Source organism: Excalfactoria chinensis, chromosome 23 (assembly GCF_039878825.1).
Source record: "Excalfactoria chinensis isolate bCotChi1 chromosome 23, bCotChi1.hap2, whole genome shotgun sequence".
Classification (NCBI taxonomy): Eukaryota; Metazoa; Chordata; class Aves; order Galliformes; family Phasianidae; genus Excalfactoria; species Excalfactoria chinensis.
In genome coordinates, this window is record NC_092847.1 from 2,218,532 (window position 1) to 2,362,710 (window position 144,179).

General features: G+C 50.2%; 1 protein-coding gene across 2 annotated transcripts; it reads right to left on the reverse strand.

Moving 5' to 3' along the window:
• Window positions 1-4,671: 4,671 nt before the first annotated feature.
• On the reverse strand, window positions 4,672-100,151 carry PLXNA2 (plexin A2). 2 transcript variants are annotated; one of them, XM_072355756.1, is made up of 32 exons: window positions 100,046-100,151; window positions 87,148-88,384; window positions 86,182-86,364; window positions 60,459-60,593; window positions 49,358-49,458; window positions 46,298-46,421; window positions 45,477-45,630; window positions 45,066-45,162; window positions 43,556-43,670; window positions 39,380-39,580; window positions 38,051-38,147; window positions 37,534-37,718; window positions 34,468-34,619; window positions 31,749-31,866; window positions 29,417-29,553; window positions 26,482-26,649; window positions 25,891-25,984; window positions 24,455-24,694; window positions 24,003-24,146; window positions 22,807-23,041; window positions 21,618-21,760; window positions 20,308-20,576; window positions 18,272-18,338; window positions 17,511-17,657; window positions 16,887-17,046; window positions 16,638-16,741; window positions 13,933-14,032; window positions 12,262-12,452; window positions 11,704-11,873; window positions 10,590-10,802; window positions 10,329-10,479; window positions 4,672-9,369 (listed from the first exon to the last, which is right to left on the reverse strand). In XM_072355756.1, the coding sequence occupies exons 2-32, from the start codon at window positions 88,336-88,338 to the stop codon at window positions 9,274-9,276; spliced, it is 5,682 nt and encodes a 1,893-aa protein (XP_072211857.1). In that variant the 5' UTR covers window positions 88,339-88,384; window positions 100,046-100,151; the 3' UTR covers window positions 4,672-9,273. The 2 variants fall into 2 exon arrangements, with proteins under 2 accessions (XP_072211857.1, XP_072211856.1); XM_072355755.1 differs by lacking the exon at window positions 100,046-100,151 and adding an exon at window positions 99,685-99,840.
• Window positions 100,152-144,179: the final 44,028 nt, after the last annotated feature.

The following is a 144,179-nucleotide window of genomic DNA, read 5'->3' on the forward strand; positions in this document are numbered from 1 at the left end:
CAACAGATAAATCGCATCGCTCCGTGTACCTCCATCACCGTTTCAAAGGGAAGAAAAAGGCAGAGGGGAGAGAACGCCGGAACCTCCAGCATGATTGCAATTAACCATCCTATGGTCGGGCATTTCGGCACGGAGGAGGACACGGGTTAAACCCGCAGCTCACTACGCGGGTCGGGAGCGCCGCCGTGCCGTGCCGAGCCGGGCAGCAGTGCGGGGAACGCGGGTGAGAAGCACCGCAAGAGGGCGGAACGAGCATCGAGCGGAGCAATGAGCGAAGCTCTGAGCCACGGAGGTTGGAATTGAGCCCACCCTGCATGTCCCACACCCCTCTCCCATCCCAGCCACCCCCAGCATTTCACCTGGCTTCTTGGTGAGATGACGACGAGAAGAAAAATGAAACGCCCTGCCGTATGGAAATGGGAACCTGTGCCGATGTGCTCGGGGAGCTCTGGGTAAGGAGCAGCTGTGATCTGCCAAACCAACCAGAAAATTAAACAGGATTGTTGTACAAACACGCAGAGGGCGTGTGGGTGTGTGCATATATGAGTGGGGTGGCCCCACTTTGTGAGGGACCCCTCTGCACAGCGAGGTGCATTGCGCTTACCTGCACTGCAGCAGCAACCCCTTTGGTTCTCCATTCTCCTTTCCCAGGTGAGATGGGAAAACTCAGTGCATTGCAGTGCGCCTCTGCACCCCAATCCTGCTGCTCTCTAGGGATCTTGCATTCCTCTCCCACCGAGCCTGAGTGCATTTCTTGCTGAGGGTTAGAAGAATTCACTTACACTCTAATTTAATGAAGTGTCTTAAACGTGGATTTAATCACAGCATTAAGGTAACGGTCACTGCATCCAAGCTGATGATTGCAAACTTCTTTCCTGAGCAGGCAGCTCTGCTGCATCCTTATTAATCCAAAAAATCACATCCATATTAATCACGCCGCAGATTATTGCTCCACTCATATTCATTACCAACCAGCTAATCCCCCAGCACTGGGGTATTACCTTCTACCAGCTGCCTCCACGCTGCTCAGCTGCAGACGGAGAAGGATTTTGTGCTGCTCCAGAGGTGTGGGGCTGGAGGGTGAGCTCTGTGCAGAGCCCCCACTTAGCTGATGGGTGGTTGGCATGAAAGATGGCTTCGGGTGATGCCTGCAACCAGCACAGGGCTGGGAGTCTATGCAAGCATGGAGAGCACCATGCACAGAGCAGTCCTTTGATTTTATCACCTGGAGTGGATTTGAGCATTGCTGGGGCTTGATCTTCTGCTTGCTTTACTTCTGCTGTGCACATGGCCCTCAGCCACCTCCCACCAGGGCAGGGTGATGGCCCTCTGACCAGTGCTTGTTGAAGTCCACAGTGCAGTGTGTATGAATACAAGCAAAGCACAAGGTCTGTGACCCAGCCCATACAGCCCTGTACAGCCCCAGGCCATACCTTTGTGCTGAGCTCACAGAGATGGTGGGTTCCCACTGTGGACGTCGAGAGAATGGTTAAAAACTCATGCAAAAGCAGCTCAGCCCCTCAGATCCTCTCTCCTTTCAGGTGGTATCAATGAGCCTGGCTTTGTTTGAAACAGGAACCTCCTGCTCCCTTCCCAGCCCTGCTCCGAGGGGAAGGAGATATGGGGTGAGCTGGGAGTGCTGGGGAGGACACACATGTGCCCCCACTGGATGAAAAGAACAGCAGTTTTACTGGGGGAGAGAATAGGACCCATTCATAAATCCCCAACCATTATTCGTGGTGCTTGCTCCCCAGACAGGAAAGCCCATTTCCAGGAGCATGAAGGGTGAAATGGCAGTCATAAAGCGCCAGCAATCAAACGTGAAAAGAGCAGCCCAATTCATTAATAGCGAGACAAGCTGATAGAGACATTCTTAATTATCAGATATTACCGTGGAGTTAATTCTTACCTGAGTTGCTTAAGCTTGGCCATCCTTCCCTTTACTTTGACGTTTTGCCATAGGGCAGCATGGAACGTTTGTAATTAGATTCCCTCACTGGAGCTAATTATGAAGCAACAATAAAAACGGAGTGCTTTCCATTTCCGTAAGTATTATTTTGAACTAAAATCAAACCCTTTGCCTCGGCACTGATATCTGTAATTTAACACAGAACCTGGGATATAAACAGGAACATTCACTCTGCCTTATGCTGCACATCTATTTCGTTTTGCATTGTAATGCGTTCACATGATTTTATATGCACATACCTTGACAACCATATCAATGCACTGGAACAATGCAATCCCACCCAAGACCAACATAGATCCCTTTGTCTGCAGAGACTTCATGACTTTCTGCTCCATAGATATCTGCCTATAGGGAAAGGTTTAGCCCCAGGATGACACACACCAGCTTCTGGACAGGGAATGCAGAACAGCAATCAGCATCTCTGGCAGTCCGATGGCAAGCACTTGGTGCTTAGGAAGCAAAATCTATGCTTAAGCAAAAGAAGTGTCATTTCAAAACCAGGGACTGTTCCAGAGTTGGGATTTGTTGGACACGTCTCACCGTCTGCCACCCATAACTCAACATAAATTTCCATTAGCAATGAGTTAGCCACTGCCATAGAACAACCCCACGCATGCTTATTGGAATAAAAAGCAATAGATTCCTGTGTTTCTTATTGCCCATTTAGGATAACTGTCTGGTCGCATACAATTACATGTCACCCTCTAGCTAAGGAACCGCAGAAGAGAAAAGATGCTGGAATTTAAACAGGTCAAAATTAATGCCATGATTGCGGTTGATAATTACAAGCGTCACTTCCATTTGCTCATCTCGATAACCAGGCTGGAAAAGACAGCACCAGGATGTCCAAACTCCTTCCCACTACTTACAGAGCAATGGTAATTTGCAATCAATAGGCCAATCCTGTGCATCTGGAGGGGGATATAAAGCTGGAACAGGGGCAGCCCCTGAGGCTGGGGGTGGTGTCAGGCTCTTGGGCTTTGGGAGGAAGACCACAGCCTCAGTCCAAGCCCAAGTAGTTGCTCCAACAGTGCTTCCCAAGGTGCTGTTTGTGGCTTGTACCTTCTCCACATTGGACACGGGAATTGACTGAGGGCTCTGAGCCATCTGCATCTTATATAACCTTTATTAAGCAACACTTGACCTTGTCAGTGCCAATAAAGCCCTGGGAAGCGCATGCCAGATAAAATGTAGTTTTAATTGAGTATACTTATTATATTAAATATATTAACAGGGAGCAGATGAATACAAATGACCCCCCGTTTAATGCTTTCGATTCACATCCAGATTCCTTTTGACTTTGAGGAGCTGAAGGAGTCAATCACATTCCCAGGGGGTTGAAATGGGTCCTGATGCTGCCGCCAGCATCTCTGCTGCAGCACAGGGTGAGTGAGAGCAGGACTGAGCATCCCTGGGGCTCCTACATGTCACTTTGGAAAGCTCTGGGAACCTCACATCATGTTTTCCCCCTTGGGATAAATTTAGACTAACCCAAAGCACAAATGAAAAGCAATTGTTTCCTCTGCTGTTTTCCAGCTCTGCAAGACATGCACAAAGTCACTCCATCCCAGCACCTCCCAGTTTAGCACCAACAGCTGCAGGTGGGGCCATGGAATGGATCTGCAAAGGCTGAGCTCTGCTGGCTCAGGTGGCAGCGAGCAGGATGCGTCCCAGCTGCTTCCTAGCATTCATGTCAAGCATTGCTCTCAACGTGAGGAAAATAAGATGAAATGACCTGCCTGAGGAGCAGGCTGTCTCCCTGACATATTTGCATTAGCTTCAAATAGGAAGAACTTCCCATCAGCCTATTAGCACTGCACTAAAACAAGCGGACTCGGTGTCAAATGGCTGAATAAAACCACATCTCGGGGCAGCACTGAGCTCCCTGCTGCGACCCACGGTGCGTCACGCCTCCCCCTCCTGCCTTGGATTTATCCTTTCAATTACCTCATCTAAAAAGAAGCAGCTAAGATCCTTCTGAAGAAGAGCTGAAACCTCTCGTTTGAGATCCCCGTGTTTCTTTCTCAGTCTTTCCCTTAAGGGTCTCCGTTTTTCTGTCACTTATCATCATCCGGAGTAATTTGGGGCTGTTAGAGAAAAGTTCATTGCTGTAATTGCAACCATATTGGTCATTAAAGTTGACAGACAGCTGCTGGAGAAGTCACTTGCTGATTCCTACCACTCAGCAGATGCCTCTCCGCGTTTGCTCAGACGTTAGCTTGAATTTATGAAATGGAAGCGAACGTGTTTTACTGTGAGGACCGAGCATTTCAATGGGGAAAGAAATTGAAGAACCCACCTGATTTATTGGCAAACACTATTTGCGTGCTCCTTCCCACCACTTAGTACTGCTGATCCGGATGCTACAGTCTCTGTCCCATGCAAGGAGAGCTGACTCGAGGAGGGACCCCTCAGCCCTTCTGCTGCCTTCCAGATGAAAACACCCTCCTGAAGACACTGAGCAAAGGTTCTGCAACCCTGCAATGAAGGACCTGAAAAAGCAGAGAGAAGGGCTGGGGAAAGCTGCAACTCCATCCCATGGCACCATGGACAGAGCTCGGTCCCACCAGCACCCATCAGCACCCATGGAGCATCCTCACCTCATCACAGCAAAGTGTTACCTGTTGCAGAAGCAGAACTGCTACAAACATAAGGAGAACAGAACACAAAGACCCCACTTACGACGTGCTTTTTGTAGTTGTTGTTGTATTTTTTTAACCAGTAAACTTTATTTATATATAACAACAGTACAAAGTGAGTCCTTGGCTTGCAAAATAGGAGTGTTTCGTATTTACAATAGGTACACAATAATATATTAGAATAATAACAAAACCCCCTTTTTTTTTCCTTGGAACGTTTTTAAATACTTAAACTTTCTTACATTATTATTATTATTTTTTATTTTCCACAGCACTTGTAAAAACAACAAAAAAGAAAAGCAAACCAGACAATCATCTTAAAAAAAAATATACATAATACAGAACTCCAGTGTGTCAAGTATAACGGGAAGGGAGGGACCAGAGGACAATAAGGTGGAATGGGTACGGATACAAATCCATTCGTTATTCCTGCCAACACACGACCCCTAGAAATGGCATTATTTACTGTAAGGAGCGGGGCAGAAAACAGAAAAACCTGTTCCACGACTGATACCTCTACATTCTATGACATGATGGGGCCTCGTTTCTGGGGATCCCAGAAGTTTTAGTACCTGTGTGTTCCCTCCCCTTTGGAGGCCCAGAGTTTGGGGCACTGTCCGTGCGATGGATGGACCCTGCAGGTGTGAGTATGACTTTACTCACTGCAGGAACATGTGTTTTGTCATTATTATATCCCACTTTTAGAAAGGAAGAAGGAGAAGGGGGTGACATGGAGACAAGAACAAGCACACAGACACTGCCGTGCCCACAGCATGGCCACAACACCTGCCACCACCTCGTGCCACCCTGTGCCAACCCATGGTGCCATGTGCTTTGAGTAGCGCCTTCCATGAGGAGAAAATCCCTTTGAGGACTTCCATCCTCTTCCACTCTAAACCCGAAGCACACCAAAACTGTGCATTCAGGGCTGCTCAGCCCAGTGGATCTGGAATGCAGCTTCTTCGCGGTGTACACCAACATCTTTAATCTCATTATTTTCCCAGCCAATGTCCAATCAAAATAAAGTCCTGCCTATGTGAGAGTAGGACAGCACAGTGGTGACGTGGGGCTCTCACCAAGGACACATCCATGGCTCTCCCAGCTCACCCAGCACACGCATCCATAGGCAGGGCAGCAGCTCCCTGCCTCATCGGCTCACAGTCTATGGCACAAACACCATTCCCAAACTGGAAGGCAGAAGATCTGTGGCATTTTAACACATCTTTGATATCAGTTACTCAGCCATCCCCAAACACTTTCTTCTTCTCTCCAGGGTACAGCCACTCATGTGTTCTCTAGCCTGCTCCACTCGGTCCATTTTGAGCTGAGCACTGGGAATGGAGAGTCACCAGCAGGGAGGAGTGGGGCTGGGTGAGGGCTGGAGGCACTGGAACATCCTGGGATTGCACTGGGGCAATGGGCAGCTCAGTGCTTTGAGCCTTGGACTGACAGCAAGGACTTGCACCGAGGTCAGCATCACACAGAACACAAAGAGCATTACGTCCTCTTGCTATTGGCTTCCACATGCCCACCCAAATTGCTGGGTACGTCAGGACGTTTTTGGTGAGGTCCATTTCAAGGCAGGGTGGATAATTTCCGCAGGACTGGGCCATTTTTAAGACAGAGTGTTGAAGGCACTGCTGTGATGGAGGTCTCTGGTGGCTCTGTGCCGGGCAGCTGTACCTGCCAACCCCACGTGTCCCAGCACCGTGTGTCCCATCCCTGATGAAAGCCCCACGGAGTCCCCAGCAGCCCAGCTGTTCTGATGCGTCCTGCCCTCCTTTAAGCATAAATCCATCCCTTATGGCACAGAGGGGACTGCACCTCTGCACGATGCTGGGTATTCCACAGCAGGGCTCCCGCAGAGACGAGCTTGCCTGTAAGTTAGACTCTGGTATATGGGCTTTTAATAAAGGCTTTCATGGTGGAGAAGCATTTGATTAGCACCTTGCTCCCCCTTGGAGTGGGTGCTTTGATAGTACATGAGCAGAAGATTAAATGGAATTATTTAAGCATTGACACCAGATAAAGAGATTCCAGAAAGTGACGTCTCCCGCTTTGATGTCAAAATACCTGAAACGAAATGAACTGGAGAACCACAACACCAACGGCCCTGCAGGAGGAAGGGGCCACAAGAGAGAGGTGAAATCATTTCATCTAAGGCAAAGTCACTGCCCCTCCTGACCAAACCTTGAGTCCATTTGCTGCAATGCAGAGGAAATGCCCTTTGGAGCTTTTCAGTTTCCTCGCCGAAGAGTAAATGAAGAGTTGGATGCAAACAGGATGATAGATTACAAGTTCTTTGCCCCAAGGGGATATGTTGCTTCATCCCATGTAATTGCCCATGAAGATCCATAATTCATGGCTACCACCACAAGTAGATGCTTGTTGGTTTATTTACAGACCACTCCTTCCAGTCAGCACTGTGCTACTTCTATGCCGTCCTCCTTCATGCCTTCATGGTGATGGACAAAGAGCTATTCCTACTGCCTTCCTTGGAAGCCACTCAGACCTCAGTACCTCGTTGTTCTGCAAAGAGTTCCTCTGGATTTCCCTGCCCTCCTCAGCTCTATGAAGCCCGGCCAGGAGACAAGGACCTGGCAGTGCAAAAAGCCTCATGGAGAGATGGGCAGAAAGCAAAATGCAGGCCAGCAGCATCCAGGTCTTTGCTTTGGGTATAGTCATATTTTATCAGTCCCACGGAAATAACTATTTAGATTAATATTTAGAAGCGTTTGCAAACCATTTTGAGTGTTGCAGAGTACCATAAGGATTCGGCGAACAGTCTGAATATGAATACTCAAAGCAATGACCACAACAACGTACAGCCTTCCTATAGCTCTCTCTGCACAGCTCTCTCAGCTCAGAGCCTCCCATCACACAGCTCAGACTGTCCTGCAGGAGGCTGACCACCAGGACTTCCTCCACACTACCAATTGAACCCAGTAAAATGCACAGAAGCAAGTGGGCTCAGCATGGCTTTCAGCAAAGGGTCGTTACAACACTGAGTTTCCTGAGAGGTTTGGATGAATGTCAGCTCCTCCTGCTGGTCCTGGGACCTCATCTCACAGCAAGAGCCACCTCACCCCTGCTGCTTACAGAAACTGCTTCTCTTTTGCTGAGCACAGCAGATCAAGGTCCAGACCACCCCACCTGGTGACTTATGGTGCATCTCCACAGCATCATGCTCAAATATCCCAAATATCCGGCGTGCTGCTCATTGGCAACTGGAGTAAAACAGCCCAGGAGGGACTCTGCTGCTGCCAGCCCCCATGGTCGATGCCACTCTCCCCATTGGGTCCAATGGCCCTGTCCTCCCTGTTTGCAACCTGCACAAATACCAGCACTTCTTATTACAGAGAGATATATTTACAGTGCTCCTTCCCCTCCTGGCACTCTACAAAGGGACACGTAAGCTTTGGTGTCTTTTAAAGAAATAACACTCACAGACTTTTTTTGCCCATCACTGGCCACAAGAAGACACGCCATTGAGCCAGTGAAGAACGGAAGGTAATGACAAGACACTTGGACAGACACACAGACAGCAGCTGGCACTGACAGTGCTGCCTATGGGCTTCCTTTTAGAGCACAGATATCTTTCCCTTCCCTAGTGGAAATGAAAGCCAAGGGCCTGCCCCACAGATGACGTCTCCTATGAGCCCGTGCTTCTCTGGTCTGCATTCAAACAAGAGAATAATAAACAGCATCTCGCCACAGCTCGGCATTTCAAGTATTGCTCACTGTAAACATTGGGTTTGGGGTTGGTTTTACTGCACGAACCACAGACAGCTCCACTCTGCTCCTGCCGTGGCTGCAAGAGCACCACACTTCAACAGGATCCTTCTGCATTCAACAGTAAATGGGATTTAAAATATATATATGTATATATATATGTATATATATATATATATAGACACTATATAAATACATAGATAAAGCTGGATTTCAAGACAAGTTGGATGATCGGATAGTTTTGCAATTCACAACAAATTCTTTCTAGTGCCTGCAAGCTACTCTGAGCTATTTCTGGATGAGTTGCTATTTTGCTTGTGTGGAGAGGTGTGCTGCAAACTTGTGCTCATATTCTTATAAGATCCCAAAAAAGGGCTGCTGTCTTCCAGGCTTTCCAGTTGGTGTAATGAGTCCATCTGCAGATCCTGAGCACATCCTCGGGGCCTGGTGAGGATGGGATCAGGACAGAACCTGGCTGCCAAGGTCACCCCTGTGGCTTTTATGGATTTTGTTCTGTTTCTTTTTCCCCCCTTTTTAACTTCCTTTTTTTTTCTTTCCCATTTTTCTTTTTCCTTCAAAAAGACCTTTAAATAAACGTTTGATTTCCTAATGTACATCAGATGATTTCCATGCGAAGCAGAAGTCGTGGAGACATCCAGACATTCCAGGTTCTGTCTTTCCATGAACACCAGAAGAAGTGATCCACCTTGACTTGACGCCGATTGCGGTGCTTTGTCTTCTTGATCTTTCCTGCCTTTTCAAACCAGATCCCATGTGAGTTTGAGCTCAGCCAGCCCCTGGGCCATCCCTGCTCCCCTTGATGAGCGTGGTTGTTGGGGTGAGCAGTGCCTTTCTGCTTGTTCTCCCTCTGAATCCCCAGGCATCCGTGCCATGCTCTTGCCCCTCGCTGTCCGTGTGCGCTGCAGCCTTCCTTCAGCTCTCAATGGACATGGCACCAATGAGTTGCTCTACTTTGTATGCCAGACGTTGCCTCCGTGCCTGTTCGTCCTGCTCCAAAGCCCCAATAAGCTGACATGGAAAGAAAAAGAAGAGAAAGAAATCAGTGAAATAGCAGAGGGTGGGCAGGACTGCAGGGTAGGAAGGTGCATTGATGTGCTTCAAGGGACAGAAAGAGTCAATGAAGAACACCAGATAGAACAGGTCCCTGTAGGATGGCATGGGAACGTTACCAGAGTACCAAAATGCCCTGTGTTTCCTTTGGGACAGTGAATGGGGCACAGTATGGCCAATGCTTTCTTAGGATGTGTAGTTTCTGAGGTTCTCCACTGATAATAAACCCCTCGGTTTCACTCTAATAGTTCTGTACTGGAATATAATTCTTCAGTAACAAATGGTGAAGCAGCACAGTGAGCACCCAGCCGTGCTCCTCTGCTTGCTGGGCTGCTCAGTGCACAGCCCTGCACCTCGGGCTCCACGTTCCTCGTCTCATTTAGCATGAAAGTTATGGGATTTTAAAATCTAATTGGAAAAAAGCTACGGCCTTGTATCACAAATGCATACATGCAATTAAACGACAAAACCCTTCTTTTTAATGGACATAATTGGAAAATAGGTTCCTCTTGCACTGAAGTGAAGGGGTGGAACAGATGGTGAGAAAACTTGGTTTCAAGTGATGCATTCATTAAAGGAGCTCACGCTGCCAGGAATTCGGTGCAAACAGGAGTGAGCAGCAATGCACCAGGGATTGGTACTATGCTGTTCCCAAAGGACAGAGACATTCAGGGGGAGTTTCACTGGGTCACGATGATTTTTTACTGCACTTAGGAGCCAGATGCACTGTGCTAAGGCTGAGGAATTGAGTTGCTCACCCAATACTTCAACTATCAGTTCTCCTGGGACAAATGCTACAGAGCAGGACCGGAGCCTCACTGTGCACAAATAGAACAGATGTGGGCAGCAGCTGTGCAAGCTAAAGACATGTTGCATTGAGGGGAATGTCCCCACATCCCCTTCCCACAGATACACACCTCCTCGCTGTACTTGCTGACGTAGGAATAGATCTCATTGAGTGCACTCAGCATGTTGAACTCAGCTGAATGCAGGCGTGACTGCTCGGCCAGGTATGCATTCATATCCTGGTCACTGATGGCTGGCAGCTTGGCAATGTCTGCATAATACCTGCAGGGACCAAAGGCTCAGTGAGGAGCAGGGAGGATAAAATATCCCCTCTTCTCCTTGTGTCTCATCACCGGGATGCTATGACTCCAACCTCTCCACCCAGCTCCTACCTCTCCACCCAGCTCTTGTAACTGGGGATGTCCTTGGCGTACAGCAGCTTGTTGGATGGGGAGTCCTTGCCCAGGCGGTGCTCAGAGGTGGAGCATGAGTCCATGAAGGTCTGAGCCACGACTGAGAGGCAAGCATCCGTGATGCTGCCTTTGTGGATGTCAAAGACAAACTGGGGGTTTTTGATCACGTTCACCCAGAAGCGGAGAGGGAGGCTGCAGGGAAAGCGAGAAACAAAGCTGGATGTTAAGAAAAGCATGAACAGATCCTTCCTGTGCTGCGTGTTCCCTCTGTGGTGGCCGAGGAGTGGGGCTGAGCCTGGGGCAGTGTGGTCACCTCTGTGCCCATCATCTGCTTTCTCCCCAAATCCCAAGGCCTTCGCAATCAAAGGGGAATTATTATTCCTTTTTTCTTTGGCTGTACAGCAGGATCAAAAAAGCAGCTGCTGCCTTCTATTACCTTTCAAGTCTCGGCTCTCTCCATCCAGCTACGCACGGAGAGCTGCAGCCTTAACTCTTACTACGCTGCAGGCCAGCAGCCTATCTATCAGGCTAACTATCAGGAACAGTGCCCTGTGGAGTCAGAGCCCATGCATGGGTCAGAGCCCCCAGCGGTGCCAGCAGAGAAACCCCATACCCCATGGGGTGCTTTCTTTGTCACTGCTTCAACAAGACTCATCTCTATTTGCCATTCAAACGTTTTTATCCTAATAACTCCTCCTGACGCCTTCAATAAATTGTTTTTTGCTCCCTGCTGCCTTAGCAGGGAATGCAGCTTTTGCAGATGAGGTGATTAGAGGCTTTTAAAGCCATGAGGGACTTGGGGGAATGCGCAAAGTCTTCAGGGAACAACTATTTGTTGTGGGTTTTTTTTTGGTGTTGTTTTCTTCCCCCCCTTCTCTTGCAGAGGTAAATTTCCAACCCACAGAGCTTTTAATCCTAAAATAACGGCAGAGCAGAACTGTAATAGCTCCATTGTTTGGGGAAGGCAGCAGTGCTGGTGGAAGAGTCTGCATGGCTCCGTGCTGCACTGGGGCTACAGCATCGTGTTGCTCCGACCTTTCCCACAGCTCTCCCATCTCTTTTTTCCCCCCCCATGACAACAGCCAGGTCTCACCAATTGCTCTTCCACGTGTGCCTCACATCCGTGTCGTGGATGCCGTGCTTATCCGCCTGCTCATCCAAGAAGTCAAACATGTACTTGATGGCCAAGGGGAGCGCGCTGCCGCGGTGCACCGTGCTGAACAACGTCTCAAAGAGGTCATCCACAAACTTCTGCAGCGTGCCCTGATGGGAGCAGCAGGCAGCTTTTGTTGTTTGGGTATGGGATTGCTTTTGTTTTGTGTGTGTGTGTGGGGATATTTTGGGATACGCCTGCCTGGTGGTTGCTAATTTGGGCTTGATGTTAGAAACTGCTGTTGCATAAGTACTCCAATTTAAACAGCTCAGTTTGGAAACTGGGCTTGCACAGCTGACAAGGGGGAAACGTTCATAAACTTGGGGGTTAAATCTGAGGGTTGGAACTGGGTGATCTTTGAGGTCCCTTCCAACCCAAGCAACTCAATGATTCTATGTAAACGAACCCCTGGGGCATGATAAGGGGGTGAGGATCCCCAGTGACCACACGGACAGCCCTTCTTGGGCATCTCCCATGCAAGCTTAGCACACCATTTACCTTTGTAGCCAGCAGCCTCGTCAGGTAGATCTCAGACACCATCTTGCTGCCTCGGTCCCCCTCCTTCTGGTCGCCATGGTCGTGGTTTTTCACCAGGTGCCAGACTTTGACGCCGCTCTCCAGGTCTGGGGTGATCATGGGGGCTCGGGAGCGCAGGCTGTCGGGGCTGCCGGTGTAGCGGAAGGTGGAATCTGAGTGTGGGAGGAGAGGGCACACTCAATGTAATGCCTCCTTCCATCTGCCTGCCTCTGCTTGGGGATGGCACTGCTCTTCTTAATGCCTGGATCTACCCTTAATGGCATGGAGATCAAGAAGGGATGAAGGACATGGAACTTCCCAAGCAATGCGCTGCCCTGGATGCCATCCTCTTCGAGCCAAGAAGAGGTGCTAACAGCTTGGTGAGGCCAACATCAGCCACACACTGCTGATTTTCATACTCTCACTGAATTCCTTTGTTCTGTGGGAAGCTCGTGTGTTTTCCCAAGTTGAGCCTTCAGTTTGCTGCTCGCCCTTCCCAGCAAGAGGAAGGAGATCAATCATAAATCAGCCAGGGGAAGTGTGCAGCTCATTACAAAACTAGCTAGATTTTCATCCCTGATTAGGGCTTAGATAAATGAGTACTCCAACTGATATAATTAAGGAGACAGACAGGGGGACGGCGAGGGAAGCATCTAGTAATTCTATTTTTAAGCATAGCTCTGTGCTGATATATAATGGCGAAAGTAAATAAGTATCTCATTTAAATTCTGCCGGCGCAATTAGAAGTATTAATCTTAACGTGAGGAATGATAATTCATATTGGTGGCTCACAAAGGCTTTTTCACGTGGCAGAGATCGATGAGCCCTCAGGACTCTGTGGTGTGACCTGGCCTTGGTTTTCCCATCTCCTTGCAGAGCCAATGCGCTGGGCTCCAGTTGTGTTGTGCTGCAGAAGCGTTCTGGACCACAAAGGCTGATTAAGGGCTCTCCTGCAATAAGGATGCCCAGTTTGTTGTTTGGGGAGCTATAACCAGGACAGGGAGATGGGTTTGCCAGGAGCCCCCTCTTCTGTAGAAAGCTTTGCCCGATGCAAGATAATGAGAGATCAGCGCGCTAGAGATTTTGCCACCACCGCCTTTTATGAAAGTATATTATTACCATTATTGTGGATTTAGTGCTATAAATGCACACCTGGCACCTAGCAGGCTCATTTATTCAGACCGTGGAGTCTTTAGGGACCATCTGCAAAGTGCCTTAACCATGCTATTATGCAAATAACCTGATTCCCAGGAGAGCGAATCTTAGCGCATCAAGTTCACACTGCTCTTCCCATTTCTGACCCATTAGCTGAGATGTCGGGATCCTCCTCTTAGAGGAAGAATAGATGAAGGAATTGTTATTTTTCCCCCTCCCCTGCAGCCCTGCTTACAAGGAGAACACAGTCTGCTCTGCAGACAGGTGCTGTGCTTGATGGCTGGACTTGACCTCAGAGGCCTTTACCAACCCTAATGATTCTATGGTTCCATGTGCAGCACCCTCTGAGCCAAAAGCCATTCCCAGGGCTTTCCCCAGACCCACATTCCAAGGGCTTCTCATGATGTGTTGCTCCCGATTCTTTCTACTGATTCCTTTCAAGTGTTGCCCCAACACCCACCAGGACACATCCTTGTTTAAAGCAGCTCTGCTCCTCACCGTATCTGCTGATGGACGTGCGGGAGATGCTGGCAGAGGCAGGGATGTTATAGGAGGAGGTCTGCTTGGGGACAAGAGCCACAACGGAGCGGTCTGATACCTGGGAAGGGGAGAGAGAAGAGGTGAGTCAGGCAATGCAGACAACAGAAACGCTCAGGGCTCAGGTTGGCACAGAGCTGACAACACAGTGCTTGGCTCCTTGGGTGAAGGAGAAAGGTCTTGTTGGTAGACCTGGGCTTCTGGTGCTGAGCCCAGTGCTGTATCAGACCCTTAGAAACAGAGACCAGAGGAAAGCAGGGATAAATCAAGGGATGGATTGAAGATGGCTTTGGTCATTCTGATTTAAGATTGAGTTTTATGCATGGAAAAAAAACCCGAGAATCTCGAGAATTGTTGCGATCCAATTAAAGTAACAATGCAGAGGGAATAAAACAGCCGTGATAATGTTACGGGCCATAAAACATTCCTATTAAACCATTTTTTATTTTAACTATTTTTATGAACTTTACAAGTTTGATTTACGGCCCAGCATGTCACACAGCCATCTTTCAGGGGTATTAAATCGTCCATCCCTCTGCTGCACCAGAGAGGGAATTAAATGCTGGGAAGTCCAACCATAAATGAACATTAGTGCTAACAAGGTTTGGTTATGGCAGACTTTAGTAGCCATGTTTAATTTTATCCTCCCTATAAATCCAACAGCCACTGGGTGTTTCTTAACACATTTCTGTTAATTAAGGACCTGTGGGTCTCATGGGAATCTCTGCACCCAGCACTGCTTGCAGCACAGCTCCTGCACTAAGGCCTTGCCATTAAACCCCAGCTTCAGAAATACCCCGATTCTTCCTTCCACCAAGCTGGAAACGTGCTGCACAAAATGCCTTCAGGAGAGGAAAGATGGAGCTGTGCTGCCACCCCGGTGCCACCTCCCAGCAAGATGCAGCCCCAGCAGCTCCATGGCCACATCCTCATTTCTGCATGTTCCTTCCCTCTCTGCTTCTAATTTGTCACTTAAAGCAGTTTGCTAATCTCTCAGCCCTTCCAGGCTCCCAGTGCCTGACAGGTACTCATGCTTTGCTGCCTCCTAGTTAACCCTGCACGAGCCACTGTAAATCATTCAATATTAAATGCAGGGTTTCATTTTTCTTCAGTAGAGCCACACAGGGTGGGATTAACCCATGGAGTTTAATAAGCACGAACCAAAAGGACACTGCACAAACGTTAACACAACGTGGCTCAAAAGCTCCAGAGACTTCAGCAAAGCACTACACCTATTTAACCTATACACCCATTATAGGAATGAAGAAATAAAGCAGCAGGCCTACAGCTTTATTCTATAAAGTGGTTCAAAAATATTATAGAAGGTGAAAATACCCTTTTAAATCCATCCTGGCTTTGGCATCCCATGAACAGTACATTTTACCAATGGATGGTGGGTTGTTTTTGTTCTTTACCACCTTAAACACGTAGAAAATGAAATATGTGTGCATATAAATCCAGATATCGTCCCTCCAGCTCCTTCCTACAGTCCAAAGCACAGATGTGTTGTATGCCATTCGTCCTTCCCTGCTGCCCTACAGCCCTCCATGCTCTGTGCCATGCACTTTCTGCACCCAAACACTGAAGCAATCAGAGAGCAGAGCCGGAGGCGGCGCTGATTTTATACCCCCTCCTAAGCATTGCCTTTTGCCTGACGTGTTTGTTTTAATGCGCAGCCCTGGAGCATCTGTATTTCTGATACCTCATCAAAACATTTATTGCTGGAACAGGAAAAAAATAAAATAAAATAAAATGGTAGAAATACCAAAAGGGGGGAAAAAAAATAAAATACAAATCACTGCTGTTTGCTTTTGGCATAAGCTCTGCCTCGGCGAGATTCCTGTTTGCAGTGCAGAGAACTTGGCTTTGTTTCATGGCTGAAACAGCTCCATTCGGGCTGCACGGAGCTGTGGCCAGAGCCATGTGTGACTGCTGCCTATTTAGGCACTTGGCAGCAAACTTCTACTTTGTTCCAGAGCAAAGCTGACACTCGAGTGGCAGGAATAGCTGCGGTGCCGTGAGCTCTGTCAGGGTTTTGTTTATTTTAAGGGCAAACTTATGGCTTGGATTTCCCACAGGCACCAAAATGCAGACAGACCCTCCCTCAGCACCCAGCTCACATCAGAACATGGAATTTCACTGGTGACTTCCTCAGCTGACTTCCAAAGCCCATGAAACCACATAGCCTCGCTGCTTATCTGCATGCTGGATAATCCCCCATGACTGCTCTTAACTCTGATGTTAAAAACACCAGAATTCATCTCCCATGGCACTGTAAGGTAACCTGGATATACAGACCTTCAGGATTGGTTTATATGGTGTTGGTAGCAGGAACCCTGTGAGCTGACTTGGAAGGCTCTAGGATTTGGAAGGCAGAATCCCCTTTCCTTTCCCTGCTGTCCTCTGCTCCGTGCCCTCCTACAGGCTCAGCCTCGTTCTGTCACACGAGCACAGCTAGCAGCTTTAATTTAGCCAATTTTCAACCCTGCTAGGTTCTTTAAGATCCACGTCAAGGTTGCTTTCCTGTCTAATGCAGAAGCACATTGAACCGCTCAGGTTTAGCATGCAAATGTGACCTCTCCATCTGCCTGGAAACTAAATGTCTGCCTTTCTGTTCCTTCATCATGGCAGCTTTCTGGGAGCTGCCTGCCCAGGCCTGCTCTCACCTGGTAGTGCAGCAAGGTGTTCAGACGCTTCCAGTCGCCTTCAATCTTGGTGGTGATGTCTTCATCCTGTAGCACCACGCGCGCGATGCGGCCCTGCCGCCACTCTGCAAGCCAAAAGCAATGGATGCATTGGTCAGAGTGGGGATATCAGAGTGGGGATATGGGCTCATCCACTTGGCTAACCCAAAGAGCCTACAGGAAAGCTCAATAGCTTAAGAGAGACACCCAGAGGTGGCATTAAGCCCCTACCCAAGTCCATGTCAACAGCTCTCGGTCGCTGGGAATAGGGGACGTTCTTGTACACCGCATCGAGGATCTTCTCTTTGACCTGGGTGATGGTATCACAGTTCAGCACTTTCACGGGGATCTCTGGACTGTTCTCATTGTCTGGATTGACGCAGTTCAGGATCTGGGAGGAAAGGAGAAGCACAGCATTCCCTTAAGGGCTTCACACAGAAGCAGAACAACAAAAACATGGTTTAGTGGTGATGGATTGATGGTTGGATTGGATGGCCTTAGTGGCCTTTTCCAACCTTAATGACCTTATTAGAATAAGTGTCTGCACAACAAGCAGCCCTCACGGTAAAACCCTGCACCTCTATTCGCATCATTGCTGTTGCATATGTCTAAATAAATAACCAAGATAGGAGTCCTAGTATGTTGATCTTCCTTTGCTAGAGGGAGGACAGGGGTCAGATAGGATACTGGTACCTATAACTTGGGCATAACCTCAAGCTGCCAGCTAGGGACACTCCTCACTGGACTTTACTGCATTGCCAACACCAGTTCTCATTGCAGTGCCCAAGGGTCAGCATGGCTTGTGCCCAATGGGGAGGACAGCAGCAACCCAGCTCTCCCCCAGCACTCACTCACCAAGGTCTTGTACTCAATCTGCTGCCGGATCAGCTTGTCCTCACTGAGAGAATAGCGAGCTTCCCCTGTGATGGCATCAATTGGGCCCTTCTCCATCTGCTGCTTGATGGCACAGTACAGCATGAACAGTGGCTCTCCGGCACATTCCTGCACAAGGAGACCAGCAGCAAAATCAACCCAGGGGTGAAAATGCAGCTCCACCAGGGCTGCTGGCCCACAGACAGATCTTGCACATGATTAATTGCAGCAGAGGCACAGCCCCATTGCCTTAATCATTAGCACATGTGCGATCGGGCTCAGCCCCCAGCAGCTCTGGCAGAGTACAGCCAAAACTGTTGCTTGATGGTTGTTGTGCTTGGCTCGGTAAAGCCCTACTGAACCTATAGGGCTGTAAAATGGGAATCTGAGATCTTGATCTCACTGTTCACTCTCACAAAGTGAACTCTGGGGGGGCTTCCAAAACCAAAGTTAAACTGTAAAACTATGGAAGTGCAGGCATGGAAGTGCTAAAAGAGGTGTGAGCCCTCCAGAGGGGCACAGTCTGAAGTACTCTGGAGGACACAGCCGGGTGACACATGATGCAGCCAAAGGCCAGGGAACATTAAACAAAAGGGCAGAAATCCTTATCCCAAAGGGAGCCCTTCTGGCAGTACTCAAGGAAAGCAACAGAAACTTGATTGCACGGGGTTGTTTTCAAGCTCAGGTTTGGCCCATGCAGGTGGGAGAGCAAAGCAGCCGTGCTCCTCTCCATCCCTCCTTACCTTAAGAAACTTGTGGAGGAGGAAGGCAAACCAATTAGTCAGCATCTTCTCAGCCACCGACTCTGTTCTAGGAAAGCCAAGAGGAGGAGAGGCACATTACCAACAAAACCAAGTCCTTACAAAAAAAACAACCTTGGGAAACAGGAATGGCTGGAGCCAAGAGGAGCATCACCAGCAACACCATTGCTCAGCACAGCTCCCAGTACATGCAGGCAGCTCGTCCCCAGCTGACAGCCCATCAGAGCCCTAACAGGGGACAGAGAGCCTGGGGGCACTCAGCTCTGTGCACGTGGTGCAAATTACAGCCTGGTGCGGTAAATGACTGGGATTTGCACTGGGTTGGCAATCAGGGACAGCAGAGTGACAATGGCAGGAAAATTGCAGCTTTATCCCCGGTCCCACCCAGCGTCCTCTCCCCACATTGTGCCCAAGATTATCTTTAATTTCAATACAATAGCTCCTAATGATAGCTTTTAACGCTGCCTCTGCAGGACCCGGGGACTCTCCTTCAAGCACAGTGCAGTTCCTTGTCCTGGGATAGGGACACTGAGCCTCCAGTGTTGCTGCTGGTGCAGTATTGCACAGGTACAGCAAAGCTCTGTGGGTCCCATCCTGCTCCCGACCCATTTCCCATTGACGTTATCTATCATCTCTGAGGATCACAACGTCTGCCAGGAATTTGTGAAAACGGCTGCAGATCCCCCCAAAGAATTCCAGCCTGAATTGATTTTAACGGCCTAAAAACTCATCCTGCAGATTGACATGCTTGGAGCTGGCCTGTTTCAATCACTTCCACTGCCCAATTAAGGAGGAGCACCAGCAGCATGTTGCTGTGCCAGCCAGCCACAAGCCACAGCAAAAGCAGAGGCAGGGATGAAGCCAAGGAAAGGATTAAAACACAGAGATTGAAAGCCACGCATTCGGGATTTTGGGGTGAATACTGATCTAATAAACTGCTTTGTTAATAGAATATTAGCCTAATAATTGGCCAGGGTGCTGATTAGCACTACTAACAAGCTCCAGTTCCAGCTGGGTGCTTGTGGGATGGCTCTGGTGCCCTGCTCTGGCACTGGGAAGCAAGCAAAGCTAAACAAAAAGAGCCCAGAGAACCCCAAAATCAATATGTATTCTAATCATTTTCCCTGCTGTATCTGGATCTCTCAGCTGCTGCCTGCTGTCTGTGCCAGGAACCAGAGCTGCCATTTGATTTAATGTCAGCTTTTTTTTTTTGCTGTCTCCCATGAGGGGTCATAGCAGAGGAAAACGAGAGGGGAAAAATGAAGGAGGAAGAGAGGGAGAAGTGAGCACTGATTGGCAATGACTGCCACCAGAGAGCCCAGTAAATAAAAGCACGCAGCGCCTCGCTTTGTGGCTGTTTGTTGACGATTAAGGAGCAGGGCGAGAACACGCAAATTAAAAGCAAATTTGTGCTTTCTGCATTCATTTGGTTTCCCTGTGCCAGCCGGCGGGTTTAGGAGGAGACTTCTCAGAGCTAACCCACAAGAAATGGCTGTGAATAGAGCCGTCCTGCTGCCACTGCAGTGCTGTCTCCTATCTGGGGATGGGTGAGAGGGGAGGGCACGGCACCCAATGCCATCCCTGTATTAGTGGGGCACTGCAAAGAGCCACGAGGGATGGCTGAGGCTGAAGGTGCCTTCCCAGCGACGCGCCAAACCACGGGGGAAATTAAGACGGCTTCCTTTCCCGAGATGAGTTATTGCCTCTGCAAACACAGCCAGACTTAAAGCAATTTCCTGTCAAGTATATTCATTATGGCTGGAGGAATCCCTGCGTTATTCCTGGGGCTGTGAAATCATCCCGTTTCACTTGTGCGCCTGCACCAGCAAGGTGCCAATGGGGCACCAAGGGCAGCCACGCAATGGGACATGGGACAGCAACAGCTGATGACACGAGCAGGGTCTGGATGAGCATCCTGCCCTTTCCTGCTGGCTCCCCCAACCCAACGGCTCTCTTTCCCCATCTGGCTTTTAACCACCATCAAGAAGAGCAACCAGCAGTGCCAGCCCTCCCGCTACCTGCGCAGCAGCAGCTTGGGATGGTTCTTGTTCTCCAGGTTCTTCTCGATGAGGTCAGACAGCAGCTGCTTCAGCACATCCGTGGCATATTCCAGCCGGCCCTGCAGCCCCGTCATGATGAGCGAGGCCACATTGCCCCGGTCCCGCATGGAGAAGCTGCGCTGCATCTCCAGCGTACGGATGAAAGTCAGCAGGAAGACTTTGTTGTTGATCAGCTGAGCAAAGAGCTTCAGGGCCTTCTCCACGCTCTGCTGCCCGTTCCCTTGGACCTGTGGCAGAGAGAAGCCATCAGGAGGGAAGAAGGCACCACGTGTGTAGGACCCTTTGGTTTCACACCAAGCTGATGGGACCCACAGCACTGACCAAAAGCAATGTAGAGTGGGGTGATGACAAAGGGGTGATGCTGCTGTCCCACCCCATGCACTGGGGGCACTTCACTGCCCTGGGCTGCACTCTACTGCCAACAGCCCTACAAACAATGGGTAATTTTGCTTGTTCTCCACTAAAAACGGCACTCTTAAAAGTAAATGAAATACCAGCTTTGATTATGGCTGTATTATGGGACAAGCATAAAAAAAAACACAAGGCTTTCAGCCAGTTCCAGACTCAAATAATTCATTACAAATGGATGAGCAGCGTTAAGCTTCTCTTTACCAAACATCTTGGAGAATTATGCATTGGTTTTCCTGATGTTACATAATCAAGCAACTGTGTAATTGGCAACACATTTATCACTTCTGCAGTACTATTTTTCATGCCAGAAAATAAACCCTAATATGAAGAACTCATATTTATTTGCTAGAGTTTATATGGTGATGGCAGCAGCAAACAGTGGGTGGGACTGGGAAACTCAGGGCGTGGAGATACTGGCCCAAAGGCAGCAACTGGTGGCCCCTTGGGAAGGAGCCAGATTTAGTGGATGAGTATTGAAGAGTCTTTCAATGAGTGCACAGAGCATTGGGACCTCAGTAAGGCCCTGAGAGAGGAAGGAGGGCACTCACTGACAGCACAGCCAGAGGCAGCCCATGCCTAGGCACTATGCTTGCCCTCCTGTGGGCATGCCATGGAACAGCAGCAGGAGGATGCTTGGGCTGAGGAGCATCGAAAAGGACACCAGGAATTCATCCAGCATCATTTGCTGCTGGCCTAGAGCAAAACCCAAACCAGTATCCAAACTGGAGGAGAGGAACCAAGCAGCGTGTGATGAAGTTATAACACCAAGCTCTTGGCTACAATGAGCTCGGGGCTCACCCTGCTGGCCCAATGGTTCCTAACAGGGCTGGGGGAGGAGATCACTGCCCACCCGTTACCTCCAGCTCCCGCAGCACAGGGTGGTCCTCAATGCCAGGGAAGAGGACCCTCATGGCATATGTCCTGTAGTCAAGGTATGGGATGCCAGAGCGGTCCAGGTCACTGGTTAACTCATTGATGTCCGTCTGCAGCTCTGCAAAAGCTGTTTGGGGAGAAAAGAAGAAAGAGAAATGTAATGCAACGTGGGCTCAGAGCAGCATGCAGCTGTGGGTACAGAGCAGAGCCTGCACGGAGCTCATGCAGACCCTCACCCTTGCTGGGAGTGAGCATGCTGCAGAGAACAGATGCCAGGAACAAAAAGATGCTTACGAATTTGTATGCAGTTCACACCTGTGTCTGTGAACCTAAGACACCTTTAAAGAGGCTGCAGATAGAGATGAGGATCTCTTTTCATAACCTGGTGCCTCCCTTCTTCTCCTTTCTTCTCCTACCAACTGTTGCCAAAGTAATCAAACCCGATGCAGATCAAATCCAAGCAGAATCCAAGCTCAGGGAGGAACTGCTTCTTCCTCTCAGAACCTCAGTGTGGATGTCAGGGTGCTATTTGTGGCCCTGTGCTCATTCTGCAAAGCATAACCATTGGCTCAGGAAGGCCTCTGCACCGCCCCCAGACAAAGTGCACCCATACCAAAGCAAATGGCATCTCCAGAACACATCTCATCCTTTGCCTTTCAAGGTTACCCTTTTTAAATCAGCTGAACTAATCCTCATCAGCTGTTGATAGGGACAGAGCTCACGCTTAGAACATTTGTAGCTATTTTCCTTTATTTTGGTTCACTTAAGCTCCTTTCCAGACCACACAGTATCTCTGCACCCTGACCCTTCCCCATTCCCTATCTCATTCTATGTCTTTTCTGGAGCCCTATACTGAAAGGGGACATGTTGTGCTGGGCACCCTGGGGCTGCTGCAGCCCTCACCACGCGATGGAGGCACACTGCTTAAGCAGGATCAAACTTTAATCCTATTCACTGCACATTAGGCAGGCAGAGCCCGTGTCTGCCACTCGCTCTCATTACTGCTTCTCTGTGGGAGCACGTGCCACAATGGGGGCAATGGGGATGGCTCCAGAGGGGACTAAAGCAGGGGTGCCAGCATCCAAAGAGGAACCGGTCTCCATAGAGAAGGGGGAATGGCTGGATGGGAGGAGGGAGGACCAGCATCCAGGCATGGGGTGACGTGGTACTGACCCTCCTTGCACTCCAGGGCCACCCGGGACTCCAGGTTGTCCATCTGCATCTGCAGCCTCTTGAGGGTCAGGTCGTTCTCCCGGGACTTGCGCTTGTATGCGATGAGCACGATGATGACGATGATGAGGAGCAAGCTGCCGCCGGCCGCGATGCTGACGATGGCTGGCAAGGTCAGCAGGCTGTCAGAGGTGATGCTCACCGAACCTGGGGAGAAGATGATGCCTCCGACACGCACCTGCAAAGTAAGCAGCAGCTTCTTTGGGCCTGCCCAAATGCAAGGCAGGCACTACAGATGTCTTATATGCCTCTATGGCAGATACACAGCATGGCTGCAGCAGCACCAATTGCCTCCAGAAACAAAGAGCGCAGCACAGCGAGGCTTCAAGCCATGATAAATGTGCCAGCCTTTCCCTATCTGGGCTTTGTTCGTATTATCTGATGGCTCCATTTGACTTTCAGTTTATAGCTTTCAACTCCCTTTTGTAACCCGTGAACGTTTGTGACCCAGTGACAATTTCCCTGACAAGAAACCAGAGCAAATGGAGAGAGGGGAGAAGAGGAGCAGGGGGGGGATGCACACAGAGGCCAGGCTCACTTGGATGTGCCCAGGCCACAGATGTGAGCTGTGCCTCTCTGCAAGCCACAGTGATAACTGAACAGGTTTTGGATGCTGGACTTAAAGAGAAATAAATCACAATTGCAATCTCATCTGGGCTTTGCTCGAGCACTTTTGCAGCTGAGCGCTCAGTCTGGACAGAGCAGCAGTGCCCAAAACTAAAGCAAAGCAGTCCGGGCCTCCTGGCTCCTTCTGCCTCAGGGAATGCCAAATCCTCCTGCTATCCACTTGGCAAAGCAGGTCTGGCTACAAGGACTGTAAAATCCCTTCTAGCCTTACAGGAGGGGAACACAGCATACTACAGCTTGTCCTACCAGGGAAAGGCTGGCGTCTGGTGCTTGAATGCCCTAAATATTTATTCTTTCTGGAAGGCATTGAATGTGGGCAGTGAGTCTCAAGGAGTCAACAAGAAGTTTCACCATGCTAATCTTCATCAATGTTTTAAGCTTTCAATTAGGCAGCCATAGAGATCTCAAATCCTGCAGTCTTTGGATGAGAAATTGCACTCAGCACTGAGCAGGTCGGGGAGGAAGAGGAAGAGGAAGAGGAAGGGGCTCTGATAGCAGCAGTCAGTGCCTACCGTCACTTTGTGCTGCCCGCTGAGGGTCGGTGGCTCACATAGCAGCTGAGTCTCAGACACAGTAACAGCGCAGGGTGTCTCTCCAACCAGCACTGTGTAGTTGAGTTTGGCTCCTCCAGAAGCAGGTGGGCACAGGTTTTTGCCCTGGCAATAGAGGTGGAGAAGACTGTACAAGGATGTGGTAAGTTTCCCTGCTTTTCATTCCCACTCCCTGCTGGCACAAACGATGGGGCTCCTCTTAGTGTATCCTAGTTTCCAAATGGGGACAAAACTCCTCCCCTATCCATTGCTTTCTGGACTACCCCGAGTGGAAGTTCTGCATGCTTCTAGAGATAGAGAGAGCCATAGGGCACACGCAGATATGAAACACCTAACTGCCTTTGGCTCTGTTGGGTTTGAGAAGCTTCCAACCCCATCCCACCACCGAATGGAGTGAGCAGAGATCCCCTTACCTTCAAGATGATGGGTGACCCCGGCTTCTGCTCCAGCATCCCGTTGGAGCTCAGAGGCTCAAAGGTGGGGTTGGGGTAGTAGATGAACTTGGTGTCGTTGTAGACCCGCAGGGACTGCACGTTGTTGAAGATGAAGCCGAACTCATCGGGTCGCTCCACAGCATCCATGGTGGGCCGGGGCTCGGGGGCCAGGGCGGGTGCAAGGCAGCTCAGTGCTGTGGCATTCAGCACCATACACACCTGTGGATGGGGCTATGAGTGGTGCTGGGGGGGTTCCAACCTGCACAGTGATGCTGCTGGACCTCAAGTACTCCCTGAAAGCTCTGGTGGATTCCAGCTCCGCTGGGGGTATTTAATCAGGGCTCAACACCTTACACCCATCATTTGAGAGGATTTGCTTCCCGTGCAGCCAGCACAAAGGTGCTGGAGCAGAGACAGAAAGAGCTTCACAATGAGAATGTTTGAAGGAAGGTGAAGGATTTCACATTGAATCACTCGGTCTTTTTCTTACCTTCCTTTCCAGCTGCACCCTCGCTGGCAGCGCGAGCTTTGAAGCAGACCTATAATGAACACCTGCCCTCTGCTGCAAATTGGTGATTAGAGGCATCTCTCTGATGTTAGAGAGTGAGAGGGGCCATCCTCTGACAGCATGGGGCTGGGGCAGCACGGAGGTCACCTCCTGGGGGCTGCAGACACCCCCGGCTCCCCCCCCAGCCCCGCAGCAGGAGCTGCTGGCTTACAGAGCAGCAAGGGGCCGGCCGTAAGTGGAAGATTTAATTTCACTCCATTTTGTGCCTTCAGAATTATTTTCCTAACGCTGTGAGCGCTAACAGCGAAATGAGATGTTCTTAAAAAGAGCTCCGAATGAAAAGGTCTACAGGGGGAAGGGAGAGAAGGGGATGGGAAATGGCTGTTAACAGCCTTGCCCTTTCCAAGATAATGCAGGTTCAGAAAGATCACTGCATAGAAACAGTATTTTTCAGTTTTACTTGATCAAAATAATTTCCAGGCGTACCGGAGGTGCAATTTGTATTTGTAAGGTAGAAGAACGTTGCTTTCCACAGCAGTTTATGAATGGTGGGACAAATGGTTTAAATAGAGGCCTTGGCTGGTGCTAGCTGGGATGGAGGTGTGAAAAATAACACCCAGCTTCCCCCCCAAACAGGGAGCACCACAAACAGGGAGAGGAAGGGGTTGGGATGGTGGGGTCAGATCCTTTGGACTTTCCATCATCAAGCAGAGCTGAGCTGGGTGCAGGGAAAGGAAGGATGCTGGGGGGGAAGAGACACTGTTTCTATGTCTTGTGACTCCGGTCTCCGTGTCTTGCTGCTAAGAGTGGGGTTAAGCATAGGGCAGACCCCCAAGTAGCCTTTGCCAAGCAGAAAGCATCAGTTCCAGTGACAGTGGCAGAGGGGACATTGCCCACAGCTACTCACATTGATGGACTCCCTGCCGTTGTGCTTGACACGGATACGTGGCTCCTGGATGACGTCCAGGTTGGAGCCGGTGATGGTCAGAGGTGTGTGCCCACTGTGGGGAACCAGAGAGCCCTCGTTAGTTGCCTGGTGAATGGGAAGCCAGCGTTTGGCCACAAGGATGCTCGCTGCTCTCTGAAAGGCATTGGCACCCCAGGGACTCTCAGCCCACCCCGAGTCACAGAGCAGTGGTGCCCATGTGAGCCAGCTTTTCTCCTCACAGCTGTGCCCTCTCTCACGCAGCAGCCCCTACAAGGCAGCAGGATGAGAAACGGGACCAAAGAAACCAACTGAGCCGAGACTAAATGTGAAGAACAATAAATTAGTCACGGCATTTAATGATTTACACAGCGGGCGCATCCAAGGCGCATGGCAGCAAGCAATGAATGGCGGCGTGGTGAGGGAGCTGCTGAGCAGCACGCACACAAAGTGCCTTCCACTCCTGGTCAGTGCAAATGCTGCAGATGTTTTGCACTTGAGAAATGCAGGATGTGCGTGGTACATGCATTTCCCAATGGGATGGGGCAGGTGAGCTCCCCTGAGCTGCATTACCTGGCGATGCTCCACTCAGGCTCGATGTGATGCACTTTGGGGTCATCAATGTATTCAAACAGCAACGTCTGCTCGAGCTGAGCACGGTCAACGCTCACGGAGACGTGGACGGGCCCCAGGCCATGTGCTGAAGGTGCTGATAGGCACACAATCTCGTTCATGGATCTCCTGCATGGAAAGAACAGAGAGAGTGTCAGTGGGCTGAGAGCATCCCTGCTCCCCTGGGGCCACCCCGCAGCTCACATGAGGGTGGAACCATCATGGAGCCCTGTGCGCTGAGACTCAAAGTGGCCGAGCCCAGCAGGCACAGGAGGGGAGCAGAGCCCCATGCAAGAAGAGATCTTATCTGCCCACCAGGAGAGAGGCACACGTATTTTGTGCCAAACTGCAGCCTCCCTGCACCCGCCGCCTTCTGTTGGGTGTGTGAAAACAGATGGCCGCTTTTTAAATGGGATGCAGCAGCTCGCTCCAAAGCCAAATTCTTCCCCTCCTCACCCCACTGCACGCACAGAGCCTCGTGAGCTGTGCAACAGACCCATGGAACCCTGGTTTGGGGAGCACCACGGCTTTGCTCCGTGTGCCCATCAGCATGGCATGATCCCTGCTTGGTGATGCTGGGCACAGCACGGCATCTGCACCCCCTCTGCCCCCCCAGGGTGCAGGCTGGCTGCTGGAGCACAAAGAAGTCAGGTAGTGCAGTCAGCAGAGCTCCCCCATCCTGCTGCAGCACTGGGGATTTGCACTGGGGACAGAGCTGCTGAGTTCCACAGCACCACAGTGCCACTGCACAAAGCAGCACAGCCACGTCCCCAAGAGTCCAGTGCCCAAACCCACATCCCTGAGGGCAGGAAGCGCCATGCTGCTGCCACGGCTCATTTAGTTTTGGCTTCCCTTCTGCCGGCACAGGAGAGACGACATGCAGCTCCTCAGTGTTTCACTGCTGTTATGGCACTTCTATCAAAGCCTGGCACTCTTTAGCTTGAAATCAAATCCTGGCACACCACAGTTCCATCATCACCGTCTTCACCACCCTGCATGCAGCACTGAGGTGCCCGAGCAGCTGTGGCACAGCTCAGCACGTGCACTGATGCGCATCCAGCACAGCCCCGTGTCTCTGTAGGTGCACTGTGCCCCCCTCCCACATCCTTACCTCCCTTTAGGAGAACATCCACCCTCGGGTACCACAGTGCTGCACCATCTGCACACCCACCCAGCGTCACCAAGACAACAGAAAATTCCTAAAATATCCCAAACCGACCACGCTTGGCTGTTCCTATGGCTGCTTTCCTGTGCCATCCCTGCTCCCTGCATCCCTTTGTCCTACTTTGCACCGTCACACCACGTCTCTGCCCCAGCTCTGCCTGCCCCACTGCTGCCAGCTCCCCACCACTCGTTAATTAGCTCTGTGCTATTATGGTGTCGTCATGGTGAATCTACCCACTCCTCCGATCCGAGCTGGGAGAATGAGGGAAGCTGTAATTAGAGTGAATCTCATTAGAAACTGCTTCATCTAATCAGGCTCCCCCACACCCTCCAGTACAATTGAAGTTCATTGCCACGAAACAGTCCAAGCAAAACAAAGTGCACAGTGTGACCCCACGAGAAAGATGGTGTCATTTATACACTGCTGCTTGCTTTGTTTAAGTTCCTGCTTGCCTGGTGTAATTAAAACATACCAAGAATTCAGACCTGCTCCAGGTTTTGCAGGTTGGTATCTGCAGGTTGCCTGAATGTAATCATGCATTTATGGGATTTTATTACAAAGCCAATTCTGCTCGTGGCTGCTTCTGCTGGCGATAACGTGGTCACCTGTGTGCACTGAGGATGCAATCTGGCAGCTCTGCTCCGGACACAGGAAGAAATGCCAATGGACTGGTTGCCAAATGTAGCACTTGGAAAGCCTGTCTGCAGCTGCAGAGCTCAGCAGGTCAAACCCTTCTAGATCTCCAACTCCTTCATCTGGTGCCACAGCATGAGTGGGGAAGGCCAGGTCCCAGGCCCCAGCTGGCTCCATGCTGCTTGGCAGGGCTGGGCCAACACGATCCCATGGCTGCACCTTTACAAGTCCCATATTCATGAACCTTGAGGTCTTCCAGACAAGAATTTCACCTCCAGGGGTCATTCCATTCCCAGATACCTCCTTGGCTCCTCCTTGCAAGCCGGAGCTGGGATTTAGAAGGCAGAATCCTTCCACGCATCACAGCATTTCATGTAAGCTCCAGGTCCTCTTGTAAGCAAAGGGTCCTCTTGGCATTCTCTGTCCTGCAGCCCCATGCAGATCCCATCTGCTCAGTGCAAGGAATGTCTTCCTGGAGAACAGCCCCCTCTTTCCTGCATACAAGTGCCTGCAGTGTGACACTATGCTGGTGGCATTGGGGCATCTGGGGACACCCCATGTGGGGATGCGTGCGTGATGCACACAGACGTACACTGCTTGTATCTTTTTTTAACTAAGCCCAAGAAAACCCATTAAACCCTGCAAATGTCAACTCTGCATTTACACTGCTGGGTAAAAAGCAAATTTGCCATGGGAATCCCAGAGGAGGCTCATGGCTGTGCACGTTCCACAGCAGGAGGCGGGTGAGGATCCTTCCTCTGCTCCGTAGTTTCAGAGCCCTGCCTTGCTCCAAGGGTTTTGGAGAGGAGAGATATCCCCTTCAGGCTGGACATTAGGAGAAATCTTTGCTCTGAAGAAGCACTGATACACTGGCACGGCTGCCCAGGGATGTAGTTGGGTCGTGGTCCCTGGAGCTGTTCATGAAACACGGAGATGTGGCACTTGGGGACATGGTTAGAGGGCATGGTGGGGACAGCTTGACTTAATGGTAGTGGTAGTTGGACTTGATGATCTTAGAGATCTTTTCCAGCCTTTGTGACCCTATGATTTCTGAGGTGGTTGTGTGCTCAGCCCCACAACCCACAGCTTGGCCCTTACCCTTGGAAGGCGCAGCTCTGGTTGCCCAGGAGCACGGAGACGCGGCTGCCAGCACCCAGGTGGTGCCCTGTGATGGTCACCAGCGTCCCACCCGACTCAGGGCCACGACTGGGACTCAGGAAGCTCACAGTTGGTGTCTGTGGATAAAAAGGACAGCTCAGCATCCCCACACGGGCAGCATCCCACCCTCTGCATTTAAAACAGCAAAGCAAAATGGAGCTGCGTCACGGCCACCCAATACAGCTGCTGCTGAAATGTCGGACCCTGCTGTGAACAAAACACATCCCTACGATGTAATTGCAAGTTTAGCCCGGGCAAAATTATGTACTTACCTTCACCTTTGTTCTTAAGAGAAATAAAGCTGTCTGCACTGCAGTTTCGAAAATGAAATACAGCGCAAATACAGCACAGTGGACGTCTGAACACAAACAGTTAAGGTTTGCCACTGTGCGAAAACATTAAAGAAGCAGGGTATGGTCATGGGAAACTGCACATTGCAGCAGCAAAAAGCAGTGCCAGCAGCTCCATGGAACCATCAGTGGTGGTGTGGGGACAGAACTCACACCTGGTGATGAAGGAAGGATATATCAGTGTGTGTCTGCATCCCACTCAACACTTATCCATGGTACCACTGCAGCAGTGCCACCTTGCCATCCTGCCCTGCATCGTGACCCCAACTCCTCATTGCTGTGCTCACCTGAACCACGCACAAACCACAGTCCACCCTGCTGTGGATAACTACCCCAAATGGTTCTGCTAGACAAGGGAAAGGCAGAAGAGCTGAGCATGCACACTGAGAATCTGCAGCAACTCGAAGGCCAGCACTGCAGGAGGGGCTGAAAGCTAAGTCAGGATCTTCCATCTTCAGCTCATGGTTTGGTGATAATTATGACAGATTTATGGATCTGAAGCAGCTCCAAGGTCCCACTTCCCTGGGTACAATGGGTGTAATTATGGTGACAGCTGAGTTCCCGCTTGGTCACAGCATCAGATGAGCTCACCAAGGCATGAACCCTCTCAGGGTCAGAACACAGCTCTGCTTTAAGGTACCAATCAATTTTACTACTGACTTTAATGGTATAAACCAGCTGTAATGGAATTTGTGGCAGTGCCAGCAAGAAAAAATAGAGGCCAAGTAACAGAAGGAAATGATGTCTGCAAAGTTTTAGATGCCTGAGGAAAAAAGAAATCATTATCAGGGTGCTGAAAGTCAGAGCCACAATGCAAGGGATGGTAACGCTCAGTGCATTCCTATGTAGCAGCTCCTGGCACCCCGGTGTTCTGCACCCTTGGGGAAATGCAAACCCATAGGATGGTGGGGCTGCCCTGATTTCCCTCTCCATTGGGTTACAGATTGCGGCCAATCAGTTTGTGCTGGCATTGCATTGCATGCATAGATTCTACTCGGCACAAAATCAATGTGGCGGGATGAAGTGCCCTATTTAGATGAAACTGGAGATAGGAGGAACCCCAGCTGCGGCTTTAGGTTTATGAATCAAAAGGATGCTAATTAAATAACCCACTGACCAGCCAAGAACCCCAACCCAAACAGCAGCTCTCCATTAGGCAGACAGAGGATGCCTACACTGAGCTGGTGCTCTTGAGGGGGGAAAAAAGTCATTGAATATGCTGAGTAACTCCTCTATCCCTAAAGAAAAAGAATAAACCAATAGAACAAACTATTCTGGATCTGTTCAGGTGATTAAATGGGGTTTCTAGCAGGACCTCAATACCCGAACCACAGAAGGATGGGGTTCAAACACGTGCTGTTCTTCTCTGTGTGTTTCTGTGCTGATGCAGAAAGTCCCATCAGCTCCTGCACCATATTAATATGTGCATCCGTACCACAAATGCAAACAAACAGCTCCAAAACCAGCAAGAAGCAACGGCAGAGATTTCCTCCCCATAACAGTGCTCCTTCTTTACTCTTCCTTGCCCAACACACAAGGTGATTTTGAGTCCTGACTGCAACCCCACAACAAGCTCACATGTACAGGAGTCCTCGAGCACAGCACAACACCACGCTTTGCAAAGCACCTCCTGCTCTGAGCAAGCTTTGCTAGGAGGAGCCCTGAGCAGCAATTCAAAGCTTGGCATTATTCAGAGGCGCAAAGCTGGAAGCAATTGCCGTGCAAAGCCTGCTTTTAGACTCCTACCTAAACACTGCTTCTTCTATAGGCCTGTGTGAGCTTTACACCTTAGAAGCATGGCTTGGTGACGGGCTGCCAATGTACTGTGTGTGCAACGCCATGGGGAAAGCACTAGAAAAGCTTGGGTTTGCTTCTGGTGCTGCAGCCACGTGCTCAGCCCCCCCCCAATGCAAGGAACTCACCACGAACGTGTAGTGCTGCATCGACTTGGCTGTGAACTCAGGCTTGCACTCTCCGATGCACAGAAGCACTGGGCCGGAGCTGATCCCAGGGAGCGCCTGCCCCATTTCACAGACGATCCTGGAAGCAGAAATGCTGCAGTGAGGGTTTGCCAGGGGCTGCCAGCACAGGGCTGGCTGCTTGCTGCTGTTGTTTTTCTCCTCTCCCCTCTTTAACTCTGATATCTGCCTCTTTGGAAGGAGTTAATTACTGAGTCTATTTTTACCCCACGTAGTAATTTAAAAGGAGGGGAAAAAAAAAAAAAGAAAAATCAAAATTAGACATAATTATTACAAGCTGTAAACTCCAGAGCAAAGCAGAGCACTAATGGCAATAGATTAGCCAGTAGCAAAGTGAGTGCTAAGTCCTTAGAGTAACAGATGAGTTCATTAAGGGAACAGCTCACACTGCAGTCTCCCAGTTAATCAAAAAAGCAGAAACCTGCTTGGAGATGAGAGAGACAAAACAGTGCAGGCAGGGAGGGCTGCTACACGATGCACCCACATGGGTAACAGGGTCAGGGTAAAGCAATGACAGTCCTGTGTCCATCCTATGCCCTGGGAGCATCCCAAGGGGTCACTGAGAGCCTCAGTAGGAGCTGCTGGGGTGCACGGGGGTGGCTCAGAATGCAACCTGCAGCTCCTGGCAATGGCAGCAGGTTTGCTGGAGATGCAGGGAGAGGTTTGCAAAGGGCAGTCAGGGCTCTGCTACACTTGGAGGGATTGTTGCTTGCTCAAAGGTCACGAGCATCCTGGAGAGAGGCCTGAGGGTACAAGAAAGCTACATCATGCGGGAGCAGCAGCACAGGCAGGGAAATACACGATGATGTTCAGCCCCAGGAGCCAGAGAAAAAAGCCAAATTCCCCTCCCTCGCTGCAGCTGAAGGTGCTTTTGCAAAGCAGCAGGGGAAATGCTTGCTTTTCCCCCAGCTACATGAGAAGGCATGAAAGGCTCCCATCTGCGAAGGCGGAATTTCAGCAGCACTGAATTCACTACAAGGAAAAGAAAATAAAAGAGATGGAAGAAACCTGCAGACTGCATGCACAGGTGCTGCCAGGAGGCCTAACAAAACACACACGTGCTAATAAGGAGCTCTCATGTGCAAGTCCTCATTGCTGCACATTGAAACAAGTTGCCTAGAGAGACGCTGTCTTTAGAGAACACAAAGGGAAGTGCCTCAGCTGCATGCCTCAGTGTGTCATGCACTCCTCGCTCTGCCTTTATCCAGCCACAGCCTTGGCACCTCTCTGCCCTCCATTGCTGCTTTGTTGCTTGGCCTGCTGCAGGCTGGGATGCTCCCAGCAACCCGTGCTCCTGCAACAGGCATGCAAAAAGCCACGCTGAGGATGCACCCACCAAGTGCCACCCATGGAAAGCAATACCCAACTCTCTATGCTTCCCAGTGAAGCAGCACCCACAGGCACAACATGCATTCCCCATACAGCACCAGGCAGGAAGGAAGCAATAGGAGGTGGGGTGACCCCGGTGCACCTGATCCTGATTCCCAATCAAAGCCAAACCCCCAGCAGGTACCTTGTTACAAAGTGATGCATTCGGTACCGCTGTAGGGTGCTGATTGCTGGGCTAAGTGGCCCTTTCACCAACATTAACCTAATTGCTGGCTGATAGATTGCGTGGCTGGAGCATATGGTGAGTCATTACAGTCTTGGAATTCAGTCTGCCCACAGAAGCCTTAAGAGGGTCCTTTTATCTGTATTCATCTTTAAAAGGCAACTCTCATGCTAAAGCTTGCTGTTATCTGCCCAGGGTAAATGTTTTAATGATGTTAACAAACTTTGAAAGCTCAAGAGCCGTAATTAGAGCCATGATTATAAAATCAGGCCTTGGTACCATCAAAGGAGGACAATTTTATCATATTCTGTCCTTTATTTGAAAACTAAAATACAACAAAACTCTGCTCAGAGGAACAGCACCAGCCATGGGCACCAACTGCACTCTGCACATGCCTGGAGCTGCGTGGGCACTGATGGTGCTGAGCAGCTCTGTAGTGCCCTTTGTGCACTGATGGATCAGGGAGGGGAGATCCTTGTTACAGCTCTTAAGGGGTAGGGAGCAACGAGCAAAACCCCACTGCCAACACACCCTGGTGATGGGTAGTTCCATGAGCTGGGGATCGGACTGGGACCAACCAAATGGATGGCTGTTTCTAGCTGCTCCCAGGGCACATCCATGCTGCTGGTGAGCATCCTAACAACATACCCAACAGCTCCTGCACCATCCTGCTCTCAGCAGTGACATCAGCCCACCCCAGCAGGATCGGTGTCACCGTGGGAGGTTTATTTGCCCGTCCTCGCTTACAAGCCTTATTTTCTAATTTTTTGGTTGACGTTTTTCTCAGTGAAATAAATGAATGAGCTCCAGCGGAGGGCTGCTCAGATGAGGTGGCTGTCAGCACCTCACGCCTAACAAATGGCAGCACACAGCCTGCAGTGCCAGCTGCATCTCAAATGCAAAGGGAGCGGAGGGGGCAGAACCTCAGCAAGGAAGTTGCTTAGCAAAGCAGTGCAGTAAGGAAACAAAACACTCTGTGAGAGCTTATAGGGCTGCTTAACCCTCCTTAAGAAAACACCCAGCACCTCAGCCATTGCCAGCCCTGCTCCTGCACTGCTGTGGGACTGGGAGGTGGTGGAGGTGTTGTGCCCATAGGTTGAGGTCACTCACTGTTCAGCGACGATGTACTGCTCTGGTAGAGGAGCACACGGCACTCCTGCCACCTGCACACCACGGGCGATCTCTGAGAAGTCCAGACCCAGGTTGACACCACGGATGGTCACTCTGGTTCCTCCTTCTGGGGGTCCCGACACCGTCAGGATCTAAAGGGAAGCACAGTGAGGTTCAGGCTGTTCACTGCAGGAGCCCCCAGCTTGGAGGTGGGTCGGTACTGCATCCCCTGCCTGCTACATGCACTGCTGAGAAGTCAGTGAAGCTGGAACCCACATGTGTTGTCCTCAGGGAAGACATGGAGGGACAACACCACCCCTGGGGAGAAGAAGGGTCAGAGAACTGTGAACCTTTAATGGTAACCTAATCCAGCTCCACTGTTTTATGAACCTGTAGAAGCCTTACTTGTTCTTCTCTGCACCCCTCGCCAAGTCCAGTTCCATTTGCGTCTTGACTTTGCTGACCCTATTCCTACACAGCCCAGCAGCATCCCTATCCTCCTCCCAGGGTACCTGTCCTTGCTTCCACTGCCTGTGTGTTTTCTTCTTGCTCTCCAGGCTGGCCATCAGGCCCCAGTGAAGCAGCAGCCTGGCTGCTTTTCACATGCTGCACAAGGCAGCAAATAACCTTCCAGCAGTTGCCTGCTGCTCTGGAGAACTTTGTTACCTTCTGCCTTGGCTGCTCCCTGAATGGTGATAGCACATTTATCAGTAAGCTGGCACCTCAAGTGGCTCAAAACACTGAAGGGTGAGGGGTGTGCTCTAAAGCTGCCTGTTTATAGCCTACCTGAGCCGCAGCCAGCTCTGCTCCTACAGCCTTTCATCAAGGACAATGCTCTCTTCCATGAGCACGATAAATTACAACACCACGCAGGCTCAAGTTTGGGACCCAAGACTCTTAAACAATTGTTTTCTATCTGCTACCGCTCTTGGGTGAGCTACTGATCTTCCCAGTGCTACAGCTGGTATTAATAAACAACATCATCTATAATAATGCACTTCAATTAACTTAATGGATAAATCTTATTTCTCTGTGTTGGTTCCATTTTGGCACAAGATTTCAGCTCTTCCCTTGGTGTTTCTGCCTCCCTTTCCCCCAACAGTGGTTTCCAACCCACCCCCACGCACTGCTCTGTTCTGTAACCCATGCTACATGGGGAGCCTTGTAGCACTTAGCTCTGCATGCCCACAAGGCATGCTACAAACCAAGCTGCAGCGCACTGAGTCCTGAAGGCTGCACCGCTAATGCTCCCATCACCAGGGATCACCTGAGCCCGGTGCTTCGCATACTTGACAGCTACAACTGTCCTTTGCAGCTCCACACCATGTTAAGACATCTTTTGTTGTAGCACTGAGCTGCTCATTGGCTCTTTGGTCCTTTCCCATCTCCAACAAACAGCCACAGCTCGCCGTTCGGAGCTCACCCAAAGGCCTCACCAAACAATGAGGGGCTGATGCTGTATTTTGATTTCCTGACCTGGAAAATCCCCAATATGAAGCTCCACTCGACCTAGATTTTAGTGGTCGCTAATTGAACAGTTTTGAAGTAACTGTGCCATAAAGCAGCCCCGGGGTTAGAACAGATGCATTCAATTAATTGCAGCTGGAGAGATTCAGTCAAAATCACAGAAAGAGGAGAAGCCTTCAAGGTCCACAGCGGGGCACTGGGGGGGTGCTGTGTAGGATAGGGGGCACTGGAAGGTAAAGCATCCAGCCAACAACACTGAGCTGCTCGCTTCCACCTGCCCTCATAACGTGGTAGCTCAGCAGCCCATGCACTGCAGCCCATCGGGATGCTGCAGCACAGCAGCTCTCTCCACCTTGCAGAGCATGCTGCTGTAATAACACGGGGTGCAGGCTCTCGGCCTCACCTCCTGCACAAGCTGACAGATGGTGGTGGTGGGTTGATGGTCGGACTAGATGATCTTAGTGTTCTTTTTCAACCTTATTGGTTCTATAGCACAAGGCTTAGCCACAACGAGCATGAGAAAGAGAGATTCAGACCAATGCTGTTCTTCCAAGCCTGCACCACTCCTGCACTACAGCAAGCATCTGTGCACAGAGCACATCCCCTACCACCCCCCAGCCACAGCCAGCTCACTTTGTCCTCTCCCTGTTGCTCCAAGCAGCCCCATCCCAGCTGATGAGCCCAGCAGGAGCCAGCACACGAGCACTGTCATCACTGCATGATCCCTCCTCGTCTCTGCCTTGGCTGATGGCACATTCAGAACCTAATTGTTATCTCCGCAGAGCAACTCCATTATTCAGACTGACACTGGCCCCCCTTCAGCTGTTTGTTGCACTGATGTTATATTAATGAGGCCTTCAAATAAGTGAATAGGAGATCAGAGTGCCGCTTGATCGCGAGAAAACTGACTTTTATTTATTTATTGCCAGGACCACAGACCGGGGGGAAGTTTTGTGCTGTTAGAAGGCCTCAGTCAGTGCAAAACAAGGACTGAGTACACCCCATACACTTCTGTGCTGGGCTTATATATAGCCCATTAGCGATGAATGCTATGAGTGGCACCTGAGGAACACCAACATGTTAGGTGACAGCTACAGAACCCAAGGCTGCAACAGTCCCAAGAGCACCACAAACACTTTTCTGGGCAAAGGGGAAAGAGAGGGGAGCTGACCTCTGTGCCCAGAGGGTTTGGGATTAGGAATATCGACCTTACAGAGTTCCTCCTGGGCTTCTGTCATTCTCCTTAGACCTGGCTGCTCAAGGGTCTGGGGGAGTTAATTAAACAAGAAGGCAAAATATTTCATTCCCTCCTGACAGCAGTGTCACTCCTAGCAGCAGCACTAACAGCCCACGAGCAGCTTTGCTGTAGAAATGCTCCTGGGAGACGCTTTGCATCCCTCAGTGGTCTGAATGGGAACATCAGACACGTCAGCGGCAGCCTAATGAGCTCTCTGGTTTCATCAGCATTCCTATGCCAGTCTGTGATGGTCACGACAGCCATGCAATAAGGCTCAGCATTAGGACACTGAACCCTCCACCCTTTGGACAGGAGATGGAGACATCCCCAGTGGGATGCCCAGTGCCCAGCTGTGCTCTTACCTCAGTGATGCGTGGGTTGGAGCATTTGACGTTCCTGCTGGACCAGTCGAGCCAGGGCTGAGGGCTGCAGTGGGGCCTCAGGGTGCACCTGCCCTCCCCACTGCACCACCCGCACTCAAACTTGGGGTCAGCCTTCAGGCAGAGCCCGCAGCTCTCGCGTTGTGCTGCACACTTGTAAAGGTGCACTGTGGGGAGAGAGCACGGCGCTGAGCAGCAATCCCAACCCTCCACAAACACTGAGGTCACCCCAAGGAACTGAATTAAGGAGCAGCTCCTTGAAACCACCCACATCCCCAGGTAGCCTGGTCTGGGTTCCATGAGTGCTCTCAGAGCATGAAGTCCTGGACAGAGTTTCCTCACAGCTGTAATTAGAAGCACTGAATGTTTTCTACAGGCCACCTTTTTCCCCATAGATTGTTTTTATAGCTTCATTTCAGGGCTTTCAGTGGTTTTCCCACTGCGCTGGTATGGAGCTGCTCCCACCCTCATTGCCCGCAGCCCCCACAGCACACATTACCTTTCACATCCTCCGGGTTGTCAATGACAAAGTTCCCATTCCACACCACAGCAAAGTCCACTGCTAAGTTACTGATGTCCATCCCATCGTAGAGATACTGGGGAAGAAGAAGGAGAATGAAACGCTTGCGAGGGAGCATCAGAGACACTGCCAGGAAAGGAGTGTTTTTTTTCTTAAGAAGCAGTGATTATTCTCTGCATCACGTGCTGGTGGCTGATCCACCACCACTTCCACACTCCAGCTCCAGGGCCTTGCTTTGCCTCCCTCCTCCTTGCTGTGTGCAGATAATTACATCAGACCCAGTCCCTGGGAGAGGTAATGGATTAATTATTCCCCTTGCAGCAGCTGCTCCTGTTGCTCAGTCCCAGCTCATCAATATGGCCCCTCCAGTTCATCCACTGCCATCAAGGCAGACTGCCCCGTGCTGTGCTCTCCTGCTTTAACTCTCACTTGGTTCCAGGGATTTACCTTGCTGGGTTACACTGAGTTGTTACTAAACCACATCCACTGCTCAGCTGATGGAGCTGTTGGTGCGGAATGGCCCTTAAACTCTCTACCTACCTCTTCCCATCAGCCTAACAGGAGGAAAAAGCGCTCCCCTAACGTTCGTAAATCGCTCTGGATAGGAAAAGTGCTACATGGTATTAATACATTTATTAGGCACCAAGCTGCAAGGCCCAAAGACAGCCAGTGAGGTATAAATACCCAGCACAACTTTTAAAAATTCAAAACTCGATTAACAATTTAAGACCATCTGCACTGAATATTAAAGCACGCCCAAAGTTCCCCGTGCTAAACCCAACTGTGGGCACCCTGCAACCCCTCTGAAGAGCCCCTGCCATCTGCTGAGCCCCATCCTATGCAGGGCAGAGCTGCCTTTCCCACCTGCTTCTTAGCAGCACCCCCAGGTGATTCACAGAGTCATAAAATATGGAATATAGTTGGAGGAGACCTTTCAATGCCATCTGGTCCCATTGCCCTGCGCTGAACAGGAGCAACCACAGCTCCACCAGGTGCTCAAGTGTCCAAAGGTCTAGAGGGATGGGGCCCCACTACTCTTCAGGGCAGCCTGTGCCAGCATCTCATTGCCACTATTTACTTATATCCAACCTAAATCTCCCCTCTTTAAATCTGAATCCATTCCCCTTTGGTCCTATCACCCTGCTACCGAGTGTCCTGTTTCTTACAGCCCCATTTTAGACACTAAATCCTCCCCCCCTAATGGCCAAGCCCACCTCCTCCTCAGCATCAGCAGCCCACTCTGGGCACTGCAGGGTGCTGCACACAGGAGGTCAATGCAGCTAAAACAGGAGGCAGCTGTGTGCTCACCGAGCTGTTCTGGCACTGCACGCTGGAGCTGTTGAAGCGCAGTGCGGGCACGCGGTGGATGACGCCTTGGATGCTCAACACACATTCATAACCACGTTGACCAGATTGAGGCTGTGGAAGGTTCCGGGCTTTCAGAGTGATGGGTTTCACTTCTCCCACTGGGATCAGGATCTCCTCTGTGGGGAAGAGCTGGGGGCAATCCTGGGGGTGGCAGAAGAGATGTCAGTTTATGGTGTGCAGGGATACAGAGTCGCACCAGGATGGTGCTGAGCCTTGGGAATGAACACAGTGCCACCGCCAGTGGGTGGTTGTGGGCTCTTATAACTAAGCACAGTAATTAAAGCATTAAGTAGAGAAGCGTGATTTGTTTCCACTTCTGCCACTATCTGGCCAAAATAATGCAATTGTAAATCAGCAGCCACTTTTAACCTTAATGCTGCTGTTAATGTTGCTATTTATGTTACATTTGCTATTGCAGGAGCTCGAAACTTCACCACTGAAGATGCTCCAAGCCAGGAAAGTGACCCCCCCCCCACCCTCCATTTAGCTCTAATTTGCTTTGATCTGATGGAAATAGGTGCCTAAATACCTGTAAGTAACTGACACTCAGTGATTAATCCCAATGTTGAATTGAAGGATGCTTCCCTCTGCTCTGCCAAATCCCAGCTGGCACCACAGCCCTCCTGCCCAGCCTAATGGGACACATCCAGGCAGGAATTCTGCCTTGCACTGATGGCATCAGGACTCCGCTCCCAGCTCAGGCAAGATGTCAATGAGAACCAGCTGCTGCCAGAGCACGGAGGAGTTGGTAGCTTAAACTGCTGCCTCGTAAACCTTTTTAGAGGCACTTTCCCTTATATATTTTTTATTTTATTTCTAACAGAGACTTTCACGGATTAACAGCCAGGAGCCGTTTGAGCTCCAAGCAGCAGAAAGCTGGCAGGGCTGGAAGGGGGAGCACAACCCAGAACTGCAGGCTGGAGGGAATCCCAGCACCAAAGTACTGCACACTTTGCTCCTCCTTGCACCCAACCCAGCAGTGAAGCCCTTGGTTGCATATTGAGGTGCACAGCCGTGCTGCCGAGCAATTTGCTCCAGCATCACTTTACTTTGTGTGTCGTTGTTTTTCAATTCACCGGGAGTAAATCCTGCCCCGAGTGAGGAAGGCTGTCATTACCTCCAATCACTAAACAAACAAGCGCTGAATTCCCTCATTATCCCCCCTTGACTTCTGTAAAGCAGAACAAACACAGCTTGGAGGATCCGCTGGAGAAAAAGCAAGATGATGCACGGCTGGCACAGACACAGGGAAAACTCAGTGCAGAGTTCACAAAGACATTTGATGCTTCTGCAACACTTTTTAGCCTCAAAGATTCCAAGGTCTATAAATACCTTCAACGCCGGAGATAAGCATCTGCCTGTGGAGCAGAGCAGAGCACCCATGGTTATTATTTGTGCTTAACAGAGCGCTTTTAGTGGGTCAAACCTCGCTCTTGTTTGGAGAAAAGAGTGCCTGGAAATGGCAGGCGTTGCTTTTGACTGGAGGATTTCACCCAAATGGAAGGAAAAACAACATTTTTTTCCCCCCATTTATATATATATATATATATTTCAAATCAATTTTTAACTGAAAGCCCTCCACAGATGTTAACTAACTGCACACATTTCAGAGCTCTGAACATAAACGATCCTGGCACATGAATGTAAACTCTTGGCTCACAGATGCGCTCCCAATGATATAAATTACGGTCCCCATCACTCATGGAGACACATTACTCTCCATTTATGCCATCAGAGAGGAGAGCAGCCCTCGCTCCTTGGAAACCAGACGTGCAAAGCAAGGTAGCAGCAAAGGGACTGTTTGGCACCGCTTTGTGCTGGGCTTCACTCTCAGAAGTAAGATGGGACCCAGCAAAGCCATGTGATGACTTGAGGGGACAGAAATGCAGCCCTTGTTTGCATCCCATGTTCCCATTTAGGCATTCAAATTGAGGACAGTAGGAACAGGTACGAGGAAGGTTTGGATTGTTTTATATCCTTCAAGGTGCATCGAGCAGTGCTTAGCATCAAAGGACACAGCCAGTTGCAAAGCCAGGTTGCTCTAAAAGCAGCAGTAATTTAAATCCCAAATCCACGGAGTCAGAACAGAGCTTAAATCTGGTTCTGCACTTAACATCCAGAACCTGAAATGCTCTGCTCCCCTGATTCAGCATCTCACACGTGGAAATGGCATTATCCACACATCAAAGCGGGAAGGGATCCCACGTTCTGGGAAACTAATAGGATTTATTTGGTTCTAGCCCTCCATTGAGATGGGTGTACAAATCTATCTGCGTCCACATTCCTCTTCATCTCTGTGCTTTGTACAGTGACACATCTTACAGCCATGAGGCACACGGGAACAAACCCAACCCCCAGGACATGCTAACATGATGCTACAGGCACAGAGCTCCATGTATGACCCCAGGGGGCTAAAGCTGTGCAGAAGACTCTGTGCACAACAGACCTTGGGACTCAAAGGGAGCAATGATTATAAGCACAGACGTTTGGCCAGTACATTGAGGACACTGGGACTGGAATTGCTTTAGAGGGGGGAAGCTCTTCAGGAGGCACTTATTTGATGCAGGAGTGGAATGCCCACAGTAAAGGCATCAGGAGCATCTGGTGTACACGAGTGGCCATTCATTCACCTCAAATAAGCAAACACTTGGGTTTGGGTGGTTGGCTGGCTTTGCCTGCGTGTTCAGAGGTGCAGAGAAGTCGTGATGAGCAGTGGAGTATTGATATCATTATTGTTTGCTTTTATCAAAAGTCATCTCTAGGTGTTATATTACTGTATCACATCCTGGCTATGAACTTGAAAGGATGGGGAAGACAAAGCCTTGGAGCTGTGATTGCCCATCAGCCCAGCAGGGATGGGCAGAGGTTTGACTGCTGGGAAGTCCCACGCACTCCTGGAGCAAAGCAAGGGGACGTGTCCTACTTTAGCAGAGACTTGTCAAACACTCCTGATATCCTGGGGCAGAAGAGCTATAAAAGTGAGAACTCTGACTGTACAGCCTGGGATGAGGGGCAACGCTTTGAGTGTGAAGGAGAAGAAAAGAAACAACACGCACCCCTTGAGAGAAGCGAAAGCAAAGGTTTTGCTTTCTCCTGTTATCTTTAAAGGAAGTCTCTTGGCTTTGAACTGGACTGGGAAAGCTTTTGGTTTGTCCCCAGAGCAGACGCTTCTCCTTGGATGTCTGTACCCTGCGTGAGGCTCTTCATTGCACTTTATGAGTGCATCCCATGATCCCCACTGGGGGTGGCATGGGGCTGGCACCGTGCATTGCTCATCCCGTCCCCAGGAGTCCTCCATCTGAACCACAGCTCTGTGTAAGGGCAAGGGGACTGGGACCAGACCCTGCCCAGCTGTATCTGCTCTATGAAACCACAGCACAGCACCACGCAGCTCTGTCTCGGCCCCACTGCTGCTGGGGTACAGCTGTAAGGAAGCGGACAAGATGCAAAGCTCAGGGTTGGTGGTAACTTTGATCAGGAATCTGTGCTAACAAACTCTTGTCCTCCACGGACCCCTCTACCTCAGGAAACACAGAAGATCTGGCAAAGCTGATAATGGGCTTTGCCTCCTTCTCAGTGTTAAAAGTGGTTTTGGAATTGAGCCCCACACCTTTTATTAACTGCAAAGAAAGAGAGTTCCTGGTCCTCAGAGCTGGAACCTGAAGCAATTCTCTTTTCCAAAGTCTGGGGCTCTTTGCATCTGTATTTCCTTTCTTAATCAGTTTGCAGTTGGGTTCCAGCTCTGGCTGCAGAACTGCCAGCAACCCCAGAATGAAGCACCACGAGTCTCACCAGCAGCTCTGTATTGCACTCGCTGCCGGGCAGATCCCTGCATGCTTCAGAAAGCCCCTGAGAGATCCCGAAGGAAAGCACTACAGCAATTAAAAGATTAATTACGGTTATTAGTGAACCTGAGCAGACCCACGTTATTGGAGGCAGGATCAGCTTCAGCATCCAGGCTGAGGCACATCACTTGTGCTGCACCAGCACTTGGCTGCTGGGCTCTTGCTGCAGATGCAAAACCAGGGAGAAATCAAACGGCCTCACAGAGCTGGTTCTGCTCACGGTGGCCACAGCAAAAGCAACCAAGAAAGAGCTGAAGGCAGAGTGTGGTACCTCTGAGACGTTGATCCGTCCCTCCTGGAAGGAGCAGGTGGTGGGGTCGTGGGTGCACAGGTTGCGGTACTTGCACCAGTGGCAGCGGAAAGCGCTGTTCACACAGGAGAGGCACCTGGGGGGAAAAAGGAGATGGGGTTACCAGGTTGGGAGCCCTGTGCTGCAAGGGGGGAGCCAGCCCTGAGCCAGAACACTGTCTCTCGATCTGATCTGGCTTTAAGGACTGCTGCCTCTCTGGTCAATATGTCCCATCCTGCACTGGTTCAGGCCTGCACTCCTTTCTGCTTTTCACGTGTTGTGATTCATTCCTGCAAGGCTGGCTCGTGCCCTTGTTGAACTCGCTGATAATGAGTTCAGGATGATGCAAGTGCTACAGGGTTTACAACCGTGTTCACACTTTATCTCCAAACACGAGCTTTGAGAAAGGCACGGTCAGATGGAGCCAAGGGACAGAAAAGATGCATTGCCTCTTCCGATCCAAACCTTCACGTAGGGGAGAAAACAGGGGTTCTATGAAGTCACCTCTCAGGCTAATCTGAAGCCCCAGCAAGGACGCAGACAAGGCCATCAGCGTTGGCAGGAGGAGGGAATGCTGTCACTGAGGGACAGGGGGCAAGAACAGAGCTGTGCAGAATGGCAGCACAATAGGAGGCACTGGAGCAGGGGACTGAGACCACTGGGAGAGGCAGCAGTTGGGGCTGGAGGACCCTCAGGGCTTCTTTCATCCCAGTGCTTCTGCAGTGTGTGGTGGCTCGAAAATACATTGAATGCATGCCTAGAAAAACCCTATGCTAGCCAAGCTCATCAGAGCACACAGCCCTCTTCCAAGTGCAGCAGGGAACTTCCCATAGCTCGTCTTCAAATCCAAAGCAGAAAGGCTGTCAGTGAACCCACGCTGGCACTTCTCATCTCCTACAAACTGTGCTCCAAAAGCAGAGCTGAGAGCTGAGCCCTGCAGTGGGAGACACAGCCTGCCCTGCAGGCGCTGCTGCTCGCTGCCTGACCCATGCCCGGGTCCTGTGTGCCTTTCATTTGGGTGCTTTGGTGCTTGCTGTGCTTCCAAAGAGAAATCTATAAACGTTTCAGATGTGCACACACACACCCGTGAGGCTGGCCAGCTACACACTGCCTGCCAGGGTGAGCAGAGCAGGGGGCTGAAAAGTGCATACTGTGCTCAAAGCAGCACGGAGCCTTCCAGCCCAGTGCTGCTGCTGTGCTGGGTTCTGCCCTGCTGCTCCCAATCCACCCCCTGGACCCAGCTCTGCTTCATCCTCTGAGAGCATCCATATCCACATTCACAGTTGCAGGATGGAGCAGCTTGGGGGCACCAGCAGGTTAAGGTTTATTCAGGCTCCTGCAGCCTCTGTCTCAGCAGGCAGAAGAGCTGCAGGCTGCACAGAGAGCAGGGAGCTTCCATCCACAGCAGGTACAAAGCACCCGGCTGGAAGGTGCACCCCATCCCACCAGGATTCCCCCCCCCTGCACTCCATAATGAAGGGTGGGCACTCACAGCTGGTGGGCACTGCAGTTGTAGAACTTGAACTCCGTGCTGACAAACGTTCTCCCCGTCTCCTGCGACTTCAGCTGCAGCACCACACCGAACCAGTCTGCAGAGCGGGACAGAGCCAGTCAGTGCCCAGAGGTAATGGGGGAACACAGGGGAACACAGCCACAAACCCTCCGACATGGATAAGAGTGGATGGCATAATGCATGGGAGGAGTGGGGGGGTCTGCCTCAGGCCATAGCTGAAACAAGTTTGGGATGACATCCCTTTCCAATATGGGAATTCTTACTTTTACACTAACTCAGCCTAGCCCAAGACTAGGAGATAACATGGGAAGCAGTGCTTTTGGGGAGCCTCAGCCCTGGGAACGACAGCGGTGACGTTAAAGGGGGAACAACCCAAAGCTGTTTGCTCACCTTGATCCACGGGTATGGCCGGGACATCCCTTGCAGCCGGTGAGATGCACACAACTCGGCTGCCCACCACTTGCCCTTCTACTTCTGTCAGGTTCCCAAAGAGGCAGGTGACACCGGCTGCCAGGTCTGGAGCATCACTCACCAGCAGGCTGAGCTGCACAGGGGCACAGAACAGCAGCAGTGTGTTAGTGGGACAGCCCTGACCTGTTATAAGCAGTCAGCACTGCTGCTTTGCTGCAGCTGAGCCCTTCGAATCTCACTCTGTACACAGCCCTGGGATTACCCCGAGCCAACACCTTGCACTTGGATTTGTTGAATCTCACGTGGTTCTCGTGGGCCCATTTTTTGAACCTCTCCAGGTCCCTCTGGATGTCATTCAATGATACACAAACACCTCGCTGAGCCTTTGCAATTCAGGGAGCTGCTTGCTCCATAAAACCCCTGCTACCCTCAGGAACCTGCACAGCCAGCACATGCAGCAGCAGTGAGCTCCCCATACAGCACGGCCCCAGGAGAGGCTGCAGCTGCCACAGCCCATCCACGGGCACCAGGAGCTCAGGAGAAGCAGCTGGGAGGTCCAGAGTGTCAGCACTGGGCACAGCTCATAGGGAAACAAAGCCTTTCCTTTCAACAGTTCATGAAACCAGACCAAGAGAAACATGAGCTGGGGCCCACGGGGAGGGGGAATTTGTTGCTGTGATCCCTTACACCCCCTTTCTCCTCCCTTGGCTCTCCTAAACCCGTCCCTCTGCAAGCCTGACTTCATGGGAAAACAGTTGTGCAATGGAAAGGGGAGAAAGGCTGGAGAGCAGAGAGCTTACCGGCAGGCTGTGCTGCGACACGGAGATGCTGCTGGGCTGCACCATGATGCTCATGCACTGCCCGATGCTGTCGGCAAAGCGGTGAGGCTCGTCGGCCCGCTCACAGCTGTCCCGTGGGGAGCACCTGGGGAGCACATGGCGGTGCACATCGTCAGCACGCAGCAATGCACATCAGTACACGGAGCAGTAACAAGGAGACGCTTCCATTCCAATTAAAACAAAAGCACACAGCCTGTTAATTGTCTTTTCCTGGTGCTGCGGAGCACGTTGTGCCAGCGGCAGGGATTTCCTCTCCGCTGGCTGCAGGCTGCTCCTCAACAGCTGTCCTGTCCCATTCCCAAATCCTTCCTGCTCCTACCCTCAGGAATGCACCCTGTGATCCCTATTTTCCTATGGCAGGTGTCCTCGGAGCACAATGAAACGTTGATGCAGAATTGGGCTAAGACATGAAAAACAAGTCCAGTGTGAGAACAGGGAAAGGACAGAAACAGCTTGGAAATGGAAAGCGTGGCAGTGCCATGTCTGCAGCTACTGCAGGGAAACGTGTGCCTGAGTTAGTGCCAGCAGTAGTGGAGTGTCCACTGGGAAGGCAGGGAAGGACTGTTCATGTCTCTGACAGATATCACACAGCACTGGGGTCCCTTGGGGGAGTTTTCTATTCCATGTCATTTGGGTAAACTCTGTCTCTTTAAAACCCACTTCTTGGCAGCAGGTGACACAGTGCCCTTCTGATCCATTAACCAACTCACTTCATCACTTCTCACTCCGCGACGGTCTGAGACCCCACTCACAATCATGATGCAGAGGTCGGGGGATGCAGGCACTGCCAACAGCCCCACGTGCCATCAGTGCTCCAATAAGACAAGCAAAGTTCACCCTGTCCCCTCCCAGCACCCAGAGTGACACCCGGCACACACTGCTGCTCACTTCAACCCCTTCTTTTGGAGCATAATGGAGCTAAATATGAACACTGCCGAAGGAAGAGTTATTGAGGTTTAAGTGAATCTCTGAGATAGCTTTAAAGTGAGCTCTTGACTGGAGCCTTTATCTCATTGACTCGCTGGAATGGCTCTTTTTTATCATACTATTTATGGCAACAGCCCTAACAGAGATAAATAGGCCTGTAGACAATAACAGACTTGCAGAGAGCAGCATATGGAAGAGCCTTGCGGGTTTGGGGGCTGAAGAGTCTTTAATGATCTCCTCGAGGTCTCTGCTTGCTCCAAAGGAACCACTTGAATGAGAGGAGGAGGAGAGAGCCTTCCTCCTGCCCTGCAGCTCTGTGCCATGGAATCACCCATACATGTGCATTGCTGTGATCCCCACAGACGCTGTCACTCCTGAGCACCACTGCTCTTCAAGTCTCAGTGTGTACACGTGTCTGCAAGCATCCCACCACACAGCGGAGCCTGAATCCCTAACACAGGGCTCTGACAGCAGCCCACCTGAAGCAGGCACTGCTCCCTGCATCCATCTCACACATCCAATGCGATGCTGTCTACAATCCAGAACCCACAACCAACGCTTTGGAAGCCCTCAGAGCACAGCAGGAGCATCCCAGCCTGCCCTCACCGAGCAACGAGCAGTTGGAGCAGCTGGCAGGGGGGGAACACATGCACGAGTTAGAGGAGAAAGATGACAAATGAAATACAAACACTGCAGTGCTTGAGGCCTCCCAGCAAATACGACAGAGGCTTCAGGAAGAGCAAGATAAACTCAATTATTTACAGCTTAAGACAAAGGCTAAGAACACGATCGTTGCTTCAAGCAGAGCAGGAAGTGCAAGGCTGAGAATTGACATCAGGGAAGAAAGTGTTGGCCGGGAGGATGCTAATGCCCGAATGTCACAGCCAAGTGGGCAGAGCAAACAGCACTCTGCTCTCCTCTTGACATTGAGAGTTTTCTCTCTGCAAAATGAAGATAACAACCTTTACCTGCTTCCCAGGTGGTTCATGAAGATGCAGTTCATTAGCAACGGGAAAGCACTCGCTGATCCATGCAGAGGGGCTGCTACAGGCGTGCAAGGAGCAGCAGCAAAGGCACATCCACCCAACCCACCTGCAGCCTGCATGGACCCAGTGCAGAATGCCACCTGGGGACACAGTGCAGGCATGGCACTGGGGCTGTGTGCACCAGGGATGCTCCTGCAACGGTCTTGCCCTATTTCCCTGAATGCAGCATCGACTCTTTGCAAACCCTGGTGGGCACTGGAAGCTGTTTTGCACCCCAAAGCACACAAGTCCCTAATCCAGGCCGGATTTTGCATTCGAGCCTGTCTTCCTCCTCTCGCTCCCTCCAACACCTGCTGCTCAGGCATGTGGCCAAGCGTCATTGTGCAGGGCCCTGAACTCTGCTCTGCCTCCGCCCTGATTTCCATGCATGTAAGGGGGCTGCTTTGCAAGCTGGCACGGGGCCGAAGGGATTTCTATTCCTCTCCTCCTGTATCCTCCGGGTTTGCCCTTCCTCCCCCCATCAGTGTTTGCCCGGTGGTCCCCCTTCCGCCATAGGAAGTGATCATTCTGGTGGTGGGTGAAAGAATGAGCCCAAACACCTCCTGAATGCAGAGCGCATTTCCAGCAGTGCCCCTGGGAACAGCCCTCACTGCAGTGCCCAGGATGTGCAGCTCTGCCCCCTGGGACAGCTGCAGCTGCTGCTCCCTGCCCTCACCACGCTGCTGCGTTACAGCAGCTCTTCCAGCTCTGTTCAATGGGGCTCGGTGCTGCTCTCCATTCCAAAGTCCTGCTCACATCACCAAACCCCCTCTTGCTTCTAAAAATTCCCCATTAATCAGGAGGGACTGCAGCTCGAGCAATGGGGAACATGCAAAATGCAACGGCTCTGCTCCTCCAGCTTTCAATTCTGCTTTTTGTGCACTGTCCCATGGTACCTCCCTGCGTGCTGTGTACAATCCACCCTCCTAAAGAAGGAGTTTGCTACTCAAGCCACAACGCAGGAAACACTCAGGGGAAGGGAAGGATGGATTCGAGGGACTTGAGCCTCCTTTTGCATCATTGCACTGGTTGCTGCTGAGAGGTGCTTCATTGCCATGGTCTGACTTACGTGTGATGCAGCGTGCACCAGCCGCAGTGCGGGTCCCCTGAGCTCAGGCACTCTGCACAGGTCGTGTACTGCTCACAGGACTCCACGGGCACACGGGACACCTGCAGGGACAAGGGACAAGCACAGCCTCAGTGGGTCTGGTGGCACAGAGCAGCTGCGTTGGGGGAGGTGGGTTAAGCAACACAAAAGCAATTCATAGACTCAGAGCTCAGGCCGACACCTGTGCAGAAGTTGGCCAACAGTATGTGCTGAAGTGTTAGGAGCTGTGGGGTGCAGCTCACCCAGCCCAGTGGGACACATCACTGAGACACAGCACGGTCCTGATCCATTGCTCAGCATTCAAAACCCCAAAGGTTCAAATTTAGGGATTAGGCCACAGATCATTGCTTGACCGCAAGCATGCAATTCCACCTCAATCTTTTGGCCACTCTTTACCACCCCCATTTAATGGTGATGTGAGGTTCTAGCAACCCTTGGCCTGATTCCCCATTGCTGGGGGAATTCAAAGACCCTATATGCCTCATAAACACACACAAATCCCAATAGCAAAAGCAATCTTCCTGCTCATGCTTTGGGATCCCTCAAACTGATGTATGCATAACATTCCTTCCACAAAAGAAGAAGGGAACCAGATATGCAAGTAGGCAGGGAAAGAGCAGTTCCTGCGCGGGGCCGGACTGCGGCTGGCAGCAGCTGGGCAGCCCTGAAAGGAGCAGTGTGCATCCCACAAAGGCTGCTGTCACGCCAAGTGCTGTTGACACAGTGAGAACCCAGTTCCTCTCTAAACATGACACCAATAGGGCTGCTATTCTTCTTGTTTCCTGAGCCCTACTCGACAGCTTCGCCTACAACAAAAATGGTGCAGGGGTTGGGGCTGTGTGTTTTTGAGCACAGTGGGATGCGTGTGGGGGGAGCTGGGAGCAATGCATGCACACAGCCTGGCTGCACAGTGTGCTGCAGTGCTGGGGAAACGTGCAGGGAGGAGTGCAGGGCTGCGGGGTCTCATTCAGCCCATATGCCCCATCCCCGCTGCACTGCACAGCTCAAGGGAAATCGGTGTTGAATGGGGAGGTGTTGGCCAGCTCTGTGTAATTAAAGCTATCCATCACTCAGCCAGCAGGAGCCCAGGCTTGATGAACTTTCCACTGTGATTCTGTCTTCATTCATGCAACAATGCTCCCGCTTTGTGCTGCTGCAGGAGAGCTGTGGGCAGGAGCACTGATTCTCCAGTCCCAGCTGTGAACACATCAAGGTAGCAGGGGAAAGCCAGACCTTCTCAGGAGTTTGTACAAAGTTTGGTTCTTTTCTTCCCCCTGCTCTTCCTCTTTGCAGTCCAGGTCAGTGCTGCAGGGACCTCAGGTCCTCAAGATTCCACCTCACCCTGCACCCCACAGCAAGAAGACCCCATCCTTTGGGTTCATGGAGTGGGGTCCCACTCTGCTTTTGCTGGAAGAACCCCATCAGCACCTTGGCAGCATGAGAAGTGGTGGAGCATAGAGATGCTTCCTGTGTAGGGTGAGCACAATTCCCAGCAGCACACATTGGGGTGTGCTGCAGTTGGTTCCAACCCACGGTGCATCACCAGCAGCGGCCATCTCCAAACCCTGGCACCAACTTCTGACAAAGGGCACCTCGAGACCTCCCTACTGCTGGGAACCCTCCTTTGTGCTCATTAGCCCAAACCTCTGGGGAACTAATTAATAAGGATGAAAGGCCAAAATGTCTGGGCTCAGGTGGGGATGAGTGCAGGGATCAGAGCGATGCAGTGAACTTTCATCTCGTGTCAGTCCATGGCCCACGTCCAGCGCTCGCCTTGTGCCGTGCGACTCACAGCACGTTCCCTGCAGCCACCAACATGTTTTAAGAGCAGGAAATGAATTAAGATGAATAATTATGAAGTGCAAGCTTCTTTCCCTCTCTATTTTGCAGGCAAGTGGTGAGAACGGAATTCTGCAGCATTCTGGAGGGATGCCTGGCGTTACAGTTTGGAGTTCAGCGGACAATTGGTGCTGGGCTGTGCCTATTGAAATTGCTGTTTTGCCCTCAGCTCTGTGCTCCTGTCTCCCCATAGAACCCACAGTACAGCCCCTCCTGAGCTGCCAGCCCACAACTCATGCATTCAGTGAAGTTGTTAAAAGGATCGTGGCAGGCTAAGATAAAACAGAGGAGTTTAACATGACAAACAGACTCCTAAATGGGATTAGAGTCTTAATGAAAACAGTAATGAATGAATGAGGCAACCAAATATTACCCATTAATATTAGACAGATAGATTAGATCCCTAGGCACTGCATTTAAAAACGACATGAAATTACTTCAATTACTCTGCATTGATAAATAACAAGGCCATATTTACTGTTAAAAGACATTTCCTCCTCCCTCCCCAGTGCTCTCAAGGCTTATCCCTCCCCAGGGGGAGAGCAGACCTTGCAGAGCTGAGAGTGGGGCTGGGAGCTCCCCCTCCTCCCTTCTCAAGCACCAGGCAGCATTTCCAGCACATCTCCACCTTGTCCATATTGAGGGCAACTGCTGCATAGGGCTGGTCCCAATCACTGCACCGAGTCCTTGCATTTCTGTGCAGGAGCCAAGTACTGCACACTTGGAAGCTGCTTCTCGCAGCAATGCACTCTGCAGCTCAGTATCCTCCTTCCCACCCAGGGACTGTGAAATGAACCTGATCAGAAGCTTTGCTAACGAAGGGATCAGGGATAGGTGGTTCCTGGGTGCTTGGTGGCATTTATCTGCTGGGGATGAAAGGCAGCCTCTGTGTTTTCAGCCCTGAAACAACAGGTGAAACAGGGACAAGGGAAGGAGCAATGCGCTCAGCTCTGCCCCCAGCCCAGGGGATGGGCGATCCTTCCAGTGCTAAACCTATATAAATCTTATTTAATGAAATGATACAAAGAAAAGAATAAATAGAGGTTAAATCATTCCCTACAGCAGATTTACACTTGGAAACAAAGCCTGCTCAGACAGCAGCTGGTTTGCACAGCAGACCTCAGCATTCCTTTCCCAGATGCCGGGCAGTGCGGCACAGCACAGTGCAAGTGTTGAGCACTGAGGCCAGGGCTGCTTTTGACCCCAATGAGGATGAGGCAGCAGAAGCACTGTGGTGGTGCCCTCCTGCCCTATGAAGGAGCTCCCAGCACTTCCAAGAAGAATTTTCTCTCTGGCTGTGTCTTCCTGCAGGGCTGGAAGAGTGAAGGTCCCACAGGCTGCAAAGCCCAACCCATGCAAAGGCATGCAAAATGCATGGCCCTCTGCTCTCACCTGCACCCGTGGCACGAGGCATCAAGAAAAAGACAGGCAATGGCACAGAGCAGCAGCACAAGGGCTATGGCACATTTGCTGCTGGTGATATGCTGCCATTCCATTCCATAGATTGATGCTGAGTGTGGCCCTGCTGCTCCCCCCAAGCCCAGCAATCAGCAGAGCAGACAATTTGCTGTTTCCTTGCTCTGATGTTACCATCATTTGTGAGTACCAAAATGAGAAAGGAGTCGGGCCCTCAAAGCCCGATTGAAGAGTAATTGGAAATCCAAAGTGGCACTAAATGTTATTTTCTAAATAAAATGCATTCAATTACAGAACACGGGGCTGTCAAGCATTTAAAAAGATTAGTTAGAGCAGAAAAAAAGTATTCAAACCTTCAGAGACTGCATTACACACACAGGATCCCCTCTGTTCCTAGGGACAGGCGGGAGACAGAACACAGAACAACACAGCCATTGCCCGCATGCTTTCTCACCAGCGCAATTCCACCTCAGCTGTTGCACAGCTGCACAGAGGGCTGTGCTCTCCAACCCCGCTGACAAACAGGCACAGATGACCTCTTGTCCAGCAGCACTTTGTGCTGCACAGCACAATTCCCAGGTCACAGAGCACAGCTCTCAATGCGAGGCAGTGATGCCCCGATGGGCCAGGACCCTGCTGGTACCCAACAGCAGCAAGCCCAGTCCCCAAACCTCCCTGATCAGCACAACGTTGAGGCTGCTGATCAGCAGCCAGCACTGCAAGAGCTCTGCTTGCTCCTTGCACAAACACCACTAACACAGCAGACACGCTCCAGACTCCAACAACCACCACGATGGCCATCAAGCACAGAGCACAAAGCTCACCGCACTTCACGCCGCGGGCGCTGCTAAACCCTCACTTGGAGCAAGGAAGTCGCAGCCAAACAAACCCGACCCCGAGTGAGATCTGTGGCTCTGGCACATTCACAGGCTGCACAAACAGGGGTAGATGAGACACATGTAGCTCAGATCCTTCACTCCAGCCGCTCTCCCCAGCAGCGCCAGTGCCTTGAATTAATGCACATTGCCAAGCAGGGCTGCGAGCAGGCGCACGGCGGGGAAGGCGCAATTATTTACATGTCTGCTCGCTGCTTCCTTGTACGGAGTGAAGACAGGTGAGCTTGCTTTGCACCGTGGTTTTGATTTCATAGTTTTCTTCCGAGGAGGTAATTGTCACTGGGAACAGCTCAGGTGCAGAAGCAACAAATCGCTGACCCCGCGGCTGCAGCAGCACACAGCGTGGGAGAGGGGAGAGTGAGCGCACAGCGCTGCGATGGATTGATTCCAACCCTGCTACTGGGCTGGAGGCTGGGAAAGCAAATCCCTCTCTCCCAGGGTTTCATTAGCTGGGAATGGCTTTCTAACGAGATTTACACAATCTAGCCCGGAGCCTACACATTTTGCTCTGCACCCGGAGACAATAACAACGGGGAGTGGAGGAGATGCCTTCTTTTTCTCTGGTCACCCATAATTCAGGACTGTTACAGCGCTGCCATCAATGTGATTACACAGAGTGCAAAAATAAAGCCAAAATGTGCCCGTCTCTAGCATTAAGTCTCCGATTTCGACTGACCCAAGCCAGGAAAATTTATGGTTATGGGGACCACGTCCAGTCCATTAAGAAAGGATAGGAAATTGCCAGCTGGGATCACGATGACATCCTCACCTTTCCTCTAGCACCACTCCCACTACAATGCAGAACCACAGCAGTGCAGGGGCTGCTGGAATGGGCTCTGTCTGTCTGTGGCAGCACCTCTGGAAGCTCTCAGAACCCCCATCAAACTCCCCTTGCTGCAGCTGACCCACACTATGTTCACAGCCCAGCCCTGCTGTTCTGCAGGATGCTCCCCAAGCTGTGTGCCATGTACATCAACGGCAAAGACCCAACATGGAAAAACCCAGCCCGCCTGCAGCTAGCAACTGGAACCTGCACACTGCAGTCACAGCAATGCTGTTTCTGGCACAGTTTCTCTAATATCACTCCAGTGTGGTCAGCTCTTTTTAGATGGAAGGGATTTCAGTGAGTTCCCTCTGTGGGCAGTGCTGTCTGCCGGCTCACACCGCAGCCTGACCACATGATGAGGAGTTATTTTCACACCCATCCAAAAACCAGACCACTTATCATCGTGTTCTTGTGGAGATATTAATAGCACCCAAAGCACTGACAGTTGCCTGTGAGTCACTGCTGAAAGGGATGGGAAAAACCTGCTGCTGTGGCTTGCCAGGAGACGATGCAGCATCCTTTGTGAGCTGCAGCACCAAGCACTGGTTGTAGGACATGGGGTGCCCCACATAGCTGGGTTGTGCCCTCAGTGTCCCTTGGCTGTGGCCATCCCATGCCACCACGCTTCCTTTTCATCTCCAGGTCCCATTGCTGTGATGGGAGCACAGCTCCGTCCTGCCCACGCGCTGCTCTTGCACTCAGCTCCACTTCTGCTTGAAAGGAAGCATGAGTGCCAATTAAACAGCCACCAGGGCACCGAGCAGATAAATATGTGTTGTGAGAGAAAGTGGATAGACACACTGTGAAGAGGAGCCAGTGAGGGGAGGAGGGAATGTGTCACTGTTGGTGGTGGCAGAACTTCAGAGTAGTGCTCATCACACACAGTCCATGCAGAAGCCAACCCACAGCCATGCTGTGTGAGCACACCAGGCATCTGATTGCTCCACAAACCTTCCTCCTCTGCACTGCTCTGACTTCAGTCCCATCTGAAGGCTGGGCATAGCAGTGCTCCCATGCCAGCTCCCAGCACGTGCCCAAATACCTGTGCCAAGTCCCAAGCAACTGTGCCTGGCTGGGTGCAGTGCACAGGGATGACCACAGCCTGAGATTCAGCCATTCCCTGCCACCTCCTGGGTTAAAAGCCATCCCATGATGGATACACTTGGGACTGAGAGTGCCACAGCGATGCTCTATGTATGGACCCATCCAGCTTCACACAGCTACAGAGCGCTGAGCTGAACAGTGCTGAAGAATGGTGCTGTGCTGTCAGCATAAGGACTTGGGGGCCTTCAGCCCCCACCGTGGGCACTGCTGGTGCCTGCCCTGCTCTTGGCCCTGTTGTGTTTAGTCTGCTGGGCACATTCCTGCACACTGCTAAGACAAACAGCAGATTATTCATGGGGCTCCTTTTGCCTCACACATGGCCCAGAAATGAGGAGCAATTGCAGCTCCCACGGGCTGCAGCTCTGGGGGGCTGCATGCACAACGCTCTAGAAAACCTCAGCATCTTCACTGCAGTTTTACAGAGCAAACATTTTGCCGTGGAAGAGGAAGGAGCAGGGGAAAGTGAGAACAAAACCCACAAGCTGCGTTTTTCTGCTTTGCAACAAGCCTTAACTTTTATATGTAGTCCCAGCTTGAAACACCATTACAGCCACCTCCCCCGGGGCACGGGCATCACTTCCAAGCTGTCTGGAATCCACAGGAACTCGTTTTTTTTCCACCCTGATCATTTGAAAGCTTTCCTAATGCTTTAGTGGGAATTCGGTTTCCAGCTGCAGGGCTGTTGCTCAAGTGGTGCCAATGGGACGGTTCTGGGATCCCACAGGCTGGGCTGGTGTGTCCTGAGGTTTGGGCTGGAACTGACTGTGTGTTTTGGCTCTGCTCATTTCAGTGCTATTGCAAGAAACCGCGCTTAGAGCTGTACTTCCCCATGTGATCCGAATTGAAACAAAGAATAATACGGAGGCTGAAGGCCAAAGCCCAACCAATGTGTTTTTGCACTGCCCCCAGAGCAGGGATGGAGCAGGGATGCTCACCACCTCCCTGCAAAGCACTCGGAGCCCATCAGCAAAGCAACCAGCAGCTCATCGCCTGCTCTCTCTTCCTGCAAACTTCATAATAATAAAGTGATACTCCACACCGTATCCCTTTTTCCATTTCACCCTTCACTGGATCATTTTATGCAGCTATTCCCATTGCTAATTCAAACTAATTAAAGTATAAAGTAGAATAATTTGTGCCATCTCAGAGCTCCTCTCACCATATTGTGAGTTATGTTTCTATGTGTGAACCGTTCCCCTCCTCACCAGACTCACTGCTGGGGTGATACAGCCACAGCAGCACGGGGAGGGGGAGACTTTTAAACAGCTCTGATAGAGAGACAGAGAGCTCTGAGCGTGTCCCTAAGCACCCTCAGTGCTGCTGGAGTCATCTGAGACCAATGGGGGCAAAACCCCATATAGCTCAGCAAGGCATTGCTTCAGCTTGTCCATCATGCATCAGAAGTCCCAGCTTGCTTTGGTGGGGAGCTCTGACATTGCACCCATAGGTCACCCCATCTGTGCTGCAGCAGAGACAGAAGGATGCACGGGGGGCACAGCAATGCAACGCCCAAACGGAGCCCCAGCAGCAAGCAGAACTAGAGCACATGGTGTCAGAGCAGCTGCTCTGCACTGCAGCTGTCCCATGCACAGCAGTGTTCTGAGCAGGGGATCAATGTATGTGTACGTGCATGCAGGGGAATTCTGGAAGGATTTCAGGACTGCGGTTGCCTGCCTGAAAATGAAACAATAGGTCTGTGGATGGGGAGGGATCGCAAAGGGAAGCACATACATGGGAACCCTGTGGCTGTGACTGGCAGGGGAAAAAATAGACTTAACACAAAGTAAAACCAACCCAAAACAAACAAACCCTGCGAGCAAACCTCGCAAAGCACTTGAAAGAAATAGCCGTGTGAGCGGCGTCTGAAATCCATCCCAATAGCAAAACAAAGCCAGCGACCCCTGACGCTGAGTTTTTACACAGGGGTGGTTTCTTACTGCTTCTTGCAGGGAAGTTTACTTTTCAAGTGTGTGTTACTCCAAAGCTGTCTGCTGCCCTTCGCTCTGAGCCCTCCTGCTGGCTGACCATACATGCCAGCAGCTCTGCAGGACGTCCCTGAGCCTCAGAGCCCCAAGACACAGCGGCCTTTTGGTCAACCAGCATCCATTAGCACATCCTTCTTATCACATAGATGCTATTAATGATCCCACACAAGCTTGTACCTACATTTCTTAATTACTTCTAATTGACTACAGGGAGAAAGCGGAACAAGCCCTGCATGGCTGCATGTGTTGCAAGGGATGAATCCATCCCCTTTTATCCACATGAGAGTGTTTTCTCACTCTTTTTCTGGGCGCCATCAGTACTTACAGCATCCCTACCCCAGAACTGATGGAGCTCTTTGTTTTTTCCTCGCTCTGATTCCAAACTCTTTTAAATCACCCTGGCAGTGCCCTCCCTTCCATCGACACCCAGGAAGCTCAGCTCAACACAACACCCTTTGCTCAGGAGTTACACAGCATGGGGTCACAGGGCAGGGAATGGTGAAACAAATCATCCCCGGCGGCTCCTGCAGCTCTGCAGCTCCTGACACGGGGGCATTTGCTAAGCAAATATTTCACTACTAGCAGAGCAGACGGAGAGACAGCTTATCCCTACAGCCACGGTGATGTACAGGAAGGAGGGAGGGCTGCAGGATGCTGCTGTAAAGCTCAGACACCCAGGGGCCAGCTGCAGGCACACAGGTCTGTAAGGACCTCCTGCTTTACATAGGGCAGCATGCAGTCCCAGCAGGATGCTCGAGCCTCATCAGCTTGTAGGCTCGATGGTGTTTGCCTGCTGGAGCAACACTAGGAAATGTGTGTCTGCTTTCAGTAGTCAGGGTCAGAATCGCATCTCTTCTGCCATGAGAGGAATCTGAAGCCAGGTGCATCAAGAGAGCTTGTGAAAGCTCCTAATGAGCACTTCTAAATCATGTGGCTAAAGAATCGGTGCGAAGAGGATGGGAGCAAAGTTTCTTTATCATCCTTCCCCCCCCACACACACACACCCAGACCAGGCTGTGCAACTGTTGCTTCTGTGCTTTGTGGGAGTGAAACCAAATGTCAAATATTCTGCTTTGGAAGGAGTTGGCAGGGGAACATGAAAGGCTCACAGAGAGCTCCAAAGGACTGCAGATAAATCGGAGAGAAGCAGACAGGGCTGGGATGGGAGCCAGGGGGAGCGGGGAAGGACTGAGCTCTTCATTTTGGGATGAAGCAAATGCTTTCCCTCTGCTTTCAGCACGGAGCTGCTCTGAGCACGGAGGTCGGTGGGATCAACACAGAAGTGACATGGATGTGCTGGAAGCACCTGTGTGCACAGCACGGCTCGCCATGTGCCCTGAGCACAACCACAGTGCAAGGCAGGGCACTGCACCCATGCAATGGCTTGCTCACACCCCAGAGCAGCACAGAGCTCCCAGTCTGTGCCACGGGAGCACATCTCCTTGCTGAACCCCACAGAAGCTCAGTGTTTATCGGATCAGTTTTGCCATAGGCAAGTATCCTATTTCTTTCTTAAGCTTTGGGCAGCCCTCCCCAGCTCACGCTCAGCACAGCTGCCATTTCACTGTGGCAGATTTCCATCTTATTCCAGATCTTCAGACTGCAGGATATGTTTGAGCTGTGCATTCTCAGTACTTCCAAGGGCGCTTCCCATTCATTGCTCACAGCCTCGGCTTGGACCTCTCTCCTCCTCATGGTACTGACTCTCTGTAGCCATCAGGCTCCAGCCAGAGCACTCTGGAATGAAAGGAAAGCATCTCCCCCTCTGTTTTGCTGAGCATTGCCTGAATTGGGGCAGTGAGGATGAGTGGAGCTGACAGCATCCACACTGTGACAGTGGGGAGGCTCCTGGGGCCACAGCAAACAGTCCCAGGGGGCAGAGGGCAGCTCCAGGGGATGAGGGCAGTGCATGAAACCAGCCATCCAGGATCACTCCGTTGTTTGCTCATTCTCCTCACATCCTTTTGTTTCACAATGAAGCACATCAGCTCCCTGTGTCCCTCCCGCAGCAGGTGGAGGCCTCAGCACACCGGGTGTGCAAAACTCGCCCTTAACGCACAGGGTTAACTCAAGGCAACGCCACTTAATGGCATCCAGACGTCCTCAGATGTAACCCTCCTCCTGTCTCCACCACCCACGAGGCACCAGCTCTATAAATCTGAATTACACAGTGGTGAGTAACAGCCAATAAAACGCTCAGCAGTCAGTGAACCCAAAAGTCTGGCTCAGCGCACGGGACTTCTGGTGTTGTTTTTGTCTCAGAGAATGGAGCAGATGAGATGTGCTCCAGCTGAGGTCCTGCCTTATTTACACCGTGCTGGCTCCCCAAAGCTGCAGGCTCCTTTGCACTGCAAGCCATCAATTCCCACTGTAATCTTTCTGGTTTGGCTTTCTACAGCCTTTGGGTTTGGCAACCTCCAACAACTCACACCACCCGTATCTTAAGAGCTATGCAAACACTAAGGATATGCTCCTCATAATACCGTGGTATAATATTGGAAGAGAAAACTTATGACCACAAAGGGCCATAACCCAGCCAAAGTGGCATGGTGATGGTGACACAGTGATGGGGTTATGGTGGCACAGCCATGATGGCACGGCACAGGCTCAGTATTACCTATGTGGCAGCTGCTTACATTGTGCTCAGTCCCACCTCTATACTCACCTTACTTAAAATATATATGGGTAGATCAAAAAATGAAGCTATCATAAAGGATGCTCGGACAAAGCTACGCAACACTGCAGCCTGCCAAGCTCACTGCAGGGAGCAGGCAGCCACGCCAGCAGCTCAAGAGCTCATTATCTGATCATCGATGGTTCCGATCCCCAAACATTTCCCCTGCAGCAGCTCAGCTCAGTTTTCAATACTTGCAGACAGCAATAAACCAGCACAGTGCTGTCCCCTGTGTGTGGCATGGGGACAGTCTCTGGGCAGAAGAGGCTAAAGCTGAGCTCTGCAGCTGGGATCACACAGCTCAACCCGCGGGGGTCCTTACCTGCCTCTCCGACATCACGTACAGGTACTTGTTGTCAATGGAGAAAGCCATGTCCCGGAGCACCGGGCTCCCGTCCTTGAAAACAGTCACCACCTCATATTGAATTCCACCATGGGGAGGGCCATCTGCTCGGATCTGGAAGAAGCACAACCACATTGCAGGTGATTTCACAGCAGCCAAATGCAGGTTTTACTTTTTGGGTGGAGGGTGAGGGGAAGAGGATAAAGTGAGGAAAAGGATCTCATTCCAACCCTCAGCTTGGGACCTGGAGGTAGAGCAAGGAGCTGGCAAGCAAAGTGCATGCAGGAGTCAGAGCAGAGGCTCTTTCTGCACAGGATCTGAAGTCATTTCCCCATTGCAACAGAATGAAGGAGCAAGCTCTGTGCTGCGAGGGGAGCGCACAGATCACCCATGTGCCACGGCTGCAGTCACCAAATGCAACTGCAAGTTGCAAGAGCTGGAGGGGAGACTACAGCACTCCACAGCATGACCAGATTATTGCAGAGATGGTTTCTCTCTGGATGCATCAGGAACAAGACTTAGACAACTGCCACAGAAGCCTCCTAAAACACCACCTCTGCCCAACCCCTGGCACATGTTGCTGCCATGCTGTTCAGCCATACGTGTGGCTGCAGATCCCACATCCCCAGCAGGCAGCTCCATGCCTGCAGAGCTCTGCCCACGCTGTGACAATCCCCAGCGCCGCCAGGAACGTGCCGTCTCCTCCAAAAGTTAATAATTGATGGCCATGGGGGCTGCACGAGGGGGAAGGGGAGGAGGAGAAACAAACAGTTGACATTATCTTTCCAACCAGGATTTGCATATTTGAAAAGCCCTTGGATTGCAACACGGTGCCGGCAGATGCTGGCCATGTGCCACGTGCCAGGCTGGTGCCATGCAGTGACCTCAGGGCTGCAGAGCTGGGAGGGAGATGCTGGGGTTGCTAAAGGCAGAGCCTGATGTCACAGAGGGGCCACTCCAGCAGAAAACACAGTAATATGCTCACACACACACACACACACACAGAGGTGCTTCACAGAACCCTGCTCCAAATAAACCCTCTTCTTGGAAGCATTGCTGATGCCTCCCACCATACAGAGACACGGGATACACAGCTGGGTTCAGTTACTGCATTTCTTTCCTCCTTACCTGATTTTTCCATGACATAAAAGAAGGGCAAGGGAATGTGAGCAAAGGGAGAGCTGGCTTGGCACCCATGACACCTCTGACTCAAAAGGCCTGAGAACTCAGACAGCAAAATCCAAATAAAGAGGGTCACATCCTGCTTTAATTGCACCTGTGCCAATGGGGACATCTCAGTCCCTTCCGGAGCCGCTGGGAACCGGAGGTAGTTGGGACCTGCAAACCCCACTGGGGCACCACCACAATCCTACACCAATCCAGGGACACAGGGACAATGCCATGAAGTCACCCGAGGAACAAACAGCCCTGCCAGAGGCAGTCGCTTCCATGCAAACTCCTGATTAGCAGCCAGATGGGAATGGAAGCTGCAGACACAAAGGATCAGCAACCTTTGTACAAAACAACTGTTTTCCAGCCCTCCCTCGGGGGCACCAGCAGCTCGTTACGTTGAGCTTCTTTCTAGTAATGAGGTCAGACAGGGCTAATGAAGAGAGATACCACCGGATGAGCCTCATGCAGTCCAATTCCAACCAGGAGCTGTGGTCAGGGCTGGAGCCAGGAGCATTGCACTGAGTAGCCAGGCTCCATGGGGCACCCCACCTGGCTCTGCCCCATCCCATGGCAATGGCACTGCACCCCGCACAGCTGTGCATCCAGCTGTGAGCCCAGCAGCTCCAGCTGTGAGCACCCCCACACAGTGCCCGGGCAATAGGAGGAGGTACACACGGTGATGCCAGGGTGTTTCACTGCCTCTCTTCCTGAGAGTTTGGTTTCCATGACAATAGATGATGATGTCAGACCAGAGGAAGGATGATTCCTGTGCATGAGGAAGAAGAAAGGGATCATCTCTGCAGCAGGAAACTTCTCATTGACTTCTGGAGGGAGAAACAGTTCCTCTGCCTACCTTACAGGTGTCTTCCTGGAGCTAAATGTATGCTAATAAACACAGTGCCACAGACACCAAGAAGATAAAGGGTAAAGGTGATGAAACAGACCCTAAAGGTGCTCTTTTTAAAGGTCTTTGGAGGAGAGAGAGGAGCAAAGCTGACCCAGCATCGTGACCCCAACCCAATAGGAGATGCAGGATGGGGCTGGGCTGAGGGCAGCCATTCTTCTCTGCATCCCCACAGCCCTTCGTTGCAGTACAACCAGGATGAAAAGGCATGGGAGAAAATCACAGGGGGAGCAGCACTGGGCTGTGCAGCAATGGGTGGGAGTGCAGCAAAACAGGGTGCAGGGAGATGGCTGCAGTGCTGGCAACACAAACCAAAGGTGTTCAGGACAAGAGTCACGCTCACTGCAGGAGACTGGAGGGCAGAACACGGGCTCACACGTTCAGGTGTGAATTGGAGAAGTCACTGGGGACAGATCCAGCACTTTCCTCAGCTGCTCTCGGTGAGTGTTTACAAATATGGCCTGAAAAGCACCTAACGACATAATCTGCAAATCCCAATATCAGCACTGGCTCAGAGCAGCCGGCCCAGCAGAACAACCCCACGTGACGAAGCAGAATGCTTTTCCATTCAGGAAACCACAGTCCTTCAAAGGCACAGTGCAGATTTATGTGTCTAATACCCCCACAATGCAGCCTGCAGGCATAAGCTCTGCATTATCTTAGGAGATTAGCAAAATACTATATTGTGGCACGTATATGTTGCAGCGTAGCACCCATGGTGATAAGTGCATGAGCCATTCAGGGATCTAATACAACGTAGAGCTCCCACGTATGCATTATGCTGAGGTTTCAGGTATTCATCTTGCCCAGCTGGTACCCACATTTGGATTCCATTCCAGTTCCTCCCAGCAGGCTTCCATTAGAAGACACTGAATCTCTTTGTAGGAACTTTTCCGTGATTAAATTACCTGTCTGCTTTCATTATGAGCATTTCAATGAGGGTGGCTCTCGTGATGAAATGCTTGTGCCAGAAAACAGCTCAGTATTCCATGGCTGCAGGGACTGATTCCCCATCCCGGATGCGAGGTCACCCATTGGGTTGGTCGGGTGGAAGATCCCAAATCCTCCCTATATACCACAGCCTGGAGGAGCCCTGGGAACACCAAGGGGGTGCTGAGATCACAGCATCATTTGGGTTGGAAAAGACCTTTAAGATCACCACGTCCAACCCCAACGGGGTATTGGCTCTGTGTGTCTAACAGTGACAAAGCGCAAAGCCCAGCCAACCCTGCAGCCTGCTGACTGCTCCCTTCGTGCTGGGATTTCCAGCCCTTGGGGGCAAATGCCATCAAACAACATTGCATTTGCATCAAATGGACTCCTCTCCTAAAGCTGCATCGGCTCTGGGAATGCGCACTGGAGCGTTTACTGCAATCTACTGCCTGAAATAGAAACAGAAAACAAGAACAGCCCTCACGGCCAAGGTGCATCTCTGCAGAATTGCCATGGTTTTTTTTTTTTTGCCACTTAAGGCTGCATGTTTTGGCTCTTGAGCATTTCCCATTACAGCTTCCCTGTAAAGCTCCAGGATGGATTTTCCTTGCTGGAAATTCAGCAGAAGGACTGAGGCTGGCAAGCAGGGCTCAGAGCCACGATGGAGCAATGAGGTTTGGGCTGCCCTCCCCTTCCTCCTCCACCCACTGTTCTGCAGGGTTTCTCCTCTCCCAACCTGGCACTGAGGGCAGATCCTACAAGCCAGACACTCAGCAGAGCAGAAGATCCCAAAGACAGGATGAGATAAATAAATACCGGCCCAGATCTTCTGCATTCGTTCTCCTTCACCAAATCATCTTTGTGGAAGGGATTTATGCTTCTTAATCCAGTTTAATTAAGCTGGGCTGTACACAACCACATCTAACAGATGAGCTGAGACACTGGGATGGAGCATGCTTCCTCATGGCATCAATGCAGCCAACAGCCCACAACGAAGCCTCTGCCACCACTAGGAACAGGCACATCAGGCTGCAGGGAGGGGAGAACCCAGAACAGAAACTGCACATCATCTCTAGATGAGAAGTTTTCAAGAGCCCTTCAGGCCCTTTATGAAATTGTTCTGCATGTGAAGTACCTCTTCAGCTGTCAGCGAGCACTGCTGGCATCGGAACGCTTTGGGATGCCCTGGGACTGGGTCAGAGCCACTTGCACATCATTGATAATGCAGAGGGAAGTGAAGACTTGCTGGGGATTGCACAGTGAGCCCATAGCAGATCTGGGATACAAACCTGGTGCATGGGGCCGTGCTCACACCTCCAAGCAGCATCCCAATGCAGCATTGCCTGTTCCCTCCCATGTAGAAGCTGGGCACCCCCCATTCCCATCTTTAGGAGGAGCTGAGGAGCTGACATCCCTCTGCACACAGTTACAGCTCAGGGTGATGGGGCACACCGCTCTCCACGTGGGAAGTCTCCCCTTTGAAATTAAAGTGAAGCAGTAATCCCATTACGTATCTTTCCCTTAAATCACAGACATGTCCGTGAGGAAGTTAATGACAACCCTTACATGCACGTTCAATTTAAATCAGCATATCCAATTAACTTCATTACCTGGAGGCCCCCACGCATTCCAGTCTCTTTCTCTCCTGTCATCTTTTCTTTATGCATTTTTTTTTCCCCCCAAACTGGGACTGAATCCATCTTTCTTGGTGAGCATCACCCTCATTTCTACCCCTTTAGGGGAGACCTACAGAGAGATTCATGGCAGAAAACACGGTGATACCAGACTGGGTGGCTATGGCCACAGGATCCTCTCACCCTGGGAGGAGGAAATCCCTCCTTCCCAGAGCTGCAGTGCAGAAGCATTAAATACATCCACTGATCCCTACTGGGCTGTCCTCATAAAGCTCCCCAGGATCACTGGGGAGAAGCAGCTCTTTGTAAAGAGCTCCAGCAGCGCACAGGCATTGCAGGGGAATTGCAAGCAGGAGTTTTTCTTGGGTACCGTGGTACTATGGCTGCTCCTTCCATTGACACAAATGCAGGTTTATCAGCCCTGCACAGTGAGGGGGGGGACAGCGGTGAGCTCAAGCCTGAGCTCATGCTGATCAGCCATCATGACCCACATTATTTATAGATCTGAGGCTCCTGCAAATCCAATACTCATGTCAAAAATGTCTCTGCGTGTGTCTTTCACACCCATATGTGTTTCCCAGCTCTGGCAGTGTTGCTAAGTGCTCCATCACCACCTGGAAACAGGAGCACTCCCCGGGGTGCAGCACATCGGAGCAATGGGGCAAACCCATTGACCTGGCAGCAAGCAGCACCAGTGAGCTCAGCTCCACATCCCCAGCACCGAGGCTGCAGAGCTGCTCCCAGGAGCAAGGCTTTCTTCCCACCTACTCCCTGCACGAGGGCTGCAAGCCTTCTGCACATGCAGCTGAGGTGAGGAGAGACCTCACTCATCTCATCTTCAAGGGTCTCAGCTCATCTGCAGAGAAGGCAAGATACGTTAAAAACAAAAAGAAAACGCTGCCCTTCCTTCTGTCCTGAAGCTTCAGCTGCACTCCAAAGGCTCTCATAACAACGATGCTGAAGATCTCGGCTGTTTCAGCATCCAATGCACATCCCAAACATTGGACACTAAAACCCAAAGCACTGTGAGAACACCCAGACCTATCCATGCCCCCGCCAGCACTGCCCCTCCTGCCCTTATTTCCTTTCTCCATCCTTCTGCAGAGCTGATCCTGCAAAGCAAAACAGGGAGGGTGGCACCGTGGCACCATGCAGAGACTAATCAGCAGCCCCACGTCTTTAATTTCTTACTGCACGAGAGGCTCACCAGAACAAAGCTGCCAGTTCAGGAGATCATTCCTTGAAAAGCTGTCAGCTCACACCTTGTCGCAGCCCGACTTGCAGCAGCACAACTTGAACCACGTGCCACCTCATGCAAACGAGCTGCTAATTAATTAATTAGCGTTCTTCCAGGGGATGGGTTCATTAGGAAAGGGTACGGGGAGGCAGCCAGGCTGGGTCACCTTCCTCTGCAGTGCACCTGCAGCACTGGGTCCAGCACCTTGTGCCAACATCCTGACTGAAGTTGCAGGCAGATCTGTTGGCATGGAGGGCTCAGGGATCGGCTTCTAGGGATGGAGCAGAGACAACTGCATGAGCTCAGCATCAAAGCACAGCCCATTAGAAGCACAGAGCCTGACAGCATCCAGGTTTACCCCCCTGGAATTGGAGAGCTTGGGGCACGTCTGCAGCTGTAACAGAACCCCTTCACTTCTAAGTAAGTCGTTCTGGAATAAAGAGCCGCAATGTACAACGACTTCCCTTTTCTTTTGTCAGCAATAAGCACCCTTCTCCCTTTATATCCCTGTATTATTTTTAAAGAGGCGGCTCCGTGCTGCTCTGGGAAATGGGAAGCACTGAGTGCTGCTTGCAGGCTTTATGTTTTGGCACAGAGTGAGGAAACCATCAAAGAGACTGAGGGTTGGCCTCAGAGAGCCAGCAATGAGCTGGGTGTCTCTGCATCACAAGAGCCGCACTCGCCTCCCTGCAATGTGCTCCTCCACCCTCTGCCATCCCTCCCCGACTTACCCTGCTGCCTTCTGCTGCTTTTATCAGTTCCTTCCCTTACAGTGGGAAAGGGAATGAAAGGAGGTGGTTAAAGCAGCCCCAGCAAGGCTTGGGGAGGGGGATGTGGAAAGGGAGCAGGGGAGACCCAAATGGATTCTGCAGTGAAAGTGTCCATGCTGCTGTAACTGAAGAAAAACATCCAGCAGCTCCATCAGATCGTTTGTTCCCATTTCTTTGCTATAGGACTTTGGGGGAAAAAAGGGGGAAGGTTGGGCTGGGGTGCGGAGTTCCTGCAAGTCTTGTGTGTCTGATAGGAAACATGGGAGGAAGCGCAGAACTGATGTTACTTATGAGGATGGAGGCACTGGGGAAGTGCTCAGTATTGCCCAAGTCCTCAAACAGCCCCGGATCGGCACTCCTATCCCCACCTGTGCCCTTCCAGATGAACAGTTTGCAGCATCACCACCCATGTGCCACCCCCCACAGCAGCATATTTCACACTGAAGGGCTTAGCTCTGGCTTAGTTTGGTTTGCTGACCTCAAGCAGCTGCATAAAATGGAATAAAAGCCACTTGGACAGATGGGTTAACACAGGGCTCGCTCCAATGGAGCAGCCATTCTCCCTATGGAGACAGAACCCCTCACGGTGCCATGTGAAAGCTCTGCTTTGCCCTCCAGCTCTGGTCAGCAGGTGGGGGCAGGAAGTTCCTCAGGAAATATCATTCCCTTTCCTCATCACAAACACCATGAAAGAAATATGTTTCGAATGAGCTGGGCTTCCTGCACAACATCACCATGAGCCAAAGTGCACACAACCAGAAGCCAAAGCCTACAAGGAAACAGAAGAACCCGACTTTTTGTTATCTTGCGGCTCCAAAACCTTCAGTGTTACTCATCAAATATCACCTTCTTCGCTCAGAAATGTCAGGGAATTCCAGAGCCTGGAGCCCCACTTCCACTAACAGCAATAGGGCTGCCCCACAATTGCTGCCCATCCCACACACCTCACCCCAATTGTTGCCAATCCCATATTGCAGCTGTGGCCCAACATCAGCATCAGGAGATGGGCTCAGGATGGGGTTTGTGGATGGTAGAGTTGCAGCCACACTGCACTGCTGCTTCTGTTGCTGTAATTGACCTGTAGATAAACACATGGCTTCTGCCCTAATCCCCTGCAGCCTCATGAACATCAGCCACGCTAAATTCTTCATGTAATTAAGAGAAAAAACCCTAATCCAGTGTAATTAGCTCCCTGATTGCCAACGGGTGGGTAGAAAAGCACTGTTTGAACAGCAATTCAGGTCTAGCTGGTTAGGCAAATACCACGTGTGGTTCAATGGCTGAATAGAGACAACACCCCTCTGCTGTCCTCCACGTCTGTGATCCTCAGCAGCTTTGAGTGGGGCTGATGTCCCCAGGGCTGTAAAGCAGGTCCCAAGGAACCACACAGCAGCTGCTGGCTTGGGGCTGCTCCCTTGGCCCCAGAGCATCCCTCAGTGCTGCTACCCAGGGCTCTGATGCAGACGTGGTCCAGCTGTGAGCAATGCATCTCTCACAGGGCCATTTGTGGCACTGGGCAGAATCCATCCCAGGCTCTGTAAGGGCCTTTGGGAGCATTTTCCTTTTCCATTCATCCAAACAGAGGCAAAATCTTACGAGTGAAATGTTAGAAATAGGGAAAAGTGGAAACAGATGGGAGAGGAATGAGGAAGGGATGTGCCAGGGAGAGCAGAGAGCACAGCCAGGATGTGCCTTCACCAAACCATCCAGCCCATCTCCAGCAGGTTGGAATGACTGGGGCCACTTAATGCTGCAGTGCTCACCATGCCCTTGATTGGGCTCTGGGCTGCCAATCTCTGTTCTCTGCCCCCATCACTCTGCTGTTCTGTAAACAACCCGGCACCGAGCAGAGCGAGCTGCTCCTTTGTATCAAAGCCAGGGAGATTTCTTTATACAAAAATGAGCGCAAATTTATCAACTCAAAGCTCCTTTTAAAGAGAAGCCCCCGAGGAGAGCAAGCCCAGCTGCTCGCCTGCATTGCACTGAGCCAACCCCCCCCTCCCCATCCTGCCTCCCTTCATACCAGCACTGCTCACACAGCCGAGCTGTGCCCGATGGGCTGCGGTTGGAGCGGTCACCAGCAATGTGGTCTATTTCATTTCTCAACCTCTCAGTAATTCCTCCAGCTTTGGGGTAAATCCTTCCTGCCAAAATCCCACTAACACCCATGTGTCACCGGTGTGGGAGCGTGCTGACTGGTTTGTGGTCTATCTGCCTTACATCCAACACAAATTCTCCCCTCAATCCCCAGTAAACCAAGGCAATCAGACGCCCATGGGAGCTGCTATATGAGCTGCATGTGGTTCATCCGGGAGCTGGCTGCTTTATTTCTCCCTCTCCCCATTCCACATCCAGCAGGGCACGGTCAGGACCAGCCCAGCTCTTCTTGGAAGCAGCTGGGGATGGGCAACAGAGCTCCAGCACCTTCTGCCTCTGGCTCATGTTGATGGAGCCACAACACAGCCATGGCACAACCATTTCCATCACATTTATGCCCACAGAGCCTCCTCCCTGCAGCCAGCTTTTTTCCCATGTAATTCCATCTGTATTTAATCCCAGACAAACACAAACAAAACAACACGAGCAACGATCTCATCTCCCTAAGGCCGTCACTTTCTACATCGGTTACAGCCAACTCCAATTAGCAGAAAAGCAACACGAGGAGCTCGGCACGCCGCTGCAGCACTGGGAACTTAGCAGCCTGCATTGCCCTTCCCCAGCCTGCCCCTTCCCTACTGCATAACATGCCCTGTCATTTGCTACAGACTGAGTGTGTGCTGAGCTCAGGGCCGGGCAGGGCGCTGGTGGCCTCATTAGCACAGCTCTGTGCACCCACACCTGCAGGCAACCTGCACACTTTGATTTATAAGAGGATCCCAAAGCCTCTACAAGTGCTCAGGGGAAGTTTGCTCGGTCACTCCAGCCTATTAACCTGCACTTGAGGCGGCTTTTCTGCAGCCCATGCTGTTAACCACTTCCCTGCCAGGCTGCCAAGCAGGTGCTCAGGTTGGATATTGGGGGGAAATTGCTTCTCTGAAAGAGCGGTGATGCACCGACACAGCTGCCCAAGGAGCAGTGGGGTCACCATCAGGATGTGGTCAGTGGGCACGGAGGGGTGGCCTGGGGTTGGATTTGGGGATCTCAGAGGTCTTTTCCAACTGCAATGACTTTGTGCTTCCACGATTGGCTGTATGGTCTCACCCAGCACCCAGTTCAGCCCGGTGCTCCCATCCCTGCCCAGGGCACAGCAGCTCAGCACACTGCTGCAAACTCAGCTCTTTCGTGTGAGCAGACAGCTCTCCCTCTATCAGCGAGCTATTTCGGGCAACAGTTTCAAATGGAAATCTGTATTTTATTAATTACACGTCTGTGTTGCTGCAGAACCCTTTCATGTGCTTCCCAGCTGTATCAATCTGCAGCCACGAAGGGAAGCATTAAACCCAGCATCCGCAGTGTGGGATCGGGCCAGGCTGTGCCCTCACCTGCAGCCTGACAGCCCCATTGTCACCCTGGGCTCCAGTGGGGATAGAGGAGGACCATTCACATTGCTGAAAAGCCTTCCTACAAGGCTGGCTCTCCCTTGGATTGCTCTGCTCATCTCCTGTTGCGCATTCGCAGCTCTTCAGCAGCTGAAAAGGATTTCCTCAGTCCATGCCTTTTGCTGCCACGTTGGGATATCAGAAAGCAGCGTCTGCAGGCAGAAGGATTTATCCACCTGTCCCAACTGCAGAACAGATTGGCTCTATGGACGAGCGGGGTTGTGTGGGTGCATTAGTGAGCAGCTTAGCACAGGTGCTGGCAAAGCAGCGAGCCTCAGTGTGTTACTGGGAGAAGTCGAAGCAAATTTTAGGGCAGCTCTCATCATGTGATTTCCCCCCCTGAGCCAAATTCCTTGTCACTGATATCATTCAGGTGAAACCTGAAGCCCCCATCAGCAATGGGGAGGCTGCAGGACAGCAGCGGTCCCCAGCCCAGCAAACAGCAAACCTCTCCCAGCAGGAAGCTCCAGGCGCGTTATTGAGGCGTCCTTGGGACAAAGCAGCAGCAACGGGCTCTGCTATCCCAAACTGCTCTCAGCACACAAGAGGGGCACGAGGCTGAAAGCATTTCCTCCCGAGCAAACAGACTTGCACTTGGGAGTGCGCAGAAATCAAAGCAACAAAAGGTCTCCGCAGCCAACTGCAATGTAGCTGACAAGCAGGCTCGTCACTTTGTGCCTCCATCTGGCGGGGACATACTTTCCATTTCAGCAAGTGCTAGAATGGGTGGACAGCAAAAGGAAATGTGAAAACAGCAAAGAAACGAGGAGAATGAAAACCTGCGGGACAACACTGCTGCCCTGTTATGAATACTGTGCAGCTATTCATATGAAAATCCATACGGCTGCTACTGTTGCATGCACTCTTCTTACACAGCATGAAATTAAAATTCCTCTTCAGTATCACGTTGCCAGCACTACGGAGCAACTTCAGACCGAGCAAGCAGACAATTCCTCCTTTGGCTTCCCCAGCTGGGATTGAGAGCCGCTGGGGTGAGGGAGACGAAGTCTATTGCCCACGGTAAGCAATGCTGCTTCCAAAACAAATCCCAGTGCAGTTTCACATGCGTAATTCCCCCCAGCCCTCCCCCCCCTACCAATTCCCTTCTTATCTCCCCAGAACAAACTCTGCACGCGGGCTCATTTCAAGGAGAGCTTCACCCACAGTCCAGCCAAGTGTCAGCCGATCTGCTGGAAATGCAAATGGAGATGATGGTGCAAAAGAGACTCGGGCTTAGAGATGGCGGGCGAGGGTGAGAGAAGGCAAAGAAAAGCCGACAGAAAGAGGGGAGCGAGGAACAAATCTGCCGTCTCAAGTTGTGGATCGCTCACACATGGGCTCACTGAGCACAAAACCACGCCGGTCCCATTGATTTCTCCCTACTGAGCTACCAGGTGCCTCTGAAATGCACCTCCCAGCAGCACGTGGCATCACCTCACTTTGCTGAGTGATAGCAGAGCGTGTGGCTGAGCTGCTGGGGAGCTCCGGGGATGTGTTTCAGGAGTGCAACCCTCATGTCTGCATAATGGCAATGCATCTGCAGCGTGGCCCTGGCAACACCTTCCTGCTCTCTGCTGCACGTGGGGGAGAACCCACAGAGTGAAGAGGGTCCCCTGCAGCTCCATCACAACACCCCCATGTTGGGGTCTGGGAGCAGGGAATGGGGCCCTCCATGCACTGTGTTGGAGGAGGTGATAACTGCTTCCCTGCAACCAGCAGGGATGAAGCACAGAGATCTACAGGCAGGGATAGGGGTGGCTGAAACTCCGCCACAAAATAATGTTTCATTATCATGGTAAAAAAATCCCCAGGTTTGCTTATTATGCATGCAGAGAAGCAGCAAGCATGAGGAGAGAACCCATCCGCTGCACCGTACCGTGATGCAGAATTAATCCCCCCAGGTTACAGGACTCCTCATAAATGGCAAACGGGACGATATCCACTGCATTACATTTTATCATGCTTCCTGTCAAAACATCCCCCTCCCTTTCAGCCTTTCAGTGATGCTATCACAAGCCCAGCCTTATTTGGGGAAGAAGAGTTGAACTCAACAGCAGCAAACTATCACTGTGAGGCCAACACAGACCCTTCCAGCAGTGAGTGGGGTCTCGTTCAGTGCAGCTCTATCTTAATGGCGACATCTTCCATTTCTGCTCACACCTATACAGAGCATATTTGCTATTGACTGTTATTAATAGGAATGCTAATGCAAGCTGGCTGCCGTGCCCCAGCACACCCCAAGGGAGTGCAAAACACTTCACAAATGTATCTGGTGGGGTAAACTTCCCCAGCAAAGTGGCTGTTGCTGTGGGCTTTGCTCCGTGGCACGCTTGCAAGGCTCTGGGCTTTTGCTTGGGCACTGAACCGAAAAGAAAAGGGTCTGATTATCTCCTCCAGCACCTTGGTGGTGACCCGGAGCAGTGACCCTTTCCTGTCACTCTCCATTTGCTCTGTGTGTTTTGCATGAGGACGGGGCAAAGCCCTGCAGTGGGCACAGGCTGCAGCTATACACAGTGCAGAGGGCAGATGGTGGGGCTGGGGTGCAGCGATGCAGGCAATGGGATCTAAGTGGGACCTCCAAAACCAGTTGCAGCCATTCCCTCTTTGTGCCATGGGCACACCACTTCATCCTCCTATTTGTCTTCATTTTTCCATCCCGGTCTGTTCTCTGTGGGGCCGTGCAAAGGGAACAGAAAGCAGAGAAGTGGTGGAGGGATTTGCTGTGTATTGCTGCAGCATGAATAAATGATGCACAGGTCCCCACTGCTATCTGAACAAAAACATGGCGTAAAAGAAGGCAAGAGGAGGTGTGAAAGGCTCTGGCCGAGGTTCCCCTTGTTCTTTGTACAACTGCAGCTCCTGATCTCAGAGCACCACGTCCTCCCACCCTGCTCCCTGCAAGCAGCACGGAGGAGCACACACATGCACGTCCCCGTGCACATGCATGCTATGATAGGTGCAATTTCAAGCAATTTCCCTGCCAGTCTCTCTGCAATCTCATGTAATCTCCTCCCAAAGGGAATCAAAGACCCCGTGGTGCCTTTGCTTGGCCATAAAGAATACAAATCACACCCCGACGGCTCTGAATAATGCAGAGTGGTGCAGCAGAGAAGTAGGATGGAAGGGGGCTGCCTGCTCCCAGCTCCCATTGCTGCAGCTCCATGTAAATGCTTGTATGGGAGATTGGTAATCACAGCCTGAACCTCTGATTAATCAGCTGAGGCAAGTATGGGGTCAGCTGTGGGAGCACAGGTGAGAGTGATGGAGCTGTGCTCCCGGGAGGGGTGGAACTCGACTCCATCCCCTCTGAGACCTCATTTAAGGGCTGACTCCCACTGGAGCAGTATCTCTTGGAGATCGCTCACCAGTGAGGACTGCCCCAGCTTCTTCAGCCAAGGCACCACCATTGGTGAGTTTTTCCTTTACTTATTCACTTATACCTTCTGTACATTTTGTTACCATCTGTACATTAAAAACCAATACAATGCTACATGCCCACAGCTCCATGCACAGTTCCTGGGAGCAAAGGCACAGCATGGGCTGCTTCCTCCTCCATGCTACCAAACAGCAGCAAGAGTTCAGCCACAGCAAGACCAGGCATTACAAATATCTCCTCTCCGTAACACAAACTGCAGCTATTTAACATTCCATTGGCAATATCACTAGAGCTTTAGAGCCCAAATGCTTTGCAGTCCTTGAGTTAAGTTGCAGTGTTCTCCCATCGCAGCCATACCTGAATGGCCTCGGTGTGCTGGGTCTCACCCCAAAGGTGTGTGCTTAACTCCAAGCCAGGGTCATTGCAAACCACATCCCTCCTGAGCAGCACCGAGTGCCCTACAACAAGCACCGCCACCAGGAAAAGCAAAGGGAAAGGGAAGTGCAGGGAGGCAAGAGAAAAGGAGAGGGAACAACCACAGGTAGGTTTTACATTGCCATTACAAACTGGGAGAGAGCTCCCCCAGGGCACACAAAACTCCAGTAAAATCCCTTTTTTTCCTCCCCCATCTTCGTTTTAAGGCTGACAGAGCGCTGCGGATTGAACACAGATGTGCTCATTCTGGGATCTTGCTGTAACCTAAACCACAATTCCCTGCTAAGCTGTTCCCACATTTGTGGATTGATGCGTCCAGATGCACGGGCTGCCAGCACAACCTGCAGAGCTGCTCCTCCTGGGACCAGCAGCCAATTCCCAGCACTGTCAATCTCCTTTTCATGGACAAAACCAGCAGGAACAGCACGGCCAGGTAGGAACATGACAGCCTGGGGTAACTGTCACGTACTGGAGCAAGGATGCAATATTTATCTGGCCGGGCACATGGGAGATTCATGTGCCTGCAGAGCTGTGAGCATATGGAGCCACAGCAGCAGGTGAAAGTGGTGGGGAGAATCTAGGAGAGCAACAACCAAACTGCAGAGCTCGGGAACATGAGCTATTTCTCCTGACTAAACCCACAAGCTTTGGAAAATGATTCCCTGGAAGATCATGCATTCGATCTCACTTAAATTCCTCCATCAACATAACAGTGCTTGGATCAAAATCCTCTGCCTAAGCCAAACCCCGTGCCCATGGGGCACAGACTGGGGCTGAGAAGTGGCTGTGAGCACAAACCCCCTGTGTTGAACACAGTGCTGCTCTGGGCTCAGACATGACGCACCGTGCACAGGGACAAGGGGAGGATGCTGGCAGCGATGTGCAAAGAGCTGAGCATCCTTCTGGGCCACGACATGCAGATCCACCTGGAGGAAATAAACTGAAGGCAGCTGAAGGGTAGGCTGATATTTAGTCAAAGCGCATCAAAATCAGTGGAAGGGCTTATTTCAGGACTGATGGGAAATAGACCTTTGTGCTTGTAAAGGATTAATGCATATAAACAGCCAGTGAGCTGTCCAGCCCCTTTGTAGCTGGAAGAGCTTCCCTGTGAAGGGACTGAGATCCAGAGAGGGGAAACCCAGGGGACACCCACGGGGAGCTGCCACCATCAGTGCACATCAGGAGAGAAACCACAGGCCTGTGGGCTCTCAGCCACGCCAGCCCATGCTGCATTCATCCCCAGCCAGGTCACGAGCTCACTACTGGCCACGGCCCAAATGATGCCAATAAAAACACCGACAGATGAACAGGCGCAGAGCAGCTGCTTGGGAAGCTTGGGGTAAAGGTGGGTGGGGGGGAAGGGGGAGGAATTAAATTAATCCCTTCATTATCAACCCGACCCCTGGAAAAATCTGAAGGAATGGCTGTGAAGGTTCACGGCAGTGCACTGAAGGCAGGAGATCAGCTAACACAGCATCTGCCAGCCCAGACGGGTTCAGCTCTAATCCCCAACTCCAGCTGGGACGTGGCCACTGGGAGCCAGCGTGGTACTGGGAACTGAGCTGAGCTGTGTGGTGCAGTGCTGAGCTGTGCTGAGTTGGTGCACAGCTCTGCCAACCCCATCTGAGAATCACACGACAGCCTGGGTTGGAAGGGACCTTTAAAGGCCATCTGGTCCCACTCTCTGCAGTAAGCAGGGACACCTACAGCTCAATCAGGTGTTCAAAGCCACATCCAGCCTGGAGCATCTGCAGGGATGGGTCAGCATCATCTCTCTGTGCCAATGCCTCACTATCCTTATCGTAATGAACTATTTTCTTATATCCAGTCTAAATCTCCCCTTATCCAAGTTCCAAACCCAGTTGCTATGTTCCTCCAGGTCTCTTCTAATCCCTTTCAAAACCACCAGCACTGTGGGGTGGGAGGGGGAGCAGAACCAAGCACTGCGGGCTATGGGTTGGGAGGTGTCAGAGGGCTGCAGGGGGGTGGGAAGGGCACATTGGGAGCACTGGGGATGGCCATCAGATAAAGTAACAGCAGGACTGGGGCATGGATTCCTGACCACACTGGGAATGAGACCAAAACCCAGGGACTCATTTTTCACAGGGCACTGAGCAACCATCAGACATTAATGACTTCTGGCACCCGCTGCCCTGGGTCAGATTCCAATCAATGACCCCAAGTGGAAGTTTCTCCCTTCCCCATTGGCAACCCTGGAGTATCCCGCACTGTACTGAGGATCCTTGGCTGGGCACAGGGTGACCCCACCAACATGCATCACAGAGAGGAGGTTGCTTCCCCAAGAGGAATCAAAGCCTCATTGACACGTGAATTATGAATGAAACTTTAAGCTTTTAAACTTTTAACCTGTGCATTTCTAAGAAAGTCTTAATTTAGCCAGAGACGCGGGGAGGGAAGAAGAACAATGGTGCAGTGGAAGGGAGCAGGCTTTTAAAACACGCCCTGGGTTAAGATGAATATTTCATGCAGTAAGCCATTCCCAAGGGGAAAATGAAATCCTGACCCCACTGCCCAAAGCCGTGATGGCTGTTAGGAGACCTAAGCTCTGCTTGGGCTGCTGTTACTCAAACCTCGTACCAGCACCCATTGATTTAAACCCTCTCCAGCTTTCACTCTTGTTGGAAATCACCCAAAAAGTGCCTCTCCGACCAGTGCTGAATGGGATTTTGTTTATTTTCAGGACAACTGTGGGCACGCAGCAGAGCTGGCACAGGGCTGGGAGCTGAGCACAGCCGGGAGCAAAGCACACACAGAGAGCTGAGCTGCTGCTGCCCTGCAGCCAACCACCCCCAGCACCAGGCCAGGGTAGATTATCTGGGCAGAAGGTCTGAGCACAGAGAGGAAAAGGTCTTATAAAGCAATACATAGCAGGAAAATTGCCTTTAGAGGACTATCCCAACGTGGCACGATGTCCCTCCATCAGCAAACCCAAGCTGGCACTGTTATACGGGCACAGGTATGTTTGTATTTCAAGCCTCTTACACACCGGAGCATCAGTGCCAGACTCACCAGTGCTCAAAATTCTCCTTACATTTTAAGTGTTTGGAGCTTAAAACAACCACACTCAGTCCGGCTGTCCAACAGAATGCAGCCTGGGCTTTGGGGGGGGGGGGGCAATGGGGGGTAATAGGGGCTCTGCCTGGCTAAGCCAGCAGTGCTCCCCTCCTGCAGAGGAGGGAACAAAACCCATCAGTCAGCCCCAGATGATAAATAAAAGAGATGAAAGTTGGTGTGAAACTAAACAAAGCCCCAGGTGGCCCCCTGCCTGCCTGGGGCTCTTCTGCTAATTTTAGCTTCCCTGTTCCTTCCCTGGGCTGTTTGGTTCAATGACTGCCAGGTTTGGAGCATTTACTTTGCCCAAAATGCTGAGCAGAGGGATGGAGAGAGGCCTGAAGAGCTGGGCTGGGTGCCCTGTGGGGTATCAGGGCTGAGCCACTGTGACAGTGACACAAACCCCAACCCCCAGGGCAGCAGCAGAGGCTGGGAGGGAGAGCTTTGTATTTATTCCACAGGAGAAAAAAAGGCAGCAGCCTCCCAGAAGCATCCTATACAGCAGAATGTATTTAAATACCTAATGAAGGAATAAATCTGCGAGAGGCAGACATTTACTGCATCCTCCTTCACACAGAGCCTTTATTGTGGGTGCGGGGCCACGGCTGCACCTGCGCTGCTGGGTGATGGATGTGACCACATCCCATTGTGGGGGCTCTACCTGTCAGGGGGATATTGAGCACTCCCAGGCTGCACATCCATCCCGACAGCATCCTGCACACCGACACAGTGCAGCTCCCAGGGCTCTGCAGGGGAAAAGTGCAATGTGTGGAGATGTGGGACAGCAGGTTGTGCTCTGGGATGATGCTGAGTTGTGCAAAGCAAGGATGGGTGTGCAGGGTGCTGGGTGGGCACCCATGGCACTGTGCAGAGTGTGGAGAGCTGCAGAGTTTTGTGGCACAGCAGCAAAAAGCTGCTCATAACATGAACTCAGGGGTTTACCAGAGGGAAGAGCAAAAAGAAATTGAAAGCTGTAATGCTTTCCCTACAGGGCAGGCAGGGAGCAGCCAACATTTTCCCTGACTCTCCCCTCCATCTCTGCCTTGCATTAAACCTTTCAGCACCAGATAACAGCATTCGGTCCTGCTGCCACCAGGGATGGCCAGAGATGCTCTGCAGGGCTCAGCCAGCCTGAGTGGTACAGAACATCACAGCCCATCAGAGCTTGCTGCAGGAGCAGACATGGAGCAGGAGCTGCCATCATGCTGCACTATGAACACCCACAAGCATCACACTGTGTGCCTGGCTCTATCAGAGCTATTGCTCCACACCAGCACAATCCACAGTGGTTTTGCCCCATCCTTGCAGGGTAGGAGCAGCCAATAAAAGTCAGTGTAAGGTGCTGGGGATGAGATACAGGAGCTCAGCTGCCTGCTTCACATTTTGCATTTCAGGAAACTAAGTGTTCCAGCAAGCATTCAAAGCAGGCTCTGTGATGGAGCAGCAGCAAAGCAGCACAGCGTGTGCACTCAGCCCATCTCCAGCACCAGCCCATCCCCATCCATCATTTGCTTTCAGTTTTACTTCCCCTCCCAAAACAGCATCCAAGCCCCCCTGACCTCTGCCTGCCCTCCTCCCCCCAAAACCAAAGGTCAGTGCTGATATTCAGGGGTCAGCAGGAAGAAATGCAGCGGGGTCAGAGGGGAGGGAAGCAGCAGGCTGGAATTTCACTTCTCCCCACTCATTTGCTTCCATGAAGCAGCAGCCAGAGCCCCTAAAAGTGCAGGGCAGTGGGGCCCTCTCACACGCTGGGGGGTCTTTGGGACGATCAGATATGGGGCACAAGGGTTCTAGCTGGGGGGGGGCTGCAGTGCTGCACCCTATGATGGCTAAGCATTAAATGAAAATACACTGAATCCACAGGAAAGCCATCATTCAGACTGAAATTCAGACTGGTGAGGAATTAGAGTGCCGTGCTCAAGCCCTGTTTGGGTGCCCCAATTCAACCCTATATTGAGGGAAGGCGCAGACTACAGGAGCTGAGCAGCACAGCTGCGAGGGGGGAAGATGCTGCGAGAGCAAAACATGCTGTTTTCATGTAAATGTCCCTAGTAATAAAAATGAAGGAAGAAAGCCACGCGTCCAAACAAGAAATTGTGCTAGAGAAGCAGAAATGCTTCTAAAAAGAGGGCTTTATCGATGTGTTCCAGCAGGCATCGGCTGCGCTTTAAGGCTCCTTAAGGAACAGCACGTGGCTCTGCAGGGCTCAGGGCTGTGCCTCTGATCAGAGGTTCCCATCCAGAACACGTCCAGCAGAGCAGCCCACCGTCCCCTTCACACCCCCCATGACTCATTTCACAGTGCCATGACCAAATTCCCAGTGCTAAAGGGCTGGGATGAGCACCTGCACCCACCACTCCTGCTTTGCAGGACGCTCAGGCTGCAAAGCATAAGGCCCGCAGGCAGGTTGATGAGATTAAAGCCCAGCACATGATAAATAATTGAGCAGCATACCACAAAATAAGAAAGAAAACCACCAAAAAAAAACCCAAACCAAAAACAAAACCCAAACCCCCACACTGTATAATAAGTAGGCTGTACGATGAGCACATGCATTTCAAATGCACATCGCTTTTATCTGCATGCATCTTGTGAGATGCAAAGAACCAACAGAGAAGGAGCAACCAGGAGGAGGTGTGGGTCCTGGAGAAGCCATTTCCAATCACTGCTGCTGGTTGCACTTTGTAGACCTGAGGCATACAGGCACCTCAGGGTGGTGGGCAGAGCATGCATCACTGCAGGCTTAGTGGGCTCCTGCTATCACAGGGACTGGCTGTATCCCAGCCACATCAGCCTGGCACCCCCATAAACATCAGCAGATGTCCCACTGATGGATTTGCCATTGCAAACTACGCTGTGTTTTACAGCCTCACCAACACTGCCAGTGCCCTGGGCAGCAGCAAGAAGCAGAGGGAGCAGCAATGAGTGGTGAAGCTCATGGTGCAGCTGAACAACGTAGTGAGGGGGGGCATTGTGGGGGGACAGCCCCCAAAGCACAGTGCTCTGTGTGCACCTTCCCCTTCCCTCTGAACGTTTGTGTTTTCCATTTTTGCTCTTTTTACCCCAAGGAGGCATTTATAGAAGCAACGCAGCGTGGTCACCTTGCAGCATTTCCTACCACACGGGGATTTAAGATGCTACAAATGGACCCAAACGTGCATTGTTTGACCTCGGTGAGGATCTTAAAAGCCTGCAGTGCAACACGTCCCCCAAGGAGAGCACAACGTTCTCACTCACGGATGGAGAGGCAGAAGCCAAGAACGTGGCCAGAGCACAGCACAACTTCTTTAGGTTCACACCCATAGGGAAGCAGGGAGCAGGCAGCAAAACCAGTGTGAATTCATAGAGCAGTTTGGCATTTACTGAACCACGCGAAGATGCTGCTCTGCCTCCAGCACGAACCGGAGGAGGAATAACTTCTGCCTCACTTCATCCTCATAAAGGGAGATAATGCCTCCTCCTATGCAAGGTGTGGGGATTAATTCTCTTCTAAATACGTCCAAGATTAAAAAAAAACACAGGTTCATAAGTGGAAGAGCTTCGTGGTAACTGTGTCCCATATGGAGGCTTGCCATGCCCTTGTGATGCTCAGGGCCATTGGTGAGGGCTGGGACCAAACCCCCAAGGTGCAGAACCCACACACAGAACCCCCCTGAGCCTCTTACATGCTCACTGCTCTGTGGTCCCACTCCACTTGGAAGCGAATCAAACGCCATTGTTGCACTCTGCATTTCAAGCTGATTTTTCAAGGTGCCCGAGCTTGGTAAAGCAGCCTTCTCATCACCACCCGTGAGCCAAGGAATGGATTAAAGCTGCCTCTGAGCCCACCTGGCTCCATTTCACATAGCAGCTCCCGAACACCTGCCCCTCAGCTCTCCAGCAGCTCTAAAACACATCCAAAATTCTCCTTTCTTTCATTTCCTTCTGCCAGGCAACAGATAACAGAACTGGAGGAGAGATGCTGGGAGAAGAGGAGCCAATTTCACGCCTCCAAGGGGCAGTGGGGATGTTCCTTGAGCTGCTCCATCCCCTGAAGGGACACGGGGTGATACTGAGCAGCTGCTGCCATTGCTGCTGTGGGGTTTGTGGGCTGGAACAGCCCCACAGCCTCTGGGCTCCTCTGCAACCGTTTGTCCTGAAGTGCTCCAAAAATACACGTAGGGGCGATAATTAAGGATATACTGAAGGATGAGATAAGCATCTGTAGAATGAAGTCAGATAAGGACAGGTTCAGACATGTGCTTCATTGGGAAAGATCTGTTTTATCGCCACGAATGGAAGAAATTAAATCAGCCAAGCTGAATAAAACCCTCACACACCAAGACACCACAATGCACTCAGAGGTTCGCTCCCTCTTGCCCCAGCAGCTATCAGTGCCCTGCAGGGCTCTGCCTTGCTGAGCACTGGGCAGCCAGCAACGTGCACATTTGTTCATGCAGCAAGGAAACAACGAGTCACAGCAGCACAGCACATCCTCCTGCAGCACCTTTCCTCCAGACAGATCCCACCCAGCTCCCTGCAGGTCACCTTGCACACTGCAAGCCATGCACGAGAGCAATGCAATGGGGATGGGGTGCTCTGGGACTGCAGGACAGCAATTGACAGTTGTTTGTCGCTGTCCCTTTCACCTCCAGACTCACCGAGTGCTCCTGAGTTCTCAAGCATAACACTGAGGCTGCACAGTGCAGAGCTTTGCTCTGTGGTGCAGAGAGCAGCTCTCAGACCTGGCCTGCACAGCTCAGTGCATCCCAAACCTCCCAGCAGTTCTTCAGAACAAATCAATGCTGGGATAAAACCACCAGCATCACCATGCTGCCTCTCCCCATGTGCACACACAGCCTGAGAGGCACAGTGATGCTGCAAGGGCTCTGCCTGGCTCAGGCACAGACGGCGCGATGGCCAAACAGTCAAACAGCACTTGGACTGGGCACGGTCAGACATAGAAGAGACATTTATTTATTCTCGATCGCAAACAATGCCCTCCATTGACAAGCTGAATGAAGGGCACTTCACTGATTTATTAGATCTAATAAGAAGCACACCTCTCGGGATGAAAGACAAGATTGATTTGAGCGGAGAGAGGCGCTGGCAGCCCAGTCACTGTGCTGTGCCTGCTGCCACGGAGCCAAACAGTGCTGGGGGAGAGAAATAAAGGGACAGACTTGCACAAGGGCAGCTAGAATAGAAACCAGGCTTGCAATAGCCTTTCAGCCCTAGAAACGGAGGGTGACTCTCTTCCTGCAGCCCTGCTCTAAAAGAAAAGCAGCAAGCTCAAAAGTTCTGGAGCAACTCCAGCATCGTTCTCAGGAAACCCCAGAATCTGCCCTTCCCATGTCTCTGCCCCCCACCTAAATCCAATGAGTGCCATTTCCACATCAGTCCCATCCTCCAGCAGACAGACCAGGTTAGCCGAGTTCTGTGGACGCCGTTTTCCATCAGTAAAAAGACAAACCAGCACAGCAGTGCTTAGCTTGAGGCCCTATTAATAGCAGTCCTAATTATATGGCTGCAAATTTAATTCGTAGCAATGATTAGTGTCAAAATCAAAGGCATCACACATCAATATTGATGGAATTGTATGAAGCCCGTAAACAGAACAAGCAAGCCGACACATCTCCCCCCAGCACTCAGTTGCTGTTCACTGTTGTATTAATGTCTCCTCTAATTTTCCTCGATGAAAACCACGTTATTGCAGTTCATTAACTGAGCAGTTATGTCTCGATATGATACCATTTACCCCAGTCAGGATGCTGAGACCTTGCAGGAGAACCAGACCTCCAGGCTGCAGAGAACAGGACCGCACGTACCCACCTTATCCGAAGGTCACAGCATTATCAGCACATTGGCTTTTCACCACTTACTGATAACTGCTGCAGTAATTTGCAGCAATTCCCAAAGCCAGAGGGCTGCCATGGAGCAGGGCTGCTCTGCCATATCCCATGTACTGTGGGGACATGCCTACAGGTGCAGCCCCTGACAGCACCAAGCATCCCCTACCCAAGGCAGTAGGGATGGCTGAGCCAGTGCTGCGTGAGAACATCCCTCCTCCAGCACAGGGTTTCCATGCAGAATGGATCCATAGACTCATCCCTTTCCCTTAGGCAGCAGCAAAGGGCAGAGGGGTGCATGCACCATTCCACGTGGTGTGAGCTGCTGACAGTCCACAGCTCAGGTATAGCCCTGCTGGGGCTGGTTGGGCAGAGAGGGACTGCAGAGGGACAGCGGGTCAAAGGGAAGGGACAGAGCTGGGAGTGAAGTGGCCCTGGGTTGGCAGGGACCTTCAGCATCCAGCTCCTTGGGAGGACAGGCTGCAGCAGCCCATTAGAATGGCTGATGGGAAGGACATCAGTGAGATAAGGGGATATTTTCGGTAATGAACTCTCACAGGCAAATCTGAAAGATTTCAGAGCTGGCTCCCTGACTTCTTCCCTGCAGCTACATAAAAGCCTCTGCTTTGAAATCCCAGGCTGAGCCACCAGCTTGCTTCCAAAGTAAATCAACAACTGTGGGAGAGGGAATAGATGAGAGCAGCGTTCAGCGTTCGGTGCGTAGGTAGATAGGCAGGGCAGTGAGATGAGGAGAGGAGGCGTATATCTGGGAATCTCTGGCACTTACAGAGGTGCACATCTTTACTGTCCTCATTTCACATGTGGGGAAGGAGGGAGACAGAAGCTTTCATAGCCCTCATAACGCTGAGTGATGCGCCGGCTCTGGGACCACACTCAGCCTTGGATCCTTCTCTGGATCCAAAACACCTCCACTGTGGCACTGTTCGAGGCAAAGCCACTTCCCACACTTCATACATAAAGATAACCCCATATGTCAAAAAGGAATAGATTAACCAGAGGTCCAGACAGGAACACAAGATATAAAACATCCCCAGCCCCACGCAGCATAAGACAGGGCTCCAGCTCTGGATATAGCAGGGTCTCAGCAGCTGACATGTGGAGAAGGGCTCTTAACATATGCCACCAAGGGCTGACTGTAATGAATGCCTGGAAGGGACTCACTGGAGACTTAAGCTCAGTTTTTCAGTACCTGTTTATCACTGGCAAAGCTTGGATCATTCCTGCATCGCTCCTCAGCTCCCCTCCTGCCCACAGGAGTAAAGTGGATGGGCATGAATAAACTAACCAGCATCAAAAGGTGGATGTTTGAGTGGGGCTTCAATGCAGACAACTACAAGGAATTAACTGTGCCGGAGAAAATGCTTCTTCTGTAATCCTACATAATTAATGCCACACTACAGTAAATGCCTGGTGTGCAGGCACAAGCTGTTCGCTTTAACTCCCAACACACAAAGCACTTCCCCTGCTGCCCAAAACACCAAATGGACAGCACCCAACCCAACAATGGCCAACAACCACCCAACAATAGCCAACAACTACCCAGCAATGGCCAATAACCATCCAACAATGGCCAACACCATTCCAACAATGGCCAACAACTACCCAGCCATGGCAAGCAACCACTCAACAATGGTCAGCAAACATCCAACAACCAGAAACCAACCCAATGGCCAACATGGCTTGCTGGAACCTCAGCAACAGATGCATTATTTGCAATATGCTGAAGATTTCTTTCTCCACCCACACCAGGATGAGCCCCATGTTCCACACAGCACCAGGTTGGGCAGGGAAAGAAGGGCTCTGCTCATGCCCCCATGCTCCAGATTTCCTCACTGCACTGAGAGGCACCAGGGAGACTCCTAATTTACTGCTGCTCAGCACTTGTAAAGTGCTGAATGAATATTAATGAACTGATGTAATTAAAATGATGCAGACATTCAAGTGTAGTATCTGCCTGTCCTTGTATCTTCCTGGATAGATGAGGAAGAAATTCCCTGCTGTTTAAGGACACAAAAAATTAACAACCTGCTGTTGATTACATTTGTTAACTCTTTCCCTGGCTTAGAGAAGCAGGGTCTGCATTTAGCAGGTTCACCAAATGATGTCATTGACATCTCAGGTTCATCTGAAGGATCTCGTGCTCAGCAGACTGGTGGTTGGACTCCCAGAGCCCACCCAGCAGCCCCCAGCTCTCACTGCTGGGAGAGAAAAGCAACATGGAGGTTTTCTTAGCCCTGGGCAAGAGCCACAGCTTTTGTGATGCAAAGGGTGAGGAATGTTATCTTCCAGAGATCCATCATCCAGCTGTCTTAGGGAGAGAGGATAAGGAAGAAGGCTTTGCCCTGAGGCTTGGTTTCCAAAAGCAGCCAAGTCAACCCACCCCTTGACTCACCATTCTGCCACCACCACCAAATGCTGCCAGCACCAAAGCAAGCCCCAAAGCCTCTTAAGCTCAGTCTACCGCACCAACTGCAGAAGGATTATTGTGAAACAACTCCAACCTGCTGCAAGACTTCCATTAAACCTTCACAAACAAAAGGACATCTCTGAGACCTCCCGCCATGGTTCTCTGACGGTCACTTCAACTCACAAACTGTCCACCAGATCCTTTTGCTTCCAACCACGTGAGCCTGTTATTGCTCCAACAACTTCTGCAGCAGCCCCACAGATGCACCATGACTCATTGAATGATGAAATGCAAAACCAAACCAAACCACAACAGGCCGTAATGCTGACAAGAAACGGGTCCCGCCTCTCCAAAGCCACAGAAATTCTCTTACCTTCTTCACTTTGCCATTTTTAGTCCCCACAAACACCACGCTGTAGCCATTGTAGATGTATGAAGCTACAGAAGTCATCCGGTCCCGGCTGGAGGTGAAGAGCGTCACACCATCCACTGGCACTGAGCCACCCAAGGGCTGGTTGATGTCGAGCCCACAGAAATTGTCATCAATTGGAACAGGCTGGAAAGAGGAGATTTGGGGCAACAGTGAGTGAAACAGAAAGCAAGAGGCAGCCCTGGGTTCATTGCACAGGAGAGCCAAGGAGAGTGGGGACATGGGGCTGGTAGGGACATGGAGTCTGCATGGATGTGAGGTCGGCAGGGGTTGACCCAGCTGCAGACCCTGGTTTTTATGGTGGTGCCATGAGGCTGCACCATCACACTGACTGCAGTTCTCTTGCTTATTTTCCATAAGGGACATTCAGGAATTGCCAAACCCAACTGTGAAGGGATGGCTCTCCCATGTGCAAGCAAGTATTCTCGCTTTCCTTTTTTCATTTCATTTAACCCACGTTCATCTCCTCCCAGCAGCCAAACTTAATATGCTTGGCAAAAGAAGGCCCCAGGGATTCTCAAGTCAGCCCTAGAACAATCTGCATCTGAATCAAGATTAGAGAAACCATCTGAATAAAACCACGAAAGATGCAACTGTCATTTGTGTTTATCTTGTTAAGTTTGCTGATACCAGCCTCTTGCTGCAGGAAAGGTGAGAGCCTGAGGTTGGGAACAGCAAACACTGCCAACAAGCAGCACACCTTCATCTTTATCCACCTGCCTCAGTGCTGTCCCTCCTTTCGCTGCCATCACCGATTGTCTGATAACAATAGGGATTAAGGAGGAAAAGGACTACTACATCCATTCCATATTTAGGGGAACTGAGGCATGGAAATATTGATCCTATCCTGCAATTTAGGGCCACACATTAAAACCAAAGGCTATGACAACCAACTGCCTGCATCCTCACCGCTTTGGTGCACTGGACATCCTTCCCCAGCAGCCAGTTGAGCTCCAGGTTGCCTTCCCCTTGGTAGCAAGACTGCAGTCGGTCCTTGATCTGGGCATTGACAGCACGAATTGGGAAGACACAGAGTGCAGAGTCATCTGGCGGCTGGTGGTACTGCTTCTGACCCTTGGAGAAAATGGCAAAGAGGACATCCTCCTGGGCTGTGATATTGAGGGATTTAGCCAGCACCTCCCCTGGCTTTGACAGATAGGCTGCCTGCAGCAGACGGTACTCCGTGTCCCCCCTGACGCAGCCAAAGGGCAGAGAGACGTAGGAGTGAAACTTGGGGTCATCTTTGCAGAGCCGGACGATGCGGGACGTGTAGAAGAGGTCACTGGCAGAATTGGAGACGCCCTCTGGGGTCTCTGGTTGGACAGTCAAAAAATACACGAAGTTGCCGCTGGCAAAGCCGTAGATGTAGAAGATATCAAAGTGAGAAATGAGAGCCAAGGTATCTGAAGGGATTTTGATGAGGGATGAGACAAAGTCACTATGGAGCTCATAATCCAACATTGCTGATGACTCCGGGTCACGGGGAAGCTTCCGGCTGGATAGCGTGGGGAAATAATCCTGCTTCCCATCCACTGCCGTGCCAATGAAGAGCTTCCCATCCTCACCTTCGGAGCGCACGATGACGCCGTACATGGTGCCTGTCTTGTTGACGCTGGACAGGTAGTGCTCCTTCTTGTGCGAGGGCTCCACCAGGATGAACAGGTCGTCCAGGCGCAGCAGTTTGCACACCCCCTGGTACAGGCTGCCACAGGCCAGCAGCCGGTTCTCGGAGTAGTCGATGATCAGCAGCTTGTTGACGTTGTTGGTGAGGGTCAGCACCTCGCTGCAGGGCTGCACGATGAGGGGAGGGTAGCAGGATTTGTTGTCCTCCTCGGGACCGGTTTTGTGAGCCACTAAAATGGTCAAGTTACCTGAAAGCTTGTAAACCCTATTGATGGCTCCAACATAAACCGCCCCGGTGCTTTGGTGGACGGTCAGGTGGTTGAAAGTCCAGTCCCGGTGCTCAGAATGGAAAGTGCTGAATGAAGCACTGCCGGATGCACTCCAGGAGAGCCATGCCAGGAGGAGGCAGAGCAGAGATGCTGACCTGCCATCACTATCAGAGCGCAGCACCCAAGGGCAGGTCCTCCTCCGATCCATCCTGGGAATGGCCGACCTGTGCCCCAGCAACGTCCCTCACATGGTTCTGGTGGAGAGAAGAAACGCACAGAGCAAAGGATTAGACCCGGTGTGCCTGCAGATACCATTCAAATTACACTTTCTAATTACACAGTCCTTGAGATAAAGCGAGGACATCCCTAAGCCTAACAAGAATTAAGCAGGTCTCCTAACTTATTGGCAAACTGTTCAGGTTTGAGGTTGTGCCACTTGGTTCAGCCCCTGCGTGTTAATGCATTCTGTGTTAGGTTGTTATAATGTGCTCCACTCTGCCACGGGAGGGGATAATCAGCTCCCAGCCAAGACAAAGCCTGCAGTTCCCATACAACCATCAATCTGCAGGCTTGGCTAAAAGGATGCCTCCTGCAGGGAATGTTGCTGGAAGCAACACAGGAAATAAGAGGTGTTTTCTGCCTTTAGGACCTCCATGATTTAACATGAGAACAAGCAAAGTTCCCTTTTATCCCAAACGTTGAGCTTCTTCCATGCTCCAGGTTGGACAACCACGGGAACCATCCCATACTGTCCCATTGGCAGACGTTCTCCCCCATCCCACATCATTATGGGGTTGCACCACCCTGGGATGAGGAAGATGATGATCCACCTTCCTCCATCACACGCAGACCAGGCAGAGACTTGTGATTTATAGCACAGCACCATGTCCATGCTGGCACCTACCCTGCAGGACAAGGGCTCCTCCCGGCCCCGTGCAGCTGTCAGAGCTCCCGCTTTGATTGATGCTGATCTCAGATTTGGTATTTAAAACAATTCATGCTGCTGGAAACCTACACCGCGCTCATAAGCGGGTGTCAGCAAGCGGCCGCTCTTTAGGCTTGTTAACGCCGGGAGCTGGAGATGGGTGTTGTGAGAGGTGACAAAGGAGCTCTCCCAGGGCTGCACGTCTCCGTGTCACTGACAAGACAGCGCAGGAGCACGATAATGGGTTCCTCATTCTGCTCAGGGATACGTTTCCCCAGCTGCTGCTTCTGGTTTCCAGCTTCATTTTCACCTCTGGCAGGTAGCAGTTCCCCTCTGCCAGCTCAGAGAGCACCGTGCTCTGATGGTGGGGTGCTCAGGGCAGCAGGTCCTGGTTTATGGGGTTCTGAGGTGCATGGGGAGCTCAGCAAAGCAAAAGGAAAGCTGCACAGAGCCCAGTGCAGGGCTCAATGCACAACACGACTGCTTTCTGCTGAGGTATTGGGTTGGTTTTTCTTTTTCCCTTGGAGGTGAGTTTAAAACACGGCTTTAAGGGCAATCTGAAGCTATTAGTAACACAAGGTAAAAAAAAAACAAACAACAAAGAGTAAATTCAGGGCCACAACATAAACCCAAGCAGCTGAAAGGCCTCAATTAGGCTGAAAGGAGTTATCTGGTATTTAAATAATTATTAGATTGAAGGAATAATCACAGGTCTGAGCTGGCTTTTTTTTCCCCCACTGTCTTCCTAATGGAGGCCATAATATTATTATTCAAATGGCCACGGTTCCCATTGAGGGGGGAAGGATCCCGGCTCATTCCATCTCAGTGCAGCAGAGCTCTGCTTATTGCAGCTGTCACTCAACTGCAGCACCACGCTTTGTCATTTGTGGCATTTTATGCACATGAAAAAGGGGGGGGAAAAGAAAAGGGGGGGGGGGGAATTAAAGCAAAAATGAGAGGTTCTCTTATGGAAAATGAGGGCTCAAAGGAACAGTTTTGGTGCTATGAACACAGCAGCTGCCCTCCCACACGGTGTTGGGCCACCAGCTGCCCCTCTCTCTTCGCATGGGCTCCATCGATCTCTGCCTTCCAGAGAAGAAAAGAGAGAAGAAAAGTGGAGTTTGCCCGCTTTGTGCCAAGTGAGAGCACACACACACACGTCTCCTCTCAGCCCTCCTGGAGCCGACCAGGAATGTTCCTGGGAAACATTTCCAACCATTGAAGCTGTTGCAGTGATTTATGTCCTGTGAAGACCCAATATTCAGGACATTTGGTGCAGCAGCCCCGTGCACTTTCAGCCCAAGCGGCACTCAATCATTTGTTTGCTTGACACCAGCTGCAATGACCGAACAGTTTGATGTGAAGTAATTACATTTTCCTAACACAAAGCAGGGATGATGGCTCCTACAGCCTTTTTTGTTTGCTTATAGAAGGTTCTGACCCCACCAACACTAATAGCAGGCTGTGCATCAGCAGACAGCTCCAGAATGGCTGGGACAGGAGGGACAGCCCTGTTATCCACACGGTGTCCCCTAATATGAGATAGCAAAACAGCAGGGTTAAAAGACACTGAGCTGCTCCTACAGCACAACGTGCAACGCTGAGCAGCAGCCCCAATGCTCACAGCACCCCCATAGGTGCAGGGAAAGAGTTAAGAGGGCAAAGCATAGCATTGTGCTTATTGCTTCCTCCAGCTCCGGGACAAGGAAGAGGAGGGGAAGAGCAAAGCCCAGTTGTGAAAAGGCATTTCCCTGATAACAAACACGATTGCATGAATTATGCACCCAATTCAGTCATATTGTCCAGACATGGGATCTTGTTTACACAATGCATACCGGATGAGCCACCTCTTCCCCCCACCTTCCCCCCCCCAAGCCTCACTCCTGAGTTGCATCCTAGCTGGGGTGAGGAGAAGCAGAGTAGCACAGAGCTGGGCTGGCAGCATCCCTGGCTTCCCCCAGCCTCAATGCCTGGCCCTGAACATGGTACTCTGAGCACTCTGCTTCCCTCTCAGGCTGGGAATGGTGCTCCCGCACAAGAGGCACTCATGTTCAATCAAAGGAAATGCTCTGCTATCAAAGGGGAGTCACCAAGCACAAACCACTGCAGTAAAGTGTGTGTAAGGGGCTGTGTTAGTGCTTCGATCCCCCTCTCCGTGTCTGTGTCCATGAACTGAGCAGAGATTGTTCAGCAGAGCAGAGCCGCTCTCCCCTGACAACAGCGACAAGCAAACACGGGCACAGCTATCTCCAACCATGGGGTAAGCCCTCGCTTGCCTCCAGGAATGAGAAGGAATGGCCTTAAGTTGTGTCAGGGGAAGGGCAGGTTGGATATAAGGTTGGATATTGCCTGAAAGCGTGGTGATGCACTGACACAGAACTGCCCTGGAGTGGTGGGGTCACCCTGCAGGTGTGGCACACGAGGCCACGTTCAGTTGGGCACCGTTGGGGTTGGAGATCTCAGAGCTCTTTGCAGTTCAGACCCCGTTTGATTATTCGGGGACTTCGTTCCCAACAAAGCAGAATTTAATGGAGGGTGACCTGAAGTGCAAGCAGATCAAATGCTTAAACGCTTTGCCTGAAGCCATACAGAAGGTGTCAGTGCCCGCTGCTCCCCCAGGTGACCTCTGGCTGTGGTTTGTTCCATAGGAACACGACAACACGAGGGGGGGAGATCGCAGCGAGGTCACACTGAGCTGCAGGAGGAAAGCAGGCAGCAGCATCTGCTGGCCTCCCTCCAAGTACCCCACAGGCAAATGGAGAGCCCCAGCTTCACATTAAATGGGTCCCCAGCCACTCCATTAAGCAGAAATCAGAGCTCCTCTGGCTGTGCCAATGCAGCATTTGTTATCCCCACACACCCCCCGGGCAGCCAGATGTATTTACACAGTAGCCACGGTGCTGTTACCTAAGTAAACCTGGAAATGGGACAGTTGTTACAAGGAGGCTCTTTGGAGCTGAATCCCCAACTGCACAGCTATGGATCTCACTCAGATGGCAGCAGTGCTGTCACTGTGAGCGTGGCACGGCCTGCACACATCGGGCATGTCCCCACTAGAGGGTGGCTGATGCTCAGCACCACTTCAGAATGGGATCACGTTTTCAGGTTATGAGCAATAAGCACCAAATCACGGCCCTGCCCACGGCATTGCCCATGGCTGCACCTTCCCCTGTTGCCCTGTTGCAGCTGCAGGGCTGCATCAGATGGCTCCAAACTGGGCAGCAGCAGCTCAGCCCTGTCCCACCATCACTGGACATCATCTGCACTCAGGTATCACCCAGGACTGCAGTTCCTCCTGCTCTGCTCTGTGCTCCTCTGCCCTGCTTTTCCATTTCAGCACTCTGGCAGATCGCTGATTAATTCAAGCCTGTTTAATAACCCTTCTGTTTAGATGAAACAAGCTGTCTTGTTTTCTTTATTTGCAACACTAACTCTTGTTTCTTCACTAAGGATCTTTCTGTCACTTATAAACATCTGCCTCTCCAAACAGCCTGACAGTGGGGATGCCAAAAGCATCTGCTGAGGTCCATGAGTGACACTGGCCAGCAGTTACAGCACAGGAGCTGCAAACCCCGATGGGCACCATGGTCTGAATGCAGAGCTGTCCTGCACACCTACTGCTGTTCCCCTGCACTTGCCAGCAGGGCTTGGTCAGACCCATTGCACCCAACTCCCCACCATTTGGAGGCTCTCAGCTGTCTCCCACCTCTTTGCATTTCAAAGCTACACTTGTCCGTCCAGCAACTGAGTCATTTCCTTCCCAGATCCAACCTATCAGCCCAAATCCAGCCAGGAAAACAATAAATCCTTCAGGGACTTTTCAGGCCATATTTCACAGGAATGCAGCAAGAGCTCCTGGCACAGCCCTGGGTTCAGCTGTCACCCACAGCCCCATCCCAAAGCATAGGCTGAGAGCTAAATACATATAGGGCCTACAAGCTGCAGAACTTCCACTGATGCAATGAGGATGAGAACTCTGCACCTCAAGCAGTTTCCGTGCAGCTCTGAGCAGCGCTGGTGCACTCTGCAGCAGCATCCTCATTTCAGAAGCAAAACCCAATTGACTCGTGCAAAGACGTACGGCACTGTTAATCAGATGCACTCAAACACAGGAGAAAAACAAAGTGACGCGGGAATTAATATGATATCCTCTTCAGAAACAAGATGGCTCGCACAGATAATCTGGCAAAGAGTGGTGTTTGTAATGGAAATTTGCAGAGACAAGAGTTGATAGGGACAAATGGGTCAATATTTTGCTTTGCCTTGTGTTAAAATTTGCACCCTGGACACCTCAGCAGCGCCTTAGATAGCAAACATCACTGCTGCCCAACCCCACAGGCCCCACGTTTGGGTTTCTGGGTGCACACTGTCAAAACAGAGCCAGTATCAGGGCTAGGACTGACACACGCTCACTTGCTCCTGCAGGGATGGGAATGGTTAAAGCCACACTGCTGGATCTGGGTTCAGCACTGAAGGACTCCAGCTGCACGGCAGCCCCATCCACCACTTCTCCCCCCATCGCAGCACCCGGGCATGGTTTGTTTTTCCAGACAAGTTATACAACTCCCTTGGAAGTCCTTGAAAGAGCTTCAGCTTTTGTTTTTCTCTCTCTCAGTTTATTCTAGCACTTCCAGCTCGGCCCTACAAGCCGCGGCCGCCTCCAAGTCAGAGCGTTTATTTGGTGGAGCTGATGGAACAGCTTTGCCCCTGTCACACAATTTATGCCTTGAAAAGCCGAGTTACGCCAACACTTGCTCGGCGCCTCATTTATGCACCAGCAACAAGCACAGGGCTCAGCCCCTCTCCTCCAGCACACCCGAGTGCTTCCCCCTGCCCCGTGGTTGCTATGAGATCCCAAGGACTGTCTGAACCTGCTGTGACCAAACACAGCTCTGCTCTGCAGGGTCCCCATGCGCAGGGCCAGCACAGCACTGCGAGGGCTCAGCACGGCTGCAATTAACTCCTCTCTAACTGCAGCCTGCAGAGGGGCAGCCTGCAAACCACCACCCCAACTCAGCCTAACAGATAGGATAGGACAGCTCAGCTGGAGAGGAAACCTACAGCCACGCTCCTTTCCTTCCCTGCCCCACCTCCATTAAAAACCAAGAGGAAACACAGAGGTTTTGTTGTTTGCTTTGACTTAACATCACAGGGTGTGACATAAAGCAGGGAAGGCAGGAAACACGGCCACGGGGGCAGAGCTTCATCCTCTCCTCCCGTCGCTGTGACTTTTTGGGTGGCTGGCGAATGAATGAGAGCGAAGCAGACAGCCGGCATGTTTTATGGAGTTGAACTGTAACATCCCTGTTCGGCAGCCAACGGACCATTTTCCTGCTCTGACACCAATAAATCTGCACAGCCACGGGGAACAAAGCCCTTAACATGAGCTGCCTGCACGTGAGCTCTCCGGCCACCTAGGCGAACACCGGGTCTGTAACATCCCACAGTGGGAAATCACCCTTTTCAATAGCACGAAGGGGAAGTTTTAATGCTCCCACCAATGCACATAGCCCCACTGCAGCACCTGCTTGCTGACAGCCAGTTCTAAAGTTGCAGAACCCCAGCACCGCATCCGCAGGTTATGAGGATAAAGGCAAAGGCTGAGAGCACAGCAAGCAAGAAGCAAACAGAAAGAACCCAAAGCCTGCCCTAAGTATTACAGTGACTCCCACAACCCCTCCCCTGACCTATGATGGGGATTTCCCCAAGCACTCTTATTGAGGACACACTACAGAGGAAGCTCCTGGTAAAGGTCCCCTAGCAGTGGTTCTGTTCCCAGCTCCTGGCTGGAAGCACGAGGTGCTGCTGTGCTGACTCAGGGCTGCCACATCCCGCTGCCTTCCTGCCCAGCCTGAATGGAGCCGGGGGGGTTCCTGTTTTCTCCAGCAGTGCTCAGTGCCCTGAGATGCAGCACAGGGTGCTCACAGCCCACCCTTGTGCACGTTAAAGCTTCTGTTTTTCTAACGCTGTCTGCAACCAGCCGGGAGCTGGAAGTAAAATACGCTGTTTCCTTTCACCTTCCTGATAGTTGCAGGGAAAAGCCTCTCCATGGACTTCAACCCATTGCTTCACCAGGAAATAACGAGGAGCTAACAAATTCCCTCTCCCAATGGAGGAAGCCTTGTCCATGAACCCTAAGGGCTTCTCCATAGCTGGTGCAGTCCATTGGAGCACCCACCCCCAGTCACTGCCAGCTGCCATCCCATCTCCCATCCCATGCAGTGCTCTCCAAATAGGGGTTCTGCAGCTGCACCTGGACCCAGCACAGCAACCCCACAAAGACACCCACCCACAACCCCAGCCCCACTCACCGCAACCCAAGGGCAGGGTAAGGTGCTGGATGGGGGGCTGCCCTCCCTATCAGCTCTGCCCCAGTGCTGAGCCCTTGCACAGCAGCGGCTCCGTCACTGAGCACAGGGAAAGCAGCAACAGGAGGTGGTGAGGTGAGAGGTCAGTGCAATATTTACTTAGACGTCACCTTTCACTTTTATGGAGTGGGGAAGTTGCGTCAGAGCAGGAAAAGGGCTGCAAGGAACAGTCCCACCTGGGAAGCTGCTGTAGCAGTGAGCACTGTGGCTTTGGAGAGTGGGGAGAGGAGCCTGTAGCAGAGCACTGGGCCCCCAAAATGTGCTTGGGGTTGTTCAACCACCCCTAAAATGGAAGGCTGAGACCCTCTCCATGCTTCAGAATAGCCCCGACCATACAGAAGCCCATCACACCAATAGGGATTTTAAGGACAGGAGATCGGGCACACGATACAAGGAACTACAATAGAAATGCATGGGTTGAGTGGCAAAATGCCTCCAGCAGAGCCCTGCTCCATGGGAGCACCACTCCTCTGCCACGCAAAGGGATGGCATCGAGCACAGCCACACTGGGAGCAGCAGCTGCTATGGGCACAGCACAGGGCCCAGTTTGTGGGGCTGCCCATGCTGTCACATCACCCTCTCAGATAATCCGAGCTTTTCTTTTATTCTAATGCGACTGATGCCTTTTATCTCCTGCTCTGATCGCACTTTTAGCCCAGGCAAAGCAGGATTAAACTTTCAGAATACGATACATTTATCAGCACCTCCCAGTTCGGCTTCACCCAAAGCAGAACCACAAATCTCGGCCAGAAACAGATGGGATCTGACAGACAGCAGGAGGGTCACCTCACCCTCAGCACCCCCCCCAAACCACAACCCTCCGTGCCACATCGCAGCTCCAAAACACCTCCGGAGACTCCACCACCTCCATTGCAACGCATCCCCACTCTTTCTAAGAAGAAATCTACCCGAATTCCTCATTCTATGCAGACTCCCCCCCCACCTCGTCTCCTATAGAAACACCGGACCCGCAGCTGCGCCCTGACCGGGCGTCCCCGCTCCGATCCTCGCGTGGAGCATCCCCTCCGGAGGGTCCCCTCTAGCGGACCGAGGCGGTATTTCGAGCCGAGGTGATATTTCGGGCCGCGGTCCCTTCGCCACCGAAGACGAAGCGGAGCGCACCCGGCAGCCGCGGTTCCACAAAGGGAGGTCGCACACCGGGTGCTCCCCCCGCTGATGCACGCTTACAAGCAGAGGGTGGTGGGAGCTCAGCCCCACAGGAGCACCCTGCTCCCTGCCCGGCCCTCTCCTTTTGGCGTGGTGGCAACCCCCTCCCTCTCCACCTCGCCCCCCCTCCCCAGCCAAGCTGGTTAAGAGATTAACACTCTAAAAACCACATTTACTCTAATTAGCCATGAAATCTTTGTAACTAAGAGAAAAAATGTTTCCCTTGAGGGATTTCTGTCCATTCATCACTGTCTGAATTGCAGGAGAGAGGGGGGTGGGGGGGGAAGAAAAGGGAGAAAAGGGGGAAAAGCAGGGGGAGAAGGGGGAGGAATCCTCAGATCTAATGAATTAATGGCTGAGTGCCCCGAGAGAAAAGTGGGCTCGTGCACCATGTGGGCCCCAAAGGGATGCTCATAGGATGGTGAAGGGCTGCCCATGGGTTACCCCAAGTTAACAGGGGGTGGGCACACAGCACAGCCAGTCCCTCTTGGGTACTGCACAAGGAGAACAGAGTTGTAGGGAGAGAATCCTGCCACAACTTCAGCCCATCAATATTTCATCCCTCTGGAATAAGAACCATTATTTTCCTGCCAGCACTTTTCTCGTGTATTTTAAACATGTCACCGCCTTCCACTTTCTCCCCTGTATGTGTTGCTCGTAACAGGCACATGAAATAAAGATCAGCTGAATAATCAGCAGTGCTTAGAGATGGGCAAGGGCCTGGCTCAGGTGCACAGTGCCACAGGTTAGAGCAGTTCACACCCCCAGAGCCCAGCAGAGATACTTCAGTCAGTGCTGACAGCCCCAGCTGCGGGCAGGGAGACCCTCATGTATTTCTTATTCGAGCTGCAGAAGAGCCCATTGGGATGCCTTGCTCCCTGCCAGCATCAGGCAGCATGGAGGTGTGGGGCAGCAGTGGGGTGCTGCTATGCAGGACAGCTCAGCCTGCTCCTCCAGAGCCTCCAATGAACAAAGGTGCTCCGGAGGCACCAACAGCCCTACAGGAAAGCATCACCGAATGGGAGCAGCTCTCCTCCTGCAGCCCTCTCCCCCGTAGCCCTGCTGTTTCTGGGTGTCAGCTTTTGCTTTTCCCAGCTCAGCTCCTCACACAAGCTGCCTACTGCAGGAGACAGCCCGCACCCCCACGTTTGCTTTTGGGCAATTATCCCAAGACACGCTCCAGCCTCCCACATTTGGCTGCAACAGGAGTTCCCGAAGCAAAGCCTCAGAGCTGTGGTTAACTGGAAAAGATATCACACTATGCCACGCTTCCCCGAGACACCACAGGGTCTGCACTGCAAACTGCTCCAAAATGTCATTCCCATTTAGCTGCTTTGCAAGCCAATTTGTCACATACTAATGTAATTTGCTGCAGAGAGTTAAAGAGCACAGGGCAGCAGCAGTCACCTCTCTCCCAAGCTCCCCCATCCAGCTTGGGTCTGTTTTCCCTTTTGCATCTCCCCGAAGTCAAGAGAGGCAGAGGAAAGCTCAGGGTTAACACGAAGAGCGAGACAGAGTGATAAGAGCACCAGGAAAAGCTGTTTTTATCATAGTGGTGGGTTGTGTGCAGATCTGATGCAGCATCTGTTACCTGCTCCTACTGCAGGAACTTGTTACAAAGCCAGTGAGAAGTTCCACAATTAATTACATCAAATAACGCCATCGAGACAATGAGAAGTCAATGGTGTCGCTTCATCTTCTTGCACTGAAGATGGTTAGATGAGCCGAGGACGGCAGGTTCTCTCTATGAGCCATTTCCCAACAGGTATATGTGGACATTACTCATCACCTGCACCAGGTTTCCCAATTTAAAGCCGTTTTATCTATTTCCCTCGACGGCCCCAATATCACATTTACACTTTGAGGATCCTCAAAGTGACAACAAATGGCAAAAGGACAGCAATAAAGCATTAAAAAAACCCACTTTTTAAGGGATCTAACACCTCGGTGTTAAAGGGGAAAAAAAAGCCAAACATCTGTTCCGAGGATGGCACAGATTTCTTCTGAGGGATCCATCTCTGCTCTAAGTAGGTCATCTGATTTAACTTCCAGAGGCGTCGTTATCAGTCAAGCCACCCAGCAAAGGGCAGCCCAGCACAGCTCCCTGCAGCCAACTGGGATCTGATGGCTGGCTCCAAAGCACCACAGCAGCACTGAGAGCTCAGCACACGGCAAGGAAACCCTGCCAGCAGCACTCAATGCATCGTGGCACTCGGTGAACTTCATTCCCTCACCTCCCTGCCCGTCCCTTGAACTGCAGGTCACAGATGGACAGGGCTGAGGTTTATTTTCCCCTCCGCCACTTACTATTCACCTCACTTGATATTAACCTATTGACTTTCTGATACCCCTCAGAACACAGATTAATTGAGTATCATTCACTTCACCTCCAGGAACGTGAAGCATCGGCTTGAATGGACACAAAGCCACAAGGCCTGGGCACGGGGTGACGAGGGGGTCGGGGTCACAGCGTTGTGGGGGACTGTGGGGCTTTGGGCATCTCTCAGGGCTGAGATTTCCCAAAGGGAACAGGAATACATTCCCTTCCATCCTCTGCTGCCTCTCAATGAAGGTCTCACAGGGATTTAGGGAAGTTTTAAAAGGGTCTGGCTATTCTTTTTCCCCTGAGATTCGGGGGATGCTTTGAGGAGCCCATCCACGCCGACGAGAACTTTCATGGACAGGAGTTGGTTCCGATGCACTGAGCACTCCAACCCGTGACTGAGCGGTAACAAATGACAACAGAATTCCGGAGGAAACAGCCGTCTGTACGGCGCTTATACACACACACACACCAGAACGGGAAGGGAGGAAGGGAAGGTGACCAGGAACAAGGCTCGAGGGATTTCTCCATCCCCTCCGCAGCCGCCTATGGGAGCACCCCGCGACGCCGCTCGCAGCGCAGTATCAGCCGCCGGCAGCTCCCGGAGGGCCGCCGAGCTCCGCCCGCCGCGATGCCACCCGCGCTGCGGGGCCGGGGAAAGGGCTGCGGTCACCCGGGGCCGAGCCCCATCCCAACCCGGGGATGCTCCGCGTGGAGCTCCCATGTCCCCGTGGGGAAAGCCGCCCCCCGCCACCCCGGCCCCTCACTCACCGCGCCGCTCCGCCGCCGCCCGCCTCCTCCTCGGGGCTCCCCGGCTCACGGCGAGGTAATCCACGCAACCCCCGCCAGCCTGAAAACCCGCAGCCGAGCACCCGCCGCTCTCTCCTCCTCCCGTAGCTCCGGGGCTCAGCTTCGCGGCTCAGCTCTGCCCGACAGCAGCAGCGGCGGCGGGTGGGGGGGGGGGGGCCGGCTGCCCTCCGCCCTCCTCCCAGGCATCCGCCCGCTGCCGAGCCCCGCGCTCCCTCCGCCGCCGCCGCCGAGCTCCAAGCACCGCGAGCTGCGCTGCGCTCCGCTCCGCTCCCCCCCTCCACCCGCCACCGCCCCCACGCCGCCCCCGCTCCCCGCACTTAACCCTTCGTCCGCCTCTACGCGGTGCGATGCGGCCCCAGGAGGGGAACGAGCGGCCCCGGGGGTGCACCTGAGCCTGGGAGGTGCTCGGGGAGCGGAGCTGCGCCGACGAGAAGCCCTAAGGGCTGCCCGAGCATCAACACGCCCGGGTGGGGGCGGTGGAATTAAGGGCTGCCCCCCCTATCCCACGTTTCTGGGTCTCAGCCTCCCACCGGGACACGCTCTGCACCCAGGGTGAGCAGGGTGATGGACACTGAGCTCCATTCCTCACTTTCCCCATCCGCAAAATGGGCTCACGTTGGCAACTCAGTTTTCCCTCGAGGCCGCATCAGCTCCAGCAGTCTTTGCAGTATGCGCTGTGCCATCACCTCTCTGTACTGCCAGAGGTGGGCAGAGTCCAACCACAGCTGCACCCAGCTGGCAGCAGGAGTCCTATGGACACCCACAGCTCAGGGGGGATCCCTCCCTGTGCCCCAGTGGTGTGCTGGCACCTGGGAGCTGTATGGAGGCAGGAGCTCACCCCAGGGCCAGGCAGGTCCCCCAAGTTCACCTCCTGGTGCTTGGGACACAGTGACATGCTGCAATGCAGCACACGTTTGGGAGCCAGCCTGGTTCCAAGCAAGTTGCAACGTCTACCACCCAACAAAAAAGATTCTCCTTTCCAATAGTGGCTGTGGAACTCCCATTAGAATGTGGGAACACCACCCCGTGTGGCAGTCAAGAGCTCAGTCCCATCCATGGGAAGAGGGTCCCTGTGACATCGCTGAAGCTCTGGAGCACAGCATTCTGACACCCTGGAGAGATGCTAAGTTGAAGCTGTTTAGCTCAGGAGAGGGAGCAGGAGACACTCAGTGGATGGCAGCACTGGTTCCTTAGCAAGCTTTCCTCTTTCACTGTTCTCTCCCTAATACATTCACTATGCCATGCGAATGGCACTAAATTCTATTCCAAATACCAGCCCTGGTTAAGTGCACATCCCACCAGTGCAGTCCCTCCTGTTGCAGAGAGCTGCATAAAGAGGTCAGAGCATCCCAACAACCATTTCTCTCCTCCTTGCAGGACTGGAATCAAAGTCTGGATCCATAGCAGAGAGAAGGACCTGCCTCTGTCACATAGAGGAGAACAACTGCAGGATGGGATCTGTGCTGACAAAGCACCCTGTGAGCTTCGGTGAAGGATCAGCCTCTGCCTCTCGCCTGCGTGTTCATCATCGCTCTCTGTCCCCCTCTTTGATAAACTCCTTTGCTTCAGAGCACAGGGGTTATGAATCTGTCTGAGCTGTGAGCAGCCATCCTCCCAACCCTCGGCTTCAGGACCCGACTTCGGCATTCACTCTGTATTAGCCATTCCAAGGGCAATACAACAGGTTCTGCCTTTCCCTCATTTCCAAAGCAGGAAAATCTCTTTTATTTTCCCTCTATGTCCCTTTAGGACACTGACTCAAGAGCAGCCGCTGCTGCTGTGTGCGGCAAAGAGCTCCATCTGTAGGCCCCAGCTACAGGTACAGGGATCAGCATCATCTTTAGGGCCCAGCTATAGGCACAGGGATGAGCACCATCTGTAGGCTCCATCTATAGGTGCAGGGATGAGCAGCATCTGTAGGTCCCAGCTACAGGTGCACGGATGAGCACCAGCTAAAGGCTCCAGCTATAAGCAGAGGGATGAGCACAATCTATGGGTCCCAGCTATAAACACAGGGATGAGCACCATCAATGGACTCCAGCTATAAGTGCAGGGATGAGCATCAAGTATAGGACCCAGCTACAAGCACATGGATTAACACCATCTATATGTCCCAGCTATAGGTGCAGGAATGAGCACCACCTACAGATCCCAGCTATATATACAAGAATGAGCATCATCTACAGGCTCCAGCCATAGGCATAGGGATGAGCACCATCTATAGGTCCCAGATATAGGCACAAGGATGAGCCCAAGCTATAGGTCCCAGCCATAGGTGCAGGGCTCTGCTTGCTGCCAGTTGATGCACAGCTGCTGGCTGACAGCTCCTCATTACTCGTGCCATAGCTATCAATGCAATTTTCAGCAGAGCTAATAATTATTCAGCGCTAATCACTACAATAGAAGAATCATAGGCAGTTATTTAGAAATGATTGTTTCCACTCAGTTATTACCTATGACAGCGAAGGGAAATCTCAGATAGTCAAACCCACATGCATACAGGAAGCTGAGTGAAAGATCAATGGGAATTTAACCAGCACTTTATGCTACTCTTCCTTGTAGAAAAAAAAACTTGTCAAGCAATTTTTTCCTCTACTGTTCATAATCTCTTGGTGTGAAATGGAAAGGATTTTTTCTCTTCCTGTCCTTAGGAAAAGGAAATCCTCTCCTCACCCTTCCTCAGATTTCCTCGTAAACGGGAGTTGCAGTTATTGCAGTTCTTGCCTCTGAATCCCCTGGTTTGAACTGAGATGAAATTAACTCCGAAAGGTTTCCTCTTTTTCAAACAAACCCTGTTTTCATTAAGTCCAGAGGCAGCGGAACAGAAAGTCCCAGCATCTGAGTTACAGAGTGTCTTGTTACTGTCAAAAACACAATCACTGACAACATCTGTGCTGAGGTTGTGTCAGAAGCTCAAGGTGCAGACAATGTGCCATTTTTAGTTGGCTTCCTACAGCCAAGAACTGCCTCGGCTGGAAAAAAAACCCAACAAGAGAAAAAGCTGATCAAGGAGTGAACAAAATAACCCTGCAAAAACACCGCTTGGCTTTGCTCCTTGAGAACAGACAAGCACTGAGTGCTCGTGCTGCCCATCATCAGGAGGTAGCCCTGTGGGATGGCCACTCAAAAGCCTACACCCCATGTAGAGCAGGTCCTGTTTTAGAGACATCCAACGTGCTGCCAGCAGTACCTGCACCCCAAAATGCACCAAACTGCACCCAAGAAACTGCAGCTAAGAGGCTGCCAGCTCTCCTTGACACTCCTTGGGAAGCAGAAAAACTCTGTGTTCAGCTCACTCACATTCATTGGCTGCAGCAAGCACAGCAAGACAGAGTTGGTTTTGCTGTCATTGGTTTGTCTACATTATTAATTATTTACTAATAACAGTTGCAAACAAGCCCGCTGTGCTCGGGGCAGCCATTGAAGATTTCCAGCCTGTGTTTGTTCTGCTAACAGCAGAGGCTGCAGGGAAAAGACTGCACTGTGCCGAGCCCCCTATGCACACAGTGTTACTCCCTGTGGCTGCTCAGCAACCCCAGTGCAAGAGGCATTCCTCATCCTGAGCACCCATGGCTGTGAGATTAGCAGAAACCCTCCAAAATAGCACTGTGACAACAAATGGGCAATTTTAGAGATGGGTGTCCTAAGTGTGCATGGGGACGGCTAACAGAGAGCTGCAACCACAGCTTGGGTTGCTTGGTTGTTGGGTTGGGTTGTAGAGTTGAGATATTGGGTTGGGTTGTTGGGTTATAGAGTTGAGATATTGGGTTGGGTTGGGTTGTTAGGTTGTAGAGTTGAGCTCCTGGGTTGGGTTGCTGGGTTGTAGAGTTGAGATATTGGGTTGGGTTGGGTTGTTAGGTTGTAGAGTTGAGCTCCTGGGTTGGGTTGCTGGGTTGTAGAGTTGAGATATTGGGTTGGGTTGTTGGGTTGGGTTATAGGGTTGAGATATTGGGTTGGGTTGTAGAGTTGAATTGCTGGGTTGGGTTGTAGGTCTGGGTTGTTGAGTTGGGCTCTTGGGTTGAGATGTTGGATTGGGCACTCTCCAAACTCTCCAGTCTGAAGAGCCCCATCCCAGTGTCCTGGGCACCTGCTGAAGTCTGCAGGGTTCCCCATTCCCCATTGCCAGGTTATGCACATTGGCAGTGGATACAGTGATTAACGAGCTGCTTCAGCAATAAATCTGTCCTGTGCACCCGCTGTAGCTTGTTCATTGGAAATCTTTAGTTACTTCATCATAAAGAAATGAGTATTTCAGGCTTCCTGTCTTAATGAACATAAAATATGAAGCATATTGTCAAACATGCTGTAGCTCTGCCTTTTATTCTACAACGTTCTTTCTGATTTTTTCCTCTAGGCAGTGTTTATTCCTAACAACAGAAAACTAAATTATTTTAAACCCTAATTTCATCTGATTTTTCCCTCCCGTCTGAGCAGATTGAGATTTCTTCGCTGCGTAATGGGTGGGAGGGGGATGGAGCTGGAAGCCCTTTGATTTGTGGCTCTGTGATTGTTAATCTTCTGCTGTGAGTTCTGCAAAGCATTTTGTAAGCGATGGAGGAACGTGGAGCCCGACGTCTGCTCTGCTTATCGTTTCATGCTCTTCTCAGTAGTTTTTAGGAGGGTTTTCTCTTTTCTTCAGGAAAGGGAGGGGAGGGAGTTGCCTCATAGCCAACAGCAGACAGAATATGAGCGAAACTCCTCACAGCATTCAGCCAAAGTGGGAGAAAAGCAGAGCAGGTACTACAGGCTCGTTTGAAACGTTTTTGATACCAATCTTGATGCGATGATCACTAAGAGCGCAGACTCCCAAAGGGGGGAAAAAAAAGAAAGGGAAATATTGGGGAAAAAAGGACTTCAACTGCAACAGCCTTTAATTACCCTTGTCATTTAGCAGGATACCTCCTACCTCACTTGCTTCTCCAAAACCTCCTTTCCCCCCCAGTGCCCACAGCTCTGTGCACACAGAGCAATGCTTGGCCCCATGCTATGGCTCTGCTCCCCACCCCAGTGCATAAGAGCCTCCCTCAGGGCATCACAGAGACAGGGCTTATTTTGTGTATGCACAGTTCTTGCATAGGGTTTGGATTTAACTGGTGCATTGGGTCATGTCTGTAAGTGCATCGAGGGATGGATGGATAGAGAAGGATCTCTTCTGGCTCCCTTCTGTGCCCAGCAAGGGGCCCAGGAACATCAGGGGATTGATGCTGCTGCAGAGGGAAGGGGCTGCTGCTCAGTCCATTTAAACATTGCATTCCAGCACTGCACCAATTAGATATTCCCCATTTGAAGAGAACACGGATTAAAGCAAAGGCAACGCTGAAAAAAAAAAAATAACCATCTCTTTGGAGATCTGTCTGCAGACCGATCTTTTTCTCTCAAAAGATCAAGGAAAAGAGATGAAATTGGGGAAGGAAAAAAAAAAAAAAGGCCTCTTAGAAGTAAACTTTAGGCCCATGTGAATCATTTCTCCCTTCCTGGTCCGTGCTCACTTCCATGCATTTTCTATGGCCAAGCCCTAGGAAGATAACCTGCCATACACCCACCCTATGACCATCACCAGGAACATCCCCATGTGCTCTGCAAGCCCTGAGCTTGCACTGTGCATCCATGCAAGCACGGCAGCTCATTATATCACTCACAATGGGAAGGAACTGGATCAGGAAAGCACACTACTTCTCTCAGCTTCAATCTCTCACGGCTGTGCTAAGACCCCCTTCCAGCTCCTCTCTTCTTTATTTGGATAAGTGGAAGGTTTAAATGAGAAAGTTTTCCTTGGCAAATGTGCACTGGCAATGGAATGGGAGCAGTTAAACATACCCGGCCCAGACAAAGGGAAAGGCTGCTTCTCATTACGAAGGCAGTTTTATCCTGTTCTGTGATTTCTGGTGTTGCTTGGGCAGATTTAACCCAGAGAGAGCAGAAAGGGAAAACCACACAAGCACGGTGGGGGTCAATGCCATTTCTCTGTGCTGTGGGGTCAGTCCTGTTACACAGCAAGCACCCAAACCCCATCCCAGTGCTGAGCCCAAGACAAGTTCCAGCTCAACCGAGAGCCTCTGTAACCAAACATCCCACTTTCAGAAGCTTTTATCCTTCCTCTTTCATGGCCTTGGACCCAGGTGTGCGAGATGCTGGGTGCTCATTGAGTATTTATGGCGTTTGCCATGAACAAGAGAAAATTTACTTTCTGCTAAAGAGACTGCAGGAAAATTACCCTGACACCGTGCAGTGAGTGCTTCATAGAGGGATCCCAGTTGGGTCTGTGTGTTGTATTGATAAGCTCCAGGCTGTATTTCATTACAGGGTATTTCTATGGTATTTCTTAGCGGAAAACAGAAGGCAAACAGTATATCTTAGTGGAAAAGAGAAAAGGCTGCACCTCTGCCCCTTGCAAACAACACAAATGTAATTCGTTAACAAATCTGAACAAAAATACAGAGCTGGAAAAAAGTGAGTGTGCTCAACCCTGGAGAGCAAAACAAATAGGAACCGTTTGTTACCTAATAAAGGGACTGAGAAAGAAAGTCTTTGACGATAAGGGAGGACGATTTGCTCTCATGGGCCACTGAGCATCCAAATACATACAAGCTGTTCGCAGCAGACTGATTGCAGTTGGGCCATAATGCCATTGTACATGCTCAAAAAGAAAAGAAAAACAGAAAGAAAAAAGAAGGGGAGGGGGGCTGGGGAACACCCATAGAAGTACTTCAGAAACAGATCGTGGTCTATTCATTACCAGATTATTTCAGTGAAATCTATTTTCCCCCCGCTCTTCACTTCCATGTTTTCTTTCATCTTAATTTTCCCTCTGTTTAAAGTTGAATTCCTTGATCTGCAACATCTTTAGCTTTAATTCTTCTTTTTTTTCCCCCTCCTCTTCCCTTCTTACCAGTGAAATGAATTCAAATCATTTGCATTTACTGCAGAGAACACACAGCCTCATCTGTAGCCCTTAGTCTGACTGAATTGCTTTTCTGCTTCACGAGGCACATGGTGAGGCTGGAGCACATCCCCACCACTCTGTACAGCCAGAGATAATCTGGTTGGCACTTCTGTGCTCCTGTCATATTTATCACATTGATCGTATACAAAACAGATAAGCAAAATCATATTATTGGAAGCAGAGATCCGATGAATCTATGGACCAAATCCATCACTTGGCAGAGACATAGAAGAAGCCACTTGCTCTCAACCATTTCCCAAGTCAATTTTCCTTACAAATAGCTCTCATCAACCTAAGAACTCAGGAGAGAGCATGTCCTTCTGTCAGACATTCTTTAAACCAGATGTGCTTTGTGCATTTTACATCTATCTATCTATCTATCTATCTATCTATCTATCTATCTATCTATCTATCTATCTATCTATCTATCTATCTATCTATCTACGCATCTAGTGGCTGGCAACCCTGCCCAGAGCAGGGGGGCTGGAGCTCGATCATCTTTAAGATCCCTTCCAACCTAAGCTGCTCTGTGATCCTACATATGGATGCTATGATAAACCCAACCTCTTTAGAAGCACACACACACTTTCCTTAATTAATATTCTTTTAAAACACCTTATTGGTGCGTTTTTTCTTATCTTAAAGAGACCCAAAATAGTCAGAGGGAATCGTGGCAATGTAAACAAAGCTGACTTAAACAAATGGGTAAAAGCTCTGGATAGAAGTACACAGAAAGCACTTTGTCTCATGCCATCATTCACTGCGAACCAGGAACCATTCTCTTCCCAAAAGGCAAACAGGTAACTGCCAGAGCCAGGGGGTGGAAGCTGGAGACCAGGAATCAGACAATGTGACAAAAGACCTCAGCATGGAGTCATTAAACTGCAGAACCTATTCTATGTGGCTCTGAGCACCTTCCAGCTCCATCACCTCTTCCCTTGGTGACACTGGAAGCAGATAGGAGGAGAAATGCCAGGAGAACCTTAGAGCTGGAGCAGAGTGCCACCAACACAGCCACGGGTCCCCAGAGGGAGAACACATGTAGTGTGCACTGGTGCACAAGCACAGATGCTGCCATTGGGCAGATGCTGCCCAGCTCTGGGTCAAAGAGGTGTGCTGGAGCACCCAACGCTAAGCAGCACCCGCTCTGCTCCCAGCTCTCATCCCAATTGTGTCGGCAGCAGATGCTGCTGCAGTCAGATGGAAACAACACAAGGAACCTTCCACATGGCGTCTAGTCAAAGAGGGAAAAAAAAGAACTCCTGCTAAAGGCTGGCGGGGACACAGGGTGAGATATAACTGCAGAGTGCACAGCGTCGGGTCAGGCTCTTGGTGCTGCAGGCTCACATAGGCACAGCCCCATAGAGCTCTGGGTGCAGTCCCAGGGGCTCCAGGGGCACTGCAGCAACTGAGGTGGGAAGTAACAGCGGGAGACAAATCTGAGCACCTTGGCAGTCATCTCATCACATATGCTGCACTTGTGATCTAACGCCACGGCATTCAGACATCCCATAAATCCCGAGTTGACAATTCAGAAGGAGCATTCGCAAAACCTCAAGTGCCACTATCTTGGCTTTAATCCTTCCTTATCTGCCCTTGCAACTCGCAGCACCAGCCAGCAAAGCACACCAGAGCAAACAGCATCAGCAGCATCAAACCCTTTCCCCACTGACTCCCAAGTTGCACTCATCGATCCTTATGGGTCCCTTCCAGCTTGGGATATTCTGTGACCTCAGATCTCCTTTCACACCCACGTGAAGAGTTCTGGAAGAAGCTGGAATAACTGGGGAAAGGCTGGTTTATTGATTTCAGTACCGGAGGCACACAATGGATGCAATTAAACAACGCAGTCATCGTCTGCCCTTGGGTTAATCCCAGCCATGAATGAGTTGCAGACAGACCGACTGCTCTGGCAGTTGTGGCTGCGGCCTCTTGCAGTATGAATAAATTAATCACGTTCACCTCCCCTGCTAAAAGCCAATCAGGAGCTTTTCAGAGTGCAACTGCAATAAACCTGCATAAAAAAGGGGGGGAAAAAATACAGCTGGGACTGGCACATAGGCTTTTTAACAGCTGTTTGTAAATATGTCTAATAATTCATCCTGTCAACATGCTCACTTTTCCATTACAAGGAAATATTCATAGACGGTATTCCCAGAGCTGAAAGATCCATTTCCTTAATGAAATACAGATAGTTTACTTTACAAAGTCTAATTGCCTGAAGAATGGGTGTCAGGTTTCTTTATTCGACTTGTGGTACTGAAACCTTTCCAGCTCACGTGTACGACAAGCAAAGAACTTAATGGAGCTTTCACAGCAGTGGCTTAACAGCTAAGCCACCTTTAAGCAATAATCCCAGCAAATATAGGAGGAGATGCGGGCAGTTAGATGTTAAGTAATATGAAATTCACTCCTACTAATTGACTAACAGGGGAAATCCTATCGGGAAAGCCTATAGCATTGAAATCAACTCATTGATTACATTTCTTAGATATGAATGCCTGCAGCAGGACTGAGCAAACTCCTCACCCTGTGCATGCTGCAGAGCCCAGTGCTGCTCCAGCACGGTGCTCAAGGTGCTTGTGCTTTCCCTAGGGTGGGAATGGTGTAAGCCATGTGCATACACAGCTAACGATCCGCTCTGAACCCCAAACACATGGAGGTATTTAAATTAGAGCCTGAAGTACAGCACTGAGCCATGGCGGTGTGATTTTCAGACACATTCAAAACTGTTATTGAAGCTAAACAAACTCGTTTCAGCACGATCTCTCTCCTTCTGTATGCTAATATGGGAAATGGAAAGTAGCCTAGGAAGCACGGTAAGCTTGTGGCAGCAGGCAGGTTAGTTGGGCGCAGTGCTCCAACCCCATCCATCATCACCCAGAGCTGTCTGAGTGTGTAGGCATGCCACAGCAGCTTCACATCGCCTCACTTGTTGTTGGTGTAGAAAATTAAGCTAAGCACTTCCTATTGCCTCGGTGAGAGGCGTGCAATGGGAGCGTGGGTGCAGCAGAGCCCCATTGAGATGAACTGCAACACATTGCTTCCATGGGAGATGCAGCCAGAGCAGTGCCAGGACACCAAAAGCACAGCGGTGTGGAAGCAGAGCTCTGCCTGGCTCTCCTCCTGCTGACACCAGCAAAGCAGAAGCTGATTGCCATGTCAGACAAGCAGGGTTTGAACAAGATCTCAGACAATAAAAGGGCAGAGCGAGGACCCTGCAGGAGGAAGGCTGATGTGGTTCTATTCCCAGATGTTAAACAGAGGCATTTTCTGTTGCTTCAGATGTTAAGGTCAGAGGAGGAAAGATAACCGAATCCCCTTGTAAACCTCACCAGGTGGGTGACCCTCATGTACCCCTCTCTGAAGGGCACGGATCATTTTGCTGAGCCCTGGCTGAAGCTCACAGCAGCAATAAGGCTCCATCCTTGTGAGTTCCATTAGTCTCACAGGGTGAGGTGCTGGGGCCACAACGTGCCAGGGGTGATGCCTGCATGGTTAGGGGGTTTTAGTAAGAAAAGCAACCTTTTTCCCCACCCACCTGCTCTTACTCTGCTGTCCCATTTCTCCACGCTACAGTGAAACAAATCTGAGGAAATGAAGCCCGTCTCGCCATTTACAGCTCAGAATAGAAAACAAAAACAAAACCAAAGCAATTCTGCAGCCAGGGCTCCCAGACCATCACACAGCACAGCCACTGAAATAAGCACATGCTAATGCTTGAATGCATGAGAGCATTTGACACGACGGATTCCTGAGCCAAGCAGCATCTGCTCACATAACCTTGCAGGCACTGCAGGACCCTCTGAGCCCTACACGGGGTCACCCACAGCACCAACAACCCCACGATAGGCAGCAGGGACCCAGGTGCTCCCATCTGCTGCTGGAGCACACAGCCACCATTGGGTTAAATGGGGAAACAGGCACTGCTCTGGTGCTCAGGCTCATCCTGAGGCAAAAGACAAAGGGCTGCAACAGTAAAGACTAATCAGTTTTGCCTTCATTAGGTGGCAACAGAAGCTTTGTTAGGTTTACACAGCAAATTAGTAAATCCCTTTAAGTATTTGAACGCTATTGTTGATCCGCTCCCAAATTTCATTCTCTGCTCTTGGCAAACGCTGCAATTTCCAAAGGAGCCTTTTCATCCATTTTTCATACAGCTCACTTTCTTCAAAGGCAGCGGTGCTGGCTGTGAGAAGGGAAGCTAATATTTCACTTTCATTCTGTTGCATTTCAACACCGGGGTTTGGCACCTGCCAGAGCGCTGCCCCAATTTGCCACAGAGAGTTTCAGGAGTCGATGTGTAGCTGTGGGGATTGCCACATATCCTGAGCAGACAGACAAGAACCCGTGTGCCCAATTTCATCGCTGCCTCCATCACTGTGTCTGACTTTGGATGGGCCAAAAGAGACTTCTTCATTCTCACCCTCTGCTTGTTCTCTTGTAAAATGGACTCTAATTAATAAACACCGGTATGTCAGCTTGAGATCCCCAGATGGAAGGTAGTAAAGACCTGTAAGGTGCCATTAATTTAGGACTAGTTTGAGATATCACTTCTTTAACTTCGTAACTGTCTATCTGTTCATCAACCCATCTCTATGCAATCGTACACTGTGATCATTCACCAAAATAGGCTGTTATGTTTTAGGCCTTCCCCATTTTTCTTTGTGGATGCTTTGAGTTCAGGTGATGGCCAGGCAGGTAGCAATGCCCACATCCTGTAGTTCAGACCCACAGCAGTGATGGACGTGAGCAGGAAGCTCAGCACCTGTGCTATGCCAGGAGCCGATGTCATAAAAGAGCTCAGCAAAAAGAAAGAAAAAAGCAGTCCTGGGATTCTTTTTTCTCCTTGCCAATTTTGGAGATTAAGTTTCCCAGCCAATTCCTAGGGAGAGAAGGAAATCGGAAGCGCCACCCAACAGGGATGTGACAGCGCTCATCGGAACACAAGTCACTCACCTATCTGCTGCCAGCACCTGCCGTGCAGCCCTTCCTGCCTGACCCTATCTCATCTTCAGAACTTGAAGCAACTTAAGACCACGTAGCATAGATGTATGCCTAATCTCATTACACTGGTAATTCTCAGCTCCTGATCTGCGGGAGTTCTGCAGATAAGCACCCAAAGCTTTGATAGAAGTGCCCATCATCTTGAAGGAGCTGCATTTGGAAAGCGTCCTCCCAGCAGCAGCTCTTAACCTGTGCCATGGGGCTCTATCTCTTCACTTGTCACATTTTAAAGACCTCTGAACTGAAACAACTGTAGATATTAATAATGTGAAAGCCTCTAGATTATATAAATATATACATTTATCTCATTTTAACCTTGTGGTCCTAGGTCTGGATCAAGGCACAGCTTCCATGTGCCTTTGGCTATCCCAACAAGAGTCTCTGCACGCATGTCTACCTCTCACACAAGCCATACTAACCTCAAGTTGCATAGACACACAGGGCCAAACAAAAGCAGCCAATCAACCCAAATAAACAATTAAAAACTAATGTTATTACACCACACTAAAACTGGGTAAGGCTCAGAAGTGAAGGAGAAATCGCTTTGCATTAGTTTCTCCACATGCCATCCTGTTCCTAGCAGGGTTTTAATAATACGCATAGTTATTTGAATAGATTGCTGATCACATCCATCAATCCTAAAACACAGACTCATGCCAGAGGAATTTATAACCCTTTTAACACAGTCTGAAATAGGAATGCACTCAGGGTGAAGGCAACATTGCCCTGGGCAAAGGTGGGGCACAGACTTAGGGGGCACTCCAGGTTCCCCGGGTGGGGGCTCAGCCTGGTGATGCCCCAACAGCCCCCATCAGGGCCATGGCTTTATTAGTTCATTCTTAAATTATGCCAGAAATACCAGAGAATGGCTGTGGGTTTGGAGAAGTGGTTGTGTACAGACCTGGAGGCAGACCCTGGCTGCACCAACAGCAGCAGCACTCTATCACCTCATCACTCAGAGTAAGAATTACTGCTCCTGATGGCTTATTTCTCCTTTTAATCCTTTTCTGCAGTTTTACTGTGTTTTTTACTTTCTTTCTGCTATTTTTGGGGGCTTAAGCCAAGTTCTCAGTCAGATTTTAAAAGCCTTACGCTTCATGCCTGTAATTCCTGAAACCCAATACATGACAATAAAGTTATTCCAATTCCAGAGCAGAGACTCGTGGAGTAATCAGACAGTCAGAGGTGCATCAGACCTCAGCCAAACCCCCACCAATCGCAAGGGACAACACCAACCAGTGCTTCTGCATAAGCTTAACCTCTAAACCCATGAAACTCAGTGGCTCGCACCCACCTTGAAGCCCCTTCCCCAGCAGCTAGGGAGATTAAACGGTGGTAATACCAACAAAGAGCAACACAGAGCAAGGCTCTCCATTACCAAACACGCTTGGTTATTCCTCAGGTGTTGCCTAGTCTTAATTACTAACGAGGATGCTCCAAGCACATGGAGCTGCCAGCAGCATGGCACACAGCCCAGGCACCACGGACAGCGCCGCCTCCTTGAAGGGAGAGATGATTTTCCCCTCGGATAACTCACGAGTTAAGTGAAATTCCCTCTTTCATGTGCCATCAAGTTGCTGGTGGTGCATTTCAGCGAGCTGCGTGCACGCTGATGGGGACTTTGAAGCGCTCGCGGAGCTAAAATAGCACCAGTTATTTGTCACTTCAACCCATCCTAAAGGAGGAATCCAGGAGAAAATGGTAAATATATCCCCAACAGATCACCCAGCGTTCCATTCCCTTGAGAGGGCTTAGAGACATTCAGACACCGTTAACAACAGACAGCCCCATTTTAGGGTTGGGACAAGCACAGCCAGGCTGCAATGGGGAGAAGTGAGGGATTCCTGCCCTTGTGCTGCAGGGTGCTGTGGGTCAGGACTGCACCACACCTGGCAGCACTGCTGGTGCTGCTGCCCAAGGCCTCTGCCCACCCTCAGCCTCCCCAAACCCATCTACATTTCATTTGCAAACTGATTTCATGATGGAGCAGAAATGCCAATCAGTGGTACAGCCATCAGCACGCGAGCATCCCCAGTCTGCATTAGGCAGCCGGGCAGCCTTCCAGAGCACCAGCTACAACACATGAATTATTGCCCAAACATTACTGCTGTCAGCACATTCCTCTCTATACAACTTCCTATTATTATTTTTTTGGCAAACAACCCTGAAATTTTAAACAGCTCAATCTTGCTCAAGTGATGCAACTGCTCGCTGCCTCCGGGAGGAACTTCTGAAAACCAACAACAATCCTTCCACCGAGAATAGCAACAAAAAGCCCCGAACTCTCCTCGTGCTTCATCTTTGTTTTGGTGTCTCCAGCAGCTCCGACTTCCACTCTAATTTGCAGTAACAGCCTTTTATTTGTCTTGCGAAGGGAATAAAGAGACTTAAGGGATCCTTAAGCTCCAGTGACAGCACAGAAGCGGTGGTAACGCGGCAGGCAGGGTCGGAGCGCTGCTGCCCGCATTCAGCTCATTAAGAGAAATGTGCACTGAGTGCCATTTGCTTTGAAGTTGTTTGTGCTGCTGTGATTCATTCAGAGAAGGCAAGAGTCCGAGAAGCACTACAAATGGCCTTAAAAACCTTGGAAGTGAGGTTGGTAAATTAGTTACTTTGTCATGAATACTGAAGCAAACCAATAGCTGGAATGGAAACAGAGCTCATGGGATGGATCTCTCCTTTTTTCCCACCTCTTATTTATGTGAAAGGAAGAACTGCAGAAGAAACCTGAAAGTTATATTTACATAGAGATGAAGGTAGAGATCTCGCTGTAATTACATGAATCAAAGCCTTCATTTAGTTTCAATAAGCAAATTACCTTGATAACTTCTCATTATGGAAAATATACATCTGTATCTCTTCCAGGTCCTGAGTGGCATATGTGCTCCTCCATAATTAATGGATTGCACATTTCTTTCTTTTAAATCAATCGTGGTTGAATTTACAATGCGAACTTTTAGCATAACAAAACCATGGCTGATTACCCCAAAAATATTTACTCGAGATTAAAAACACGTAACATATGAATATTTTAATAATTATTAAATATTTATGCCTTCTTTCCAAAGCTCCCATAGCACGGCTCTTAATTATTTTTTTTTCTTTCAAATTATTGAGCCAGGTAGGGTTTTGAAAGATATCATTTAATAATTACGTTTGGGATCCAGGTATTCTGTTTGTCAGTGCTGGAGCAGATGCAGCACCGTCATGGAGGCAGCAATGAGGTGAACAGGTCTGGTGGGGACCAGGGCAACTTGAGAGCCTGTGGCACAAAGCCCAGCACAGTGGAGGAGAGAAGGGCAAAAACACAAAGCTAGCAAAGAACAGAGCCTTTGAGAGAAGCATTCTTGGCTTACGCACATTTGGAAGCATGGTTTGAATGCATCCTCTAACCATGGCCCCATTCCAGCACCAGCCTGCTTCACCCAGCACGAGAGCTCCCAGGTAGGAGGTGCTGGGAGATCAGAACTCAGCAAATGGGCGTGCAAAGCTTTTCCACCCACAGCCCAAACTAAAGCAATTTGCAGCAGGCATCACGCTGGTTCTGCTTACATACAAAAGTGCTTGATGCTGTACAAGTGTCCAAAGCTCAGTTTCAGACCCCATTAAACATCAGGGCTGCCAGCCACAACAAGAAGATCCAAACGTTATTTCTGAAGCACGAGCAGAAAGGTTTCCTTGTAAAAGCATTCGGTTTCTCTGAAAACAAACTCCTTAAAAGCAATGAAATTTTACTCTGGAGTCACCAATCTCTCCATCTCCACACTGGGGACCTCAACCAGCAACACGAACAGAGTCAGTACCATGCACACAAGAAGCATTTCTTTCCCTCATCTGTTTTGTTGTCCCATCTGAGTTTGTCTCTGTGGAAGAGCTGCTCTACCATGGCTTGCATCATGACACCCTTAGCAATAACACTGAGCTGTACATGCTGACATACCTGAACCCCAGCACACAGCTCCTGCCTGTGGGTACAGACGCACTTAAAACAGATGAACCAAGCTGCTTCAGAATCTTTACATAGAGGATGGCAGAGCAAGATTTGTAGGGACAAAGTACTCGGAGAGAATATTAAACCAAATAATGGCAATTAATTAGGCTTGTGTAAAGCTATTAACCTTCCAATCCCTATGGAAATAACAAGCAATGCTCGAATCCTCTGGGATGCAGACGATATTACCTCATTCCATGGAAGATGAAGCCAAGATGCAGAGCAGTGATTTTGCCCAGGCTATGCTGCAGTCAGGCTGGGGGAAGCACAGCCCCCTATTATTGCACAGCCCCTGCTGCTGCCTTTCCAACCAGCCACTCAGGTTTAAGTGATACCCACACACATCTCCAACCCCACGTATAATTGATTATTACAGTTACGGATTACTACTGCACCATACAGAAGTGGTATTTGCTGGTATAGGTGCTCCCTATTGGATATTTTTTCCTCCCCAGTCCTCCAGCCCTGTGCAGTGGTCAGCCTGCAGACTCCCTCCCCACCTCCCCCTTCCTATTAGCACTGCATGCACACATTAAAAAGGATCTTAATATTCTCCTAAGCGCTCTTCCCAAATGCCTTTCCCAGCTTCTCCAGGCAGCATATAACACCAAAAACCTGGGCATCAGCTAAACCCAGAACCCTCTCCGGGGCTTTACAGCCCAACCCCAATAAATCTTGCAGAATTTTTGCATACTATCTCTAACATTCAGCCTTCCCTGGGGCACACAGCTAACCTCCTCCAGGTTTCCATCATTTTGTGGCCTAATTATTGCAACCACCACATGACTCTCAGCTATCCTTGCAGCTCTAGCAGCTTTTGCTTGCCTCACCTTTTTCCATGCATCCCTCTCTGCTGGCTCATCCCCCCAATCCCCAGTCACACCCAGGGCAGTACTCAGAGCCCTCCAATGGCCACCTATCCTGTCCCAACCCATTCTCAGCCTCTTCCCTACTCAGCTCAGGATGTCACACTCTATCACACACAGACCTGCTAAAAATCAGCCCATAAACACCCACAAAGCCTCTCCATTGATTTCCTCCAAATCCCATCTCAACATTTGCTTACTGCAACGTGCAGAAAAGGCTCGAAAACAATTAGCCTGCCTGCGTCCCCAAACCATTCATTTTAATGTTGGCTCACGCTGTCATTATTTTCTAGACTATTTCTGCACTTATCTCCTCACAGATTATAAGCGTACTTCTAATTAAATTATGCCATTTGCCATCCTCTAGTTTGGGTTTCGTGCAGCACTTGTTAACACAACAGCACTCCAGGCTGCAACTGGGTTCCCCATCCACTACTACATTAACAACAGACCCACAAGCTTCCAGCTTCCTGGGGTAGGATTGTCCCTCCTATAACACAACAAATTTGGTGGTAGCCTTCATGCTGCCACTCATATAGAAGCTACATCCACCAGTGTTTTGCCAGGGTGCCTTATTCGCTTATATGGAGTCTCAGTTCCCATCAGAAACAATGGTTCTTTCATCAGGAAGTCTGTTCAACCTCACCACAAAGGCCCTATAACTGGTTGGCACGATGGTTCCAGAAGAAAGGAAGGGATACAAAACCCAGCTCAGGACATCTGAGCAAAGGGAGGACTCTGCTCTGAAAAATTCATGCTCTTCAGGGTGCGAGATATCCTGCTTTGCTGTAATGGAAGTCCTCTTGTCCAACGTCCTCCAACAATCTGCCTTTAATGGGGTTACTATTGCAGAGGTAAAGCATTTTATATGGAACCAGGTTTACATTATCCTGCTATTCGGAGATCTAGCTTGCAATACTGTTCAAATCCTTTAATCCATAAATAGGATTCCAGCCAGAGCTGGGCTGCCTTCCAAAACCGTAATCTCCAGTATATGAATTATTACAAAAAGATTAGGGTGTTTCAAGTAATAACATTTCAAATAAATCAGCTTTCATGGAGGAACAACAAACTAATATCGGAAATAACAATATAAAGACATTTATATAGCCACTTGCTGGAATAACTTCACGAACCAGAGGGACTCTTTGCTCGTTGGCATCATTTCCTATGAGAAATGCACCTCTGTGCCCATCCTTTCTCAATGGGCTCTGCAGTGGAGCACCTTGGACCTTTACACTACGGCACCTATCTCCTCTTGTGGAGAGGTAACCCATTGCGTTATGCACAGGCAGACAGGAACACTGGAGCCTTTAGCAATGCAGATGCGATGAGGATGAGTACATGATCCTGAGATCAGAAATATCCCCTTCATTCTGTTTTAATAACGATGAGCTGCGAGTTAATTGCTATTCCTGGTGCATGTGCAAAGCCCTCCTTTCCTTATACACAACACGTAGGTGCACGCAGGCAGAGTTCAACTCTCCTTCTCTGTTATTTGCTGCTGCTTTTGGAATGGCTATTACATACATGTATCATGTTTTTCTTCCTTGAAAACTCTACCTGCACAGCCAGGAAGCACATCCACAGAGCTCCCAGCAGCGAGACAAAGAAATGAATGGGCACAGGCTTGGGGAAGGTGGGGATGCAGAGGGGAGAAGAGATGCAAACGTGTGCCCACATGGACAGGGCAGGGACGCAGGTTCTCAAAGTACCAGGGGTCCCTCTGTGTGCAGGCAGAGGCCGGGTTGGCACAGCAATGGGATTTGTGCTCGGCTCCTCCGGCAGCACCAAGCTGTGGGTTGCTTAGTGACAGGGCTGAAGTTCGAGGTGCCCCTGGATTTTATGGCATTCCTCCCCGCCTTCTGAGGTGACACATCTCCCATTCCTTATTTATCCATTTGTGCAGCTGTATGGGAGATTGGTAATCACAGCCTGAACCTCTGATTAATCAGCTGAGGCAAGTATGGGGTCAGCTGTGGGAGCACAGGTGAGAGTGATGTAGCTGTGCTCCCGGGAGGGGTGGAGCTTGACTCCATCCCCTCTGAGACCTCATTTAAGGGCTGACTCCCACTGGAGCAGTATCTCTTGGAGATCGCTCACCAGGGAGGACTGCCCCAGCTTCTTCAGCCAAGGCACCACCATTGGTGAGTTTTTCCTTTACTTATTCACTTATACCTTCTGTACATTTTGTTACCATCTGTACATTAAAAACCAATACAGCAGCTTAATGGGCAGCTGTAGAGAATCGTATGGGGTTTTTTGATGGGGTGGGGCAGGCTGGTTTTCTGATTTACACTTCCATCAGGAGAGCAGAATGTGGGCTCTGCAATGCTCTTAAGCAAAGAAAGGCACATAAAGAACACGAGAAAGCCATACAACCCAAAGAAACAAAAGCTGTTTGCAACCTGTGGCTGCAGGAAGCACCGCAGCACCACTGCCCTGCATTCACTGCTTGCTCCTATTCCCACAAACCCACACCCCCAAAACCTTGGCTATCCAACTACCTTCAGATCCCAGAATTAGCTCTCCAATAAAAGATGGCCATCAGACACAGCTCTCTGAAACTGACACCATGTCCATAATATCAGGGTGGCTCTTTCAGATACTCAGCTGCCATTAACGCATCCTCTAGCGATTAGTTGCACTGGGGCACAAAGGAAAGGGAATATCAACTAAATCAACATATCTGATTTTCAAAGGTCTTACTGCAATGGCAAATTAGTGTCAGAAGAGTTCTCCTTTTCTCCTTTCCAAACCCTTCTCCGTGAAGCATCACCTCAACAACATAAAGCCCTACGGGTACTGCCTGCATGTTAGAGGAGGGAGCACACAGTTCAGGTCTGGGGTTGAGCTGGGCTCATCCTGCTGAGCACACACAGCTGGGAGCTCCTGCTGACTGCCTCTTTCCTTGTCCACCTTATGGGGCTGCTACTCCTCTGGGCTGCTCCAGCTGCTCGATGCCATTGCAGTTCAGATATCATTTCATGGGCAATGCCCTCTGCAGCACTCAGAGCCCCGGAGCACCCAGCCATTCCTTCCCCCTCTGCAGAGAAAATGCCCACACTTATCCCTGGTGGATGAGAATAATGCTGTTTTACTCATTTGCTGGCAGTTTGAACGCCTATCATTACGCACTGATTGAAGTAGATTAAATAACAGCCACCTAGCTCGGTTTCTCCTTGCTATTGCAGCCTGTTTCCATCTGACTTTGGCTGCTCAGGGAGTCAACAAGGCTTTTATGCATATATTACCCTCAGATATGGCATTCGGCAAAACTAATAACAACATCTGACAAACTTTATTGTATTAAATAGGAGGTAGAGAATTCTTTTAACCTGCAGTACATGCAGGAGCTGGCTGCACAGAAACAACAGAAAATAGCACAGATCGCCGTGAAATAATTTGCTATTCATTTAGCTGTCAGGTGTACTTTTGAACACAAGTCCTAGCGCGATTCAGCTTTAATAAATAGAGGCTTAAAATACACTTTGTACGATGTAACCGTCTCATTGCATTAAACTTAAAAACTCAATCTATAATCCAGAAAAAAACTCAACCCAACAGCAGGCTGTTTTCCTGTTATTGAACCTCTTTGTCCAACAGCCCAGACAACCAGATGAACTGTATCCTGAGCACAGTGCAATAATTCCCTGCTATTAATACAGTGCTGCTGGGATCCATTAGGGTTTCAGACAGGTTGTAATTAGGCACGATGGAACCATGCGGATTTTGGAGTTTAGGCCCATTTCCAATAATCCCAAGGTGAAATTTCTGATCAAACATTCAGACACACTTTTAAAACAGTCACTTCTATGGAAACCCTCCTCCCTGCTCAGCCCCAAGGCCATAGTGGGAGCTATGTGCTCCCAGACAGACCCCATCCCTCTGCTGCAACATCCCCCTGCCCATCCCACTTGGGTTAAGACCTTGATTGCTTCTCAAGCTGCCGTCCTCCCTCTCTCTCCATCTCTGCTCCAATCTCTCCATGAGCACTGGTGCTTTGGCCAAGCATTGACCACAGCTGCACTGATTTATGCACCCACAGATGATACCAGGGTGAGATCTGCTGCTTTGGGGATGGCACAGCCCGGCTCCGCACAGTCTGGCAGTGCTGTTCTCTTCTAACAGCTGAGGATGGAGCACAGAGCCCAGAGGTAGATAAATACTTCATGATGCATCTCTTTTCCTCTTCTTTTGACAGCATTCCAAGGGCACAGCTTTCAAAATGCTGTCCGGCCCTCCATGTGGCTTCTGGCTGATGTGCCATTCGTTATGCTGCAGGTGAAGCAGATGAGCTAAGTTACGGTTATAGGTTTTCTTGCGACCCCAAGTTGGTCTTGAAAACACCTCCCTTTATCTTATCTAAACTCTTTCTTTATATTCTCTCCCTTTTTGTGGTGCAGATCCATCACCAAGTTCTGATGTCAGCAGATGGGGCTGAGCCTTTCCTGTGAGCATGCAACACTAAAAGCCATGCCGGCAACCTGCTGTCCCACCATGGCACACTAACCAGCCATGGGCAGTTGCTATCTCATGAACATCTCAAGATGCTTTTCCACTTTCATACACTGTTTTTTTGCAGTAACTTTCTTCATCACTCAGCCTTTCTTTAACAGAGTTCAGCTCTCCCCACGACGGTGCCATGCAGCACTGCTAAATGAGGCTCCCTCCAAACCTTTAGGAATGGTACATGTGACCCCGCTATGAAAATGCAAGAAGTGTCATCTCTTCTAAAAAGTAAGACTGTAAAAGTCTGGAATTTACGAGGCTGTGTGCAAAGGACTGTTTTCCCTTTGAGCTAATTAGCTGGAAGAAGAGCAGAACTAATTAACTGGGGAGACACATTGGGAAGCAGAGGGCTGAGGAAGCCCTGAGATGGGCTCACACTGCTCCCAGGAGAGCTCAGCTGGCTCTCCACTGCTCTTCCTCCATCCATTGGGCACCCATTAAAAGCCACAAAGCTGCTACCTAGAATAAAAGCTATCCAATACAAAGCTGTCCAGGTGTTCCTCAGGCTGGTGCAGTTTCTCACTGGATTCCCCTTACAATGACAAGTTCCATGTTCCTTGGAATCCTCCTCTGAAGCTTCTGTCTTCCTCTCTGGTGTGGCACAGCTTGATCACATCCCACACTCCACGCTGAGCTCAGCATCCATCCACATTTCTCCCTTACACTCCGTAACAAATGACTCCTTCAATAATGTTTTGCTGCCCAGTGCAGGCACTGGGTGTCAGCTGCCATAAAAGTTAGAGGAAACAATACGCAGCGCAAACATATCTCATTATTTCATGCTAGCTGCAGCAATTATTTTTTTTCTGTAGCATTGCAAAGAGTCCCATAAATTACAGTTATCGCCCATCTGATCTGCTTCCGAGTGTCTTCTGGCCCTGCTTCCAGTTGCAAACTGTCAGCAGCAGAGTGCTGGAAGTTAATGTTTGCAGACAGATCCTGAGATGCCCGGGAGCAACGCTGAGGCAGAAGCACTGCTTGGCTAGGGAATGCACTCCATCCCTGCAAGCATGCAGCAGCATTAACACCTTACACCATGATGAGGGCTGTGCTCCTGGGGTCAGCTCCTGGTCAGCCCTGTCTGGCACACAAAGGTTGGCCATGCTGGAAAGCACTGAGCATGCTGGTTGGGCTGCTTCTGCATTGCACTTCAAGAAAGGAGCTCCAGGACTGCAGCAAATGCCCTCCAGCCACTAGCAGGCATTTGGGTCCTGGAAGCAGCATAGACCTGAGGAGCCCACCAGGTGTTCCGCCTTCTCCTTTTTATTCCCACAGCAGAGCAAAGTGAATGATAAACATCACTGAAATGCGAGCGGGGAAAAGACCTTTAAGACCATTCCAGCCTTTCCCCAGGGATAAATGCGGGCAGGATTCCCACAGAACGTTTGCAGCGCTTTAATCAGTTCAATTTTCATACTGAGGGTCACAGAGGATTAGACAAGAGGATAAGGCTGGGGAATCAGCTCATCCTTTGTTATTATCAGCAAAAAAAAAATACTCTTCTTGCTTAAACCAGTGGGAAATGTAAGTATTTTGCTGAATGCTGGATAATGCAGAGTTCTTATGCAGAGAGAGATAGCAAAGAGGTTCCCAAGCCTGACATGCTTGTTTTAGTGTGATCTTGGTGCTCCCAGTAAGAGGGTCTGATCATTACATGCTTTCTGCGAAGTGACTGTCACCACACGGTCCCCCTGCCATGCAAGCAACTGTCCTTGTCCCAGAAAGGTCATTAAAATCACTATGGGATGGAGCACGGGTAGCACGGCGAAAGATAACAAAAGGATTTAGAACCTAATTCTGCCTGTGGAAGCCACGCAGCATCTGTCACTCACAAACATGGGCTGCAGCCTCTGGCTGTGCTTCCCATCAGGGGGGGTTAAGTCCAACTGACCGCAGTGGGGGGCAGATTGAGGCCCATTCCCAGCCGTTCCCAGCAGAACCAGCAGGTTATCCAAATGCCTTTGTCAAAGCCCAACCCAAAGGAAATTGGGTTATTGGAAACGCGTGCTAAAGAAAACGTATCATTGGAAAGGCCTAAAAAATGGAAAAAGAAATCAATATGGACAGCAGTGAGAGTGTGGGATGGAGGAAGGTGAACTCCCTGCCCAACTGGGGAAGAATATGGGGACACAACACACCAACAGCCGAGAAACAGCAATGAGAGCAGCTGTGTTCCAGGTGAATCCTTCCAAGAGAAAAGACAGAGATTTCAGCTTATCCAAGAGGCATCAGTATGGGGCAGGGTGAGGCGGTTCTGCGCCTTGACCTGAGTGTGTAATTATCGCTCCTTCATAGAAAGATGTGTTGTTTGAATATCCCCTAATTTGCTTTCAGAGATCATAAACCTCTCTTTATTATCTGCTGTGATGTACTACAGACCGATAATGAGTGACTTTTGCCTCCTTTACTTGGAGAAGTACATTTAATTTCACCAAATAATGGAGGCATTTGTTCATCTTTAATTCTATTTTCTGTGCTTCATTCCCTTTTACCTAATAAAGCAGTCTCCTTTGGAGGTCCAGTCCGCATGATTACTCCTGTTGCAGAGCACACTCTGCAGCTGAGGGCACTGATGTGTTGTATATTCATCAACAATATCGTGCAAAACTGCTGCCACAGTATCGCATGGAAACGCCTTGCCTCAGGTTTAATCTGTTCCATTCAATGCACGCATGGCTATCAAGGCTTCTTCCAAATTACTTGTAATTAACATGTTGTCATTACAGAATGAGAGTGTCTTAGGCCAATGCTGAGTCCATATTTAGCACAATGGTCTTAAACTGAGACAGGGGAGGTTTAGGTTGGACCTTAAGAGGAATTTCACCCAGAGGGTGGTGACGTACTGGAACAGGTTGCCCAAGGAGGCTGTGGATGCCCCATCCCTGCAGGCATTCAAGGCCAGGCTGGATGTGGCTCTGGTCTGCTGGTTGGTGACCCTGCACATAGCAGGGGGTTGGAACTGGATGAGCACTGTGGGCCTTTGCAACGCAGGCTGTTCTATGATTCTATGACTCCATGGAGTTGGTGGTGGTGCAGAGGGGAAGGGTTCTCCCTCCCTGCAGAAAGAGCTCAAGCACCCAGAACCCCATTCTACAACTGCAAGGCTCCATCTCCAGCTTCATCACAGGCAGGCACGGCTCTTCCCATAAAAGCATCCTTCATTGCATCACTCTGAGCAGATTTTAGCTGCAGTATTTTGCACGCACAGCACTTTTTTCTTTCTTTTTTTTCTTTTTTTTTCCTGGATATTTGCAAAGCTTTTAAAAATACGAAGTAGCTTTTGCTTGTGCTTTCCTCAAACGTATCAATTATTTTTAATTTCTCAAAGCCATTACAGCAGCATACAAATGGAGTGGGAATGAGAAGGATTTTCAAACCTCAAGAAGAGAGTTGAAGCATCCCCAGATATATTCAGATGGAAGAGGGGAGAGCGGTAACAATAGCTGCATATTTTTGTTTGATTTTAAAGCAGTTTCTGTTTATATATTCTATTATACGGCTAATTATTCATTCTCTCTCTGGCACTCGGAGCAGCACTGTAGGTTTTATTATTCTTTGGATAGCGGTGAGATTGTTTAACCATTCTGCAGACAGCCAGATCTGCAGCCTTAGCCAACATGGACTGGCCATGGACATGGAGCTGCTCCAAAGCAAACGTTCATGTGTGGGATTTACCTCTAAGGGTGAGGCAAGGGAAGCAGCAATTCCCCCCCCAGTGAAGGGGAGGATTCCAAGGGAGATGCCCACATCCCATGGCTGTTCCACAGTGGAAAGGTTGGCTCCCAGCCGTCCTGCCCTGTGTTGCCACCTGCATCGTGCACTCACACCATCTGCCTCCATTTCCAGTTCCTATTTCCTTTACTTTGTTTGCACCACGCTGCAATAAGGCAGGAAACGGTGTCAGCCGAAGGGCTGCCGTGCTCTTGTCAATTACCTTCGTGTCATTTGCTGGCTGTCCTTTCCAGCAACGCATTCCCCAGCAATGACATCCAGTCCAGTTGTCTAAGCAGCAAATGAGACAGAATCGCTGCGTACTGGCCCTAATTTCTCAGCACAGGGGAGAGAGGTTCCTACCTATCTGCAATCTCCATTATGGGTAACAAAGAACTGCAATCACAAGTGCTGAACGGCACACACGGAGGCAAGAGGAAGCTCTCCGGGGTGCTTTTAAGAAAGATAACTCCTTACATGCATATAAAAGGAACAATTCCCAGCACTTCTGGTTAAGTGACCCAGCACTACAGATAAGAACGGAGATAATACGCCGTGTTCAAACACAAGGATGGCATTTCCCATAACTGCACAGAAATATGGGGCACTTTCCCTCATTTTACTGTATGTAATTGATATGAGGCCAGGAGCTGCTGGCAGATTAAATTTTACAACCCGTGACACACCGAGGCCTTGACTCAAAAATTACTCGCACTCAGCTCTAATTATTCACGTTCTACCTGCTCAGATGGTAGGGATTTATGCCATGATTTGGAAGGAGCACGAACTGCAAAGCCCACGGCAGGGAGAAACTGCAAAGTGAGGCTGAGCCACCGCAGAGCCAACGATGCGGGAGGGTGGGAAGCAGCAGGAAAATAATCAGGGTAATAAAACCTGCTGGAAGGCAGAGCTGGGAGTCCCATCAGCCCCCAGAAGGCTCCAGGGCCATGTTGGAAATGGTGCTCATGGTGCAGCTCTTTGGGCTGAGCTCCTCGTCATGTGAAAACACGGAGCGGGTAAGGCTGGCTTTTTCTTTTTTTCTAATGAAATTCAAAAAAAGAAACTATAATTATGCCAGGAGAACATTCATTTGCTTGTTAAGTGAAATTTGAAGGGGAAACTTTAATGACGTTGGGAAGGAAATCAGATTCTCTTGTTATACTGAATTCCAAGAGAACTCGCGCATATGCTGGACAGCACATTAAGCATCAAAGACTCATCAGTGATTCACAGAAGGCTCTTTTTTTTTTCACAGCCACATGAATTATTTTCATGGGCAAAGATATGAAGATATCTTTGACAAAGACGAGGAGTGAATTTCTCTTTTGTTAATGTCTGTCCTTGGGATGCTCAGCGTAGAAACGAGCCTGAAGCTTAAAGGCCATTTGGAAATAAACAACCCCACAACTTTATTTTTCAGCCCGTTAACCCAGTAAAATAGGCTCTGAAATCCCTGAGATCCAGCTTGGGATTGTCAATAGGTTGATGTGTTTTCAACTAAGCTATGGGAAAACGGACACACGGTGGGAGCCATTGATGGTTCCCTTATCCAATCCCTCACCCCCCTCCATTGCACTGCTCTGCCCATCGCCGCACCAACCACCCGTGTGCTGCTAAAATCAACACCGGTGGAATAATAATGTTGTTGTTATTAATAATCCTCTTACTTAGGGAAGGATCTTGAAATGTTAATTAGGCGTGACATTAATAAATTAAGCCTGACTTTCCACCAGCATTATTTGCTTAGCGTTATATCACAGCTAGGGACACTGAGGCAAGGAGAGCTCATCTGCTTTCACCTCCACAACTCCTCAATCCAGAATAACTCCTTTGCAGTTACTTCATTTGCTATGGAGAAGCACGCAGCAAGCACACCTCGGGTTTTGAAATCCTTCAACTAATCTGGAAGGTAAGTGAATGTGAGCAAAATGTGTCTTTGCAATGGGATCTGGCACATGAGGAAGGCACAGAGCAGTATACGTATGTCAGGGTCCAGCCCTACCATCTCCATCATTGGGTACTCCCCCAGCACAACTGCCTTCTATCCCCTCTGCTCCCCATCCTGCCCTTTGCCTCCTGGTCTGTGATGCCCCTGAGATGCTTTGCTCCACGCCTGCCCACACCCCAGCAAAACTGAGCTGAGGTGGACATTCACCATTGCTGTAACATCAACAGACACTCGACGATGCCAGTGAAGGACACATTTAGAGGCAGCTGGGCCCATACTCCTGGGATTGGGCCCATACGTTCCCTCAGCCCAGTGCAGGCAAACAGGGATGCTCAAGGGGCACAGAGGGCCGCTATCCCCATCCACCCCAGGCACCCAGCATGACCCAGTCCTCCCATCTAATTCACTAACTGGCATTTAAAGGACAGTATGGCAGAAACATAACAAGCAAGCATCAAACACAGAGGTACTTAACATTCTAATGCATCAGAGGTGTCTCACAGCGTTAACTTTGGACGCAGCAGTTGTGATGCCATCAATCCACCCTCAAACATCCCCCCTCCTCCTCTATCCATCACCAGCTCAACGTGGATCAGCACTAGTGTGGCCCACTGCACTCTCAGCGCTGAGCCCTATGTGAGGAGAAACTCAGATGGGGGACCCTGGAGCAGCCCCCTCCTCCACTCTGCAAATGGGAATCAACTGGGGGAGGGGTTTCAAGTCTTATTTGCCCCTCCCCAGCACCAGCTACCCATGAGTCAGTAGATGACATAACATTTGCTGCTCTGAAATATATTATTCAAACCGAGTGGCTTAAAATTGAAGTGCTTACATGGTCACGAACCTGGGCTGCAGTTAAAAATAAATCCCTTTATCTGTGCTGCTTTCTCAGGCCCACACGGTCCGTGAAAAGTCCTTTAAAATAACCCGGACTCAGCCTGCATGAGATCAAATGTGACTTCTTAAAAATAGGCTGCCTGGTCCTCTCCGCTACCTCCTCGGGTCGACAACGGGAGATAAATTTGCTCCGTAGGAACCTTTTGTGGGTCGTGCTGCTGAGGCAATTTGCAGTTTGCTGTGGAAAAGGCATCTTACGGTACATTTATCACCCCCCGCCGCTGGCTACAATTCAACCCACTCGGAGCCCACGGAGCAGAGGTGCCGAGCGGAGCACCCGAGTTATTATTCTACATAATAATGGGTGTGCAGGGAAGCAGGAGACAAATACAGCACGTATTGCAGAGAGGCTCAGCTGGGGAGCGGGGTAATGGGGCCAGGGGGAAGGAAGAAGGGCGCTGGGTGAGCTCAGCCATGCAGTGGCAGCGCTGGGGGAGCACTCCTGTGCCGCCGTGGGCACTGGGGCTGGATGAGCACCCCTTCCATCAGAGTATTTATGCCTCTGCTCTAACTTAATCTGCAATCATCCTTGGGTTTCCTGTGTGTTATTCCTAGCAGACCCAGGATGTGCCCTCAGACAGTCTGCATGGCACACAGGTGATGGAGCTCAGCGTGATGCCGTGGTGGTGGGAGCAAAGGAAGGACTCTACCAGGAGATAGCAGAGCAGCTTGGCACGTGACAGGTCAAGGCACTGAGAAGTTAATTAAGCAGCCAACAGGCACACTGAGTCAGCAAGGAATCCAAAGTTTCAACGTTTTAACCTTTGAAATTCAAGCTTTCCTCTTCCATACACATACGGATCTATTCCCTCCACCATATACCTAATGCCACCTGATGTATCCTGGAAAGGCATCAGAACAAGCTGCAAACTATCCTGTAAGCAGACGCGGATGATCAGAGGACAATACTGTATTTTTATATGGTTATTTTGTAAGGTTCAGAATCAAAAGAGGGATAACATCTTACTAAATAAAGCTCTCAGGCAAACACGCCTTTATCTTGCCATCCTCTGCACTCGCAACCCTGAGCTTTGCTGAACATCTTTGGTGTTTTGGGGTAGAAAACGTCTGGCGAGGAGACACTCAGAGCATGTTAATTGTGGGGATTTTTCTCATGTGCCTGAAAAGAATGACATTCCTCTCATGCTTCGGGATTTCACAACCGTGAGGATTTTGTTTTTTGAACACAGGAATGAAACACAACCTCCTGTCTGAAGACGCAGAGTTTGATCCTCCGCTCGCTTTGTCTTTGGTACCTGCCCGTGTCCCTGCCTGACTCCTGTCATTTCCATCCCTTTGCACAGCTACCCCCTGCCCCTCTGCAGCTCGCACAGCTACATCGGTACCCATTTCCCTTCTCCAGAGCGAGACGATTAATCAGATCTATGAAAGGAAAACTTTCTGCTGGGTATTTGTACGCAGCCCCCAGAGAGAAGCGCAGATTTAAGGAGAGAGCCATATGCAGGCATGAAGGGAGCAGATGTTGTACAATCAAGGGTAATTTAAAAGAGAGGGGGAAGGTGATGGAAGGACAAAATGAATCCAAAGTCAAGAAATTTTGTGCTGTTGCCACAAGCAGAAAAATGATGTTCTACTTCGCACCTTCGAGTCCCATGCTGAAAGCAGCGGGTGCCTTCCAGGTCAATGCCACCAAATGCCAACTCTCTCTTTCCAGATGCTGTCACATCAAGAGCTGTGCTATTGGTTCTTGCACCGAACAGAGGATTCATCTTAACACGTCTTTCCTTTCATCCGAAGCCTCTCAGGGAGATGGAACATTCCCTGCTTTTGAGTCATGACTTTGCACCAGACTGCAGCAAAGCAAAGTGCACACATCCCCATGGCTGGCAGAGCAAACAGGAGCCCACTGTGCTGCAAGCTGGCACCCAGGGGAGAGAATCCCCATAGTGATGTTGCCTTCCCAGTGAAAAGTGTGGGCACAGCACACAAAGACACCCAGAAAGGACACCTTCCCAGCCCTGGACATGGGCTGCTATGCTGGGTCCAGAGGGCAGAGCCCAGGAGCTCTACTCCCTGCTCCACTTTTCATGTTGCCATCTTCCTTACATCCACAGACACTGAGTTTTGCCTTCCACTCATGGGAAGAGATTGGAAAAGTAAAAATAAAAGTAATTTTTTCTTGTTTTTTTTTTTCCTTTTCCATAATTCAGTGCAATACTAATCGATTGTGACAGGACATAGAGAATATTTTCACGGTGCCAATTACTTAAAGGGCAAAGATGCCACGGTACCATTAAAATAATAGCACAGACAGCTCTCTAGGACATTGTGGAACAATGTACTAAATGTTGTTGGACTTGTTCAATGAAATAAAGTATTGGATCATTAACCTTACCAATGTCAATGCGTTGCCACCATCAAACTCAACTAAATGAGTGTCCAAGGTAGTAGTTAGGAGCGCACTTCCCACCAAGGAATGCAGTAATGCATTCTTGGCTTCTAATAAAGAGAAACTGTAATGCAGCATGAGGAGCTGTAAAAGGTGCACGAAGGAGAGGGTCAGCCCAGATGGGGCCCAAGTGCACTGGGATGGGTGCAGATTTAACCACTCCACACGGACACTGACAAGCCATGAAGCAACCAAACTGTTTACAAAAGCAAGCTCCAAAGCTGCAGAAGTGTTTTGCAGCAGCAAATGTTTGCAAACTTCCTATGGAACAGGGCTTCTATCTGCACATGAATGTCTCAGGCTTTTTGCTGGTGAAACGACGCTGTGCTGGCAGTGCTGCTAGGGGAGTTTTGTTGGGTTTTGTGCTGTTTTGCTTTGCTTTGTTTCTCAAAACAAAGAGGAGGGGAAAGGCTGAACCACTGCTGGCGTGAAGGACGTTGCACATAGACACCATGTCTGCAGCTTGGAACCACGTGTGGCAAGGGAGAAAACATTACTGAAATGAGTACAGCTCCTATGGAAAACGCCGGCACTAAAGACAAAATGGCCAACCATTGGACGCTGTGCCATTTCAGCTGGCACTGAATATTCAGGAAAACAGAGCAGAAAAGGCAACCTTTTCTTCCTGGCCATTCTCTGCAGCACAACAGCCCATTGCAGATGGCATCCTTCTATGTCTGCATCTATTTCCATCTGATAATGAAATGGGAGACGGTAAATACAGATCTAAGATCCGCGGTGCTGGAAAACCAACCAGGACACCGAGCACCGCTGGCACTATTTCTGGGCCCATTTGTATTTCATAATTAATAACTTAAATGGGGTAATTTAAAATTGCTAATTCTTTTCACAGAGCCTGCACGAGCTCAGGTGATGTCAGACACGCTGCCACCAGGAAGGTTAAATACTCCTGCTAGTTGCTAATTACCTAATCACCATTACTATCTCACATTAATTCTGTCCTAAGAACGGATTTCATTATGACTAACCCAGGTTATTACCGAACGAGCTGGAAAGGAAACCCCTGTTGTTTGCATCCATTCAAAGGGGAGGAAAAAAAGGCCCCTAATAATAATAATAACGTCTCTACCTAGCAGTAGGCAGCTCTGCACAACAGCACACAACCTCCCCTCCCTGTGGTCTGCAAGCACAGCACCAAGCTGCTGCACTCCAGCACCACGCTGGGGGGCTTCAACTGTGGGCATCTGCCACTTCTGCCCTCCAAATCTGGGCTAGTTTTGGAAGATGGCCCCTAGTTTGGAAGCAAGACTGAGTACAGCTTGCTTGCCACGTTGCTTCTTGCTCTCTGCAGCTGGGCAGCTCTGCTTGGTGGAAGCATAGCTTGGGATCTTCCTCAGCCAGAGTGAGCAGATGCACTTCCCAAAGCACGGAGGTTTTAGGGCTGTTTTGAGGCTGTGCTGTTCATCCTCACATTTGTCTCAAACTGTGCATTAGGAGACGGCAGATCCCTACATGCAACCTTTTGAAATGCTAATTGCCGAACCAAAGTTGAGAAGGACTGTTTCAAAGCAAAGCTGCCATTATTCCTAGGCTGTGCTCTAAATGCAAGAGCTCAATTATCTGGAGTGTCAAACTTCTGACGCCTGTGCTGATCCATAAAAACAACGGAGATTAAAGAGTTTTCTGGAGCAGAAGCTCATCTTTATGCTCAGGGATATTTACCCAATGATACCTTGTGGACAAACCCAAAGCCTGCTCGGTTGTCTGGCCAAGATCTGTATGTATGTAAGATCTGTCTTTCTGCATCTCCATGTTCTTAAGACTGAGAGCTGGTGACTCTTCCAGGCTTTTGGCTGTCTTTATAGAGACAACAAAGGATTTCCTTTATTGTTCCCTTGACTTACGCCGCTATTTGTGGATGGTGGGGAGCATTAGTTTCTTAGAGGGGAAGATGCCATGATTTATGCAAAAGATGAAAAGATACAGTGTGAAAATGCAGTTCTGGAAGGAATTTACATTTGCAATTCAACATCCTTCTGGAAAGCCACCTCTGCAGAGCAGAGCATGGTCCTGATGCAGAACAACATGGCAATCTGTCTGCTGGGTCACCTGAGAGATTCATGCACTCCTTGGTACACAAACCCCATCCCTTTTCCCACCCCGATCTGTAGCAGAACCCAATGCAAATCCCTTCCAGATGAAACAGAAGAGTTCAAACAGGAAGCCACAGCTTCTCGTGGCTCAGTACCTCTCCAGCTGAATAATGATTCAGCCACAGCTCTGCTGGCCTTTATCATCAATAGCTCTTTCCTTAATGGTGCCCTTAAGATGGTTTTATCCTCCTTGAAAAAAGCCTGCAGCCTCTCTCTGTCTCTTTCAGAATCCCTCCTCTGAAGTACCCAAGCGAGGCCAAGATGTCAACAGCAGCTCTCAGCTCCCACTAACACTAACACATCCATGCATCCCTTTGGCTGTCCCTGCTGCCGCCACCCCAACCCATCAGCCCTCCCCAGGGACCTCACTCTGCACCCCCTGAGCTCCCCCAGTGTGGAGGAAGGGGAGAACAAGCACCAGACACATTTAGAAGGCGGAGATATCAAAAGTGATTCCAACTTTGGGGCAGTGGAGGAGCTCCAGCTGTAAGTGCAGCTCCCATTTCCAGGAAAGCCCTGAGTTCTCACCGAGCTGCACGCAGCATTAGCAAATTGTCTCCATTTCTGTTTTAACACGCTTAAGCAGAGCTGATGGGTAACACTGAGCTGCTTCGAGAGTGCCAAGGAATGCTATAAAATCCACTTCCCATCAGCTGAGGATTGAGCCTCCAGCATCTGTGATTTTATAAACATGCTAACCGCTCCTTTGCAGCAGGATATCAAATGGGGATGTGCAGTGGGGTCTGGGCTGCCAAGTGTAGTGCATCTAAACCAAGCAACCTGCTTGGAGGCTCCAACCAGAGCTCAGAATGCCCCCTGAAATCCCATAGAGACGCTCCTTTCTCAACACGAGCTGCTCCATGCCAAGCAGGACTGCATCATGGGGCAGGCAGGCTGCAACTGCACTGCTCCAGAGCCTCCCTGCCCCCACATCAGAGACCTTTGGCACTGAGTGTTGAGTCTGAGATTAACACACAGCCCCACATTTGGGTTCACAACCCTCTCCCTCTGGGCTCAACACAGAGCCAGGAGCTGGAGCCTTCAGTTCTACACCCAGTGCTGTAATGAATTCCTCCCAGCATCCAGCTGCACTCTGAAGTTATTGCTGTGTTCCAGCACATTTAACACCTCCTAAACGTGGATAAATGGAAAACCACATAACCCACTGCATTTTGCAAGTGAAATGTTTTTTACCATTTTATTTTTTTAAGCCGTGGTTTATAAACTGCACGGCCCAAAAGAAAACTGATCTGTGCTAAAAGCTCTCCGTGCTCATGTGTTCATTCGCCCCATTTATTACATTCCCTGGCACCTAACCTGCTTAGAGCCGGGACAAGCTGCAGCTGCGCCTCTTGGATGAGGTTATTATTTGGGATGCCACGATAATGTGACCTCTGTCTGGTGGAAGAGAATCTAACTAAACAGTTTTGGGGAGGGGAAAAGAACGTGTGATCACAGGCTGAGATTTCTGTTGCACCTGGGGGGCATTGCAGCAGGCAGAGCTCTGTGTCCCCATCCCTTTCCTACAGCACAGCTCTCCTTTTCGTGCCCGTGTTGTCAAACTTCACTGGGAAATAAAGCATGCATTAACTTTCAATGGTGCAAACACTGTTACTGTTAATTAGGAGGTGTGCAGTGCTTTGGCTACCCAAAGTGCTGCGTTAATATCAGGTGATTAATCTTCACAGTGCTTTCCCATGATGAATTAGCAGGTTGGTGTCTTGCTGTGGGTCGGAGGCAGATGAAACGGGACACAGTTTCCGAGCCTGCCACGCTTTTGGCTTTCATGAGGAATAAGAAGATCATACAGAGTGTTGTGACAGTCAGGCCTGCTCTGACCCCATCAGTCTGTCAGGCCCCTCCTGTCTGTCCGCCTGTCCTTCCCCCTGCCCTGCTACGCAACCATAGAAGGAATTCGGAGGGTGGGAGGAAGGGAAAAAAACATCCACTTTATCAAAATGATAGATTCGATATAAAAACTCGACTGAGGCATTCGACTCGCTGTGTTTTAATAGGGCTGTCAGCAGCGGCCAGTGAGCTGAACTTATGAAAATCACAAAAACGCCCTCTTGTTGCTTCATACATCACAATGAACAATAACCTGACAGCAGAAACAAGCCCTGATTAGGAAGGGATTGCTTTTGGGGCACGTCAGTAATGAAGTATGAAGGAAATCGAAGACTTGCTGCTCATAGACATTAGCACAAGCCCAGCTGTCCTGGAATTATTTCTTTAACCACAATAGATAATTTTTGACTGATGCACCTCGCAGGGACGGATCCTGCAGCCAAAGGAAGCCATCTATTACATTAACAAGTATATTTTCGATTCCTTCAAAACAGAATGTAATTGAATCAGACCTTCGAAGCCAGAGCAGAAAAGCTGAAGGTCCTTTGGATGTGAGTTCTGCAGAGGTGATGGAGGTGGAGGTGCAATACACCGAAGGGTGGACTCTGACCAGTGAGTGGGAGCAGCCTGGCTTCCCCCTGGTGTGATAATGGGACACACATGTGCAACACATGCATGGAAAGGAGCTACCCGGGGTGTCCCACAACCGTGCCCTCCTGCAGCATCCTCCTAACCTGAGCAATGCAAGTCACAGCCACTCATCAGAAGTAATTATTCGAGGATGCCCGAGGCAATAACAATAGATTTAAATACAGAACAGCAAGCCAGGTTAGAGTCTGTGTAACTTAGTTTGTCATTTCCTTCAGCCCTTCTCTTTAAAAATGGATTTGTGGGCTCAGGAGAGTTGCCAGGCTGCCTGCTCAGGAACCTGACGCTTGGCTACACTCAGATTGAGGTCAGCAGAGCCTCCTTTCCCTTCCCACGTCCTTTGGAAATGCACACTGGGCAGTATCTCCCCACACTGGGATGGTTGGGCGTCCCTTCCATTGGTGGATGGCCACCCCTTCAGAGCTGAGGGTAGGCAGGAGGGATCTGAGCAGGAGGATGGCATGAAGCTGGTTGGAACCGAACAAGAATTAATAAGAAATGACTTCCTGATTAGCAGGATGGTCATGTCACTCTGCAGTCGATGTCCTCCTTTGCAAGAGGCTGGTCTGGGATTTCAAAACCAACCCACAATTTCAGTTAATTTAATTATAGCTGGGATTTAATGATTAAAAGCCATCAGCTTAATAAGTACTGTATCATCTCAGCATCTCTGAGAACCTCTGAACATTGCCTGTGCTGGGGGGGGGGGGGGGACAGTGAGATGGGGCAGAACTCAGCTCAGCTCAGAGCTGGAAGGATCTCCAGCACAGAAAACAGCTCTGCTGAGAATAACAAATTATCACCTTATCTCCACTGATGCTGCATTTTATTGCTTCCTAATATTTTTGCTGGGCTGTCCACGGCCTTTTATCATCTCTCCTGCACTTGATCACAGCTTTATGGCCTGCTGTTCCCTCCCCATTTCCCCCCCCCATTCTCCCGCTGGTCTCTATTCCTCCATTCCAAACAATGGCTTTTTTGCAGCCGCCTCCTCTCGCCGAGCTGCCGATATTCCTCAAGGTTCAGTTGCTTTCTCCATTGTTATTTGCAATTTATCTGATTCCCAAACCTGACATTATTCTCTGCTCTGATATCCAGTTGCCTGGCTATTGCTAACCACGTTGCCAACGCATTATTCTGCATTGACAAATGTTATTTATTTATTTAGCCGCCTTCCCAAGTTTAGAGCAGCATTCACTAAATTACAGATTTTGATGCCTGCAAATCATACCCCCATCACACAGATAAGACAGAATTCATTACTGCAAAGCTCTGCCATTGCAAGGAGGAATTTAGGTCAAACCATTTTGTCCTTGGACAGCATCCCCGGGTATTGAATTCATTGCCTTTCCACAAGTTCTCTCCCAACCCAAAAGAATCAGGGACATCATTGGAAACCTTCAGACCCATCGCTGGGACTTTGAGGGAACGAACCAAGGTTTGCACCAGGCATAAAGGTAATGGGCTGCTCTGCAGCTGGGCACATTTTCCCCATATACTTTCCATCCTTTACATTGTCTATGAAGTTCAGCAGGAAGTTTGCAAGCTGGAGATGCCATCACAGCCTTCATCATGCTGCAACGTTATGGCCAGATTGAAATCCTGGACTCACAAAGGGCTTAAAAAGAGGAAAAACCCAAACATAAGGGTTTGGAGACACCCCTCCTCCCCAGCCATACTTGAGCACTCTGAGCCAGTAGCATCCCACTGAGCTGCAGGAGGAGACTTCAGTGCAGAACTCTTGGGTATCTATCAGCAACAATGGGGTTCATATAGACAAAGGAATCAGAAAGGAACATCTCTGAGAGTCGTGCCTCCTGATAAGTGGCAAAGCAATGTCCTCCCCCTTGGGATTCTCCAGACATACAGCTATGAGGCAGGCTTGGACAAAGCCAGCTGCCACTGATCGACTCTCTGATAGGTTTGCTGGATTATTGACAAAGCGCTCCGTAATCATTCTGCTGTAACAAGAAGGGAAACAAGACAGGTCTGAGGCATGGGGAACTGATCGGATGTTTGTCACATATTAAAGACCCAATCACCAGAGCTGCACGCCCGATTAGAGGCAGCCCCAGGAGGGGACAGGCTCTGTGCTGGCACTCATAGGGCCATGGCAGCTCTCATCACCATGATGGGATGGGGGTTCTGCTCTGCTTTTGGCCCCCAGGAGCCAGAGCTGGGCTGCAGAGGAGACCTGCACTGATGGAACACAGATCAGGTCTGTGCCTCTGGAAATAGCAAATAATTGACATCAGTTCTACAACACCATCAGAGCAAAGCATTCAGTCACTGATAAAGAGCCACAGCTCTGCCCAGCTGATGGTTCCTCCAGGTATGTGGCACTGGGATATGTCCTGGGGAAAGTCCATTACCGTGCATGATGTGCAATCTTAATTTTATATGGAGTAACAAAAAGCCATCAAATGGTAATAACTTCCACTTCCAGCGTGTTATATCTGAACTGGTGACCTTGAGGAGAAAGACATCATCGATCCCTTGGGCTACGTAGTCATATATTAATAACAGATCTGTCACTCCCTGTCCAGAGCTGTTGTGCATAGGTATTGCAAAGCAGCCACAAAGTCCTGTCCCAGAGAAAGCTGCATTGCAGCAATGAAGCAAATCCCTCAGTGTAAATGGAAATCTTTAGTTAGAATTCAAACAAATTAAGATAACCATCAAGTACTACTGAGCGCGAGGCAAGGAAAATAAAGCATAACGTGGTTGCTTAGTAAAGAAAGCAGCAAAAGAATCTGGTGAAGAGCTGCAGGTTCATTGGGCTGTAACCTTCCAAAGGGAAATGTGAAGACCAAGGGCTGTATCTGCAAGAGCAGCTTCAAGGAAGGAGGTTGTGCTCCTTCCGTGCACTTTTCTTGTGCAACCTGCAGTGAGAACCCCATTCTAGACTCACTGAGTTGAGCCCACGTTGTGCTGGAAGAGCTGTGAGTAGGTGGCAGTAAGTACAGCAGGAAACGCAAGAAAAGGGGCGAGAGCATCACTAATTATACCAGCTGAAGACCTGGCTTAAAAATTAAGCAGTATGATTAATAATTAGAAATCATTTCCCTTTCTAAGGTTGTTACAGTCAGAGATGCTTCTCAGTTATAACAGGGACAAGCTGCACCAGCTCCGAACCTGTTGGTAAGAGCATCCTGCAACCCACACACAGCCCACAGAGGGATTTTTTTGGTGAGAGATGCAAAACAACATCAAAGCAAGCCAAGACGCCAACTGGAGCAACTCCTTATGTAACCACTGCTATGACACACTACATTTTTCATGTCGTGCTGGCAAAGAACTGGAACGCCTTCCCCAAAGGGCAACACTTGTTTTCACCCAGCACCCTGCACACAAGCAACCACCACGAGACCTTAAGCACCAGCAACACGTGAGCACTGGGGTAGGAGCATGCACAAAGCTGCACCAGGACATGAGGTGGAGCTGCAAAGAGTGGCATGGAGGCAGCAGGCAGGGTGCAAGCATAGCTTATTTCCAACTGCGCAACCATTTCATGCAGTCTGGTTTGCAGAAGTGAGTGCTTGTATCTGATTTGCATCTCTTATGACAGCTGTCTTGCAGAAAATGTACTTAAAGCAAAGCCAAGCCAGCTCCGCTGCTGCTTCCTTCCACTATCAACAATTTTGCTTTACTACTTTGTGTGTATAAATACACAGTGAGTGAGAACTGCACGGGAATGGGGAGAAGAGTTGAAGGAGGCTCAGCATCAAGCTAATTGTGTCTAACCTAAATCATAAAAAGACCTGTAATTATACTGCTCAGAATTAACGCCGAGGGCCTCTAAAAAAAAGGCCATTTTATTTTTTGCCTGGATTGATACTATTATAAGACCTGTCGTTTCTGAGCAATAAAAGCAGAGATGTCCCGTTAAGCTCCGCGTTATCCTGTTTGTTCAGATGGCGCCTGTGCCAGCTGCATCCAGCAGAAAAGCAGTTTTCAATTTATTTTTATTGCCCCTCTCTAAAAGCATTCCATTACAGGAATATTACACTGTACCAAGTTTCAAACCACCGTCGGCAGTTTATTTGCTTGTTTTGCTGGAATGGAATAAACAGTTATTGGCAGTAACTGTTATGAGAAACTCCGTGCATGTAGGGTTGCGTTTAGGGGTCAGCGCTCAGCGTACCCCACATTTCCTCCTCTGGGTGAGTAATGAGGCTCCAGGAGTGAGGTGGGCCAGATCTTTGCTTGTTAGAGACCATTTAAATGAAGGTATTCCTAAAAGGTTCCACTTGAACAGAAGCTCTTCTTTGGTCAAAGCTGGCCCAGAAGTAGTGTGGGCTCCTCAGGTAGGAGGAACTGTGCTGCTGTTTAGCAAAGCTGTGCCTTTCCAACCTCATTGGGTCTCATAGCTTCACTTCCAAGCCAGGCAAAGTACAGCATGAATTGCAAATAGAAGCAGTGGTATTTTAACTGATTATTTTATAACAACTGAACCTGAAATAAACTCGTAAACGTGGGCAGAAGGTCTTACAAACCTGTATTTTTAACCCAGTTTATAAGATGTCATTGGAATACCTAACCTGGTCACGCATCACATGCCCAACTATTAAACCTGGAGCCAAAGAAAATACCTTTAAAAAAAATACATAAAGAATAACACTTGTAGAGAGATTATTTTTCCAAGTTATTACACAGAGCACAGAATCAGAACCAGCACACTGTCTTGACCAAACTGGAAGGCTATACTAAAAGCCATTGGTACCCAATAAAAAAGATAGAATAATGTACCACCAGGTCCTCCTTTCCAAGCCTTTAAACTCCTCTGTGAATGAATCCCTTCCCTCTGGTGCTGGACTCAACTACTTGGTACTTTATTGCTTTTAGGGTCAGAAATTCACTCGCTACGTTATCAACTCAAAGGGGAGAAAAAAAGGAGGAAGAAAAGATTTGTGTCTTCTTTGGACAGTAAAGCCAACAAATCTCCCTCCACTGCTTGCTTAGAAAATACAATTAAACTGACTGTAGTGGACTCTCCTGGAAGAAAATGGTCTGGATTGAGATGTGAATTTCCTATAAGCCGAAGGGGTAAAATCAATCCTTCCCAGTCCTTTGGGATACGTCTGTTTGGGAAAAAGTTTGCTCTGATTTTCCCTTACGGCTCACACACTTCTGTGTATGTGTGTGTAATTCTTAAGCCAATCAATATAAGTCCCCAGAATGAAAAATTGAAGCTATCAAAGCCTGGAACATCTCATAGATGAGAAGTGTTTGCACAGGTTTCCTGGGCTGGCTGTCAGATTTAATCCTCAGACCCCTTAGCCTGACAAACAGAGGCTGCGATGTGAATTAGCCGAGGTGGGCTCAGCCCATGTGCTGGGCATGGACCTGGGAAGCAGAGCCAGGGAAACCAGCCAAACATTGAAGAATCAGAGTCTTTTCTATAGATGATTTGATACATAGAGGATATGAGGATAGAGAAGAAAATGAGCTAAATGACTCTGGATTGCAAACAGCATCAAGTAGCAGGAGGTGGCTTGGACCCAGCAGGCATTTGGATCCTGCACTTCACTTCTCCATCCTAGTCGTGAGCGCCCAGTTCAATCAGCACTAGGACTGAGCCCCTAGACTTGGCTGTAACAAATAAATAATAAGGATAATGATGATGAATGTCAAGAATCCTGTCCTCGGGCTCTCACCTTCAGAAGATGCAGACCCGGTAATCTCTCTATTATGAGCTTGGACCTTTCAGATTCACGCTGCACTTAAGGCTGTGCTGCTTCAGCCATATCGCATTTTATGAATCATCAGTTAAATATATGTAAAAATCAATTACATTATATCAGTGTGCCCTGCATCTTAACTGATGCCATCTTTCATCTTCCTAATGATCCAGAAGATCTGAAAATAATTAAAAATCACTCTGGAGGGTCCAACCTTGTCTGGCTTTTTTTCTTTCATAAAAAGAATCTCATCCGCCACTAAAATACGACATTCTGGTCCAGGGGAGCTGCAGTTTAATGAAGGGATTATTGCCAGGGGAAACAGAGTCAGCACCTCGCTGAGACAGTCTGCCCTGATTCATCGACTCACTCCACTGAATTCTGAGGACTGGGGGCTTTAATGGGGGCAGGCAGGGCACGTCAGAAAGCGTGAACCCATGTGCTTTAATGGGAACTGTTGGAGGGGTTCGAAGGAAATTATATCATATAGGAGGTGCTATGCAGAAAGAACACGGGGGGACAGATTGATTTCAGAGGATTGCTTGTTCCCAGGTTATTCTCTGCCCTCACAGCAAGACAACCAAATCCTAACAGCTGAGCTGGGTCCTCCACAGAACTGAGGACCAAAGAACCCAGCAGAATGGCTTCTCCAGCCTAATTTTCCTATTGCTTGGGATAATAAATACAGTCATGAAGAAGAAAGGACACATACAAATGGCTGGTATCAAAGAGCTGCTCTTTAATGCCAGCCAATAATGTCATGGTCCTCAGTCTTCTTAAAGTTAAATGATTAGCAATGACCAAGCTCTGCTCTCTCTTGATGCATCACTTAACCTCGTAATCAGAAAATCTATCCCGTTCTTGGTCTTAGATTGATGATGTCACATTAAACTTGTTTTTTTCCACCAGACAGAGCAATCATATTGGAGTGAGCCAGTCCTAAGCAGAGCAGTTGCACACCTATCGCGAGCGTGATTAATATCATTGACGCTGCTGGCGAGCTGGAGATGCACCTCGCAGCCTATTTAGGACACATTAAGATGTCACAAATGGATTTCTTTTTTTCTCAAGGAATAATTTCATTCGTCTCTAACGACGCAGCTCATTGCAGGTTGGGTCATTGCTCCTGTTGTTTTATATTTAAATAAAAGCAATAAAGACGTTCATTGATTTCTTTTCTCAGGGAAGAAGATTCTTAATGGCAACTCCACTTCAGGTATGGCTGCATAGAAACCCTCCTTCCCAACAGTCAGACATCCCTCAGCCCACAGATGTGGCCATGCCTTCCCAGTGCACCCTGCGCTGTACTCTGTGTAGTGCTCAGTCCTTTAGGTTTAGTACATCCACTATTAGGCGCCGATTATATCTCTCACCACTGTTTGCATATTTCATATCTCAGCTGACCGTTTCCCTTCCTTACTACACACGTAGCACATTTTACTACCCGCCTCTCTTTCCTTCTAGTGACTCATACTTTCCTGCCAAAATATGTAAATTGGCTCCATTCTTTTCCTCCTTTGTCTTTCCAAAGCGGTGTTTGAATTGGGAGCTGCTGGAGTCCTCATTACATTTGCTTTCCATTTTGTAGCAGGTTATTAAGGGGCTGTTTGTGGAGCCTATGAAATACCCGTCCCTGGGGGTCTGTAAGTGTTGGCTAGACAAAGATTTGTCAGAGACGTGTGCTGGGATTTGGTGCTGCTTGGAGCAGAGCTCAGCACTCCCTCCAGCCTGGCCCTGAGCCCCTCCATCACAGGAGCAAGTCCAGATCTTCTGCTCCATTCCCACCAAGGTAGGTATAGCAATGTAAAAACATCTATTTGGCTATTAATGGGGAAAGGGAAGACCACTGATTTTCTTGGCTTGCTGAGCTTCTGGGGCTTTAAGAGTTATCTCTTTCAGCAGGAGGAGATGTGGCACCGTGGGTATGGAAGGGCCTCCTTTACTTCCAGGAAAAAGCCTTCAAATCCAGTTCAAATTGGATTGTCTGACACAGCACATGGGAATTTCACTCCCTCAGCCATCTTTAGAATACAGAAGATTTGTTAAATTAAGTATTCCTTGGCCCACCTCCCTATAGGGGCTCTGCACCATCAGCGTACAGAAAGCCTAATAGAACTTCACAATTAACAGCCATATTTAGGCAGGCATAAATCACTCAGGGATTTGACAGTTTATGGAGAGGCATAAATTTCTCGTCGCCTGTTTATTTCCCCAAGTGTTCTCAGTTCAGCTGCTTCACCAACGCCGTGATAATTTATCCAGAGCTCAGCAAATAAATCCAGATTGGAATCTGTCAGAGGTAAGCTGCGAGACAGAGCAGCTCTGCAGAGTGAGGCTCAGGATGGGACGCACCAGCAATGGTGCAGCTGGGCTGGAGCTGTGGGGAGATGCTGCAGGAAGCACCCGTGCTGTATTCTGGGCACAAGGAGAATGAAGATAAACAAAAATACGCATCAAATTAAAGCCTCATATGCACTGGATGCGGGGCTTTAAGTCGGAGAGGAACTGAGTTCAGATCTTGCAACGGTGGGAAAAATCAGACAGATGGGAAGAGGCATTTCAGCAGGCAACATGACGGAGATGGGTGCAGGGCTGCAAGCTCTTTCTGCTGCATGGCCAGCAGCCACCGCTGCAGGATTTCACTTCTTAAATGCATTCACCAACAGCTCAGGTCGGAACGGGCTCAGTTTATCACGGATTCAGGATGTGAATCAAATCCAAACTCCGCATTTGATCCCCATCATTCTAATGTGCTTCAGTCTCAGGCGAGGCAGTGCACTTTAGGATGGAGGCATTTAATGGATGACGGCCCAAAAAGAAGCATTACTGCAGTGAACATCTGCCAGTTCTGCATATGTGGCACTCACAAGGGCAAGGAGAGGGAGTCCTATAGGAGTGATCCTGATGAGATGATTATTATGGCCCTTTTCAACCCAAGCCATTCGATGATTCGATGAAAATGCAGAAAGTAGGAGAAGAATTAAGGCCCAAGAGAATGTTATTATTTGTTTTGCTTCTGCACGGTGTGCTGAGCTGGGAGGTGGTACATCATCTCTGTGGCATCACAAACAAATGCCCTGCAGGGGAGCAGAGAGCTGCAGGGAGGTTCAGGGACAAAGGGATGCTTTCCTGTCAGAATGGACTTGGCTCCTGCGTGGCTTTGAGTCAGGAAGAACATCTATATTCAGCAAAAGACCTCCCGTGTTTCCAAATTGCACAACCCCAGCTCACCTCTGGTTTGAACTCCTCTATCTTCCCATCCGAACTGATGCACTGAATTGGTATTAATGCCAGACATGGGGGGGGGGAAAGTCCCAGCGGAGTGACCTGAAGTGCATTACAAAGGTGGGAGGATAAGGTCCTCTTTGAGGAAGGAGATTAATTAAATATGATAGCTACACCATTGCCCAGCCAAGGAAATTTAACATTCCATGGGAACGTGCTGAAAAACACTCTCAAAGGTTTTTATCTGTATGTTCTCATATAGCACAGATCGCTGCGTACCGTATCCAAATTTGCCCTTTTGTGGAAGAATAAAGCAGCCAATTTCAGGTGAGCAATGAATGCTGGCAATTGCAGCTATACACATCCGGACCCATGAGGTAAGAGACACGTGGATCTTGGAGAGTGGTGACCCGATATGATCCAGTGCTCTAACTTGGATTTAAAGTATTCCTGCTTTTCTTGAGCTTACGGAAGGAACACAGCACCAAAATTACAGTGAAACCTGCACTCGTGCTCTCTAACAAGCAAAAGAATAAGCGAGCTCTGACCCAGAACTGCAGCAGTTCCTAGGCAAGCTCAGGGGTTTGGGTTACAATAAATAAATGAATAGAATGAATACACACCAGCTTGGTTGTAGCTCAGTTCTGATTCAATG

What these genes read in the sequence shown, in the direction of transcription:
- PLXNA2 (XM_072355756.1), bottom strand. Translation starts at nt 88,338, where the DNA reads ATGGATCGGAGGAGGACCTGCCCTTGGGTGCTGCGCTCTGATAGTGAT. An exon ending in ATGTCCAGTGCACCAAAGCG is followed by an intron (nt 86,365 to 87,147) that starts GTGAGGATGCAG and finishes TCCTCTTTCCAG; the next exon opens with CCTGTTCCAATTGATGACAA. An exon ending in CTGTGCTGCGGGAGCTGGAG is followed by an intron (nt 20,577 to 21,617) that starts GTAACGGGTGGG and finishes TCTCTGCCACAG; the next exon opens with GTCCAAGGGAACGGGCAGCA.